General features: G+C 43.1%; 2 protein-coding genes and 1 long non-coding RNA gene across 9 annotated transcripts in view; 2 read left to right on the forward strand and 1 right to left on the reverse strand.

Annotated features, from left to right (window-relative positions):
• Window positions 1-631: 631 nt before the first annotated feature.
• LOC133377361 (cytosolic phospholipase A2 epsilon-like) lies at window positions 632-71,052 on the forward strand. 4 transcript variants are annotated; one of them, XM_061611317.1, is made up of 21 exons: window positions 632-736; window positions 3,492-3,564; window positions 4,793-4,929; window positions 6,304-6,327; window positions 6,460-6,591; window positions 18,441-18,481; window positions 19,169-19,211; window positions 20,451-20,508; window positions 21,080-21,243; window positions 27,177-27,260; window positions 29,348-29,385; window positions 34,258-34,393; window positions 38,345-38,481; window positions 42,120-42,342; window positions 47,204-47,318; window positions 49,710-49,847; window positions 50,152-50,259; window positions 55,278-55,472; window positions 59,318-59,484; window positions 61,188-61,374; window positions 68,836-71,052. In XM_061611317.1, exons 1-21 carry the CDS (start codon window positions 719-721, stop codon window positions 69,063-69,065), a joined length of 2,448 nt encoding a protein of 815 aa, XP_061467301.1. In that variant the 5' UTR covers window positions 632-718; the 3' UTR covers window positions 69,066-71,052. The 4 variants fall into 4 exon arrangements, with proteins under 4 accessions (XP_061467301.1, XP_061467302.1, XP_061467304.1 ...); XM_061611319.1 differs by lacking the exon at window positions 632-736 and adding an exon at window positions 1,398-1,446; XM_061611318.1 differs by lacking the exon at window positions 6,304-6,327.
• On the reverse strand, window positions 34,200-39,474 carry LOC133377362 (uncharacterized). Of its 2 annotated transcripts, none has more exons than XR_009760699.1 (2): window positions 39,207-39,474; window positions 34,200-34,412 (listed from the first exon to the last, which is right to left on the reverse strand). It is a non-coding gene; the product is annotated as an uncharacterized LOC133377362 (long non-coding RNA). The 2 variants fall into 2 exon arrangements; XR_009760698.1 differs by having other exon boundaries at window positions 39,099-39,474.
• Window positions 71,053-105,304: 34,252 nt separating the features above from the next.
• The window catches only part of LOC133377363 (cytosolic phospholipase A2 epsilon-like), a 56,681-nt gene continuing 17,806 nt past the window's right edge, over window positions 105,305-144,179 (forward strand). For 2 of the 3 annotated variants that reach the window (XM_061611321.1, XM_061611323.1), the window contains exons 1-11: window positions 105,305-105,418; window positions 105,761-105,793; window positions 112,727-112,799; window positions 123,132-123,268; window positions 125,216-125,347; window positions 129,313-129,353; window positions 139,632-139,674; window positions 140,281-140,344; window positions 142,074-142,240; window positions 142,688-142,780; window positions 143,556-143,593. In XM_061611321.1, coding sequence (XP_061467305.1) covers window positions 105,392-105,418; window positions 105,761-105,793; window positions 112,727-112,799; window positions 123,132-123,268; window positions 125,216-125,347; window positions 129,313-129,353; window positions 139,632-139,674; window positions 140,281-140,344; window positions 142,074-142,240; window positions 142,688-142,780; window positions 143,556-143,593 — 848 coding nt within the window. In that variant the 5' untranslated portion in view covers window positions 105,305-105,391. The remainder of the gene's footprint in view (window positions 105,419-105,760; window positions 105,794-112,726; window positions 112,800-123,131; window positions 123,269-125,215; window positions 125,348-129,312; window positions 129,354-139,631; window positions 139,675-140,280; window positions 140,345-142,073; window positions 142,241-142,687; window positions 142,781-143,555; window positions 143,594-144,179) is intronic. The other variant, XM_061611322.1, reaches the window with a different exon arrangement.

The raw sequence follows: 144,179 nt of genomic DNA on the forward strand, positions 1-144,179 counted from the left end.
AAATGTTTCATTTTAGAAATCACTGACAAAACCCATAAAGCTAGAAATAATAGCACCAACATTTTTCACGATTCCTCTGCATTGAAAATATTCTGAATTTAAACTAGGGGTGGGGCTTGCTGGAACCAGATCCACACATCTTTTCTGGAAATACTCTGGAATTACAAGTGCCTCAGATTAACCTGCTCTGCTCATCCAGCTTTCAATGAGTGAGTGCAGGAAAATTGTTAACACAGAGTATGTTACAAGTACATAAACCATCCACTATTTCGCCTCTCAATTTACAAAAATAAATGCAAAATGATTAAGTAAAAAAAAAGATATTTATTATAGAAAGAGACTCACTCTTGCTTGCTTCCTTGCCTGCTCTCTCTAGCCAGGTCATACTAAACTAAACAACAAAAAACTCCCCAAAGCAGAAAACACTCCCTGTTGCTTCTCTGGTTACTAATAAGGAGATCTGGCCTTCAGGGAAACAGCTCTGGGCATGGTCAGAACTAGGTTGAGGAAGCAGGCCTGATTCAGGCTTGGCTCCTCCTAGACTCCTCCCTAATCTGCTATCCTGGCTGTGTTGGATTAGCTTCATAACGACAGATGGAGCAGGAGCCTTCCCTTTAGGGCTAACAAGCTGGCTGTTCTGGGAGGGAACTCTTTGCCATAGCTACACTTTTGGATTAGGTTTGGCTGAGTGGTGACAGAGAAAAGGAGATCGACAGAAATGTTTTCACAAGCCTCTGTAAGTTCAAGAAATGACAAAATTGTATGTGTGACAGGAGAGAGCGTGCAGCTTTGAAATTTTTTGGGGGGGTATGTTGTTTAAAATTGCATGACATTCTCATTGGGAAAGCTGTGCTTCAGTTGCCCTAGTGGACCAGGCTCTACTGGAAACAGAATGGATCTCTTTGCACATTCATAGATTTGAAAGCTGTAAATTCTAATATCGTAGCAGATTGTCAGCCGTTTCCCAGCTGTTTGCTTTGAAGGAGGCTTTGTCTTTACAGTTTTCTATGTATCTTCTGCATATCACTGGATTTCATATTGCCGGTATGGTCTGGGTGCAGTAACCCAGTTAAAAATGGAAGATAAGTTTGTGATGGCATTTGTTTCTAGACTTTGTCTTTAGAAGCATCCAGTTGTTGAAGAAGGGCATGTGAGGAGGCAGAAGAAAGTAAGAATACAACTGAGAATGTGGCTGAAGCTGTCTTTGAGAATTATTACTCTTTTTCTTATGGACTGTGAGCACACTAGTTGCCTACAGGAAAGCATTTCCATTGGCCACACCTGGAAGAGGAGTGGGTTGATCTGCCAATCAATTGCAAAATCTCTTTGAAGCACACCCAAGCTGATCTCACAAGGTTTATAGTAAGAAGGAGTGGGGTTTGACTAGAGTTGTGTGCCCCGGTTTTCAGAAAAGAGGGATGAAGATGTATTCAAACCAGCAGAACAGTGAGTGTGTCTCTACCCATGGATGAAGGGGCAGATACAAAAAAGTGTTACTATATTTTCTCATTCCCTAACAGAAGTGCTCCTGATTAGGATGTCAGCTAGCCAGTATTCTCCAGGACACATCAATATCTAATCCAGTGATTCTCAAACGGTGCGCCGCAGCACACTGGTGCGCCACAAGAGGTGTGCTGCGAATATTATGAAAGTATATTTTTAAAAAGAGAAGAAACCCATTTGTATTTAACTTATTTTTATTCATAGTTTAAAATATATTAATATATTTTTAATTTTGTACAGAAAGTGCGCCAGAAAATTTTTATATGTTTTACAGTGCGCTGTGAACCAAAAACATTTGAGAACCACTGATCTAATCTGTAGCAGTCTATACCGATGCAGTACTTATGGATGCTTTCCTTATTGTTTTCATTCTATTGTTTAATTCTATTGTTTTTAATTCTATTATGTTTTTTGTATATTGTAATGCTGCCTTGATATACTTTTATGAAAAGTGCGGCTTATAAATATTTAAATAAATAAATACCAACCATCCACCGAGTTCTCTGGGCAGTTTACATGAACAATAAAATACAGATTATGATTCACAATTTAAAAAAACCCTAACAATAAATTTAAAAATTGCAGAGCACAAAACAACTAAAATCTGCATAAAATACAGCAGCTGAAACAGTTAAAACCAACATAAAAGCCAGGAAGGGAGGCAAAAACTACAGCACCTGATAGACTGTAATTAAAATTAAAAGGCCTGGGAGAATAGGAAGGTCTTTATCTGCCTAAAAGATCACAGCGAAAGTGCCAAGAGAGCTTCTCTGGGGAGGGCATTCCATAAGAGTGGTACCACCAATGAAAAACTATAAGCTGTTAGGAGCTCAAGAAAGACAGTTCACTCCCCTATGCTGCTGGTTTTTCAGTTTCTTTTGCAATTGAGATTCAATGCTCTATGGCTCCTGGAAAATACTGAATGCTATCTGCCTCGTACCTGGCATTGCTTGGGAATTCTAAGAAACCAAAAAATCAGTGTAGTTTTGAAAGGTTCAGTCTGCCATCTTGATTCAAAACAACATCTAATTGTATCTAAACGTAGATGAAAACCTGTTCCTTGATCTCAGGAACCAATATACAAAATTTGGTTATGATGCTTAGTGAACAAACAACTTCCAACATGTGTAGTAGATGTTCAGTTCTCATTGGGCAATATTTTTTGAGTGATGGTGGTGATGTTTGCATTTTAAAAATGTTTTGTACTTATTAATACTCTGACCATAACAGTATGCCCTTTTTTCTTAGGGATCCCATTTTGGCAAAAGTTTGGTCAGTGAGGGGACACTGATATTTTGTTTGATATTGGAGGGAGTGGAATTCTGTTCTGCTTACAACAAACAGACCTTATTTTGTTCAAACTCTTGACCCTGGTGTAGATCTTCATGCTTAATAGTAATCCTACATCCTCCAATGTCCAAGTAATGTTATTACCACATATAGAACATGGAGGCCTGAAGTCTTAGGCCGGGTATGCTTTGCTAAATACTCTTTCTAATTGGAATCCTGACTTTGGAGTAGAAGAAAAATCTGTAGGGATCTGATGGCCATGATGACAATATGATAAAGCCCGGAGGAGGGATTTTTAGTCATGCTTCACAAGACTGTGTAGAAAGAGGTTGAACACATGCTGTCAGGTGAGGAAGTTCATTCAACTTTTGTAACAGGAATGACAGATGCATGGCCCTTCGGATGATGTTGGATTACAACTACCACTGGTCATGCTGGATGGGACTAAATGGAATTCCACAACATCTGGAGGGTCATAGGGACCCCCTTCTCTGTAACCTTCCTTCTATTTACATTTTATTCATGTGGCTGTATTTTATTGCTGCACTTTTGTGATGTATGTTATTCTTTGTTTTGGATAGTTTTGTTTTGGATATTTACCTTTATGGTGAACTGCCTTGAGCTTTATCCAGAGAAAGAATGTAAATAAACTTTAAGAGTTGTCTGTATCTTTCTCCTTCCTACAAATTGCCTTTCAGGTGCAGGCACCTCCCTTCTCTTTGCTCTCTGTACATATTATAAGAATGAGAAATCTCCGGCAAGCAGATGTGTGTGAGTATCTGTAAATCCTGAGATTCTGTAAATCTAGTTTACCAAATGTTTGGATGTTCATATTAACATTAATGGATTTAATATTAATTTTAAATACTTGTTTTATGTTGTCCGTGTTTAATGGAAACTGCAGCAGTCATAACTACTGTAAGCCCTGTTGACTATCATTGGCTTTGCTGAAAAATTAAGACACTCTCCCTTGCCTGCCTTGGCTGTCTGTGAGAAAGAGGAACATAGTTCACCTTGGCCCTGTGCATGTGCAGGGCTCAAGAATGTGATCCTGGATCAAGTCGTTTTCAGATATTAGCTGCATGACGAAAGAATGCATGTAGGCTCATTTCATATGTTGAAATTGGGGCATGAAGGTCAAGGATGGAACCTGCTGCTGTGATACTGTCTGCTGCCCCCCTCCACTGCATCTGTGCTTGTTCTTTGTTTATGAAGTTTATGTCAAAAAAGGCTTTTGAGGCATTTTGTTTTTTACTGCACCACACCTAAACAGACTAAAATGTGGTCAATCTAACAGGTATATATAAAGTTATTCCCTAATAACCTAGCGCTCTAAAATTAATTAAACAAGTGTGCTATGAGAGAAAAGTTGTCCCAAGGGTGGTAGGATAGAGAGTGAAACCAGGCGCTTTATAAATTAGGTAATTTTTTCCAAAGGACAGTCCCATTAACAGAGTTAATATAAATTAGGTAATTTTTCCAAAGGACAGTCCCATTAACAGAGTTATGTGTACTGGTTAGGCCTTATTCAGTTTCCTCTCCCTAAAAGATATGTAGATAACTAATTCAGATGTTATTTTCCTATGTTGTCTGTACTCATAGTATCACTTCAAAAATACCATTTTTTATCTTTCTTTACTAGAAGAGCAGAATGTTATTCAACAGGGTTCAGGTAGAAAAAAGAGAGTAAGACTGACCTAGTTGATATCTTGCCTCTAATGTTAGAAGCACAACACCCTTCTTTTAATCCAGGGGGAGCTAGCCAGATGTGGCTGGACTTCAACTCCCATTATCCCTGACCATTGGCCATGATGGCTGGGGCTGATGATAGTTGGAGTCCAATAACATCTCGGGGTGGGGGCACAGATTCACCACCCCTGTTTTAATTGATCCAGAGTGCTATCGTTCTAGGCATAGCACCTGAAGTTATTATTGTACAAGGAGAAGCCTGTATCTGTGTTTTTCAGAACCAATGCCTTTTTTTTTTTAAAACACGTAGTAAGCCAAAGTGATTGTTATGTACGTTTGAAGTTACCAACGGCTTCTTTTAATGATGCCCGGACAAAAACCATCTCAAATAGCAGAAATCCAGTTTGGAATGAAACCTTCTACTTTAGAATCCAGAATATGGCAAAGGTGAGGTGATAATACATTGTCATTGTTTTTAACTGGCTGTTTTATTTATTTTAGTATGTTTATTTTAACCTACTTTGGTTTTATCATTTTAAATCTTTCTGTTGCTGTTTTAGTTTATTTTAATATAGTGAATTGTATCTGAGCATCACTTGGTGTAAAGGCAGGATACAAATTTAACAAATGAATAAAATAATAAATAAATCTTCCTGATGGCATCCTAAGAGCCTCTCCTGTGTCAATTTCTGGCCTTATTTTAAATCTGTGGATAGGGCAAAGTAGGAATTGAGTCCACTGTGCACCTAGAACCAAATTAACAATATGCCACTGGGAACATTTAAAAAAGCCTGCCAGTGATTGCAGTAAAGTTGTCCTGTTAGTGCAAGAACTTACACTTGTGCAACAGGACCTCCTCTCCTCACATGTCTCCCCCCACCCCAGTCTGTTTTGGAGTTTTCCCATCCCTCTGGAGCAGATTTGGGGGGCAGGTAAGGCTGGTGGGGAGAGGAGATGGAGAGGAAGTCTCATTGCACAGGTGGAAGTCCATACACAAGATGACTTTGTTGGACACAACCCTTGCAGGTGGGTCTTTTTCACCCAACTGGCACTCTACTGGCAGGGAAAGTGCTAAGTGGGTGAGAATGAGTTATTATTTTTTTTATTTGTTTGCCACCTGCTTCCCAGTTCTAAGAAGCTCTCAAAGTGGCTTATAAAAAGTTCTCAGGGTAAAGTCACACTCAAATCTCGCATAGGAGTGGAAAATACATGGTGATTGGCTTGATCTGGTGATCACACTATTTACATGAGCCTCTCTGCAGCGTGCCGGTCACAGCATGGGGAAACAGTTCCCACGCTCTTGGCTGCGTATATGAAGGAAGCCAGATTGTGATATGAAGCATATACAGACAAAGTCGCCACAGATTTAAATAAGTTTTGTAAGTGGGCCTTAGTCTCTCTTAGGTCAGATTTCTAGATTTTGGCTACAGTTATCACCTGGGACGGATCTAAAGTCTAATTATACATTGTGTCAATTCTGTTTTTCCTAATGTTACTTTGGGGATGGGAGAGGGTTCTAATTAAGTTAGAAGATGCTAAAGATATCCAAGGTAAAGATGCTTTGAAGATTTAGGTGCTGTTTTCTTCTGGGTGGAATAGGGTTATGGGAAGAGTCCTCCTACACATTGTCACAGTGAAATCTTTTGATGTAGTTAAGTGATGGTTGTGTAGTTTAATGTTTTGCCAGGGCTGTGAGTAATTTTAACCATTACATACTCCTCCTGTGCCTAAAAAAGAACCAATTGTTTTACTCCCTCTCTTTCTCCTGAACCAACTGATTGCTGTTTGCTGTCATCATGACCTATTTTACATTCATTATAGTCGAGGAAGAGGAAGAAGAGCAAGGTAAAGTTTAATGATGGAACAGGAAGAGACGATGACTCTGGTGCTCAGAAGTCAATATTCTCTTGAGAAAACACACTCACTCAGTGCATAGCTTCTCTCATCACATACTAATATTTTTTTCTATTCCCTTAGAATTTACTAGAACTGAAAGTGTGTGATGAAGACAGTCTCTTCAGGGATGATCAGCTTTGCACAGTTCTTTTTGATGTAGCTCAACTCCGCCTTGGAGAAACAGTTTGCAGGCATTTTGAATTGAACCAACAGGTGAGAGACAAAATTATAGGTACAGTTTGGGTGGACAGGATACAAACTAATAAGATATGTTTCCCTGAAACATCCTGTAATTTATATCTAATTTGTTCAATGCACAGTGTTTCTCTTTCATTCAGTGTCCCCATTTAATACCTACCATGCTGAGTATTTTTTCCCAAGGGATTTATCTTTTCATGATATATACTTGTCTACAGTAAATTGCTTCTCCTGATTTACACACCTATTTTACATTTATCATTTTGCTGAGATGTGTTGTGATGTAGAATTGTTAACTGTTTAATACAGTCCCTTTGCTAGAAGATGTGAAGCCAAGTTAGTTTTACAATGTATGGTCCAAGTAGAACCTGGAATTAAATCACATGAAAAGCTTCGATTCCATGTGAGAGTTGTCATCCCTTGACTGTCCAATCACATTTTTCAAAGCTTGGCCTCTTGAATTGCAACAACAGTCTTTTGATTTTTTTCCCCAGATCCTCCCCCCCACCCCCAGATGGCTATCACTTGAATCTGTACAGATTTTTTTAAAAAAAAATTGCACCTGTAGGCATGGATAGATAGCTAAGCTTTAGCTATTTAACAGGCTGGCACCTGGGTTTCTACTTTCTCTGTGATCTTTGTGAGTGTATGTATGTTAGCAATTCACCAGTTTAGGTTTGTGACTGAGGCTGCATAGTTCTGGCTTTCTCTGCAGGGAATGATGGTAGTTCAGTTCTCATGATCCCAAGTGGAAGGAGATGGTACAATATGAAGACGTGGGATGTGTCTCCTGTATCTTTGAAAGCAAGGAAGGAGGGGGAGGCCAGAAAATCTTCTTTCATTCTATGGGTTGCAGGAGGTCCCCACCTGCCTGGATATTAAAATGTGTGTATGCACATGTGTGCAAGCAGAATCAGAGGCCTGCATGGTGGGCTGGATTTCTTGCCCCAATTCTCCTTGCAGAAAATGAGCAGGGACATTCAACTTTATGATGCCTTTTTTAAAATCAAGGTTGTGGAAAAGTTTTTCTGCTTATACTGGACACACATGTTTACCATCCTTATGTGAACGTATATGATTATTTGAATGGAGAAGTGCCACCAGGAGGTATCTTTCTGGTGTCACAGTGAACACATTTTCTGGGATATGGTTAAATAGTGATGTTACCAAACTTAGAAGCCATTAATATGGCCCAAAATTATCAGCATGGAAAGAATTAAATGAATTCTTAGTTGTCTTAGAATTAAATGAATCATATTTCCATTCTTCATGTTTTCAAAGCAAAGTTAGCATATTTATTCTTCCAGATATGATCAAAATCAATTTCACTATGAGGGTTGTAGATGAAAATGTAGCTGATATTCTGTGTTTAACGTCTATAATGTCTCTATATCAATAATCTATAATTTATATCAGCAATGATTGGGTTAGCCTTTCAACACACCTGTTGTCAAATTTCAGTTTGGCAAAGGTCACAGTGTAGTTTCAAAAGCTGTTTTCCATGTGGTGAAAGTTTCAGTCAGCATGATACCACCATGCTAGCAATTTGGGCACCTGGGGTGGTATACTCTGAGGCGAACGTAGTTGAATACAACCCATAGCGTCACATGCACATGACAGTACAGCCCTGAAATCCCCCCTTGCCTCTCCCTGCAAACAAGGACTAAACACAGAGTTAGATTTCGGCAGACGTTCTAGATGTCCAATGAAATTCAAGTCCTATTTATACATACCCTGCCCTAAACCACCCTGGAATGGTTGGGGCTCCATATGATTCCCAGGGGTGTATGAATTGTTGCTGTGTTGCTTCTGGAATTTTCCCACTTTGACCTCAAGCCTCAACAATCCCCAGAGAGGTAAAAAGGGATGGGAGGATTCATGTTTTTATTTATTTATTTATTTATAGAATTTATTAGTCGCCCATCTGGCTGGCTGTCCAGCCACTCTGAGTGACGTACAACATAGGCATATAATACCTAGACATTGAAAATCTAAAAACAAGATAAAATCTAGCCCACCCCAAAAGCCTGCCTGAAGAGCCAGGTTCAGAGGTGAAGTGCCGTGCTCAACAATTGATAATGTTCATGGCAATGACATGAGCCTCTTGCCACTCTGGAGTGGTTTCCATGATCATAGGTGGATGTGAGTTGGACCCAGCACTGAGCAAGTAATGCTCCCCCTCCAAAAAATGTTCTCTGACTGTAGCAGGTATAGGGCAGAGAGAAAAAAATATTGATCTTGATTCTCCTTCCAGCTTTGAGGAGTCTGAATCAGAATCTACTTCAGTTAGACCCAGATCACCCATGCAAGTGTGCCCCAGATGATTTATAGCACTCCTTCAAGCAGGTAATTGCAGCATTAAGCATGTCTGCTAATTCTGCTTCGTAGGGCCTTCCTTAGAGTACATATGTGCATGTGTAGTGTGAGTGGAGGAGGGCAAAGAAAGGATTTCTTTCCCATGCACCCATCCTGTTTATGAACCATGTCTGTTTGTATGTAATGCATACTGTGCTAGCATGTTTGCATCTAAGGATCTGACAAATCTGTGTGAGACATGTGCAAGGTTGTGTGTGTTGACAATGGGTAAAGGGGATGAGCCCTTTCCATTGTTCTTTCCTACCACCACAAATCATCATGCATACCCATTAGTTAAATTTATGACCTGAAAAAGGACTGGAAAATATTTAAAATTCTTGGTACCAGCATACATTTTCTTGTTACCTAATATTTTAGGGTTTTTTGGATACCAGCTTTGAATTTTCAGGCACCTGGAAGGTCAATATCTGGGATATTTCCAGCCCTGAGGAGATAAGATACATTTATTTTGACCTCTAATGCACCTGTGTCAATCTCTCCCTCTGGATTTCCTTTCATTCCATTGCCCAAACTAAATACAGGGGTGTAGTGATCCAGGGTCTTGGGGGGTGTCTTAGATCCCTTACTTTTTTGGGAGCAGGATTCCAGCAGAGTCCCTATGTCTCCAGCGTCCTATGAGCCAATCAGCATGAAAGAAGAGTGTGTTAGGTACTGAGAAGAATCTTCTTACATGGTTCCTTGTCCTTTCCTGCTGATTGGAGCCAATCAGAATGAAAGGAGGTGAGCCAGCCCTTGAGAAGACCCTTCTCAGTAGCTAACACTCTTCTCTTGTATGATGATTGGCTCCTATGGGTATCTGCTGTTCTGGAGGAAGGTGCACATGGGAAGGACTGAAGAGTGTGGAGATGATGATGGAGAGCAAGCAAGTGAAAGGGGATGTGACTATGAGGTGGCTTGGCGTGACTACCATGAAGCGACCCTGCACTTCTGCATTTGTCAATACATTACTGACTAAATAGATTGGCAGATGACAAAAACATCTGTTTCTGCTGGAAAGTGGGCAGAGTCTAAGCTGCAAGTGTACATAATATACGCTGCTGCCTTGTCCAGACTTAAACATGTATTTAGAGGCTATGTTTCACTTCCAGGAAGTTCTTCCTGAAGTCAGTGAACTAATTTTTGTTCTCCTGTGTGATTCATACTGTAATTTTTGTCAAAATGGTTATTTGCTCAGTCTTTCAAAATGGTTTATCATAGGCAACATTTTCTGAAGTGTATTTTAGTAGTTTGGTGGCTTGTTTTAGAGATTGGCTTTAAAATTTAGTCTTGTTTTTACAACATTCCAGATACCAGTTATTCATAGAGATCTGCGGACAGAAATCAACTGGCCATGCCAGTCTGAAACATTTGTATGTGTAATGTCACACCTTTGTGAATCCTCTTGCAATTCTGCAGTAAAAACTGTATACTACAATTACATAAGTGAAATATAAATGAATTTATTTCTTATGCCTTTATCATACGTCTTCATTTGGGAGCCATTGTGTTAAATGGGGTTTAAGAGTGTGGTTTTTCCTATTAACTATGTAAGGGAGTCATCTAGAACATCTCTGTAGTGGCACACTCACTCAGTCTTACTTGATTGTAAAGAAGGAGATAGTCTGTAGGCATGATTGCCCCAAACCATTTCAGACCATTCAGTAGCTATTACAACTGAGCTGCAAGCTGTATTGGGATTAGGACTCTGGGAATTCAGCACAGGCCACATTCAAGAGAGCTGATAAAGGCTGAAGAATGAATCCTTCTAGTCCAGGGTAGGCAACCTTTTTTAGCCCAAGGGCCGCATTCCTTTCTGGGCAACCTTCCAGGGGCCACATACCAGTTATTGGTAGGGCCAGAGGCAAAAGTGGGTGGAGCAATGAATCTAAATATTTCCTCTGTACAGTAGGCTAGTTTCTTCACACACTCATACAGCCCTCTCTGTCCTCCATCCAGACAAGCAAGAGGCATAATCAAAGTTCAAGGACACCTTCCAGCTAGGCAAAAGCACTTGGGGTGTGAAGCAGAGCAAGTGAGGGGTATGGCTTGGGGAGTGTTCTGAGGGCCAGACAGAGAGGCCCCCAGGCCTAAGGTTCCCCATGCTGTTCTAGTCTGCTAGAGGCCTAGAGCACATGTTGAGGACCATGCCTGGGTCAACAGAAGATCCGTCTGGAGGACTGGGAACTGAGTGGGATGTATGGACAAGTGCCAAGAACAATTTAGGGAGCAGAAAAAATGGGTAGGTCCAAGGATAGAGGCAACAGGAAGCAGCAGTGCTATCTCATTTTCTAGGAAGGTCCCAGTGTTCACCCATTGATAGAGATGTATGAGCAGAAGCCATTACTATCTTCAGGATAAGGGTTAATCAGAAACCTCTTCAGAGAGACCTCTTTCTCTGCAAGCTGTGCCTCTAGGGCCGATTCAAAAGGGGAGAAGGGTTGTTTTTCATTTAATTGTTCACAAGCCATGAAAAGCCCCCCTCTTTTCAGCAAATCTTCATGGGGCCTTGCAAAGGGGGGCAAGAGTGTTCACTATTTGGGAACGGCTGCCTTCACCTTGAATAAGTGGAGGGAATGAGGATCCATTGTTAAGGCAACCAGGTCAACACCCTGGATGATATCCAGCTAAGTCATACTGAGAGTAGACCCACTGAAATCAATAGAGGTAAGTTACTAAAGTCCATTGATTTCAGTGAGTCTGCTCTCAGTATGGCTTAGTCAGATACCCCCCCCCATTTTTTGCTGTGCTGCACAACACAACTCCTGCAGATAATGGCAGCTTAGGCTCCTGGGCAGCATATGTTTCCCCCTCTATCGCGCTCAGAGGGACAGCAATGCAGTTTCCTTTCTTTCCCCTCAGTGATGTCACATAGCCAAATCTAATAGCCTAAATAGTGCTATGACATCATTCTCTTCACTACATGCTCTCTAACTGGTTGGGTTCATGAGTTGAAGGTGAGAGAAGCCCTAAAAACTAGCACTGGAGCACCAACAGATCAAAGTTGTGATCAGACATGAAAGAATGTGATCTGAAAAGAGACAGAGAAAGTTAGGGAGTTCCCTTTTGAAAGTGCTCTCTTCACCAAAAAATATTGGCGGATGAACTTTCAGCACATTGTGTTATCCCTAGCTTAGCCCTCTGTACCTGAGTTGTACTACTGAGTATGTGCATGAAAGATCAGAAAAACCTGGGTGGGCTGTATTTGCTGTATGGAACCTGGGAGGGTTGTCACCATTGTCTTAGTGTGTATATCATTTCCTGGGTAACCTAGAAACAAAATGGTAGACAGCACTATCAGAAGCAGAGGATTGTGGGTTGCAGCAGCATTTCTATTGACCCCAAAGAACTTGGGAAAAGAAAGTGCAGCTGATTAGGCAAAATACAAAGATGGATGTTGGGAGGATGAGCTGGGCTCCTGGGGGGTTGTCAGAAGAGGATTCAAATGGCTGGCAGAGGGAGGAGGGAGGAACTTACCCTCTGTGGAGCGAAACCGAAACAGAGGACATGCCAGAGATAGGGTCGCTTAGCAACGGGGAGCCTGAGAGCCTTGAAGTTTTAGAATCCCCCCCAGACATTCCCAGGCCCTCCCTTCTCCGCAGCTCAGAGCAAGAGGGAGGGCTGATCACAGCAGAAAGGCGGAGAGATGGTTTACCCTCAGCCATAGGGGTAAATCATAGGGATTCCCATAGGGGAATCGGACACTTCAGAAGAGGAGGAGGTGATGCCTCCCCCCTCACCACGCACACGCAGACGGTTGAAAAGACAGGAGAGAAGGGGGGGAAGGCGGGCAGTACCTGAGGGGGAGTTAAGGAGGAGCGAAAGGTTGCGCGCCCGTTTAGCCCCTTCTTAAAGAACAGGCGGGAAGCAGCCCCTTGCTCTGTCAACTTTCTCCCAATGTCGCAGGACCTGTATCCCTGTATTGCTTCATGAGAAAGCGCAGTCTTTGTTGGACATTACTCTAATAAAACACGAATTAACTACAACCTCTGGTCTGGTTCCTGAGTCGCATCCTGGGCCTGACAGCTTGACAGAGCCACCTAAATCACCCTCAACGCTCTCTTCACTTGACTGGGACAAGATGTCAAAGGGAGCAGCGGGGGGGACGAACCCCACTTCTGAGACGGAAGAAGTGAAACTCTTGAGGACTAAGGTAGCTGAATTGCAGACGGTTGTCCAAGCTCTGCTAGCAGCAGTCAAGGCGCTGAAGACAGATAATCAAACCTTGAAGGCCACGATAGACCAGATGCAAATAGTCCCTCCAGCTGCCGCAGTAAAGGTTCCCATTGGATTGCCCCCAAAATACGCGGGACAAAGTGATCAGTTGGCAACTTTCGTGGCTCAATGTGAGTTATATCTGGATGTCAGGCACATGGAGTTTCCAGACGATGGGGCTAAAGTAGCTTTTGTGATTAGCCTCCTGGAGGGAGAAGCTGCAAAATGTGTGACTCTGTATCTCGTGAGAAAGGATACTGTCTTAAGAAGGTACAGAGGATTTATACAGGAGATGACCGAGATGTTCCAAGACCCGCAAAGAGCTGAAACAGTAGCGCGGCAACTAGGCGCTCTGAAGCAAGCTAAAGGGACTGTTTCCGAGTACACTAACGCTTTTAAAATTCTGTCCCAGGAAACTGGTTACAATGACGCCGCCCTGATGTTTATGTACCGGAGTGGATTAAATGCTGAAATCCTGGATGAGTTGGCCAGGACCTCCCCCCCCGCTGACCTACCAGGGCTCATCCGGCTATGCCTACAGATAGATCACTGGATGGAAGGAAGGCGCCTGGAAAGGAAGCAGGAGGTCCCGAGATACTCAGCCTCGGCATCTCGCAGCAAGACCCTTCCCTCTGCAGGAATGGCAGGTAATGCAGCTGAGGGACTGGGAGGGGCTAGGCCAAGACTGTCGGAAGAAGAAAAGGAAAGACGCCGCCGAGAACGTTTATGCTTTTATTGTTCAAAGCCGGGCCACGTGGCCAGAGACTGTGGACTAAAAGGGGGGAAAGCTGAGCCGTCGGGAAACTAGAACACCCAGTCCACGTGCAGGCCGGTGGACTGGGGGCAGCGTTGTATAAAGGCCCCCCAATGATCCAACCTCCCTCAAAGGGGGTGTTGGTCTTGCCTATTCGGATTACAACTTCCAGAGGAGTGGTGTTTAATTCCACTGCCTTAATTGACAGTGGAGCCTCCACAAATTTTATTGATGTAAAGTTAGTCAAGTGTCATGGAATTTCCCGGTGGAAACTGAATGCTCCCCTAGCTGTGGAGACTATCGATGGGAGACCCCTGAAGTCAGGAGGGGTGACACAAGCCACGGAGGAAGTGAAACTTCAAATCCCCGGGCACGAAGAGTTCATTTCGCTATACGTGTCAGATCTCTCGAACTTTGAGGTGATTCTGGGAATGCCCTGGCTAGCAAAGCATGAACCCACAATAAGTTGGAAGGAGGCGGTGGTGTGGTTCACCTCACAGTATTGCCAGGAGAACTGTCAACCTGAAGGAATCAAGAACACCTTAGCGGGGGCAGTGCAAGAGATCGAGCAAGTGACCCTGCCGCCAAAGTATGAAGAATTCAAAGATGTGTTTGATGAAAAGGAGGCAGAGACTTTACCCCCCCACCGCCCTTACGACTGTGCGATTGATCTAGTGCCAGGAGCCAGCATTCCATCAGGGAGAATCTACTCTCTCACAGAGATTGAGAGGGAGGCCCTGAAGGAATTCCTGGATAAAAACCTGAGGCGAGGATTCATACGCCCCTCACAATCCCCTGCTGGAGCGCCACTATTGTTTGTGAAAAAGAAGGGGGGGGAACTCAGACCCTGTAACGACTATCGCGCATTGAACCAGATCACCATCCCCAACAGCTACCCGCTGCCCCTGATCTCAGAGTTGTTGGACCGACTGCGCTCTGCAAAAATCTTCACGAAGTTGGATTTGAGAGGAGCGTACAATCTGATCAGGATGAAGCAGGGAGATGAATGGAAAACAGGGTTCTTGACCGCTTACGGACAGTATGAATACCTGGTCATGCCGTTCGGACTTTGTGGAAGGCCAGGAATTTTTCAAAAATTCATGAACGACGTGTTTAGAGACTTGTTGGACACATATGTAATCTGTTACTTAGATGATATCCTGGTGTTCTCAAAGAACCAGGAAGACCACGACCAGCATGTGAAGACGGTGTTGCAGAGACTGAGAGAAAATCACCTGTATGCTAAATTAGAGAAATGTGGATTTGACCTCAAGTCTCTAGACTTCCTTGGATATCGAATCTCAGCGGAAGGCGTGGAGATGGACCCAGGGAAAGTAAGTTGTATATTGGACTGGGGCCAACCTGTCACCAAAAAGGATGTACAATGGTTTTTGGGGTTTGCCAATTATTACAGAAAGTTCATTCCAGGGTTTTCCAAATTGACAGCTCCTGTGACTGACTGTTTAAGGGGAAAGAAGAAGTTTCAATGGACAGAGAGTGCCACCCAGGCCTTTGAGGAGCTGAAGAGAAGGTTCGCTTCCGAGCCCATTCTGCACTTTGCTGACCCGACCCGCCCTTTCATCGTGGAAGCAGATGCTTCAGATTTTGCTATCGGGGGGGTCCTTCTGCAATTAGACCAAGAAGGAAAGGAGCTGCACCCCTGTGCGTACTTCTCTCGGAAGTTAAAGCCTGCAGAGAAGAATTACACAGTTTGGGAGAAGGAGCTGCTGGCCATCAAGGACTCTTTTGAAAACTGGAGACAATACCTAGAGGGGGCCCCTCATCAGATCGAAGTGCGCTCCGACCACAAGAACCTGGAAAGCCTCCAAACTGCCAGAAAGCTGAACCAGAGACAAATAAGATGGTCCCAGTTCTTCACCAGGTTTAACTTCAAGATCACTTACCAAGCCCAAGCCAAAAACCAGAGAGCTGATGCCTTATCCAGACAGCCACAGTACAAAGAAAGTGAATCTGAGGACCAGCCTCAGTACGTGATCCCGCCACAGAAATTAATGTTGGGATCATGCCAGTCTTCGTGGGAAGAGGAACTCAAAAAGGCACAACAAGAAGATGCAGACGTACTAAAATATGGGCAGGAGACGGGACAAAGTCAAGACTCAGAAGTAACCTTTCACTGGAGGAATGGACTATTATGGTTCAAAACAGCCAGATATGTGCCAGAGGGAGAATTAAGGCTCAGAATCCTACGCCAGTGACATGATTCCATCACAGCGGGACACTTTGGGATTTACAAGACCATTCAGAACGTGGCCAAGGACTTCTGGTGGCCTAAAATGCGTAGGGATATTGAAAGCTATGTAAAGTCCTGTTCTGTCTGTCTGCGGACAAAAACACAAACAGGAAAACCAGCAGGACTGTTACAACCGCTACCTGTCCCACATGAACCCTGGAAGGATCTCTCCATGGATTTTATAACTGATCTACCCAAATCCCAAGGAATGACAGCCGTTTTAGTCGTGGTAGATCTACTCACCAAAATGGCGCATTTCCTCCCTTGTGCAGGGGCCTTAGAGGCTAAGGAAACGGCCAAGTTATTCATCAAAGAAGTCTACCGACTGCATGGGTTGCCAAACAGTGTAGTCTCAGACCGAGGAACTCAGTTCACAGCCAAATTTTGGAGAGCAATGTGGAAACAGTTGCAGACGGAATTAAAACTCTCCTCCGCCCATCACCCCCAGACAGATGGGCAAACGGAACGCTTGAACGCCGTTTTGGAAAGATATTTACGAAGTTATGTGTCCTATCAACAGACTGACTGGGTATCATATTTGCATTTTGCAGAGTTCGCCTACAACAATTCTCTACACTCCAGCACTCAACAAACCCCATTCTTCACGAATTATGGATTCCATCCTAAAGTCTTTCCAAGCAGCTCAGAAGGAATGCTGGTACCGGCAGCTGAGGACTTCCTAAAAGAATTGCAAGCGGCGCAACAAACACTGAAACAGCAGTTAAACGAAGCCAAAACAGAGTACAAGCGAGTTGCTGACCTGCACAGGAAGGAGGGCCCCCCCCTTCAACCAGGAGACCAGGTATGGCTGTCCACCCGTTTCCTCCAGATGCCAGGCAAATGTAGAAAATTACAAGACAAAAGGGTGGGTCCTTTTGAAATAGAAACTCAAATTAATCCCGTGGCGTACCGGCTGAAGCTACCTGACACGTTTAAAATACATCCTGTGTTTCATTGATCCCTCTTGACGAAAGCTGCCCCTCCCAGTGAGCTGCGGCCGGAGGAGCCTCCTGGGTCCCCACTCCTGATAAATGAGCAGCTTGAGTTTGAAGTTGAGGAAATCTTGGATTCCAGGATCAGAAGCCACAAGCTGCAGTATTTGATTCACTGGAAGGGCTATGGAGTGGCTGACAGATCATGGGAAAATGCAGATGATGTGCATGCTCCAGAGTTAGTAAAACTTTTCCATCAACGTTTTCCTCACCGCCCCAAGCCAGACAGGGGGAGGGGGGCACAGCTTGAGATGGGGGATGGTGTCGGGAGGATGAGCTGGGCTCCTGGGGGGTTGTCAGAAGAGGATTCAAATGGCTGGCAGAGGGAGGAGGGAGGAACTTACCCTCTGTGGAGCGAAGCCGAAACAGAGGACATGCCAGAGATAGGGTCGCCTAGCAACGGGGAGCCTGAGAGCCTTGAAGTTTTAGAATCCCCCCCAGACATTCCCAGGCCCTCCCTTCTCCGCAGCTCAGAGCAAGAGGGAGGGCTGGTCACAGCAGAAAGGCGGAGAGACGGTTTATCCTCAGCGCCGCCTTTATCACCCATAGTGGAATCGGACACTTCAGAAGAGGAGGAGGTGATGCCTCCCCCCTCACCACGCACACGCAGACGGTTGAAAAGACAGGAGAGAAGGGGGGAAGGCGGGCAGTACCTGAGGGGGAGTTAAGGAGGAGCGAAAGGTTGCGCGCCCGTTTAGCCCCTTCTTAAAGAACAGGCGGGAAGTAGCCCCTTGCTCTGTCAACTTTCTCCCAATGTCGCAGGACCTGTATCCCTGTATTGCTTCATGAGAAAGCGCAGTCTTTGTTTGGACATTACCCTAATAAAACACGAATTAACTACAACTGGTCTGGTTCCTGAGTCGCATCCTGGGCCTGACAATGGGGAAGAGAGAAGAGACTAAAGGAGAGGTATGACTTACTGGCCAATTCTTAATTAGAGGACAAATACTGCAGATTTATAATCAGTCAATCTGTCCTCGTGTGCTTGCTGAGCTGCTTTTTTTTCTTGAGGGAGAGGAGTTCTGATTGTGGGGGAAGAAGGTGCTGGCTTGCTCACCTACCATCAGTACCCCAAGATTTTGAAATGTTGTGCTATGACCACTCTAGCCCAGAAAGGAGGAGACAACAGCCTTCATCTTTTTGGTCTCAACCCTTCCCAGGGCAGGGCTCCATATCAGGGACTCTGCAGAAGAAGGAGGGAGGGAAGTTTGACTCTATTTTAAAAATAAAAATAAAGTTTTAAAATAATTTTGCACACTTAATTTCCTTTCTCTGTGTTCCCATTTTCCTTCAATTTCAGAAAGACGAGGTTCTGGAAGTGCAGTTCACTTTGGAACAGAAGTGAGTAATGCTTGAGATGACGAAGTGTCTATGGTACATAAGGCTGCAATCCAATACATGTCTACTCAGAAGTAAGCTCCATTGCATTCAATGGGATTTACTTCCAGGTAAGTGTGAATTGGATTATAGCCTAAATGTTCATTTGAAAAATGTGAGTGATTAGTCTTAATTCAGTGCACAGTCAGGCACACTTAATGTATGCCAAATATATTTTCAGATAATGATTTGTTCCTCCAAAACAATCCTGCTTTTCTTTCAAAAAACATAACATTTCTTATAATGGAATTGTTATGTCCTGGATGTTGTAATAAAAACCAGATTTATTTTACAAACTAGATCACATTTCTTAACATAAAAATATGTTCTGGTTCATGGCATTCAGGAAAACTTAATTTGTTACTGCCTAAAGTATATTAAGGGACCATACCAAACTAACCTAAAATTGCATGTTACAACAAGGAAAGAAGTATCTTTGTTAGGTACTGCTAAATAAGTTTAATTAGGATGGAAACCCATCCTAATTTTCTTGCCAGAGAGGAGACCAAAGACAAATCCAAAATTCTGCACAGATAAAATTGAAAATACACATCTAAAGTTGTGTGCTCAGAAAATAGAACATGCATGGAATCTTGAGATGAGTAAAAGTACTCAGAAAAAATATTTGCTTTCTTTTCCTTTTTTATCCAGGCTAGATATTCCTGAAATTCTTGCTACAAATGGAGTACTGGTGGTATGTTCTTTCGATTTGTATTTGTACCTATGATGTCAATTGGCTTGGGAGGATTTTTATACTGAAAGGTGGCATATAAAATTAAAAAGTAAATAAGGCCTTGCCAATATAAGATGGCTGCTGATTTGGGGTGTCATGAAAAGGCAGAAAATTGTTATTTTACTTTTTAGTGGCAGGGACTGGGAGAGGCACTTGTGGGATGTTCTGCCTCAGGTGCCAAAATAACTTCCCTGTCCTTGCAAGCTTTGCACCTTCCTTTCAGGAGCAGGGTACACTATCTGCTGCTGTGTCTTGAGCAGCATAATACCTTGGACAGCCCTGCTGCCAAGTTATGACTCTCAAAGGCGCCCACAAAATGTTGTTCCTTGTAGTAGTGCAGCCTTCAAGTTGTTGCCCTCTTGATGTTTTTGGCTATAATTCTCATCATTCACAACCATTTGCCATGTTGTCTAGGGAACTGTGGAAACAGGGTTCTAAAATGTGCAAGTGTCCTCTTTTGGCCTTGTGGGGGAGCCCATGGGGTACGGCAGATTCGTTGTGACAGCACCATGGAGACACTTACTCATACAAAGATTGGAAGTGAACTGAGCCTCTTTGAGCCTCTACCTGAAGTCTGTTTGTCCTAGCCTCCACCCTCTTGTCGAGTACTTAGAGTCTCTTAAAGGGACCATCCTCTGGTTTGATAATGGACACTTCTTTTGCATTCAGTGGCTTCCCCCTTGGTGTGCTCTGTGTGTTGTATGGCGAAGTACGATGGGAGCTATTTGGTTCCTTGAGTCCAGGGGACGGTGGCTATGAGGTTCTGGTTCTATGGGCCCTAGTGCTGAGGAAGATATTTGGGGGGGGTCCTGCTTGCCATTATCAGATCCAGCGGTCCTCCAATCATCAACATCAGGCTCAGAGTCAGAACCCAATTTTGATGGTGACTCAGTGTCCTGGTCACTGTTGGTCACTGGGGTCACAACAGTGGGGAACCTCCATGGACAGAGCACCTTTCCACTTCAGACAACTCGCTTTCCATGAGTTGAAAGACAACTGAAACAGAGGTGCAGAGCTACCACTCTTGTCCCTGTGTACCCTAACTGTAACATCCTTGTAGGGCTAAGAGCTTTCAACAGTTTGTAATAAAAGACATTTTCAGGTATGGGTGTTACAAATTGGCAAATGTGACCCTGCTTTCATCTGAAATGCTGGAGGTCTGCAGTTGTCACCTTTCTCTCTCTCTTTTTTTTCTTGCAGTCTCGGGAACTTTCCTGCCTAGAAGTAGGGGTAGATGGAAGGAGGAAAAAAAGGAGAAGTAAGATTATTTTTTTATGCATCTTTCTATATAGGCACATATCCCTCAGAGGACTTCAGTGCAGCCCATGCAGAAATGCAACTCCCCTGCCACCACCAACCCCCCCTTTTGCTACCAAATTTTGCTGTATTCCCATGTTTGGAACTGTTACTTCCCTCCCCTCCCCCAGCATGCCAAATTACTGTTCGGAGGGCTGAGGGTGGGGGTGAGGAAGGCATTCATGGACATTGCCATGCAGCTTTTTCCCCACGAAAATCACATTTCCCTCAGTCCTCCAAACAACTGGGGAGTGCAATTATAATGGGCGGAAGGGGGGGAAGAGACATCTGGAGAGGAGAGGCCTAATCCAAACCTCCTCATGAGTGTGTGTGTGCCAGCCATAAAGCTCAGGGGTGGCAGTGGCTTTGAGCAAGCTGTTGTCTCTTGACACAACCTATCTGTGTTGTAAGGATGAAATAGGAAAGCCTCATGTATGCTGTCCTGTGTTGGTGGGTATACAAACATTATATATAAAGACGCCTCACTGTGCTTTCTGCTGAAGTTCTTTTTGTGCTCTGTACTCTGCACTCAGGACAACACTTCAAATTTACAGTGAAAGCATCCCTTGAAGATACTCAGAACATTTTACTGGGTGGTCATGCCAGAGATGCCCTCCCAAACCCCATGGTATTCCACTGTGTCAAGTATTGTAACCCCCTACTGGAAGTGAAATTGCCAAGGAAACGTTCCATCTGTGTGAGTAACCAACACCCATTTCCAGGGCCATATGTCCTCCACACAAGTAAAATCTACATGCTATGCTGATCAGAATAATTAGCACATGTCAAGCCAATTGCATGTTCCTTGCCTGTTTTGCAGTTTATTTTTGTTTCTATGATTTGGTTTTAAAGGGGGTTTATATTTTTCAACGAGTTGCAAGTTAGAAAGGATAGCTGAAAGGGACTGAGGTTAGGAGAGGTGTAATAGAAGCCGGGGGAATGGACAAAGAGGTGGGCACAATAGTAAAGGCTTCCTCCATTGAACACTAAAGCTGTACCTCTATCCTGCCATGTCCATCTCTACATCTGGCAAAAACTTCACCTCCAGGTTACATATTCTTAATTTGTTCTATCCAGCCATAAGGACTCCTAGTTGTTCGTTTAAAATGAATGAACAAACAAGATGCATAAGCTGGCCTTTTCAGAATAGCATATTCCACTGTACATAAGAGATTCAATGTGCAGATGACAAATATACAGATATGTGGAGTGCAACAACTTTACCCATGTTCAGAGGATCTACAGTTTTGTGCTCCCATACCAACTGTCAAACCCCCAATTCAGATACACATGCTCATGACTAGGGATGGGGAGAAAATTAAATTTAAATGATAACCTACTTATTTTCCATAGCAATACATGAACTGAAACACAGCAATCCTGCAAAATTCGTGCATCTCTGAATTTTGCAATGCAGTTATCTTGCCATGTAATGTGTAGAAAAATGTATCTACTAGGGTAAAATGTGCATAGAAATGCATACATTAGTGAAAATGAGATATAAAACTTCATTGCACTAGGGAAAATGGCTTTGCAAAAATGTGCATTTTAGACAAAAGTGCATACAAAAATGTACATATTATGAGAAATTCACACAAAATTTCATCATGAATTTTCATGATGACTTTTTTTAAAAAATTGCAAATTGATGAGGAAATTTGTAGAACTGAAGATTGAAAAGGTGAGAAAACCAACTTTGACAGATACATCCATATAACTAAGACCCATTAACACTAATAGAACACTATCCTTAAGTCTCACTGCTTTTAGCGGGACATAGTCATGATTATTTCATTTAAAATATTTTTAGGCAGCCCCTTCAGTAACACTTTAACTACATTGGGACCCTATTATCTCTAATTAGAACAAATTATGCAAACTGGGAAATTTTGTATAGAATTATTATACAGCCACAAGAGTGGCTGTATACAGCCAGCATGGATTTTTCTTATTCCACAGTGTTAAATTGAAAATACCCCCATGTCATTCTGATGCTTCCCATAAGCTCATTTCAAAACAAAACCTTTCAAAACCTATAGTCCTGAACTCAGAAATGCTGGCCTAACAACCTTCTAAATTTTCATGGTGATGCACAAAACAGAGAATCAAGAGTTCAAAGTGTAAAAAGAGAGAGAGAGTAATCAGACCCCTTTTGGACTTTTTTTCTGTCAGAGTTCTCATAATTTGTTGAAATTAATTAAAAATCAGCCATGGCCACAGAGTACTTGTAATCCTATTACTGATTTTGCCCCATACTCTGATCTTCATCTTCTGCAGTTTAAAAGTTAAAAAAGCCTAGCTGATTTTTAATTAATTTTGCGAAATATGGCATTGAAATCAGTGATAAGCTGGGTCATGCTCAGTAAGAACCAGCTGTCAGTGTTCTAAAAGCCAGTTTTACAGCTGCTTGGCTTGCCTAATTGGGACCACACCACACCAGACATTTATTTCACTTTAGACCCTAAAGAATCCTGGGAAGTGTAGTTTGTGAAGGGTGCTGAGAGGAGACTCCTATTCCCTTGACAGAGCTGCAATGGCCAGAGTGGGTTAACAGTCAACCGCTCTGATTGTAGCTCTGTGAGGGGAACAGGGCATCTCCTAGCAACTCTCAGCATCCTTTACTAACTACACTTCCCAGGATTCTTTGGGAGAAGGCATGACAGTCTAAAGTGACATAAAGATGTGGTGTGGATGTGGCCAGGAAACCTTGGTTTAAAATTGGGTGGGAGACTACATGCGCCTGCTGTAGAATAAACAGGTGGGGGAAACGCTGAGAAAGAATGATACTGCTCAGAATGTTTTCCTTTTGGAAAGGAAAGGGGCTCCCCTCTACCCAGTGCCCACCCACCCAATCTCCTCCTTCCTGCCTGCCCTTTCTGCCCTCCGCCTCCCCTCCCCAGGTCAGTTTCACCTATCCTAAGCATGATGGCACAGGAGTAAATCTCATTGAACTTAAAAAGCATGCAAATGATCAAAGCTGCCCTCCCCTCCTCCTCCCTCCTATCCCCTTCCTCTTAACCTTCCTTCCCCCTCCCCCAACCCCTTCCAATCCCCTCCTTACCCTCCCCTCCTCCTCCCCCATGGTCAGTTTTATCTATTTTAAGCATGATTGCACAGGAGTAAATCCCATTGAACTCAATAAGCATGCAAATGATCAGACCTGCCTTTCCCTTCTTTCCCCTCTCCTCTCCTTTCCTCCTCCTTTCTTCCTCCCACCGTCTCCTCATCCTCCCCCCATGGTCAGTTTCACCTATCCTTAGCATGATTGCAGGGGAGTAAATCCTACTGAACTCAATAAGCATGCAAATGATCAACCTATTATCAGCAAACTTGCACAGGAACCCATTTCTTACCTCCCAGACTAAAAAGCAGGGAAATTCACTAACAGGCAAAAAATCGTGCGATTTAAGAACATACTTATAGCCAACAGATATTTCTATCAAACTTTAAAAAGCAGGGAAATTGAGCAGCTATAGTAAATGCACCGGGGAGCGGGAGACCTGACATCCTCTCTGATATATTGTACTGCCCTACAAATTTGTCAAAATGCAAACACAATTTGGGTTGGTCATTCACAGTCCAATCCACTTCTTGTGTAGCTTGGAGATATTTGGTAACGTGCCTCTGAGCATATGGTGAGTGGTGGCAGTACCTGCAATCAGGCCAAATAACAGAAACAAGACATGTGCTGTGCTGATCTTGTTTTAGCAGGGAGGAAGCAACAATATTAAAACAGTTGATAGAGTTCAGATAGTCATTTTAAATATGTTTGATTTACTTTGCAATTTTAGTGGTTTCCTATAGTCAATCATTTTCTTTTGCTTCTGTTTGTGTGAATATATGAAGTACAACACTTTGCAACACTAAAAAAACTCCAAAAGCTATTTATTTATTATTTGATTTATATCCCACCTTTACTCCCAGCAGGAGCCTAGGGTGGCAAACAGAAACACTAAAAACACTTTAAAACATCATAAAAACAGACCTTAAAATACATTAAAACAAAACAACGTTAAAGCTTTAAAAACATATTATTAAAGAAAACATATTAAAAGCAATTCTAACACAGATGCAGACTGGGATAGGTCTCACCTTAAAAGGCTTGTTGAAAGAGGAAAGTCTTCAAAAGGCGCCGAAAAGATAGCAGAGAAGGCGCCTGCCTAATATTTAGGGGGAGGGAATTCCACACGGTAAGTGCCGCCACACTAAAGGTCTGTTTCCTATATTGTGCAGAATGGACCTCCTGATAAGATGGTATCTGCAGGAGGCCCTCACCTGCAGAGTGCAGTGATCAACTGGGTATATAAGGGGCAAGACGGTCTTTCAGGTATCCTGGTCCCAAACTGTACAGGGCTTTGTATACCAAAACTAGAACCTTGAACTTGGCCCGGTAGCAAATGGACAGCCAGTGCAATTCTTTCAGCAGCGGGGTGACATGTTGGCGATACCCTGCCCCAGTGAGCAGTCTCTATTTGCACCAGCTGCAGCTTCCGGACCAACCTCAAGGGCAGCCCCACATAGAGCACATTACAGTTGTCCAGCCTGGAAGTTACCAGTGTGTGGACAACAGTCGTCAGGCTATCCCAGTCCAGAAATGTCCACAGCTGTCTTATCAGTCCAAGCTGGTAAAAGGCACTCCTAGCCACAGAGGTCACCTGGGCTTCTATGCGACAAAGTTGGATCCAGGAGCACCCTCAGACTATAGACCTGCTCTTTCAGAGGGAGTACGACCCCATCCAAAGCAGGCAACTGACCAATTATCCGAACTCGGGAACCACCAACCCACAGCACCTCCGTCTTACTAGGATTCAGACTCAGTTTATTGGCCCTCATCCAGCCCATCAACGAGTCCAGGCAGCGGTCCAGGGCTTACACGACTTCTCCCAATTCAGATGTTATGGAGAAATAGAGCTGGGTTTTGTCAGCATACTGCTGACACGCACCAAATCTCCTGATGACTGCTCTCAAGGGCTTCATATAGATGTTAAACAGCATGGGGGACAAGATGGTACCCTGCGGCACCCCACAGCACAACTGCCAGAGGGCCAAAAGACAGTCACCCAATGCTATTCTCTGAGAGCAACCTTGGAGATAGGATCGGAACCACTGTCAAACAGTGCCTCCAATACCCAGCTCACCAAGTCGGCCCAGAAGGATACCATGGTCAATGGTATCAAAAGCCGCTGAGAGATCAAGTAAGAATAACAGGGTCGCACTCCCCCTGTCCTTCTCCTGATAAAGGTCATCCATCCGGGCAACCAAGGCCGATTCAGTCCCATAACCAGGCCTGAACCCAGACTGGGATGGGTCAAGCTAATCTGTTTCATCCAAGAGTACTTGCAATTGCTGTGCCACAACCCTCACAATCACCTTCCGTAAAAAGGGGGTATTTGCAACCAGTCGGTAGTTGTCACAAACCAACGGGTCCAGGGTGGGCTTTTTCAGGAGTGGTCGGATCACCGCCTCTTTCAAGGTGGCTGGAACCACTCCCTCCCACAATGATGCATTGACCACACTCTGGATCCACTCGGTCAAACCCCCTCGGCAAGCTTTAATAAGCCAAGAAGGGCAAGGGTTGAGAGGACAATTGTGGAATAATGGCACTGGCTATTCTGCAGAATAGTTTCCAATAGATGTGAGGAGTGTCTCAGTTTGCACAAGATAAAACAGTGGGAGGTGAAATATATTCTAGCAAATTTCTAGGTGTGCTCTATGTTTTTAATTGACCATGCCCACCCTTCCTTAAGTGGAGTGATTTAAACATAGCAGGCTGAAAACATGCATCCTGGGCAGGACAAGTTTGTTTTTTTCCCAACAGCTAGATTCATTGCGTAACTAGCAACATATTGTAATCGGTCTGATTTTACATCAAACTGCTGTTTCAGGTTCAACTGTTAATGTGCCCAAAATAGAAATAAAACATAACCTCCAGTTTGAAACACAAAAGGCTGTATTTACCATCATATGACATTGACCAATAAAAAGGCGTTGAAATAAAAATAAATTTGACACAGATTTCTAGGATGAATAATGAGGGAAATAAAATTTTCTAGTTTAGATTCTCTGTAGAAACATTAATAACACAGGAAAGAAGCAAAGTAAGAACACCACCAACAAACATACAAAAATGTAATTCTCTATCTTTGGAGATGCCAGGTGTTGCCACCACTCACCATATACTCAGAGGCACATGTTACCAATTCTTCCAAGCTACACAGGAAGTGGTTTTGTTGTTATATGGCTTCAAGTCGATTACGACTTATGGCGACCCTATTGGACTGTAAAAGATGAACCCAAATTGTTTTCACATTTTTATAAATTTGTGGGACAGTACAATATCTCAGAGAGGAGGTCAGGTCTCCTGCTCCCCTGGTGCATTCACCATAGCCGCCCGATTTCCCTGCTTTTTAAAGTTTGATAGAAATATCTGTTGGCCATAGGTACATTCTTAAACCCCAAGGTTTTTTGCCTATTAGTGAATATAATTTGTGTTCTTTACACAATATGTACTTCACTGGTTATTCTGCTCCCCAGTCATTGTAGCAGGAAACAGGAAACTTTTAGGTAAGCTATCTCCCTTTTGAGTTTAAAAATATTTTGTGTTGTGACCATTTGTTTTTTCTCCTTCAGTGCTCCTCTGATAAAGGGACAGTGAAGTCTCTAATTTTGCCTTTTCATCAACTTCCCATAGGAGCAAGAGTAGAAATAGTAAACGTGAGTCCTGGTTGCAAACAATATTTATTTTGTTTTCCACGCTGTTCCTCTGCTACCATGGCATGTGCACTCTAAATGGTGAATAGCAGGGTTAGCAAACATGGTGTCCTCTAGATGTTGTGGACTACAACTTACATCTTTCTTAACCGTTGGCTGTGCTGGCTGGGGAGGAAGGGTGTTGTAGTTTACAGCATCTGGAAGGCATCATGTTGGCTACCCTTAGTGTACGGTGATAAAATGATACTTAAAATGATACTTCAAGTGCAATCCTGCATATGTCTACTCAAAAGTAAGTCTGACTGAGTTCAATGAGCATTATTCCTAGGTAAGTGGATATAGGATAGCAGCAGCAATAGCTTAATCCAGACCAGTGTAAGACAGAGTTTATGATGGCGGTCAGCCTTGGTGTGGAGGATGTTGGATTTCCCCTGTTCTGAGAGGGTAAGATGCTTATTCTCACTGCTGGTATTAACCATGCTAGAACCATGTTGTGATCCATCAGCAAAGGACTCAATAGCTGAGTCTGTCAGCGCTGTGAGGACAGTTTGCATCTCACCTATGTACCACTTTTGATGTTAAAGTCCCTTCCTTTCTACGTGATGGGGAAATCCTTAAATACATGGAACTGCTGCCATCACATCTATTAAAGCTGGGCTGAAAATGTCCCCTGATCTCCTGCCCCACGTGGGAAGAGGCCAAGTCAGAAATTCAAGATACTGGCTTACCAGCTCTCAGGGGTCTACTCCACTAGCTTTCAAGCCGTTGTCTCTGCAAGCACCTAGTTCCAACTGAAGTCTTATATATGTTCTCTGGACTGTAGTTAAGCCCTTGCCTCCCCTCACCTTTTTCTACAGCCTTTGGCTCCTGTGGAGCTGGGGAGACAAGGGTACTGTGGGAGATTCCTCATCTGAATCAGAAAAGGATGGCAGAACTGTGTCCTCTGGTGCAGATGGTCTTGAAGATGGTCTGAGTAGTTCTTCCCCAAGGACGGAGCTGGTCTCTGGGTTGTGGGTCATTATAGTGTGGGGTCATTTCTGCAGACGTTTGGGGACAGGTGGGTGATATTTCTTAAATTTTCATGTGAGGGCTTACTGCATAGATACGGGTGTTCTTTCTTTTAACATTTTTTAAAAGCTTTGCTACCTCTTCAGGTTGTGGTGCACTTGGAATTAACAGTAGTAGTCCAACAACATACCTGAGAATGGCCCAATGGGAACATTGTTACATCATGATATAGTGTCATGGCAGAAGCAGCCATCTTTTTACCATTAACCAGGTCTCCTCAAGATCCCAACAAAAGTCGCCAACATATAATGGTGACTTCCCCAACTTGGTATCTTCCAAATGTTTTTTGTGTCAGCTCCCATCAGTTTCAGCCAGCATAGCAGTTAGGGATGATGGGAATTATAGTCCAGAACATCTGGAGATAATGGTTGGGGAGACTGAAGATTTACATGGGGAAAACGTGGTTTAATGATCTGTTTGACTGGATTGTAATTGATTGTTGACTGTTCCAGTGCAGAGGTCTGTACATGCACAGTTGATCTTTTGAATGCATGGGACCCCCCATTCTTTTACATGTTTCATGTACCCAAAGGAATGTGCGTGCAGGTTTGACCTTCCATTGAAATGAATGGAGAAGCCATTCTGCATGTAGAGAGTCATGTGTAAGCATCAAAATGCCTGTGCCCGAAAGTAGCTCCTAGATGGGGCAAAATGGAGTGCACAAAGATACAGCACACACAGAGGCAGGTATTGTGGATGTTACAAGTTTGATACATGCTGGGGATAGTGGATAAGCACTGGATCCTCATAAAGTTTCATGTGCAGACCCATTCTTAGTAATCTCAAGTTAACCCCATGACTGGTCTCTTGCATAACTGTAGTAAGTTACTTATTTATACATTTTATAAATTAATTTCCCTTGTGTAAACTGAATTGATTGTAAACCATCCCATTAGGATATTTCTACTCATTGTCAGGCTGAATTAATCAAGAAGGAGAGGAAACAGAATTCCTCTGAAGATAATGGATATGTTAGAAATGAATTAGAATGAGTCAATAATAACATCATTCCTGTTTTTTAGAACAAAGAATATGATGTCTTTGTGACAGCAGGAAACTGGTAAATCTTTTTCTTTGTGTTTATGTTGGTGATTTCGCAGTTCAATCTTTGCCTTGTCTGCTTTTTTTAATGATTTAAGAAAATTTGTTTGCAGCTTTCTCAAACTGCTTAAAATTTGTGCTGGCTTTTGGCCAGGTACGCAGGTAGTGCCAAAGCTCTGGGAGGGATTAGGGAATAGGTGGGTTCAACTTCAGATATTTTAAGGTGGAGCAGCAACAAATAGCAACTTTTCAAAATTTGGCACAATTTTTATTTTTTTAATTTGGATTTTGAATGCAATTTATTACAAAATTGGACTCAGATTTGAATATAGAATTTTAATTCCACATGCGAGGTTCTTTGAATTGCTTGGCAATTCTTTTTGTTTTAACTTTGTTAATCTCCAAATATCAAAAACTTGCATATCAACACTAAGAACATAAGAAGAGCCTGCTGGATCAGGCCAGTGGCCCATCTAGTCCAGCATCCTGTTCTCACAGTGGCCAACCAGGTGCCTGGGGGAAGCCCGCAAGCAGGACCCGAGTGCAAGAACACTCTCCCCTCCTGAGGCTTCCGGCAACTGGTTTTCAGAAGCATGCTGCCTCTGACTAGGGTGGCACAGCACAGCCATCACGGCTAGTAGCCATTAATAGCCCTGTCCTCCATGAATTTGTCTAATCTTCTTTTAAAGCCATCCAAGCTGGTGGCCATTACTGCATCTTGTGGGAGCAAATTCCATAGTTTAACTATGCGCTGAGTAAAGAAGTACTTCCTTTTGTCTGTCCTGAATCTTCCAGCATTCAGCTTCTTTGAATGTCCACGAGTTCTAGTATTATGAGAGAGGGAGAAGAACTTTTCTCTATCCACTTTCTCAATGCCATGCATAATTTTATACACTTCTATCATGTCTCCTCTGACCCGCCTTTTCTCTAAACTAAAAAGCCCCAAATGCTGCAACCTTTCCTCGTAAGGGAGTCGCTCCATCCCCTTGATCATTCTGGTTGCCCTCTTCTGAACCTTTTCCAACTCTATAATATCCTTTTTGAGATGAGGCGACAGTATTCCAAATGCGGCTGCACCATAGATTTATACAACGGCATTATGATATTGGCTGTTTTATTTTCAATACCTTTCCTAATTATCCCTAGCATGGAATTTGCCTTTTTCACAGCTGCTGCACACTGGGTCGATATTTTCATCGTGCTGTCCACTACAACCCCGAGGTCTCTCTCCTGGTCGGTCACCGCCAGTTCAGACCCCATGAGCGTATATGTGAAATTCAGATTTTTTGCTCCAATATGCATAATTTTACACTTGTTTATATTGAATTGCATTTGCCATTTTTCTGCCCATTCACTCAGTTTGGAGAGGTCTTTTTGGAGCTCTTCGCAATCCCTTTTTGTTTTAACAACCCTGAACAATTTAGTGTCGTCAGCAAACTTGGCCACTTCACTGCTCACTCCTAATTCTAGGTCATTAATGAACAAGTTGAAAAGTACAGCTCCCAATACCGATCCTTGAGGGACTCCACTTTCTACAGCCCTCCATTGGGAGAACTGTCCGTTTATTCCTACTCTCTGCTTTCTGCTTCTTAACCAATTCCTTATCCACATGAGGACCTCTTCCCTTATTCCATGACTGCTAAGCTTTCTCAGAAGTCTTTGGTGAGGTACCTTGTCAAACGCTTTTTGAAAGTCTAAGTACACTATGTCCACTGGATCACCTCTATCTATATGCTTGTTGACACTCTCAAAGAATTCTAATAGGTTACTGAGACAGGACTTTCCCTTGCAGAAGCCATGCTGGCTCTGCTTCAGCAAGGCTTGTTCTTCTATGTGCTTAGTTAATCTAGCTTTAATCATACTTTCTACCAGTTTTCCAGGGACAGAAGTTAAGCTAACTGGCCTGTAATTTCCGGGATCCCCTCTGGATCCCTTTTTGAATATTGGCATTACATTTGCCACTTTCCAGTCCTCAGGCACGGAGGAGGACCCGAGGGACAAGTTACATATTTTAGTTAGCAGATCAGCAATTTCACATTTGAGTTCTTTGAGAACTGTCGGGTGGATGCCATCTGGGCCCGGTGATTTGTCAGTTTTTATATTGTCCATTAAGCTTAGAACTTCCTCTCTCGTTACCACTATTTGTCTCAGTTCCTCAGAATCCCTTCCTGCAAATGTTAGTTCAGGTTCAGGGATCTGCCCTATATCTTCCACTGTGAAGACAGATGCAAAGAATTCATTTAGCTTCTCTGCAATCTCCTGATCGTTCTTTAGTACACCTTTGACTCCCTTATCATCCACGGGTCCAATCGCCTCCCTAGATGGTCTCCTGCTTTGAATGTATTTATAGAATTTTTTGTTGTTGGTTTTTATGTTCTTAGCAATGTGCTCCTCAAATTATTTTTTAGCATCCCTTATTGTCTTCTTGCATTTCTTTTGCCAGAGTTTGTGTTCTTTTTTATTTTCTTCATTCGGACAAGACTTCCATTTTCTGAAGGAAGACTTTTTGCCTCTAAGAACTTCCTAGACTTTGCTCGTTAACCATGCTGGCATCTTCTTGGCCCTGGCGGTACCTTTTCTGATCTGTGGTATGCACTCCAGTTGAGCTTCTAATATAGTGTTTTTAAACAACTTCCAAGCATTTTTGAGTGATGTGACCCTCTGGACTTTGTTTTTCAGTTTTCTTTTTACCAGTCTCCTCATTTTTGTGAAGTTTCCTCTTTTGAAGTCAAATGTGACTGTGTTGGATTTTCTTGGCCATTTACATGTATGTTTAATTTAATAGCACTGTGGTCACTGCTCCCAATCAGTTCAACAACACTTACATCTCGCACCAGGTCCCGGTCCCCACTGAGGATTAAGTCCAGGGTTGCTGTCCCTCTGGTCGGTTCCATGACCAGCTGGTCTAGGGAATAGTCACTTAGAATATCTAGAAACTTTGCTTCTTTGTCATGACTGGAACACATATGCGGTCAGTCTATGTCCGGGTAGTTGAAGTCACCCATTACTACCACATTTCCTAGTTTGGATGCTTCCTCAATTTCATATCTCATCTCAAGGTCTCCCTGAGCATTTTGATCAGGGGGACGATAGATCGTTCGCAGTATTAAGTCCCTCCTGGGGCATGGTATCACCACCCACAACGATTCTGTGGAGGAGTCTGCCTCTTTTGGGGTTTTGAGCTTGCTGGATTCAATGCCTTCTTTCACGTATAGAGTGACTCCGCCACCAATACGTCCTTCTCTGTCCTTCCGATATAGTTTATATCCAGGGATAACCGTATCCCACTGGTTTTCTCCATTCCACCAGGTCTCCGTTATGCTCACTATATCAATGCTCTTCTCTAAGACCAAGCACTCCAGTTCTCCCATCTTGGTTCGGAGGCTCCTAGCATTAGCGTACAGGCACTTGTAAGCAGTGTCTCTCTTCAAGTGTCTTTGGCACTTGTGGTTAGGCCTGTGGTAATTTTGCTCTTCTGAATTTATATCCTGTGCCCCTGCTCTCACAATGCCTACTTCTAGGCCTACCCCTTTTAAAATTTCATCATTTCTTTGGTTTTTAACCCAGGGGGGAGGTTTATTCCGAACCGGACCTTTCTCAGCTCCTGTCGGGTTTCCCCCCTCAGTCAGTTTAAAAGCTGCTTTGCTACCTTTTTAATTTTAAGTGCCAGCAGTCTGGTTCCATTCTGGTTCAAGTGGAGCCCGTCCCTTTTGTACAGGCCTGGCTTGTCCCAAAATGTTCCCCAGTGCCTAACAAATCCAAACCCTTCCACCCGACACCATCGTCTCATCCACGCATTGAGATTGCAAAGCTGGGCCTGTCTGGCTGGTCCTGCGCGTGGAACCGGGAGCATTTCAGAGAAAGCCACCTTGGAGGTCCTGGCTTTCAGCATCCTACCTAGCAACCTAAATTTTGCTTCCAGGACCTCACGGCTGCATTTCCCCATGTTGTTGGTGCCAACTTGCACCATGACCACTGACTCCTCCCCAGCACTGTCTACCAAACTATCTAAACGACGGGCGATATCCACAACCTTTGCACCAGGCAGGCAAAACACCTTGCGGTCTACACGCCCATCACACACCCCACTGTCTATGTTCCTAATGATCGAATCACCCACTACAAGGATCCCTCCACCCCCTGGAGATATATCCTCGGCACGAGAGGATAGCTGCTCATCCCCCAAGGAATGGGTCCCTTCTAAGGGATCGTTTCCCTCTTCCTCAGCTGGATGCTGTCCTTCCCCGAGACCATAGCAGGAGAGCTATCATCGTTGGAGTGGGACACAGCTATAACGTCCCTGAAGGCCTCCTCCACACACCTCTCTGCCTCTCTCAGCTTTTCCAGGTCCGCCACCTTGGCCTCAAGGAAATGAAGTAGTTCCCGGACAACCAGGAGCTCATTGCACCGAGAGCACACCCATGACTTTTGTCCAACAGGCAGATAGTTGTACATGCTGCAGGCGGTGCAAAACACTGGAAAGCCCCCACACCCCTGCTGGCTTCTTACCTGCATAGTTTTGTTTAAGGTTTATTACGTCAATGGGTTGGAGACTGTGGTTTAGTTGAGGTTACGGAACAGACGGGCAGAGTGGGGGGCCCTGGCCTCCTCGCCCTGCTGCCGAACTCGCTCTGCTGCTTAACTCGCCTTGACGCTTTGTCAGCTGGGTCCTTGACACTTTGTCATCTGAGGCTCCCTCTAGCTCGTGGAGCCAAATATTATTCCAAGTTATTTGTCAACTGCTGTTGAATACTGAATACCATTACATGCCAACTGTCAAATATAAACTGCATAAAACAAACACTGCAGTGCTGGAATGTACTCAAATCATAATGCATATAGTAGGTGTATTTATTTGCTCAGATTTATGATGTGAGTCTGTGTCATCTAGCCAGAAGGACCTAGATGTGCGCTTGGGATTTGATCTATGTCCAGAGGAGAAGGATTTCATTTGTAAGCGCAAGAAATACGTTGCTGCTGCTTTGAAAAATGTTCTTCAGCTTGAAGAAGATCTACAGGATGATGAGGTATGACCTCTAGAACAATCTAAGATGAGCAGAGAAAAAGGTGGTGAAGGAGTTTATATATGCATACCACATCTGTTGTATAATTCATGCATAGTATCATGCAAATTCATGTATAATATTGTAACATAAAATCAGTGAAGCCTTATACATCTTTAAAAGTAATCCCTAGTCAGAGGGCTACACGTGGAGAGTCAGGCCTGAAAGCTAGTCCCCCCCCCTCTCTCCGTCTCCCTCTCCCCCTCTCTGTATATATATATATGTGTGTGTGTGTGTAGTTATCCTGTGGAGAGGTTTATGAAGAGAGATACAGAGCAATAAGCCTTGATTGTGTGAGCAGGAGTTGATAAATTAAGCATCTATTGTTTTCCTAAACTGGATTACTGTCTTCTGTGGAAAATACATGCCTGGCTGAGCTGCTGAAGTAAGCCACTATGTTACTTAACAGTATAAACTGTTCAGCTGGTTTTTTCGATCTGATTTCTCAACACCATGAATAATGTTATACACCACTATCATGTCCATTACTTACCTCTTTTCTACACTAAAAAGCCACAGTTGTTGCAGCCTTTCCTCATAGGAGGTTGCTCCATCCCCTGGATCATTCTGATTGTTCTTTTCTGAACCCTTTCCAGCTAAACAATATGCTCTTTTTGAAGTGTGGTGATTAGAACTGTACATAGTATTCCAAGTATGGTTGCACTATAGATCTGTATTCACTAATAGGCAACCCCCTGCTAGATAAGAATGTACCTATAGCCAGCAGATATTTCTATCAAACTTTAAAAAGCAGGGAAATTGGGCAGCTATAGTGAATGCACCAGGGGAGCAGGAGACCTAACCTCTCTGAGATATTGCATTGCCCTACAAATGTATAAAAATGCAAACACAATTTGGGTTGATCTTTCACAGTCCAATCCACTTCCTGTGTAGTTTGGAGATATTTGGTAACATGTGTCTCTGAGCCAAATATGGTTACCAAATATGGTGAGTGTTGGCAACACCTGCAATCAGCCCAAATAACAGAAACAAGACGTGCTGTGCTGATCTTGTTTGAGCAGGGAGGAAGCAACAATATTATGATAGTTGACGTAATTCAGATATTCACTTTAAATATGTTTGATTTACTTTGCAATTTTAGTGAAATTTTCTTTGGCAAATTATTTTTGTTTGCTTCTGTTTCTGTGAATGTGTGAAGTACAGCAAGACTTTGCATAATTTACACTAAGAAAAAATCCAAAAGCAATTGAGGAATAATGGCACTGACTATTCTGCAGAATAGTCTCCAGTGGACATGAGAAGTGTCTCAATTTGCACAAGATAAAATAGTGGGAGATGAAATATATTCTAGCAAAATTCTAGGTGTGCTCTATGTTTATAATAGACCATGCCCACCCTTCCTTAAGTGGAGTAGTTTAAGCATAGCAGACTGAAAACATGCATCTTGGGCAGGCCAAGTTTGTTTTTTCCAACAGCTAGATTCATTGCTTAACTAGCAACATATTGTAATCAGTCTAATTTTACATCAAAGCTGCAGTTTCAGATTCAACTGTTAATGCACCCAAAATAGAAATAGAATATAACCTCCAGTTTGAAACTCAAAAGGCTGTCTTCACCATCATATGACATTGACCAATCAAAATGCTTTGTTGATAATAAAAATACATTTGACATAGATTTCTAGGATGAATAATGGGTGAAATATAATTTTCTAGGTTAGATTCTCGGTAGAAACAGTAGTAACACAGGAAAGAAGCAAAGTAAGAATAACACCAACAAACATACAAAAAATGTAACTCTCCATCTTTGGAGATGGCAGGTGTTGCCACCACTCACCATTTACTCAGAGGCACATGTTACCAAATTATTTCCAGCCACACAGGATGTGGATTAGACTGTGCAAGACCAACCCAAATTGTGTTTGCATTTTTACAAATTTGTAGGGCAATAAAATAACTCAGACAGGAGGTCAGGTCTTCTGCTCCACTGCTGCATTCACTATAGCTGCCCAATTTCCAATTGATAGAAATATCTGTTGGCTACAGATACATTCTTAAACTGCAAGGGTTTTTTGGCTGTTAGTGAATTTCTCTGCTTTTTAATTTGGGAGGTAAGAAATGGCATCCTGTGCAAGTTAATAGGTTGATCATTTGCATGCATATTGAGTTTCATGGGATTTACTTTTGTTCAATCATGCTTAGGATAGGTGATACTGAGCATAGGGGAGGAGGAGAAGGGAAGGGCGAAGGAGGGGAGAGAGCAGGTTTGATCATTTGCATGCTTATTGAGTTCAATGCAATTTACTCCTGTGCAATCATGTTTAGGATAGGTGAAACTGACGTAGGGGAGGGGCTGTGAGAGGGGAGGAGGGGGAAGGGAAGGGAGAGAGAGGGGGAGGAATAGAAGAGGGGGGAGGGCTGGAGTGGGGAGAGCCTGAGAAGGAGGGGCAAGGGAGAAGGGAGGAGGAAGAGAGGAGACGGGAGGGAGGGGAGACAGACGGAGAGTGGGACGACAGGTTTGATCATTTGCATGCTTATTGAGATCAGTGGGATTTACTGCTGTGCAATCATCCTTATAATAAGTGAAACTGACCTGAGGGAGGGAGAAGTAGGAGAGGGAGGGGGAGGGGGAAGGAGGGAGGAGGGGAGAAAGGGAAAGTGTAAGGAGGAAGGGGGAGGGAAGAGCGGTGGGGAGAGGGGAGGAGATTGGGTGGGTGGGTACTGGGCAGAGAGAAAGCCCTTTTCCTTTCCAAAAGGAAAACTTTGTTAACAGTATTATTTTGGGGGGGGGTTTACCCCCATCTTATTATTCTACAGCAGACACATGTAGTCCCCCACTCAATTTTAAACCAAAGCTGTCCCTGGCCAGATCCACACCAGACCTTTATTCCACTTTAAACAGTCATGGCTTTCCCCAAAGAATCCTGAGAAGTATAGTTTGTGAAGTGTGCTGAGAGTTGCTAGGAGACGCCCTATTCCTCTCACAAAGCTACAATCACCACAGTTCTCAGGAAAGAGAGGCTGACCATTAAACCACTCTGGCCACTGGAGCTCTGTCAGGGGAATAGGAATTTCCTAGCAACTCTCAGCCCCTTCACAAGCTACACTTCCCACGATTCTTTGGGGGAAGCCATGACTGTTTAAATTGGAATAAAGGACTGGTGTGGGTGTGGCCCCGATTAGCCAAGCCAAACAGCTGTTAGCCTGGCTTTTAAAACACTGACAGTTGATTCTTACTGAACATACCTGTGCTATCATAGACTCCAATGTTAATTTTCTTAAACTTATTAAAAACCAGCCATGCATTTTTAAAACTTTAAACTGCAGATGATGATGATCAGAGTATGGGGCAAGGTCAGTAACAGGATTACAGGTACTCTGTGAACATGGCTGATTTTTAATTAATGTCAATGAATTACGAGACCACTGACAGAAAAAAGTCCGACAGGGCTCTGTTCCCCCCCCCTCTTGTTTTACACTTTGAACTGTAGATTCTCTCTGGATGTTTTGTGTATCACCATGAAAACTTAGGGGATTGTTAAGCAAGTGTTTCTGAGTACAGGATTATAAATTTTGTAAAATAGCTTATGGGAAACAGCAGAATGGCATGGTGGGGGATATTTTCAATTTAACATTGCAGAATGTAAAAAATCCATGCTGGCTACAGTACATGGCCACTCTTGTAGCTGTATAATAATGGCATATATTGGTAGTTTTATTTGTAATGCGTTATCTAATAATCCCGAGCATGAAAATTGACTTTTTCACAGCTGCTACACACTGCATCATTTTCACTGAGCTAGCCATGTGGCCTCAACATACAAAAGGAAAAGGAAAAATGCTTGCAAAAATGTGTATTAAAATGCTGATGAATTTTAATGGGACTTTTAAAACACATACACACATTATTCCATTGTCTCCAAATTTGTCAATAGTTTATCTCAAATTTGTATAGGTTCCCATTGTGGCTGTGATGACAGAAGCAGGTGGTGCAAGATCAATGACAGCTATGTATGGCAGCATATTAGCTCTCCAGAAACTGAATCTTGTAGACTGTGTTTCATACATCACTGGCTTATCTGGCACAACATGGTAAGGAGAACATGGAACAAAACTTAGAGATGCCTTCAGACCAAAATGGGTTTTTCTCCCACAACCATCTGCTATGGGATAATCATGTGACATGATGGCCGTTTCACACTATCTGTTGATTTGTCATTGTTTAGCAGTCAACATCCATGGAAAAGCTTGCAGCACATGAAAGAGGAACAAAGCTTACTGCGAGTGGTCTGGCTAGCCTGCTGCCAGCCCTGCTTTGTCTAGCATAACCTTTACTTTAAAAAGCCCAAACAATAAAAAAAGCTTCAAGCTGAATTTGTGCCATTTTATCCAAGCACTTTTTATATAAAAAATCAGAAAATAAGCCTAGCTACTTCATAGCCCTGACTTAGTGTAACCCAGTCTCACAACCACATCTGCCCCTTTTTTGGCATACTGCATCAGTTGTATTATCTGAGTGAAAATGCATTTAACATCATTAGAAAAACAGTAATAAACATGGAATCTTCAGTTCTAGGAAAATGAAGTATATGTATATGGCAAACAGTGTTGAAAACTGAAGTGAAATACAATGCAATCAGTTTTCTGGTCTTGATAAGACCACAGACAACCTGTTTGAAAAGTTTCCTGCCTAAGAGAGAACAACTTACATTTTTAGGAATCTTGAGCAACTTTCAAATTGATTGAGAGCCAGAGCTGGGATTCTTGGTTTTAAGTATAGGGAACATGACCTTCAGTGCAGTTTGCATCAGGCTTACCAGTTCTTTTGAGCCAAACAGAGCATTCTAATGAAATCTGGCTTCTTTCATATGGAAACGTCTTTTGCAAAGTGGTGAGGAGGGTTTTGCTGCTTCTTTGCTTCCCTGGATTTTTGATTGGGTGCAGATATGTGGTGAAACTCTCCTGGCTGCTTGCAGGATGTTACAGACAACTGGCTCATCAAGTAATTACTTTAACTAAAGGTAGACAGTTCAGTCTAATTTGGGAACATTTTCATGTGTGTTAATTTTAAGCAAAGGTGGGGAATCTTTTTGGCTCCAGAGGGCCAGATCCTTATCAGGCTCTACCTCGCTGGCCCAATTTAACAGGTAGGTGCGGGTGCCCACCTGTCAATCACATGTCATTATGACATCACACGAATGACCACCTGTGAAAATCCCTTGTGCTTCCTTTTTAAATCTCTGAGATTGGGGAGTTAAAGAGAAAGGGGGGAGATTTGCAAAAGGCTTTCCCAAGTCTCTTTGCACTTTCCTTTTAGATAGTTGAGATCAAGGATTTAAAGGGAGAGGGGAAACTTGCAGAAGACTTGAAGACTTGGGAAAGCCTTTTTGGGGCAAACAGGAGTGCAGGAGCTATCTCAAAGCCTTCACAAAAGCCTCTTTGAAGTAGTTTTCATGTGTGAGCTGCTTCAAAGGGCACTTTTGCACAGGACTTTAATCCCCATTCAGCTGAGGGGTGTGGATTAAATCCTGCTGCTTTAGCTGCATGATCACACAGCCAGTGCAGGATTAAAACCTGTCATCCCACCCATCAACTGAGTTCAATAGAGACATCAACTGATGAGTGGGTGTGGTTAGGGGAAATGGCCTCACAGGCCAAATTGGATCTCCTGGTGGACCCTGATTAGCCCAGATGCCAGATGTCTGCATCCTTGGTTTTAAGGTTCATTCTGTCCTGTTCCTCTATTAATTTGCATCCGTTCCCCCCACAAGAATTCTGTATAAAATTTTAACCCAGAAAAACTGTACTTACAGTTACAAGGTGGTCCTAGTCCTGCCTTTTGATGTTGGTTTTCTTCATTTTTAAATAGGTAATAGCATCGCTTTTGCTGTGTGGATGGAAAATGGCACCACAAATGCTCCTGGCAGCAAATGACCCTGGACCTATGGGGGCATCCTTTTTGTTTGTTTCTGTGCAATGTCCCTAGGAGAGATGGGATGTCATCACGTCCCATTGGTCCAGGGGCATTTCCAGTCTTATTTTCAATGTATGGCAGGCAGTTGCTGTGCTTTCTAACTGGTGGAAGCTGTTATTATCTGTTTTAAAAGTTGTGCGGGTTTTAAAAAGCAGCGCTCAAATAATAATAATAAAAATAATAATAATTTAATTTGTGGGTCGCCTATCTGGCCAATGGCCACTCTAGGCGATGTACAATTTAACAACAATACATTACATCATAATAAAATACATCATAAAATACAATATAACAATAAAACAATAAAACAGTTCCAGTACAGAGTAGTAGGCTATTCGTCGTAAAAATTTAACCCTCCCCGTAAGTCCCAAAGGCCTGTCTGAAGAGCCAGGTCTTCAAAGCTTGGAGGAATACATTCAGGGAAGGGGCATGTCGAAGGTCATATGGGAGGGAGTTCCAGAGAGTGGGGGCTGCCACTGAAAATGCCCTCTCTCTCTCTCAGCCAACCTAGCTGTTTTAGTTGGCGGGATTGAGAGAAGGTCCTGTGTGGCTGATCTTGTTGGGCGGCATGGTTGGTGGCGCTGGAGGCGCTCCATCAGATAAACTGGGCCGAGACCGTATAGGGATTTAAAGGTTAATACCAACACCTTGAATTGGGCCCGGAAAATAACTGGAAGCCAGTGTAGGTCGAACAACACTGGGGTGATGTGTTCCCAGCGGCGACAGTTTGTAAGCAGTCGAGCCGCAGCATTCTGTATAAGTTGTAATTTCCGGACCGTTTTCAAGGGTAACCCCACGTAGAGCGCATTACAGTAATCCAACCGAGAGGTGACCAGGGCATGTACCACCAGTGGGAGCTGATGAGCAGGAAGGTAGGGCTGCAGTCTACAAATGAGGTGCAATTGATACCAAGCTGCCCGGCTCACTGCCGAAATCTGAGCCTCCATGGACAGCTTGGAATCAAGAACAACCCCAAGGCTGCGGACCTGGTCCTTCAGGGGCAATTTCACCCCATCGAACACCAGGTCAACATCTCCCAACCCTCCCTTGTCTCCCACGAGTAGCACCTCAGTCTTATCAGGATTCAACTTCAGCCTGTTCCTTCCCATCCATCCACTCACGGATTCCAGGCACTTGGACATGGTCTCCACAGCAGACTCTGGTGAAGATTTAAACGAGAGATAGAGCTGAGTGTCATCCGCATATTGGTGACACTGCAGCCCAAATCTCCTGATGATTGTTCCCAGCGGCTTCATATAGATATTAAATAGCATGGGAGAGAGGATAGAGCCCTGTGGCACACCACAATTGAGAGGCCAAGGGTCTGAAACCTCCTCCCCCAATGCTACCTGTTGATGCCTGTCGGAAAGAAAGGAATGGAACCACCATAGTACAGTGCCTCCTATTCCCGATTCCTCCAGGCGAAGCAGAAGGATACTGTGGTCGACAGTATCAAAAGCCGCTGAGAGATCGAGGAGGACAAGAAAGGTGAATTCTCCCCTATCTAATGCCCTCCTCATATCAATTTGTTACAGTGTAGGTTTCTAAGGAAGACAACATTCTAATCCGCACTATAGTCCATGAGGTGCAGATCAGATGAGTTTATGTAAGAATGCAGATGCAACAAATTCCTTCAGTATCCCTAACATGAACAAGGCAATAAGATATCTCTTGGTAAGTGGCCATCTGTATTGGCCCAAGTTAGTGGCCAATTTCAATTTTAGCTTTCCCCCCTTTTAAAACTTCTTTTCCTTAGGACAATGGTAAATTTATATGAAGATGCAGATTGGTCACACAAGGATTTGGAAGGTCAAATCAATGATGCTCGGAAACATGTCATGAAAAACAAACTCTCCTGTTTTTCTGGGAAGCACTTAAAATACTATGAAAAGGAAATCTGGCAGAGGCACCTAGAAGGACACAAGCTATCTTTTACTGATCTCTGGGGGCTCATTATTGAATCCATGTTTCATGATGAGGTACTGTATTCACACTTTTTTTTAAAAAAAATGATAATGTGGTCTCATTTATGGAAAACTGGAACAAAGTAAGATAGGAAAAAGGTTGTTTGGTACTGTTTCTTTAATTTACATTTATACCACATCTGTCATAAAGAGCTGGGGTGGAAACAAAAAAGCTCCCATCAAAATCTGCTAATATAATGGGCAGTATCTCCTGTGCGCCCCATAAATCTGCTCTGGAGGATTGGGGAAACTCCCAGAAGAGGGAGATGTGCAGGGAGAGGATTGGGTGGGGAAATTCCATTGTACAGCTAAAACTCTTTGCTCTAGTTGGATGCCGCTCATTGTTTGTTCATTCATCTGTATCCCTAAGGACCTTAGAGTGGCATTTGAATTTCATACCAAGCCTGTATGATAGGGTAGGCTGAGAAAGAGTGACATACGCATGGCCACCCAGAGTGCTTTATAGCTGAGTACAGATTTGATACTAAATCATTCAAACCCAATACTCTAACCACTGCATCATGCTAACTCAGCAGATTTTACTACCCATCCATCTAATGTAACTCTGCTTCTTCAAAACCAAACAAAGTAAAAAGTTGTTATGAACCTTTCAAAAGATGCTTATGCTTAGCTGAGGCATTGTGTTGTGTATCTGTTCCAGACAAAAATGAAAGAACAGACCACAAATACAGAGAAGTAGTAGAGTATCTACTTGGCATGCAGAAGGTACCAGTTCAATCTCCAGTAACTCCAGGTAGGGCTAGGAAAGATTCTCTGCCCTGAAATCCTGGAGAGCCGCCCACCAGTTGAGGTAGATGGACCAGTGGCCTGAATTGATGTAAAACAGCTTCCTAGGTTCATAGTAGGGGAACCTTTGAATCTTTATTGCCTTGTTTCAGTGTGACTCTTCCATGGAGACATATAATTCTACACTAACCGCTCTTTCGTTTATCTGAATTTCTGATTATCTGAGCACTTTCTGATTATCTGAGCATATCTCTCAGACTATTCCATTTCCTGTCACAATAAAAGAGATTACATTAAATCTTCCCAACATATGCATCTTTTACTACAAGTATTAAATTACAAGATCAAAATGTTGGAAAGAATGATACCATACATTTTGTCGCAAGATACAAAAATGTGTACCTTTCATAAAAATCTAATAGAAATGAACATTCCAACAGCAGCACAATATGAGACATTTATGAGTATATACCCCCTCTAGGATGCACACCTTAAGGTGGTGTGGGGGGTTGAGAGTGTTAAAGAAGCTGAGAGCAATGCTGTCAGGAGTCTAGATCAAGAAGCTAGACTCCTAGCAGGTGCACCCAAGGCAGAATGGTCAAAGCTGAAACACCAGACTAGGATGCATTCAGACTCAGAGAAAGGCAATGGTAAACCACCTCTGAACACCTCTTACCATGAAAACCCTATGAATAGACTATCCAAAATGCAACACAAGATAGTGCTAGAAAACGAGACACCCAGGTCAGAAGGCACTCACCGAGCTCCTGGGGAAGAACAACAGATGAGTAGCACTGTGACTAATGACGCAGCTGGGTCAAAGCCAAAAGGAAGCCCAGAGGCTGATGCACACAGATGCGAATGGAGAGTCTGGAGTTGTACGAAGTACACAATAGGAACATGGAATGTGAGAAGCATGAACCAGGGAAAGTTAGAAATTGTCAAGCAAGAAATGGAATGTATCAGCATTACAATACTTGGCATGAGTGAATTAAAATGGACAGGAATGGACATTTTCAATCGGGCAACTAAAAATATTTTATGCAGGAAATGAGAAATTAAGAAGAAACGGGGTTGCTTTAATAGTGACGAGATGTAGCAAAAGCAATTAGGAGCTATAACGCAAGGTCTGAGCAAGTGATATTAATGAGATTAAATGGGAAACCTATTAACATAACCATCATCCAAGTCTATGCTGCAATGGCAAACACAGAGGAAGAGGAATTGGAAAGATTTTACAAAGAAGTACAGGAAGAAATTGATCACACACCAAAACAAGATGTGCTGATAATCATGGCGGACTAGAATGCAAAGGTAGGGAACAGAGAAGAACTAGAAATTGTGGGGAAATGGGGCTCAGGAGACAGAAATGAAGCAGGAGACTTATTGAATTCTGTGAAGCTAATAATTTGTTTCCTGCAAACACATTTTTTGAGCAACCAAAAAGACAACTGTACACATGGACATCACCAGATGGTCAATATAGGAATCAAATGGATTATATAAATCGGTAGCAAATGATGGAGAAGTTCCATACTTTCTGCGAAAATAAGACGAGGAGCAGACTGTGGTACAGATCATGAACTGGTAATATCAAAAATCTGAGTAAAGCTAAAGAAGAAGAACAAAGCAAGGATAATACTAAAATACCATTTAAATAACATCCCAGAAGAATATAAAGATCAAATAAGGAACAGATTTGAGGCTTTAAACTTAGTTTAAAGAGAACCAGAAGAACTACGGATTGAAGCCAAGAGACATTATCAGGGAAGAAATCAAAAAGACAATACCTCTAGTTAAAAAGAAAGACCTCAATGAATGAGGAAACTCTTAAAATGGTTAAAGAGAGAAGGAAAGCAAAAGCAAAAGGAGTTAGAAACAAGGTTAGAATCCTAAATGCAACAATACAACCAGTGCGTAGGAACAAAGAGAACTATTACAATAGTTATTGTATAGAAATAGAAGTGGACAACAAAGAGGGTAGAACAAGAGCCCTATTCCAAAATATTAGAAAATTAAACAGAAATGTAAACCAAGAGTAGAGATGTTGAATAATCAACAGGAGAGCACACTGACTGACCGAGATGAAATAAAAGGAAGATGGAAGAAATACACTGAAGAACTCTATAAAAGAAATGCAAGGATGACAGATTCATTCATGGAGGAACCATATGATGAAGAACCAGAAATTTTAGAATGTGAGGTGAAAGCTGTTCTTAAAGTACTTGGAAGAAACAAATCACCAGGAACAGATGGCATACCAAAAGAGTTGCTACAAGCTACTGAGACTGAATCTGTCCACATTTTGACTAAAATTTGTCAAGAAATATGGAAAACTAAACACTGGCTCACAGACTGGAAGCGTTCAATATATATCCCACTTCCAAAGAAAGGGGATCCCAGAGAATGCAGTAATTACCGAACTATTGCCTTAATATCCCATGCAAGTAAAGTAATGCTCAAGATTCTACAACAAAGGTTCTTACTATATATGGAGCGAGAAATGCCAGACGTCCAAGCTGGATTTAGAAAGGGAAGAGGCACCAGAGATCATATCGCAAACATACGTTGGATAATGGAACGGAGCAAGGAATTTCAGAAGAAAATCACCCTGTGCTTTATAGACTACAGCAAAGCCTTTGACTGTGTAGATCATGAAAAACTATGGAATGCTTTAAAAGAAATGGGGGTACCACAGCATCTGATTGTCCTGATGCGCAACCTATACTCTGGACAAGAGGCTCCTGTAAGGACAGAATATGGAGAAACAGATTGGTTCCCCATCGGAAAGGGTGTGAGACAGGGTTGTATTTTATCACCCTATTTGTTTAATCTGTACGCAGAACGTATCATATGGAAAGCGGGATTGGACCAAGATGAAGGAGGTGTGAAAATTGGAGGGAGAAACATCAATAATTTAAGATATGCAGACAATACCCTACTATTAGCAGAAATCAGTAATGATTTGAAAAGAATGCTGATGAAAGTTAAAGAGGAAAGCACAAAAGCAGGACTACAGCTGAATGTCAAGAAGACTAAAGTAATGACAACAGAAGATTTATGTAACCTTAAAGTTGACAATGAACTTGTCAAGGATTATCAATACCTTGGCACAGTCATTAACTAAAATGGAGATAATAGTAAAGAAATCAGAAGAAGGCTAGAGGCTGGAGAGGGCAGCTGTGAGAGAACTAGAACAGATCCTCAAATGCAAAGATGTATCACTGAACACTAAAGGTAGGATCATTCAGACCATGGTATTCCCGATCTCTATGTATGGATGTGAAAGTTGGATAGTGAAAAAGGCGGATAAGAGAAAAATCAACTCATTTGAAATGTGGTACTGGAGGAGAGCTTTGCGTATACTATGGACCGTGAAAAAGACAAATAATTGGGTGTTAGAACAAATTAAAGCAGAACTATCACTAGAAGCTAAAATGATGAAACTGAGGTTATCATACTTTGGAGACATAATGAGAAGACCTGATTCACTTTAAAATACAATAATGCTGGGAAAAACAGAAGGGAATAGAAAAAGAGGACGACTAAACAAGAGATGGATTGATTCCATAAAGGAAGCCTCAGACCTGAACTTACAAGATCTGAACAGGGTGGTTTATAACAGATGCTGTTGGAGGTTGCTGATTAATTGGGTTGCCATAAGTTGTAATCGAAGGCATATAACAACAAATGTGCATAAAGAATGAGTTTATTTTGAAACTTGTGATTTGATTGCACCTCGACTATCTAGTAATTGAGTGGAAATGATAATAGGTTGGCTCCAGACTTCACCTTTTGCAGACAGAAAGTATCCTTTCATCAATGATCCACTGGAGGGATCCAGATGGAGTATGTGTGTGTGTGGGAGATTATTTTTGTTACTTCCTCTTTTCTCTGCAGCCCCCAGTGCTCTTTCTGCACTGTTCCAGGGGACCCCCCAACACTCTGAAACAGTGCAGGAAGTGGCAGTGGGAGAAAAGAATTGGCAAAAATTGTTTCTCATCCTCCACCAGTAGGAACAAAGGTTGTATCCAACCCAAGATCAGGAACCCAGATATATTATGAAAAGTTCTTTGTGAAATTTTTTTGTGTCTCTTGCTCTTCTGTTAATGGTTGTTTCCCCAAACAGCCTGATCCCCATAAGCTCTCAGATCAACGACAGGCTGTGAATCTGGGTCAGAATCCCTTTCCCATCTACCTTGCTCTGAATGTGAAAGAAAGATACAGCACCCTAGATTTTAAAGGTAAGGCAAGGACATATATTATGTGAGCTTATTTTGAAGGCTGGGTGCCAGATGGGTCTGGAGGAAGCTGTTGGGTGACATTGTTCGACATGCTTACTCGCCTGTAAGTTGAGGAAGCACAGATTGCGGGTTTTATGTCCATGTATCTAAAATGTGTGTGAGAGAACATCTCTATACCTTTATCAAGATTAGAAGTTTTGTTTCAAAATCCTATGAGAATTCTTGGATTTTGTGCAACAGATGAGTAAGGTGTAGGTAGAAATATTTAAACTATTTTTTTTAATTGCATGCACTACCTTATTGCATGATTCTTTTGGTGTAGGAATGGGGGAGAAATTTGGTTCAGTTTGTATTGTAAAGTCAACTACCTAATTTACACTTTCCTTAAATAAAACATGAACTGAAATACACCTATCCCTTCAAATTCATACTACTTTGAATTTTGTGATCAAGTTCTCCAACAAAACATGTTAAAATTTTGTATCTTAGGGAAAGCTCCATATAAAAATGATCATATTCGTGAAAATAAGAAAAATGCATTTATACTAGGAACAATGTTTGCCAAATTTAGTAAATTATGGAAAATTACATACAAAACTCTATTAGGAGAAATGTGCGCTAAAGTACTGATGAATTTTCAGGAGGACTTTAAAAATACATTGCAAACTGCTGCAGTAGTGTAGCAAACCGAGTTTAAGATTGGGATAGTGAGAAATATAGAGAAACCAAAATTTACAGATTCTTCCACCCCTATTTGTATATGTTTTATTGAATAATAAATAATGAAAGGGGTGAGGGGAACAAGACCTGGAGCTGTGTGAACAGAGCCACTTTAGAGTTTCATGCAGAAGCTGCAGGCAAAGCAGGTTTGGAAATTTGCAACTCCCACTCCTTACCAACTCCCACTCTTAACCCTGATGCAGTGGAGGCTAATGACTCCGATGTCAGTGGGGCAATGAATCCACTCCAGGTTTTAGTCTGACCTTTCAAGGAGCTGCCCAAGGTGCTGAAATGTCAGTGTAGATTCTCTGCCCCACTGACGTCGGAGCCATTAGCCTCCACTGGCCTAACGTATTCAGCTGAGAGGCAGGGAGATTCAAGTAGCTGAAGCTACTGATCATTAGGCAGAGGAAAACTGATTATGTTTAGCTCAGACCATATTCTCAATGGGAGAAGCCTGCATGCATGCCAGGTGCATCCTGGGCATGGGGCCCAGGATGGGAGAACTCTCCAGTGTGTTCCTGCCCCAGGGTCTCAGATGGGTTATTCAAAGTTTCAAACCGATCAGTGGTTTGCAAAGGTTGGAGGAGCTCATTGTTTACCCATCTGCTACAGTTGAGTATGGAAGCTATTTCATCACAAGTTTAACCTGATTGCTATCCACTAGACCACAGCACCCCAGTTCACACAGGAGCCCTAAACTAGGGCTAATTTATTAATTGCCCAAAACTAATTATTGTCACAAAAGAATAAAATAAACAATACATTTACTTTTATGCAAAATATTAAAACAAGATAAAACAAGAGAATCTTGACATGATTGTTGAGCCTGTATTCAGTGCACTCTATAGCTGCTGTTGGTTCTGACAGATGCTACAGCAACCTATGGAGATCCCCCTTCCTGTCCTGTTTCAGCATTGCTCCCTGCTTGCCCATTTACTTGCTCACCAACAACGCTTACCTCCTTGCAGCAGCAAAAAATGACACAGAAGTTCTAGTAACTTCCTTATTTCTCTCTGCTCCAGTAAGATGCCAGGTGCTGCAAGAGATTGAGCAACCAGGTATGTGGGTGGGGCCCATGGCAAATGGACAGGTTCTCCACAATTGGTTGTAACACTTGTCAGAGTGGTTAGTCATGTTTAGATACTGGTTCACAGGGTCCTGCATGAGCCAACTCTCTGATTTCTTAATGTTCTCCATCATTTCGGTTCTAGGGAGTTCCTGCCACTAGCCATAAGGCTAATAATAGTCTTCAGTACCACCTTTAATAAGGCAATGCTAATTCTCCTCCATCCTGGGCCTGTGTCACACTTGGATTAATCGTCACATGGAAACTGCTTCCATATACTGGCAGCCCTAAGTGCCATATAAATTGCCCTCATTGCACAGAAAGTTTCCACTTTACTATCAGCCACAGATGGAGAAGGCCCACATAGTGAGGGCAGAATGTGTTATGGCCATCATGTGGAGCAGTTTTCACATGCATGCTGTTAAAGAGAACTTATTTAATGTGCAAAGCCACAGAAGTGGTTAATTATGGATATTGTCAACAGGTGGAACGTACGTTGATTGTCAGCTTTCCTCCACTGTCATTCTTAAATTATTTGGTTTTTTTAGATGACTTTCCTGCCTTTAGTCTTAATTACAATTATTTTTATATGTTGTTTGCAGAGTGGGTGGAATTCACACCCTATGAAGTAGGCTTACTGAAATATGGAGCTTTTGTTAATGCAGAAAACTTTGGGAGTGAGTTCTTCATGGGTCGCTTGATGAAGAAGATCCCGGAATCTCGGCTCTGTTTCATGCAAGGTGGCTTATCTAAGTAACCATACAAACAAAATCTATATTGTTTTAGTTATGTGCATTTTGACAGCTAACCACCCATATCATTTTACTGTACTCCTGTCTTCAATGCCTTTCTGATGGGAGTGAGAACAGTAGTAAAGTTCTTATTAACATGATTTTTATTTCAAAACCATAAATTAAAGAAACAAATGCAACACTTTATTTACTGTATGGTTGCACCTTTCATCAAAGCTGGTTGAAAATTCTTCTAAACTCTGATATCAAATGATTTGGTTTTGTTTTGTTTTGCATGTTCTGTGCTTCTCAGGCTTGTGGAGTAATATATTTTCCCAAAATGTGCTGGATGCCTTATATTTAGCAGAGTGTTCAGAGGACTTCTGGCACAGGTGGACAAGAGACAAAGTGGCTGATATTGGTCAGTAGAACACTGCTTCTCCTTTGGTTAATGTTCCTTGGAAGGGCTTTCCTTTGCAGAGAATTTTAGAGGTGGTTTGTTTTTAAGTTAATTAGTTGGAAATGGAAAGCTTGGGAAAACTGTGACTCTGCCTCATTTTCCCCTCTCCATCCCAATTCCTAGTTTGCAGTCTCTTCCTAATTGGCAATTCCATTCCTCATTGGCAGTACAGCCTATTTCAGCCTATTCGACATACTAACACAGGAAGCTGCCTTATACTGAGTCAGACCATTGGTCCATCTCGCTCAGTGTTGTCCACACCAACTGGCAGGAGCCTCTCCCAGCCCTACCTGGAAATGCTGGGGATTAAACAGAAGACCTTCTGCATGCAAGACAGATGCTCTACCACTGAGCTATGGCCCTTCCCCTATTCTATCATATATAAATTGTAAGAGTGCCAAAGCTATAAGTGAGTGTTTAGTTGTAATATCAATTGCTCCTTCTATTTGAATATATTTGGATATAAGATGACCTCTTCTCCCCCACCCCCCAATGGGGCTCAAGGACTATACATTGCAGGAAACTTTGGAAATGAATAGCAACATGTACATTACACAATAGTTGCATATTATGAGCCCTCAGCTAGCCAGGCTGGGAGCAGGCTGTTTGCTTCCTTTCAGTCTAAGACTAAAATTGTGGAATGGAGAATTTGTCTTGGAGGATGCAAGTTTTATGACAAGTGTTCTTTTAGCCAAATAACTTCTCAAGGATCCTTTCAGTGATGAGGGACTCTGAGCTCCTGTCAAACTATTAATGGGCAACCAGTAGCATTCTAGTCTAAAGCTGTCTAATTCCAGGAGCATCCTTATTGGAATTCTCCTCTCCTTTAACTGCATGAACTTTGATATAGTATAAGGGCCAATCATTGGAGAAACACTAAGGATTTACAAAATTTTGGACAAATTGAAAATTTCAGATTTTAGATTTGACCTTTTGAAAGTCAGATTTTTCACTTGGCATAGATTTACTATGTTCACAGACCAATGCAAGTTGATGAACACAGGATAATTAGTTAACATAAGAATAATGCTATTTTATCCTTTTTTCTAATTTGTATTGAGGAAAGGGGGAAAATCAGCCACCTTTTAAGTGACATAGGAAGAGTCACCACCCAAACAGTAAGATATTAGAATTTCAGTGAGTCTTGTGGGTAGAGTTCTTAACAAAGGAAGAATCAGCCTCTTTCCAGACTCTATACATGAAAGAGGGCATTGAATCTAGCAAGCTAGAAACCCCAAAAGAGGCAGACTCCTTCACAGAATCAATTGTGATACCGTGCTTCAAGAGTAACTTAGTACTGGGGACATTCTCTTGTCCTCCTGATAAAAATGTTCAAGGAGATCTTATGATGAGAAATGAAACTGAGGAAGCATCCAAACTAGGAAATGTTGTAGTAATGGGTGACTTCAACTACCCTGACACAGAATGGCTACACACATGTTCCAGTCATGACAAAGAGGTAACATTTCTAGATACCCTAAATGACTATGCCCTAGAAGAGTTGGTCATGGGATTGACCAGAGGGACAGCATCCCTGGACTTAAATCTTAAGTAGCACTCAGGACCTAGTGCGAGATGTAAGTGTTGCTGAACTGATTGGAAACAGTGACCATAGCGCTATTAAATTAAACATACATGTAAATGGCCAATTGCCAAGAAAATCCAACACACTCACATTTGACTTCGAAAGTGGAAATTTTCCATAAATTAGGGGATTGGTAAAAAGAAAGTTGAAAGACAAACCCCAGAAGATAAAATCACTCGAAAATGCTCGGTAGTTATTTAAAAATACAATAATAGAAGCTCAACTGGAGTGTATACCACAGATCAGGAAAGGCACCACCAGGGCCAAGAGGATGCTGGTGTGGTTAATTAGCAGAATCAAAGAAGTTTTTACAGGCAAGAAGGCTTCCTTCAAAAATTGGAAGTCTTGCCCAAATGAGGAAAATAAAAAGGACCATAAACTCTGGCAAAAGAAATACAAGAAATGCTAAAAAAGAATTTGAAGACCACATTGCTAAGAACTTAAAAATCAGCAACAAGAAAAATTCTTTAAGAACATTCAAAGCAGGAGACTGTCTAGGGAGGTGATTGGACCCTTGGATGATAAGGGAGTCAAAGGTGTACTAAAGAATGATAAGGAGATTGCAGAGAAGCTAAATGACTGTTCTGCATCTGTCTTCTCAGTAAGAGGATATATGGCAGATCCCTCAACCTGAACTAACATTTGCAGGAAGGGAGTCTGAGGAACTCAGGGAAATAGTGGTGGCAAGAGATGAAGTTCTAGGCTTAATAAACAAAATAAAAATTGACAAATCACCAGGTCCAGTTAACATCCACCCGAGAGTTCTCAAAGATCTCAAATGTGAATGCTGCTCTTCTAACAAAAAATGTAATTGGAAAGTGGCCAATGTAACGCCAATTCTTAAAAAGGGATCCAGGGGTGGGGAGGAAATTACAGTCCGGTTAGCTTAATGTCTGTCCCAAGAAAACTGGTAGAAAGTATTATTAAAGATAAATTAACCAAGCATATAGAAAAAGCAGAGCCAGCATGGCTTCTCCAAGGGAAAGTCCTGTCTCACTAACCTATTCACATTCTTTGAGAGTGTCAACAAGCATGTACTGGAGGTAATCCACTGGGCATAGTGTACTTAGACTTCCAAAAGGCTTTTGACAATGTACCTCACCAAAGACTCCTAAGTAAGCTTAGCAGCAATGGAATAAGAGGAGAAGTCCTAGGGTGAATCAGGAATTGGTTAAGTAGCTGGAAGCAGAAAGCAGGAATAAATGGACAGTTCTCCCAGTGGAGGTCTGTAGAAAGTGGAGTCCCCCCCCGGATCAGAAGTGGGACCTGTGCTTTTTAACTTGTTCATTAATGACCAAGAGTCAGGGGAGAGGTGGCCAAGTTTGCTGAAGATACTAAATTGTTCAGGGTTGTTAAAACAAAAAGGGATTGTGAAGTGCTCCAAAAGGACCTCCCCAAACTGAGTGAATGGGCAGTGAAGTGGCAAATGAAATTCAGTGCTAAGGATCATTAGGAAAGGTATTGAAAATAAAATTGCTGATACCATAATGCCTTTGTATAAATCTATAGAGCAGCCGCATTTGGAATACTGTGTACATTTCTGGTCACTTCACTTCATAAAGGATATTGTAGAGTTGGAAAAGGTTCAGAAAAGAGCAATCAAAGGGATGGAGCGACTCCCCTATGCAGAAAAATTGCAGCATTTGGCTTTTTAGTTTAGAGCAAAGGTGAGTAAGAGGCGAAATGATAGAAATGTATAAAATTATGCAAGGCATGGAGAAAGTGGATAGAGAATTTTTTTTCTCCATAACACTGAACTCATGGTCATTCAATGAAGCTGAATATTAGAAGATTCAGGACAGACGCAAGAGAGTTCTTATTCATGCAGCACATGGTTAAACTATGGAATTCACTTCCACAGAGGCAGGGATGGCCACCAACTTGGATGGCTTTAAAAGAAGTTTAGACAGATTCATCGAGGATAAGGCTGTCAATGGCTACTAGCCATGACGGCTGTGCCCTGCCACCATAGTCCGATGGAGTATGCTTCTGAAAACCAGTTGCTGGAAGCCACAGGAGGGGAGAGTGCTCTTCACTCAGGTCCTGCTTGCAGGTTTCCCGTGGGTATCTGATTGGCCACTGTGAGAACAGGATGCTGGACTAGATGAGCCACTAGCCTCATCCAGCAAGCTGTTTTTACGTTCTTGTGTTCTTGTGTTCTTAGACTCCTTAAATAAATTGCAGTATTAATGAACATAACCCACTGATTCTTTCTGTCCAATTCCACAGGGATAAAGATGTCCATTAGGTGCTTAAATTGCTAGTGAGCAGAGCAGAGTGCAGAACAATAAAGTGGGGGGAGCATAAATGCTCTCCTATATTTTAAAATAATGATTGCAAGTATGAAACTCTGGCAATTTCATAATTTGGAATATTATTTAAGTATAATGGAGAGCAAGACTTATCAGCTGCAGTTTCGCAGATGCTGGAAATCTAGATCTATTAACTTTTGGAAAACAAAGCTGAGCCTTCTTTAGATTATAACTGTCCAAAGCTTCAGGGGAGAATCTTCTTTTTCATTACCTGCATCCATCAGATGACCTAGGAATTAGAGAACAGTAAGTTAATGTAACTAAAAGAAACAGAGGATAAGTGCAAACACAAACATCATTTCAGGACATTTATCCAAGTGTTACGTTCAACTGATTTTATACCCATTTCCAGATATAAAGCTGCATTCCCTACACAAGATGGTAAGCCCCAAATCTTCCAGAGGGAAGTAAATTTAGCCCTTTTCAGTTGTGAGTTGAAGCTAATGATCCATATAGGCACATGCCAAAGGCAAACTGAGCCAAAGACTTGGCTATAAAAGCTAGAATAGCTGAAGGAATAAAATGGATGTGTGGAAAAACCCTGCAATTAGCAGAATCAGTCTGTTTTCATTGTTCGAACCAAGAAGCTGAATTTTCTGTTTGGATACTCAAGTATTTTATATAAACAACGTATTCTGTTTTCTTACCATTTAAGGCCTATTCATACAGTTTATAGTTTTTTGGAAACAGTTGGATCTTGGGTTTATTATAATTTAACCTATTCTTAGGGCAATAAGGGCCAAAAACTGGTAGTAATTTTGGGGGGCCTATTTTGGGTAATGAAAACAGTCCAGCATCATGAGCATAAATCAGTAAAGGGATTCCTGCAGAGGACAGTTTAGAGGAGTGGGACTCAATGACATAATAACCAGATGTCCAATCACTAAGAAAGAGTAAAAAGAAAGAGTACAAATGCTAAAATACAGCCCTGTCTGATTAAAACACACACATGAAACACATGCCTTTCAAAACTTTTAAGTATTGTTGTTGTTAGTAGTAGTAGCAGCAGCAATTTCATTTATTGCTACTACAAACGAGCACATTGAACAATGGATCTAAACAAATCTCTGTGTTCCACACAGATGGTATTCCATACAGACGGCCTAAGAGGCCATATGTGCAGCCCACACGCCTCTTCATCCCCAGCGGGACCCTTACAGATGTGCTTAGAGATGTTGTAATGTGGCGTCCAGTTACTGCACAATATCACAATTTCATGAGGGGCCTCCAACTGAATAATAAATACTTGGAGAATGACAGGTTTTCTACCTGGAAAGGTAATGTACTCATTTAACCAAATCTCTTCACTTTTCTCTTCTTCTCTTTTATATCGGATTGGACAATGGACTTGGTCAACCAAAACTGTTCATCACTAGGAAAAACAACAAAGGGGGGGCATGATCCTCTTCCCCAATTATATGTAAGACTGGGTACATTGCACATAATGTATCCAACATTTAAAAGGTCTAGACTCACATAACCTTTTTTACCAACTTAGGAGATTCCTTGGTCAACATCCACCTGCAGTTGTTAGCCCCCCAGCTCCTCAACTTCTTTCTCCATCCCCCTTCAAATTAATCAGCCTCTTCAGTAGTGGAGGCAGGGGAGAAGTGCCCACAAGTTGATGCTAGGCATGTGTATTGGTGTACACAGGTTTCTTCAGTTAGCTGCTTAAGGGTTTCGTCATTTTGGACAATTCGCAGAGTGCATGCCTTACACAATTTTAGAAGTGCTTCTCCCTCTACCACTGCTAGAGGCTAACAAGTTAAGTAGGGCCTCATGAGGTTGGTGATGTTAGGGCCTAGGAGTGTTATGTTACTCGGGGGCGGGGGAGAGTTGCCCACAGTTTGCTACTCTTGAATTTTGTTTTGCATTTATTGCAGGATATTCAGTCCCCTGAGCATTGAATGCTGACGATACTGATTGTGGTATCTTGAGAATCTCATGTTCCACTCAAACCTAATTAATCCTCATGGTTACATGGAGAGTATCTGGTGAAAGCTCAGATGCCACAAAAGTGAGGTGGGACTGAGTATGCTAATACCTAGGTTATTAGAAGCCTGTGTGGCCAGTCATTCTCTTATGGCCCCATAGGCCTTGCTCACTTCCTTGACTGTCTTCCTTTCTTGTTCATTTTATACCCAGCATACATTATACCGATAAAAGATTGCATGAATAATTTATCTTTCTGAGGTCCAGGTTTTCCAGAAGCCATTTAACAGTTTCCAAAGACAAACAAAGGGGGGAAAGTAAGGGAGGTTAAGGCATGGATTTGGTTTGAGGGAGTGGCATCACAATTGTGTTGCTCCAGTCATGGTGACAAGAGGTTCTTTTTTGGCTACTTAAAAGATGCGCTGAGGAAGGGATATGTTTTAAGTTATCCTCTCCACTTATTCTCCAGCAGGATGCATCCAGGTTTCTTTGAATTAAAGTTGCTAGGATGTAGTATGAACTAAGGAGGCAAACTAAGTCAAAGAACTTGGGGTGATAGAGGTAGCTCCTTTTTCTTGATAGGTTTATCATTGCTTTGTAGGATCTACTGAAATTTAAAAAGTTGATGAAATGAGATTTTAAAAATTGATGAAAAATGGAAGTATAAAAGGTACTTGTCATGAGACACCCATGTGGGAGACAGAGTATATAAACTATAAATAAGTAAATTGGTCGCCCTGATGGATGACCTTTATTGGGAGAAGGGCAGGGAGAGTACAACTCTATTATTCTTACGATCTCTCAGCAGCTTTTGATACCATTCTGGGCCAACTTCCGATCCTATCTCCAAGACAGTTTTCAGAGAATAGCATTGGGTGATTGTCTTTCAGCCCCCTGGCAGTTGTGCTGTGGGGTGCCGCAGCATACCGACTTGTCCCCCATGCTGTTTAACATCTATATGAAGCCCTTGGAATGCATTCTATCAGCTTCGGTTGGTGGCCCAACTACGTTCCTATCTGGACAGGGAAAACCTTGCTTCGGTTGTCCATGCACTGGTAACCTCTAAGTTGGACTACTGCAATGCACTCTACGTGGGGCTGCCTTTGAAGACGGTTCGGAAGCTGCAGCTTGTGCAAAATGCAGCGGCCAGACTGTTAACAGGGACTTGGAGATTCGAGCATATAACACCCTTCTGGTCCGCTTGCACTGGCTGCCTATATGCTTCCGAGCTCAATTCAAGGTGCTGGTTTTGACTTATAAAGCCTTACATAGCTTGGGACCACAATACCTGATGGAACGCCTCTCCCGATATGAACCTACCCGTACACTGCGTTCAACATCAAAGGCCCTCCTTTGGGGGCCTACCCAGAGAGAAGTCCGGAAGGTGACAACCAGAAAACAGGCTTTCTCTGTGGTGGCCCCCGAATTATGGAATTCTCTCCCTGATGAGGTACGCCTGGCGCCAACATTGTTATCTTTTCGGCACCAGGTAAAAACCTTCCTGTTCTCCCAGGCATTTTAATATATATAATTTTAAATATTTTAGCAATTTAATATTTACATCTTAACATCTTAATATTCAATCGATTTAATGCATTTTACATTTAATATTTTAGTACTGAGTTTTGTACTTGTTTATATGTTTAATTATGTTTAGGTATTTTTGGTATAATTTTTAAGTTTAATATATGTTTTTAAATTGTATATTGGATGTTATATGTTGTGAACTGCCCAGAGAGCTTTGGCTATGGGGTGGTATAGAAATATAATAAATAAATAAATAAATAAATTGGAAGTGGTCATTAGGAGATTTGGGGCGAGGTATAAGCAGTATGCTGACAATACCCAATTCTGTTTCTCCATAACATCTGAATCGGGAGAGGCTATGCAAGCCCTAGACCGCTGCCTGGACTCGGTGGTGGGCTGGATGAGGGCCAATAAACTGAGTCTGAATTCCAGCAAGACGGAGGCACTGTGGGTTGGTGGTTCCCGAGAATTGGTCAGTTGCCTGCTTTGGATGGGGTCGTACTCCCTTTGAAAGAGCAGGTTCATAGTGTGGGGGTGCTCCTGGATCCGTCTTTATCGCTAGAGGCCCAGGTGACCTCAGTGGCCAGGAGTACCTTTTACCAGCTTTGGCTGGTAAGACAGCTGCGGCCGTTTCTGGACTGGGATAGACTGACCACTGTTGTCCATGCACTGGTAACCTCCAGGCTGGATTACTGTAATGCGCTCTATGTGGGGCTGCCCTTGAGGTTGGTCCAGAAGTTGCAGCTGGTGCAAAATGCTGTGGCGAGACTGCTCACTGGGGCAGGGTATCGCCAACATGTCACCCCGCTGCCAAAAGAATTGCACTGGTTGCTACCGGGCCAAGGTCAAGGTTCTAGTTTTGGTTTATAAAGCCCTATACAGCTTGGGACCAGGATACCTGAAAGACCGTCTTATCCCTTATATACTCAGTTGATCACTGTGCTCTGCAGGTGAAGGCCTCCTGCATATACTATCTTATCAGGAAGTCCGTTCTGCACAACATAGGAAATGGACCTTAACTGTGGCAGCACCTACCCTGTGGAAATCCCTCCCCTTAAATATTAGGCAGGTGCCATCTGTTATTTTTTTCGGTGCCTATTGAAGACTTTCCTCTTTCAACAAGCCTTTTAGTTGAGACCTATCCCAGTCTGCATCTGTGTTGGAACTGCTTTTTAATATATTCTTAAACCTTCTTTTTAAAAATGTTTTTAATCTTAGAAGATGCTTTGAAAGCTGTTTTTTAAAGAAACTTTTTGAAGATGTTTTGTTTTAATGTGTTTTAAAGTTTTTATTTATTTATTTATTTATTATTATTATTTTATTTATTGCATTTGTATACCGCCCCGTAGCCGAAGCTCTCTGGGCAGTTTACAACAATTAAAAACATTAAAAACAAATATACAAATTTAAAAACACATTTTCAAAAGCAATTTAAAAACACATGCTATGATGTTTTCATGTTTTTAGTGCTTTTGTTTGCTGCCCTGGGCTCCTGCTGAGAGAAGGGGTGGGATATATAAATCAAATAATAAATAAATTAATTAAGGCTGCACTGCAGCAGCATTAAAATGTTAATAACACAATTAATTGAGTCTTCCTGGTTTTTAATAACATCTGTTTCCTTTACATTGTTGTGTATGCTATTAAACAATTTGCCTTTCAGACACTGTGTTAGATTCTTCACCCAATCAATTGAGTAATACAGCAGAATACTTGGAACTTGTAGATGCAGCTTTTTTCATCAATACCAGCTGCCCACCACTTCTGAGGCCAGAGAGGAAAGTTGACGTTATTTTGCATTTAAATTATAGTGGAGGATCACAGACATTGGTGAGAAGATTCTTTTATTGTCTTTAATAACTTGACCATAATCACTGGCCTTTTCATTAATGTGTCACTTCCAAATAAGAGCTTGTAGAATAACCTGAGCTGTTTAATATTGTCATTTGGTGTAGCTACATTTTAAGCATTGAAATCAATGCTTTTTTCAAGGTTTTTTTTTTAAGTATAATTGAGTTCAAAGGAACATTGCCTAGAAGGTCCCCATTTCTCCCTCCCTCCAAAGATCTAGCCTCAACCCATCAATCTTCTCACACAGGATGTGATGTGGAGCAAGATGGACTTTCTTCCCAGCCCCCACAATCTTTGTTGAAAGAGAGAGAGAAAGGGAAACAGGCACTGAGAGAGGACAATGGATCCATTAGACAGACTGGAACTTAGGCAATTATTGCTGCTGCCTCCTCCTCTTCCTTTTTCTCCATCTTATAGATGCATAGTACCAATGACAGCTGGTGGCTACATGTCAGTGGGACAGTGGAATCTGCTCCGGGTTTTATTATTTATTTGTTTGTATCCCACCCTTTCTCCCAGTAGGAGCCCAGGGCAGCAAACAAAACCACTAAAAACACTCTAAAACATGATAAAAACAGACTTTAAAATATATTACAACAAAATATCCTTAAAACATATTAAAATATTTTTTAAAAAATATTTTTTAATTTTTTAAAAAAATATATATATTAAAAAGCAATTCCAACACAGACGCAGATTGAGATAAGGTTTCTTCTGAAAAGGCTTGTTGAAAGAGGAAGTTCTTCAGTAGGTGCCAAAAAGATAACAGATGATGCCTGTCTAATATTTAAAAATGTAAATGTACTGCCTTCAAGTCGATTCCGACCTAAGGCGACCCTATGAATAGGGTTTTCACGAGGCTGAGAGGCAGTGACTGGCCCAAGGTCACCCAGTGAGCTTCATGGCTATGTGGGGATTCGAACCCTGGTCTCCCAGTTTGTAGTCCTCCAAAGGGTAGGTGCCACTACACTAAAAGTCAGCTTCCTGTGTTGTGCAGAACAGACCTCCTAATAAGGTAGCTGCAGGAGGCCCTCACCTGCAGAACGTAGTGATTGACTGGGTATATAAGGGGTAAGACGGTCTTTCAGGTACCCTGGTCCCAAGCTGGGTAGGGCTTTGTACACCACAACCTTGAATTTAGCCCGGTAGCTAGTAGGTAGCCAGTGCAGTTCTTTCAACAGGGTAACATGTTGGCGATACCCTGCCCCAGTGAGCAGTCTTGCCGCCGCATTTTGCACCAGCTGTAGCTTCCGGACCAATCTCAAAGGCAGCTCCACATAGAGCACATTACAGTAATCCAGCCTGGATGTTATCAGTGCATGGACAACAGTGGTCAGGCTATCCAGATCCAGAAATGGCTGCAGCTGTCTTATCGGTCAAAGTTGGTAAAAGGGTTTTAGTCTGAATGGTGAAGCACCTTGGACAGCTCCTTGAAAGTCTAAAGACTAAAACCTGGAGTTGATTCCACTGCTCCACTGTCATAAAACCAACAGCCGCCACTGCGTAGCACTAGGAAATCTAAGATACCTTATCTACTTATATACCAGAACAAGATATCCCATATTCAAAATATCCCTGTCAGGTGCCTGTTCATCCTTCTAGCGGAACTACTAGTGTATGTGAAATCAAAGCTGTAGCCTTATCTCTTTGGATTCTGATTTTGTTTGTGTTTAACGGTCTAGCCACTGAATTTAGCCACAAAGTACTATGCGGAACAGGGCATTCCATTCCCCAAGGTTGTGCTGACAGAAGAAGATGAGAAGCATCTCAAGGAGTGCTACCTCTTTGACAAAGCAGAGAGTCCAAAGGCTCCTATCTTGGTGTATTTCCCCCTGGTATGTGACACCTTCCAAAAATACAAAGCACCTGGTGAGTAAAGAAGAGCAGTATTCTTCCTAAAGACAGCATGACTTTCCTATCTGTTGTTTTTCATTCCTGGCTCCAAGTCTGTCTGTCTGTCTGTCTGTCTGTCCCGCCCTTCCTCCCAGCAGGATCCCAGTGTGGCAAGATTTTTTAATTCATGGCTGGGATTGAAGGAGAAGACACATGCAGAAGAGAACAAGAAACAGTGTGTGGGGTACTGATCCACATCTACATGGTAGTTCTTTGGGTCATGGTCCCTGAGTTCTATGTAACATGCCCCGTCCTTTGATCTTTGTAAAATTTGTTCACAATCTTTTATCCCAGCCATAACTTTATGAAATCTTACTTCTAGCTAATAGCCTTCAACATCCTACCATTTCACTTGGCACTTCTTGCAGTACTATGTTAAAAACCAAGATGAATGGAGGTGGAGAACTTCTCCTTCTCCCCTTATTATAAATATATACAAGTACAGAATAAACAAAATTACTATACCAAACCCACAAACCGATCAACCACCAACCACAAATCAGCTTGTCCATTTCAGCTACCCTCAAGACTTTCCTTATCTCATCCATTCTGACACCATGACAGATGCCTTCAGAGTGAGAGTCTACAACTGGCAGAGGCTGGTCCTCCCTGGGTGTGAGATGGGGGGGGGAGAGTGGATGTGCCCTGTGTGAAAGATATTGGGTGGCGTAGTCTTAATAATACTGTTCCCAATTCTCTCAGAGGCATACTGGGATAACTGTTCGGATAGGTTTTATTGGTGGCCTGTTGCAGTTGTTCATATCATGTGTTTAGGAGGAGTCTTGGGAAGGAGGGAAATGGGTGATGTCAGTTTCAGTTATCATGGGTAGAGGGAGGTCGACCCTGCTGCTGAGCAGCTTCTCTGATTGACCTGGCAGAGGCTGTCTCGGCTGTGGTATTGGAGGAGCCCAGAATGATAGTCCTAGGTGATTCAATGTCCAGGCTGTCACTAGTGTTCCAGCTCAGGACTTCATGGCCTCCATGATGACCATGGGACTGTCTGAAGTTGTCACTGGTCCAACACATAGGGCAGGGCACACTCTTGATTTCATTTTTACCCCAGATGGAGGAAAGGATGGTCTGGAGATAGGGGTGTGGATGTCCCCCCAGTGTCATGATCAGACCATTTCCTGGTGAAGTTTAGACTTATAGTTCCAATCTTCCCCTGCAGGGGTGGTGGACAGATTAAGGTGGTCTACCCCCAGAGACTAATGGAATCCACCAGATTCCTGAATTTATTTATTTATATTTATTTAATTTCATTTATAAACCGCCCATAGCCAATGGCTCCCTGGGTGGTGTACAACATACAATAATACAATAAATCAACAAAAATCACTAGATATAAAATACAGATACATAATAACACTAAACAGTATTGAGATAACTAAAACATTAAAACATTAAAATATATAAAATGCATTAAAATGCCTGGGAGAATAGGAAGGTTTTAGCCTGGCGCCGAAAGGATAACAACGTAGGCGCCAGGCGTACCTCCTCGGGGAGACTGTTCCACAATTCAGGGGCTACCACTGAAAAGGCCCTGGATCTTGTCATTACCCTCTGAGCTTCTCGATGAGTCGGTACTCGGAGGAGGGCCTTAGATGTCGAACGAAGTGCACGGGTAGGTTCATAGCGGGAGAGGCGTTCCATCAGGTATTGCGGGCCCACACCGTGTAAGGCTTTATAGGTCAATACCAGCACCTTGAATCTGGCCCGGAAACAAATCGGCAACCAGTGCAAGCGGGCCAGAACAGGTGTAATATGTGAGGACCGATTGGTCCTCGTCAACAGTCTGGCTGCTGCGTTTTGCACTAGCTGCAGCTTCCAAACTGTCTTCAAGGGCAGCCCCACATAGAGTGCATTACAGTAATCCAGTCTAGAGGTCACTAGAGCATGAACAACTGAGGTGAGGTCGTCACCGCACAGATGGAGGCGTAGTTGGGCTACCAATCGAAGATGGTAGAACGCATTCCGAGCCACCGAGGCTACCTGAGCCTCAAGTGACAAGGAAGGATCGAAAAGAACCCCCAAACTATGAACCTGTTCCTTCAGGGGGAGTGTAACCCCATCCAGAACCGGATGAACATCCTCCATCTGTGCGGAAAAGGCACTCACTAACAGCGTCTCAGTCTTGTCTGGATTGAGTTTCAGTTTATTAGCTCCCATCCAGTCCATTATCGCGGCCAGGCAACGGTTCAGCACATCAACAGCCTCACCTGAAGAAGATGAAAAGGAGTAATAGAGCTGCGTGTCATCAGCATACTGATGGCAACGCACTCCAAAACTCTGGATGACCACACCCAGAGGCTTCATGTAGATGTTGAAAAGCATGGGGGACAGAACCGATCCCTGAGGGACTCCACAATGGAGAGTCCAGGGTATTGAGCAATGCTCCCCAAGCACTACCTTCTGGAGACAATCCGCCAAGTAGGAGCGGAGCCACTGCCAAGCAGTACCCCCGACTCCCAACTCCGCGAGTCTCTCCAGAAGGATACCATGGTCGATGGTATCAAAAGCAGCTGAGAGATCAAGGAGAATCAACAGAGTTACACTCCCCCTGTCCCTCTCCCGACAAAGGTCATCGTACAGGGCAACCAAGGCTGTTTCTGTGCCAAAACCGGGCCTAAAACCGGATTGAAACGGATCTAGATAATCGGTTTCATCCAAGAGCGCCTGGAGCTGGCTTGCAACCACCCATTCCAAGACCTTGCCCAGAAATGGGACATTCGCTACCGGTCGATAGTTGTTCAAATTATCTGGATCCAAGGACGACCTCTTCAAAAGAGGTCTCACTACAGCCTCCTTGAGACAGCGAGGGACAACTCCCTCTCTCAAGGAGGCATTGATCACTTCCTTGGCCCAGCCGGCTGTTCCAGCCCGGCTAGTTTTACTAGCCAAGAGGGGCAAGGTTCCAGTACCGACGTGGTTGCACGCACCAGTCCAAGCATCTTGTCAACTTCCTCAAGCTGCACCAACTGAAACTCATCCAATAATTGAGGACAAGACCGTGATCCAGGTACCTCAATGGATTCAGCTGTCCTAACATTAGAGTCGAGATCCCTACGGATGCATGCGATTTTATTTTGGAAGTGCCCCGCAAACTCGTTGCAGCAGGCTTCAGATGACTCTGTGGTGTCCTGAGGGCCAGAGTGTAAAAGCCCTCGTACTATCTTAAAAAGCTCCGCTGGGCGGCATAAAGATGATCTAATAGTGGCAGCAAAATAACACTTTTTTGCTGCCTTTACCGCTTCTATATACAACTTAGTGGAGGCACTTACCAAAGCATAATTGCATCCGTCAGGAGTTCGCCTCCATCTGCACTCAAGCCTCCTCCTCTCTTGTTTCATCACTCTCAGCTTCGGGGTATACCACGGAGCTGTATGAGCTCTACATCGAAGGGGGCGCGCAGGAGCGATCGTGTCAACACCCCGGGTCATTTCCGTATTCCACAGTTCAACCAGGGCCTCGACAGGAGCACTAGTCTTATCAGCCGGAAAGTCTCCCAGAGCCTTCTGAAAACCCAGAGGATCCATTAGTCTCCGGAAGCGGACCAACTTAATGGGTCCCCCACCTTTGCAGAGGGAAAGGGACGCCATAAGCCTAAATCTCAGCAGGCAGTGATCTGTCCATGACAATGGGGTAGATGAAAAACACCCCACCTGCAGATCACCATCTCCATGTCCAGTGGCGAAGATCAAATCAAGAGTATGTCCCGACACATGCGTTGGGCCAGTAGAAAATTGAGACAGCCCCATTGTTGTCATGGTGGCAATGAAGTCCTGAGCTGCCCCAGATAAGACAGCCTCGGCATGGATGTTGAAATCCCCCAGTACCAAAAGTCTAGGGGATCCCAACAACACCTCCGAGACTATCTCAGTCAGCTCAGCTAGGGAAGCTGTTGGGCAGCAAGGTGGGCGGTACACCAACAGAATTCCCAATCTGTCTCGCTGGCCCAACACAAGGTGGAGACACTCCAGGCCAGTCACAGCCTGGACAGGGTGCCTGGTGAGAAGAAAAGAGCTCTTATAGACCACGGCGACCCCCCCTCCCTGGCCCTCGGATCTACCACAGTGCTGGACCATGTACCCGGGTGGGCAAAGCTGGGAGAGGGCAACTCCTCCCTGTTCCCCCACCCAGGTCTCGGTTATGCATGCCAGGTCGGCGCCCTCATCCACAATTATATCATGGACTAGGGAGGTTTTATTATATACCAACCTGGCATTTAAAAGCAGCACTTCGAGATCCGAGAGCTGGCTGATAGGACAACCCGAAATCCTGTGGATATGAGGAGAACCGGAACAGGGCACAGACATGACTTGTCTGGGACGAGTTCCCCTCACCTGGCATGTTCTCCTCTGAATGCCCTGGGGGAGTTTCCAGTAGGTAGAGCAGGTGACCTGGTTGAAGCCCTTGTTATGCTGTGGAAAGAGACATGTCAGGCTGTTAATCCAGTTGCCCCTGAGTACCCTTCAGTTGCCCCTGAGTACCCTGAATACTGATTATGGAGCCCGCTTTGCGCCTTGGTATACCAGTGAACTAAGGGCAATGAAACAGGCTGGATGACTGCTAGAGTTCAAGTGGCGAAAGAAGTGCTGTGCGGCTGTTAATGCACAAGTAAGCCATTATAACCAGGCCTGCTGTGTGGTGGTGAGGGTGGTGAAGAAAGCCCACTTCTCTGCCTCCATTGCTTCCTCAAGTAGCTGTCCAGTGGAGCTTTTTTGTGTTGTCAGGGGTCTGTTAACATTAGCTCCAGGAAATGGAGTTTTAGACCCTTCAGAATTGTTTTCAAGGCACTTTGAAGATAAAATTGCCCACCTCCATAGCAATCTTGATGCCCCATCTACATCTACTGTAGTCCACAGTGAGGTGTCCAGTGCAACATCTGCTGCAACATCTTGGGATCAGTTTCAGTTGATGCAGCCTGATGACATGGACAAGGTGCTTACAATGATGTGGCCGGTAACATGTCCTTTCAACCCTTGCCATTCTTGGCTTATTAAAGCTTGCTGAGGGAGTATGACCGAGTGGGTCCAGAATGTGGTTGATGTACCTTTGCAAGAGGGATTGGTCCCAGCAGCCCTGAAAGAGGCAGTGATCCGACCGCTCCTGAAAAAGCCCCCCCTGGACCCATTGTTTTGTGACAACTTCCACCCGGTGGCAAATACTCCTTTTTGGGAAGATGATGAAGGGGGTTGTGGTGGAAATTGCAAGTACTCATGGATGAAACAGATTATCTTGACCCATTTCAGTCTAGGTTAAGGCCTGGTTATGGGACTGAATTGGCCATGGTTGCTCTGATGGATGACATTTATCGGGATGTTATTCTTACTTGATCTCTTAGTGGCTTTTGATATCGAGTATGGTATCTTTCAGAGCTGAATTGGTGAGATGAGTATTGGCAGCAATGTTTTACAGTGGTTCTAATCCTATCTCCAGGGTCGTTTTCAGAGAATAGCATTGGGTGATTGTCTTTCAGCCCCAGCCAGCCTGCCAAAGAATCAGGGATGGTGGGAGCTGTAGTCAAAGACCATTTGGAGGGCCAAAGGTTCCCCATGCTTGGTGTATGCTGTGTAATTCAATTAAAAAAAAATACTATTGTTTCTCTACAACTTTCCCATGAAGGTCTGTTTCTCATCTTTTCTGAAACAAGTGTTGTCCCTTGAAGTTCCCTCTAAAATGAGAGTATACATATTTGAGAATAACCCATTATTGCTAGATCTACCATTGATAAACTTATCCTAGTGTGCCAGTTCTTGTAAATTTTTGTAGCAAGAAGTGTTATACTTGAAGATACAGGGTTGGTAGTGGAATTTTGCTAACTGGATGCTCCCACAGGTGGAAGGCGAGAAGATTTTTGGTGATCCCCTCCCCTGCAGCCCCCTATGCTCCCTGGAAGTTACTCCAAAGGATTGGGGGGCCCCCTGGAACAGTGTGGGAAGTGGCATGGAAGGCTACAGGGGGAATGTTGGGGTCATCTAAAATTCATAGAATCATAGAATAGTAGAGTTGGAAGGGGCCTATAAGGCCATCAAGTCCAACCCCCCTGCTCAATGCAGGAATCCAAATCAAAGCATCCCCGACAGATGGCTGTCCAGCTGCCTCTTGAATGCCTCCAGTGTCGGAGAGCCCACTATATCTCTAGGTAACTGGTTCCATTGTCATATGGCTCTAACAGTTAGGAAGCTTTCCTGCTTGCTTTCACTGCACAGAAGGGTCCAGGTAGCGGAGAGGAAGCCTCCGATGAAGCAGAGCACTGGTCACAAATGTAAGGTACCCTTCTGTTTGCAGAAGGAGATATCTGGATCCAACCCTTTGTGTATACAGCACTTCTAGATATAACAAGCCTAGGAAAAATGGCTTATTTTCAAAGATGTGTATTCTCATTATGGAGAGATTATACATGAGAAGATTTCTCCTGATTTCTACTCAGTTGACAGATGGAGAACTTCATGCTGCTTTCCTATCATCATCATCCTGTATTTCTCACCAGAAGTGTTCCCTCTAAGTGGCTGAGCAATTTAACATATGCAGATACCCCAAAGGCAATGATGAATCCCCCTTTCCTTCAAAAGAATGTGCAACCCAGCTGCTATGGCTAGGCATGGTTGAATTATATTTAAATTAAAAATAACTCACTAGATGCACACGTCTCTCTGAACTTAATTTCAGCATATCTTAATGACATTAGAAGTTATAGATCAAGGCTTAGGAACTTGTGGCACTCCAAATATTGTTAGAATCCAACTCCCATCAGCCACAAGCCGGCGTGCCCAATTGTCAGGGATGGTAAGAACTGAAGTGCAACAACATCTGGAGCACTGCAGGTTCCCTAGTTTAGCTAGGAATGGTATTTTCTGGGGGGGAAAAACCTGATGTTGAGCTCATCCACACGGCTTTTTCCCCCTACTTCCCATCCTTCTCTTTCTTCTCAATGAGAAGTGAGGCTTTTTTAAAATAGTTTGTTAAAATTACAAACAATTCTTGCATATTATATGCATTATTTTACATATAATATTATAACACATATTATATGCATATACACACTCTCGAGTTTCCTAAAGTAACCAGCAAATATAACTGTATAAAAATACTTGTGTAAATTGTAAAAGGCCAAATTGTAAAAATTATGCCACTGAAATATAGTACTACATGGGGCTTGACCCTTTTATATGTATTATATGTATAATATATGTATTTTTCACATTTAATGTTGCATTAATTAGCTGCACTTTTTAAAATAAAAAATCAACAAAACACAAGTGGTTCAGACATAAGCAGGCACTCAGTGCAAGAGGTGGTTCAATGCAGGCACGGGCAGTTGGGTTGGAACGGCCAAATTCCATGTATAAATCTGTTTAAAATGTGTTCCATTCCTAGTTTAGGCCACTGCTATAATAAAATCTGCAAAAATCTGTCCTTCTCTTGTTTCCACAGGTGTAGAACGCAGTCCTAGCGAGATGGAGGATGGCCAAACTGATATCAGCAGCAGTATATTTTCACCATATGCTACTGGCATGCTACAATATTCAGAGGATAATTTCAATAAACTGGTGAATTTGACCAACTACAACATCCTCAATAATGAACATTTGATTCTTCAGGCTCTGCGTCAAGCAATTGAACGAAAGAAGCAGCAGAAGAAACTGTCTTTATTTCTCTCTTAAAACCTCTCTCATATTTTATTACTCCAGAATTTACCAGGATCGATTGGCCAGTATTGCAGACATGGGAAGTTATTTGTGATTAATATGCCCAAAGTGTACAAAGGTTATGTGTAATTTTCATTTATTTGTATACAATGCAGTGGGAAGCAAATGGATTGGGAGATAGTGACGAAGTGACTCACTGAAGACTTGCTCATCAAAGTGGGATTGGAACATGGTCTTCCTAGGCTCAAGTTCAGTACTATAGAGGCCTAAAATATGGGCCTGAATTACATCGACTCAGTAACTGAAGCTGCTTTGACAAAACACAACTATAATAGGCCTCTTAGGCTTAGCTCATAAGTGCATGCTCATCAATCAATAATGGCAATATGAAGCAGCCACTACAGATCAAATACATCAGAACAGAACTTTCCTGTCATGTCACATCAATCCAGATATAATACTTTTCAATGGAGAAATGTATGTGTTCAGCAGTGGCTCATTGAGACTGAGATGTTATCAGCTGACACATTCACAGTGTGAATTTGTTCTCTGTTTCTTCTAGAGATACAAACTTGATTTTCAGTACTATAAACTGTCATGAAGCAATGGAATGTTAATGTGTGAATCAGCCTCCCCTATGTGGAGCTTCAGACTATAAAGACTTTTTTTTAAAAAAACGAGTTTTCTTATGTTTACAATGTTACCATTTGAATCACTCGTACAAACTTGTATGATAACATTGAACAAAGAATGGCCAGTGGAATAGGTGCTGGCTTGCCAGTCCAGGGCCAGGGGCCATTTAGACAACATTCAGTTTTCTAATAAATGTCCTTTATTCTGTTAATTAAGCACTGTCCATTTTCATTTGCTCTCATACATATTTTGGATGAGCTTTCTCCTATTGGCTGTGATAGTAAAAAACAAAAAAAGACTTATTTGAGGTCAATAGGCCAATAATTTTGGAAGTATCTTGGCCCCCATGAGTTTTGAGGGAGGGGTATGCGCGGGATGCCACCTGCAAATCCACCCAGAGGTTGTGCTTGTTGCTGTACTGATTTCTCATTCAGCTGCATTAGTGAGGTCAGCTCACGGCACAGCAACTGCTTATAGTATGAGTAAGGACGTGTTTCCATGCCTCTTCCACCAGGTACTCCTCCTGGACTTCCCATGCAGTGCTGCTACTGTACTGGGGGAAGCAGGGGTCTGGTATGTCTTGACTGTTCTCACTCTGCTGGGGGTGTGTGTCTAACTCTCCTTGCAAATGGCCTCTTTGGAGAGTATTATCACATGCCTTTTCACTCTTATATCTCATTTAATGACTGTTGCGGGAGAGAGACAGTGTTTGGACCATCAAGGGGAAAACTTTTTCACCTACTATGCGCCATCCCCCTTCCTGGATCCCTTATAAGGAGGAGCTGCCACTGGAGGGTTTCTCTCTGGATATCTTTGACTTTTTTTTGTGGGAGAGGATGTGGCCTTTGCCTTTAGGCAGGAGGAATCAAGTATTTGGCTCTTAGTTGTTTTTCTAAGATATAGTCAGGATTTTGTCTTACATTTTGTAAGACATTTTTGTACCTACAGGGCTAAGTTCATGGTTCTGGTTTTGGTGTACAAAGCCCTATACAACTTGGGATCAGGATAACTGAAAGATCGTCTTACCCCTTTTATAGCCAGTCGATCACTACGTTCTGCAGCTGAGGGCCTCCTGCAGATACCATTTTATCAGGAGGTTCATTGCGCACAACATAGGAAGCAGACCTTTAGTGTAGTGGCACCTACCCTTTGGAATTGCCTCCCCTCAAATATTAGACAGGTGCCATCTCTATTATCTTTTCGGCACCAACTGAAGACCTTCCTCTTTCAACAAGCCTTTTAAGTAGAGACCTTATCCCAATCTGCGTCTGTGTTGGAATTCCTTTTAAATATATTTTAAAGCTTTTTTTAAAAAGTTTTTTTTGTTTTAACATATTTTTAAAGGTGTTTTGTTTTAATATATTTTAAAGTCTGTATTTATGATGTTTTAGAGTGTTTTAGTGTTTTTGTTTGCCACCCTGGGCTCCTACTGGGAGGAAGGGTGGGATATAAATTTAATAAATAAATAAACAGATGTATTGTATTGCTGGAATATTGTCTTAACTGTCGTGAGATGCTTTGTTGGGTCTTTTTGGCCAGCAGGTGGCACAGAAATAAATTCAAACTAACTAATTAAGCAACGGGTTGCATTGGTGAATGAGCCATCACAAAGCTAACACCACAAATAAAGCACTTGCATCACCTCATCCAATATAAACATACCCACAATTAGGGTTGCCAGGTCAGAAGCATCCCAAACCCTGAGATTTCAGAGGTGGGCCCTAGCGTTGTCATTAAGCATGATACATTAAGCATCAACCACAGTTGCTTGGAGCATACAATTCAAACAAAAACATTTCTCTGATTGGAAATTAAGATAGAAATCTTAGCTAAAAGATGGAGCCTGGGCAGGGGACATTTAATCTAGCCTACTTGTTTGTGGTGAAAAGGGTTTAAGTACCCTCAGTCCAGTCCAGTCACCAGAAGGCCATTGTAGGAAGAAGGGACTAGTGTTGTGGAGATAAGAACATAAGAAGAGCCTGCTGGATCAGGCCAGTGGCCCATCTAGTCCAGCATCCTGTTCTCTCAGTGGCCAACCAGGTGCCATGGGGAAGCCCACAAGCAGGACCCGAGTGCAAGAACACTTTCCCCTCCTGAGGCTTCCGGCAACTGGTTTTCAGAAGCATGCTGCCTCTGACTAGAGTGGCAGAGCACAGCCATCATGGTTAGTAGCCATTGATAGCCCTGTCCTCCATGAATTTGTCTAATCTTTTAAAGCCATCCAAGCTGGTGGCCATTACTGCACTCAGTAATGGGAGCACTCAGGAGTTAAGATGGGTGCCCATGAAGGCTGCAATTCTAAACACACTAATTTACTTATTTATTATTTATTTGATTTATATATTGCCCTTCCTCCCAGTAGGAGCCCAGGCAGCAAAGGGACTAAGCCCTATAAAACAATAGGACTTACATCTGAGTAGATATAGTTTGGATTGTGCTATTGGTAAAGCTTGACTACGGATCTTCTGCAATCCAAGCAGGGTTGTCAACCCCCTGCCTGGAATGCCCTGCCCCAACCTTTTAACATGGCTGCTCCAAACTTCTTTATAGATTTGACCCTTCACTTCAGAAAGAGGTCTGAGAAATGAGTATGAGTAAGATTCTCTACACTTTTCTGTTTACCCTGTGGGCTGCTATAAACTAATTTTGACCGCCAACCCAATTCCAGTAATAATTGACAGAGAAAAAACACACATGGTTTGGTCTACCTTCACAGGCAGCATTTTGGGAACAGCAACAATTGCAGCCAAGCTGCCCAGCATGTGAATTCTCTCTTACCACTATTGGGCAAGAAACAAACCATCATGCAAACAAGGTGCATCATCAGTGGGTTTAAGGGGGTTGAGCTGACTGCATGTTGTTGCTTCTATGGATGTAAGGGAGTGAGGTTAAAGGTAAATGAAATGCAAATAGAGAAAAAGAAAAGACAGTGATACCTAAACGCAATACCATACCAACCACAATAAGATTCCTATGAGTAAGGCAGAAAACTCAGCATCCCACAAACAGTCAGGGTTCCTAACCAAAAACCAAAGCTAAGAAAATCCTGGAAGCCAGTTAGCCAAGGTCACAGAAATCCCCATACAGCACAACCTGGCCTGGGGGCTGCAGTTAGTGCAGAATGCTGCAGCACAATTGCTGACATGACCGAGAGCACATAATATTTCTGCTCTGAAATCTGCACTGGTTGCTGATTTGCTACCAGGCCAATTCCAAGGTGTGTTTTCCATGTTACAGGTGCCACATGGTACTTGTTCTGCTCTTGTAAGAAATCAGTCCTTTAGTGTGGCAGCACCTATGCTTTGGAATTCCCTGCCTATTGGCATTGGTACTCCTTCATTGTACTTTTTTCAGCACCTGCTAAAAACATTTTTCTTTGGGCAAGCCTACCCAGGCATGTAGAAGCTATTGTGGTTTTTATCTGTTTTTAACTCATTGTTGGTTTTATTATTTTGAATGTTTTAAATACCTGTCTTTTAACTGTTTTTGCCAATAATTTTGTTTTAATTCCTTCTGTAAACTGCTTTGAGATTTTTTTACAATAAAGTGGTATATAAATGTTGTAAATAAAATATATAAATAAATTTTGGAGTTGGCCCTTGGGTCTCTTTCCAATGTTAGGAACAAAGGAATCTGCCTTATACCGCCTCAGGCCATTTGGCACCATCTATCTTGGTACTGATGACATGGACTAGCATTGGCTCTCCAGGATTCCAGGCAATAGTCTTTTCCAGAAGTTGAATTTTGGACCTTTGCATGCAAAGCATACGCCCTACCAAGAGGTCTTCTGTATCTTTAAAAGTTGTGGAGGGGGAAGGGAGAATTCTACTTGTGTTTTTTCCCATAACAGAGCTGCAAGAACACCTGCACTTGGCTGACTTTCTCTTCTCCTAACGATACAGGATCAGTCTCAGCAGTACCGCCCTTAGGCACCAGGAAGCGGGGCAGTTGCCCCAGGCCCCGTGCTTTGGGGGGCCCCCGCGCTTGGCAATCTGTGGCCAAGATTTGGCATGTGATGGACATGACCCTGGCACCACCACCACGAGCGGCAGACACTCTCCGCGCAGACCATGTCCCATGGTAAGGAGACGGCGAGGCGGCACACGCACAGATCTAACTTTCGCATTTGATAACAAGCACACGCGCTCTGCTCGCCGATCCTTTCATGTAGACCCAACTCAGAAGGCGGGGGGGAGGCAAAAGAGGTCATCCCGCTGGCATGCCTGCCTGCCTGCCTCTGTTCTGTGTGCTCCTCTCCTTGGCGTTTCTCTCACCAACCAGTGGCATACCAAGGGGGGCAGTCCACCCCAGGTGCAGGCAGTAAGGGGGTGCATTGTCTGTAGAGGCTCCAACCCACCCTGACCTAGCTGCCTGAGACACGCCGATCCTTCTGCGGTCGTGTGCGCTCAGAAGCGCTGTCAAACACTGCCGGGCCATACTCCAGACGGAGTGGGCCGTGCACAAGCTATTTCGAGGGCAGGAATGGATGGGTGGAAGGTCTACGGCTGGGGGGTGGATTAGATGAGGAATAGAGCTACCGCAGGCCACTCATCCAGCACTCCTTTCCAGCACTTCGAATTAACCCCTGAGCGACTCATTTGTTTTTGTCTCCGCTCCTCCTCCCTCTCCCTCTTTCCATATGCAGCAGGGTCGCTGCTTCTTCTACCCTTCAGGTTTTCAATCTCTTGTATCTGTTCCTGACTGTTGTTCCACCCAGCCAGGCACCCGCAAAAAACATTAAAACCAGAGCATTCTCCCAAGGAGTGCTTACCTGATTTAGAGGAAACCCCCCCTCCCCCATATATCCCTGCGTGCCTAAGGCTAGGAGTATGGAAAGAAAGATTCATCTCCCCCATTTTCTCCCTTTTTTCAAATGTAACTTTCAAAGCTGGGGGGGGGGATACTGTTTTTATTAACCTTTTTATCTCTGTGAGCCTGAAATCCCATCGACAGGAGTCCCACTGAACTCAGTTGGAGTTTCTTCCGAGTAAGTCTGCATGTGCTGGAGCTGCACGCATATTCAGCAAACACTAAATTCCACTGCACTCAAATAGATTTAGGCTGCAGTCCTTTACCCACTTACCTGGGACTCAGTGGGATTTTCTTCTGAGCTGACAGAACAGAGTTGGATATTATTTTTGAGTCCCAGGTAAGTGGGTAAAGTTTTTATTGTGTTTTTGATGGTTTTTATTATAGGGTTTTTTTCGTTGCAAGCTGCTTTGATTTTTTTTTTAAATGAGATAGCGGTACACAAGTATGTTTACAAATTAATAAATTGGAACGTGGGAAGCTGCCTCATACTGAGTCAGACCACTAGTCCATCTAGCTTAGTGCTGTCTACGCTGACTGGAAGCAGCTCTCCAGGGTTTCAGGCAGGAGAAATTCAACTGGGGCTTAAACCTGGGACCTTCTGCAGGTAAGGCAGGTGCTCTGTTACTGAGCTACAGCCTTTCCCCATGGTTAGTCGCTCTGCAAACAGATGATCAGCACAACAACACTGCAATCCTATACACATGTGAGTAAACATGTGTAGGATTATGCCTGCTGAAGTGCTAGTCCAAGGCTGAAAATCTAAGTACAATTACTTTTTGATTCCAGACAGGGACTTAGCATCACAAATGGGTGCAGCCCCCTAACAAGATGTATGGGTGGTAACTCTGCTAAACTTAATCCAATAGTAAGTACATTTGTGTTCAATGGGACTTACTCCCTGGTAAGGCTGGACACAAAATTATAGCTTAACTGTGCAATACTGTGCACATTTCACATAGTCAGAGACAAAGTGCCAACTGATCTCTATGGGAGGAGGGATGACTGGCTAGTGAGAGTTTGTCTTTAAGGTGGGGTGTGTGTGTGTGAACTTGGTATCCTCCAGATGTTGTGGAACTCCAGCTCCCATCAGCCCCCCCAACCAATGCTCCAGAGGGCCAAAGGTTAGCAATCTTTATTTTCAAGTGTCACAAAAGTCTTTGTTTCAAGGGAATTGGGCAGCAGTGCAGTGGCAAATTCAGAAGTGCAGGGTCCCTTCATGACAGTCACGCCACTCCCTCTTCTAAGATTATACAATCTTCTAAGATCATATAATAAAATGAGCAGTCAGTCTCTTACTTTGTTTGGAGTTCTATTGAGCGATGAATGCAGGATGAGGGTATGTCTCTGAGGTTCAGCGAGATCACTATATATTGTATATTTTCTTCTATCACTTCCGGTCATACAAAAAAATCTCAGAGTGAATATAGTACTCAAAAAAGCTGTGAGGTTAACACCCATATAGCTTTCACCTCGTATCCCTAAGATGTAACCTTGCACATCATTAAGACTGCCCTTCTCCAAGATGTTCAAGGTGGTGAACATAGTTTTTTCCTCCACATTTTATCCTCACAATAACCCTGTGATGTAGGTCAGGCTGAGAATGACTGGTCCAAGGTCACCCAGTGTCAATGCATCCGCCAGTGAGAATTTCTGGACTAAGCATGAGGGTGGGTATGCCCTCTCCCTCATTGGCTGGTGGGGAATGGTGGCTTCTTTACCATGGGAGAAACCTTACTTGTGACAGAGAGAATACAAGTCAACTGGAACGATGGTTTATGTCAAGGGTTGACAGGAGATAAAGTGGTTTACGGTGGGGAACAAGTTGCGAAGAAACAAGGACAACATAGGCTGATCTCAAATTAAGGTGGTAAACCAGGGGTGGCTAACTTGTGGCCCTCCAGATATGGCTGGACTACAACTCTCATCACCCTTGACTATTGGCCATGCTAGCTTGGATTGATGGGAGTTGGAGTCAAACAACATCTGGAGAACACAGATCCCCCTAGCTTGTGGTAAATCTTTATATGGGGAGCAGTACTACATCTGACTTCAGATGGGTGCTTACAGGTTCTGAGCCTAATTGTCTCCCTCCCTGATATGCACAGGGATTTTAAAATTAATTATTATTATTATTTGTATGGAGGATCACTCAATCATGTGAGCCCACCCCATATGTGGTTATTATTATTGCTGATTATTATTGAAAATAATTTTGTTGTATAGAGGGGGGTGTTAAAAAATGATCCGCTCTGGGTGTCAACTACGCTAGGTACGCCACTGTCGCCAACCCACCTTGCGCTTTTGCCAAGCACGCACCGCCTCCTCCTGTGACTGCCTTGAGTCTCTGTGGGCACTATGAAAAAGCTTCCGTGCTTGTTTGCTCTCTTTGATTCCCTCGGCCTACAGCGGGAATTTCCCAGCTCTTTCAGAATGAAACTAGAAGCACCTTATTCCCATCAGCTCTGGGAACAGATCCCCGGAATCTCCTGGAGGGAGTGGAGGACCCAGAGTGTCGACAACTAAAACATAAATACCACTGCATCTCCTTTTTTCTTAGTTCATTTTTTGTTTACGTTGTGATAATTTCATTTTAATTTCGTAGATCTATCTATAATTTATTATTATTATTTTAGATATTTATAATGAATGCAAGTCGAGATCGAGATAAAAACAGAAAATACGAAAGTGGTGCTCATGGGGGGCCCCCAACTATGCTTTTGCCCCGGGCCCCACACATGCTAAGGGCGGGTTTGAGTCTCAGGCCATGGACTTGGCAACCCTATTTCCTTTATATATCAACTTTCCTGCAAAGAGCTCAATGTGGCATACGTGGTCCTGCACCTCCCCAATATAGCCTCAGAATAACCCTATGAGGTAGTTTGAGGTTGAGAAGGTGACTAGCCTAAAAGTCACCCAGTGAGTTTCATGGCTGAATGAGAATTTGAACCCAGGTGTCCCAAGCCCTAGCCCAACAGTCTTATCAGTGCACCGCACTGGCTTTTGCAGAACCTGCACACTACAGTACATCTATAAATCACAATATAAATTGCCCCACTATTCTTTTCTTTCTTGCTCTTTTAAAACCTAGTGAAATCAATAGTAATGTAAATTCTATTGTGTGCTTTACATGTCCTCCTAAAGGTCAAGAGAGAGAAATATAGCGAGTACCCTTCCAATAATCTGATGGCATAGGTCAGCAGTGACACATGGGTCAGTACACGCTCATTAGGGGGCAGAATGGCCGTGGCACAGAGATGGCAAGGTTGGGGGTACTTTGGTGGAATGCAGCACAAGCCTGCAGGTGTGTGCCCACCTGCTGCAGAATGGTGGTACCACCAGCCCTGAACTTGCAGGCACCTTGCCCCATCCCCATTCAGTGAGTGGCAATGCTGCCATTACTGAGAGAGCACTGCTGTTGCAGAGTCTGGGATCTACCCTGTCTTTTACTAGAACCCCAAAAGCCACCAACTATAGCCAGCTGCAAAAGGCATATGTCTAGTATGAAAGAACATGGTGTCTCTGAAAAGTTGCTGAGGACAGGGTTATCAGAATTGAGATGAGCTCACAGTCTTTCCACATACAGATCTATTCCTTGTTTCCACAAGCACTCTTAATTTTAATTGTCAAGTTTCCACACAGGTGTGTCCTTTTTTTTTTTTTGCTATTGTTAAACAAATGGAAGTCAGAAGCTCTTGCCAATTGACTACAAATCTCCCAGTGATCTACCAATAGATTAGAATCTACCTTCTGGCCACCCCTGCTAAATCATTTGTATGGACAGAAGCCTACCCTACAGGGTTGTTGTAGCATGGTTCAAAGGAGTACTTGTAAGAATGAAACTACAATGGCAGAGGTAAGACTTCAAAACATTGCCAAAGAAGGCATCCTCAAAAAAGCAGTGTCATCTTTCTACTGTGTACCCAGAAACAGAGAAGAAAACAATTGTGGATTTGCTCATCTCTGTGCAGCTCTCATCTTCTGCATCAAGCGTCGCGCATAAAAATTAGACGCACCTGATGGTCAAACACATAATAGCTGCCACCATTAGAAACTGCTACTAAAAGCAGCTGCATCACATGGTTTTATGGTAACACAAACCTGCTTTGCAGGTTGTAATACTGTAGATCAGGATGGTTAGACGTCAGCATTTTGGTATTTATTATTATTATTACACCAATCCAAGATCCACCAACCAGAGCAAGGCACAGAATATATATACTCAGAATTAAATAATTCTTAGGCCAGGGATTTGTTTTTAAGAATAACAGGGAATGAAAAATGTAATATTTTAATAATTGTGATAGTTACAGAAGTTGGTATTTTCTTTTTAAAACTTGGTGTTTTAATTTTAAAGCTTAAAAATCTGCAAGAAAAATGAAGAGTAAAACTACATTCCCCTTTCTGCCAAAACTCTTTCTATTGAATGTAAGCCTTGACAGGAAACAGTTTTAGGAAGTATAACAGACCCAGCATGCCTTGCCTTGTTGCCAGTAAAAAGGAATTGCTTCAATGGCGCATTTAATAAGTGTCATTGGAGCCATTTTCTTTTCCTGGCAGCAAATGTGTATATAATGGTGAGTGTACACTCGTTGAATTTTACATGTGAAATTGTATGAGTGTACAGCTCAACTACTTGTGTACCCAGGTACACAGACTGTACACTCGTTGAATGTAACGTGTGAACAGGGCCTGAGTAATCAAGTAATGAGAAACTGTGATGTACGTTTTCATTAGGGGTCAAACTTAAAATGGCCCTCCTCGTTTTGCTGCCCTATTCAGGGTGGCAAAACCCAGAGGGCCATTTCAGCTATTTTTTGGGAGAGGGACAGGCAATTTTGGGGGTAGAGATGGGGCACACCACTTACCTTGCCTTTACATTTCTTTGGAGGCATGTAATCTGTTCCCCATTAAAAACATCATCTCTCTGTCTCTCTTGTGCCAGGTGGTGATAGCAGTGGTACTATGTCAAGCCTCCACCCCAGACTAATTTTTTTCTTACACAGGAGGAATTCTTATAGCTAGGATGGACTGAGCAACCTAATCACATTCCCTTTCAGTTTCTTTTTCATTATTATTATTATTTGAGTTCTGTAAGGGAGTTGAGGAAAGAAACCACAGGACAAAGCTGACAAAGGCCTCCTTTCAGTTTCACTGATGCTCAGGTATAGCCTTAACTGATAATTTAATGCTGCCAAGGCAATATTCCACTCATTCTGTTTTGTGCAGATTTTTTAAGAACACATAAACCCCCTACATTTAAATTAAACACATTTTATATGAACTTCTAGAGGAACGCAATGGTAAACCACCTCTGAAAACTGCTTACCATGAAAACCCTATTCATAGGGTTGCCATAAGTCGGGATCAGCTTGAAGGCAGTCCATTTCATTTTTCCATTTTCTAATGCAGAATATGGATTTTTCAATGCATTTCCCCATAAAATACATCTTTTTGTGTGTACTTTTTTGCACACCAAAACGGCATTGCAAAATGCAGAGAGATGCATAATCCAACTGGGAGTTGCATTCCAATCTGCAAGCAAACAATCCTTCTATAGAATATTATGAACATAATATCCCTGTCTGGATAAGTGAGGAAAGGGGAGGAGTGGAATATTGACAGCACCACCTTTATTGCTGGATTACAAAATTAAGAAGATGCAAGATTAGTTACCCAAGATCACACGTGTTCAGCATCATCCCCTTCCATGGCAGGCAAAGTGAATCAAACTGCAAATTGGTCTTAAATACCATAGAAAACAAATATAAATTGTTTTGTTAAATTATCTCAATTAGGTGCAAGCTGTTTTGCTTGAATGGTGCTTACTCAAGACATTTTTTGCATCTGTAATAAAGAGTTAAAAAGACACCCTCCCTGCTCAGACTGGAACACATTCCCTTTTAATAACCTACAGAGAGAGAGAGAGAGATGGGAAGAAATAAGAATTGCCTCTAATATGTGCTGACTAGCCTCCTAGCCTCTGATGTGTGCTTTCAATTTTGGTTCTCTCAGTTTCTCATTTTAAAATTGCTCCTCCATACTTCTGCAGCAATTTATGATTTTTTTAAAAAAAGTTCTCATGAAAATTATTCTGCATTTTAGCGTGAATCTCCTATTAAGTACATTTTTGTATGCAGTTTGGACTAATGTATACATGTTTTGCAAGCAATTTCCCCTAATATAATGTGTTTTGTATGCCATTTTCACTCATATATTCATTTGTATGCACCCTTTCCCCTAATATATGTATTTTTGTAAACATTGCTTGGCTGGAGAACTGCATCACAAAATTTGGAAAAGTGCAAATGTAAAAGTAGAGCAGTATTTTGGTTCTCATTGTTTCGGAACGTGCAAATTTGATAAGTTCAGCTTTAAATGTGAACTGAATCAATTTTCTCACCCATCCCTAGTGCTGACTAAAGGGCTGAACAAGATATCAAGTTTGTTTCATAGTATGATGTTGCAGTTGTTTTTTGTTTTTTGTTTTTTGTTTAACAAATAGTCAATATGGGGAACCAGATTTAGACCATAGTACGGAAAAGGGGGCTTTAACCTTTCCCTCCACTGCTGTGATTCTGATTGACATCTCTCTCTCTCTCTCTCTCTCACACACACACACACACACACACAGAGAGAGAGAGAGAGAGAGAGAGAGAGAGAGAGCACATACCTGCTATTTGCAATGAGAGACAAACTCCCATTGGTGCCAATAATGTTTTCTTCCATTGTAAATGGCAGAGGTGTGTTGTGTGTGTGTGTCTGATGGTGGAAGAGGGGAAATTGTTTTTAAATTTTTTAAATTGTGTTTTTAAATTGTGTTTTGTGTTTTAAAATTTGTATATTTGTTTTTAATTGCTGTAAACTGCCCAGAGAGCTTCGGCTATGGGGCGGTATATAAATGTAATAAATAAATAAATAAATCTGAATCAGCATTGCAGTGGGGAGCAAAAAGTTAAAGCCTCCCGTGCAGTAGTCTCTATATGACTCAGCTTCCCCCTTGCCGCCTCCATGATGGTTATTTAGTTAAAATGACATTGACACAGGGCATAACTATGTGGCAAATGTCATGTCTAGTTATTAAGTCTGGTGGCCCTGTGTATTATGTATTATGGGGCATATGGCTACAAGGGAATACCTTCATCAAATGCCCTGTCTCATTTGTACTGTCTGAAAAATCTGTCCCTAGGTACAATAACCACATAAGCTGTAATGCTATACATAATTGCCAGGGAGTAAGTGCAGTGGGAATAAACATATTGGATTGTGCTGCATGAAAGGCAGACATAGGTTATATCTATACTAATGCATATTGGGTTTTTCATCAGTTTAACTGTCCTGGTTTCATAAGAACATAAGAACATAAGAAGAGCCTGCTGGATCAGGCCAGTGGCCCATCTAGTCCAGCATCTTGTTCTCACAGTGGCCAACCAGGTGCCTGGGGGAAGCCCGCAAACAGGACCCGAGTGCAAGAACACTCTCCCCTCCTGAGGCTTCCGGCAACTGGTTTTCAGAAGCATGCTGCCTCTGACTAGGGTGGCAGAGCACAGCCATCATGGCTAGTAGCCATTGATAGCCCTGTCCTCCATGAATTTGTCTAATCTTCTTTTAAAGCCATCCAAGCTGGTGGCCATTACTGCATCTTGTGGGAGCAAATGCCATAGTTTAACTATGCGCTGAGTAAAGAAGTACTTCCTTTTGTCTGTCCTGAATCTTCCAACATTCAGCTTCTTTGAATGTCCACGAGTTCTAGTATTATGAGAGAGGGAGAAGAACTTTTCTCTATCCACTTTCTCAATGCCATGCATAATTTTATACACTTCTATCATGTCTCCTCTGACCCACCTTTTCTCTAAACTAAAAAGTCCCAAATGCTGCAACCTTTCCTCGTAAGGGAGTCGCTCCATCCCCTTGATCATTCTGGTTGCCCTCTTCTGAACCTTTTCCAACTCTATAATATCCTTTTTGAGATGAGGCGACCAGAACTGTACACAGTATTCCAAATGTGGCCGCACCATAGATTTATACAACGGCATGATGATATCGGCTGTTTTATTTTCAATACCTTTCCTAATTATTGCTAGCATGGAATTTGCCTTTTTCACAGCTGCCGCACACTGGGTCGACATTTTCATCGTGCTGTCCACTACAACCCCGAGGTCTCTCTCCTGGTCGGTCACCGCCAGTTCAGACCCCATGAGGGTATATGTGAAATTCAGATTTTTTGCTCCAATATGCATAATTTTACACTTGTTTATATTGAATTGCATTTGCCATTTTTCCGCCCATTCACTCAGTTTGGAGAGGTCTTTTTGGAGCTCTTCGCAATCCCTTTTTGTTTTAACAACCCTGAACAATTTAGTGTCGTCAGCAAACTTGACCACTTCACTGCTCACTCCTAATTCTAGGTCATTAATGAACAAGTTGAAAAGTACAGGTCCCAATACCGATCCTTGAGGGACTCCACTTTCTACAGCCCTCCATTGGGAGAACTGTCCGTTTATTCCTACTCTCTGCTTTCTGCTTCTTAACCAATTCCTTATCCACAAGAGGACCTCTCCTCTTATTCCATGACTGCTAAGCTTCCTCAGAAGCCTTTGGTGAGGTACCTTGTCAAACGCTTTTTGAAAGTCTAAGTACACTATGTCCACTGGATCACCTCTATCTATATGCTTGTTGACACTCTCAAAGAATTCTAATAGGTTACTGAGACAGGACTTTCCCTTGCAGAAGCCATGCTGGCTCTGCTTCAGCAAGGCTTGTTCTTCTATGTGCTTAGTTAATCTAGCTTTAATCATACTTTCTACCAGTTTTCCAGGGACAGAAGTTAAGCTAACTGGCCTGTAATTTCCGGGATCCCCTCTGGATCCCTTTTTGAAGATTGGCGTTACATTTGCCACTTTCCAGGCCTCAGGCACAGAGGAGGACCCGAGGGACAAGTTACATATTTTAGTTAGCAGATCAGCAATTTCACATTTGAGTTCTTTGAGAACCCTCGGGTGGATGCCATCCGGGCCCGGTGATTTGTCAGTTTTTATATTGTCCATTAAGCTTAGAACTTCCTCTCTCATTACCACTATTTGTCTCAGTTCCTCAGAATCCCTTCCTGCAAATGTTAGTTCAGGTTCAGGGATCTGCCCTATATCTTCCACTGTGAAGACAGATGCAAAGAATTCATTTAGCTTCTCTGCAATCTCCTGATCGTTCTTTAGTACTCCTTTGACTCCCTTATCATCCAAGGGTCCAATTGTCTCACTAGATGGTCTCCTGCTTTGAATGTATTTATAGAATTTTTTGTTGTTGGTTTTTATGTTCTTAGCAATGTGCTCCTCAAATTCTTTTTTAGCATCCCTTATTGTCTTCTTGCATTTCTTTTGCCAGAGTTTGTGTTCTTTTTTATTTTCTTCATTCGGACAAGACTTCCATTTTCTGAAGGAAGACTTTTTGCCTCTAAGAGCTTCCTTGACTTTGCTCGTTAACCATGCTGGCATCTTCTTGGCCCTGGTGGTACCTTTTCTGATCTGCGGTATGCATTCCAGTTGAGCTTCTAATATAGTGTTTTTAAACAACTTCCAAGCATTTTTGAGTGATGTGACCTTCTGGACTTTGTTTTTCAGCTTTCTTTTTACCAATCCCCTCATTTTTGTGTTCCTCTTTTGAAGTCAAATGTGACCGTGTTGGATTTTCTTGGCAATTGGCCAGTTACATGTATGTTTAATTTAATAGCACTGTGGTCACTGCTCCCAATCGGTTCAACAACACTTACATCTCGCACCAGGTCCCGGTCCCCACTGAGGATTAAGTCCAGGGTTGCCGTCCCTCTGGTCGGTTCCATGACCAACTGGTCTAGGGAATAGCCATTTAGAATATCTAGAAACTTTGCTTCTTTGTCATGACTGGAACACATATGCAGCCAGTCTATGTCCGGGTAATTGAATTCACCCATTACTACCACATTTCCTAGTTTGGATGCTTCCTCAATTTCATATCTCATCTCAAGGTCTCCCTGAGCATTTTGATCAGGGGGACGATAGATCGTTCCCAGTATTAAGTCCCTCCTGGGGCACGGTATCACCACCCACAACGATTCTGTGGAGGAGTCTGCCTCTTTTGGGGTTTCGAGCTTGCTGGATTCAATGCCTTCTTTCACGTATAGAGCGACTCCGCCACCAATACGTCCTTCCCTGTCCTTCCGATATAGTTTATATCCAGGGATAACCGTATCCCACTGGTTTTCTCCATTCCAGCAGGTCTCCGTTATGCTCACTATATCAATGCTCTCCTCTAAGACCAAGCACTCCAGTTCTCCCATCTTGGTTCGGAGGCTCCTAGCATTAGCGTACAGGCACTTGTAAGCAGTGTCTCTCTTCAAGTGTCTTTGGCACTTGAGGTTAGGCCTGTGGTAATTTTGCTCTTCTGAATTTATATCCTGTGCCCCTGCTCTCACAATGCCTACTTCTAGGCCTACCCCTTTTAAAATTTCATCATTTCTTTGGTTTTTATCCCAGGGGGAAGGTTTATTCCGAACCACACCTTTCTCAGCTCCTGTCGGGTTTCCCCCCTCAGTCAGTTTAAAAGCTGCTCTGCTACCTTTTTAATTTTAAGTGCCAGCAGTCTGGTTCCATTCTGGTTCAAGTGGAGCCCGTCCCTTTTGTACAGGCCCGGCTTGTCCCAAAATGTTCCCCAGTGCCTAACAAATCCGAACCCTTCCACCCGACACCATCGTCTCATCCACGCATTGAGACTGCGAAGCTGGGCCTGTCTGGCTGGTCCTGCGCGTGGAACTGGTAGCATTTCAGAGAAAGCCACCTTGGAGGTCCTGGCTTTCAGCATCCTACCTAGCAACCTAAATTTTGCTTCCAGGACCTCACGGCTGCATTTCCCCATGTCGTTGGTGCCAACGTGCACCACGACCACTGACTCCTTCCCAGCACTGTCTACCAAACTATCTAAACGATGGGCGATATCCGCAACCTTCGCACCAGGCAGGCAAAACACCTTGCAGTCTACACGCCCATCACAAACCCCACTGTCTATGTTCCTAATGATCGAATCACCCACTACAAGGATCCCTCCACCCCCTGGAGATATATCCTCGGCACGAGAGGATAGCTGCTCATCCCCCAAGGAATGGGTCCCTTCTAAGGGATCGTTTCCCTCTTCCTCAGCTGGATGCTCTCCTTCCCCGAGACCATCGTTCTCCATGATAGCAGGAGAGCTATCATCGTTGGAGTGGGACACAGCTATAACGTCCCTAAAGGCCTCCTCCACACACCTCTCTGCCTCTCTCAGCTTTTCCAGGTCCGCCACCTTGGCCTCAAGGAAATGAAGTCGTTCCCGGAGAGCCAGGAGCTCATTGCACCGAGAGCACACCCACGACTTCTGTCCAACAGGCAGATAGTCGTACATGCTGCAGGCGATGCAAAACACTGGAAAGCCCCCACACCCCTGCTGGCTTCTTACCTGCATAGTTTTGTTTAAGGTTTATTTATGGGTTGGAGACTGCGGTTTAGTTGAGGTCAGGGAACAGATGGGCAGAGTGGGGGGCCCTGGCCTCCTCGCCCTGCTGCCGAACTCGCTCTGCTGCTTAACTCGCCTTGACGCTTTGTCAGCTGGGGCTCCCTCTAGCTCGTGGAGCAGGCTCCCTCGCTAGGGTGCTCTGACTTTATATGTGTGGCTGGTTCCTCCCAGCTACTGCTGCCAGCCAATGATGTGTTACTTGAGGCTGATGGCTATCAGCTGGGGCTTAACTCTTTAGTATGCTCTCAGGCTTCCTTCCTTCCTGAGCGAGGGGCGGGGCTGTTTAAGCTTTTGGCTGCTTTTAATCTAATCAAGGGGCTGCGCCTTCCAGGCAAGTCTTTTGTGTTTGTTGTTTTCCCACCTAGAACAGCCTGACCTTTCTTTAACCTAGGGAAACAGAGCTTGTGGTTGTGTTTCAGGAAGGCTGAAGCTGCCCTTTTTAGCAAGGACTGAGCTGACTCTCTCCCTGTATGTGTCGGTGGAGTTTCCTTTTCCCCCTTCTCTCCGACTGGAATTTAGCCTTGTTTACAGTGTCCCCTGAAGCTTTCCTGCTAGGGTGGTGTTGAAAACTAGCTTTCTATAGGCTTCCTTCTCCTAGGATCTGTCTCCTAAGATTTCCTCCAAATAATCCTGAGAGCTGTGGTTGGTGGGGGTACCTATTCATGCATTACTGGCATTTAGGCCATATCTGTGTTGACGGTGGGGTGGGGCTGTGCTTTTAGACCTGCCTCCACCATCGTCTTCTTTTCCTTCTACACATTGTGTGCAGTTGTCTGCAAAGAAATGTAAACTCGTGAGCACTGCTCAGGTGTAGGGCCTGAGTATGATTGGGACATAAGAAGAGCAGTCTGGTTCCTCCCTGGTTCAAGTGGAGCCTGTCCCTTTTGTATGGGCCCGGCTTGTCCCTAAATGTTTTCCAGTCCCTAACAAATCAAAACACCTCTTCCTGACACCATTGCCTCATTCACACATTGAGGCTACAAAGCTGCACCTGTCTAGCTGGCCCTCTGTATAGAACCAGAAGCATTTCAAAGAAAGCTATCTTGGAGGTCCTGGCTTTTAGCACCCTGCGTAGCAATCTAAATTTTGCTTCCAGGACCTCACAACTACATTTCTCCATGTCATTGGTGCCAACATGCACCATGGCCACTGACTCCTCTCCAGCACTATCTACCAAGCTAACTAAAAAATGGTGATATCTGCAACCTTTGTACCAGGCAGGCAAATCAGCCTGCAGTCTACATGCCCATCACACACCCCACTATCTATGTTCCTAATGATTGAATCACCCACTACCAGGATCTCTCCACCCTCCAGAAAAGTATCATTGGCACAGGAGGTGATCTCCTTGTCCCCCAAGGAATGGGTCCCTGTTAAGGGATAATTTCTTCTTCCTCAGAACAACACTCTCCTTTCCCAAGGCCCTCATTCTCCATGATAGCGGGGAAGCTATCATCCTGGACCAGGGCTGGTGCCAAAGGGCAGCCAGATCGGGCCCTCGCTGAGGGTCCTGACACCCACAGGAGCCCCTGAAGGGTCCCTCATTAGGGTGGGCAACTAGTGCTCCTCTTCCACGATCCACAGCAGGCTCATTGCCACAGATTGCAGGGAGGGAGCTGCCTGCCCACTCGCTCATCTGCCCACTCGTGCTTCCTCACTCCTGCTTGCTCCCACAAGAGGCAGTGACGACCACCAACTTGGATTGCTTTAAAAGAGGATTAGACAATTCATGGAGGATAAGGCTACTAGCCATGACGACTGTGCTCTGCCTCCATAGGCGAAAGCAGTATTCTTCCAAATACCAGTTGGTTGAAACCACAGGAGGGTAGAGTGCTCTTGTGTTCAGGTCCTGCTTATGGGTTTCCTATGGGCAACTGGTTAGTCAGTGTGAGAACAGGATGCTGGACTAGTTGGGCTGTCTTATGTTTTTACTGCGAGGACCCATTCTTCACAGTGAGACATGGGCCCAGTGTTGAAAAGAACTCCACAGGAGCCCCCTGACTCCTTTTTTTGAGTGGGGCAAGCCAGGGGCGTCACTAGGGTGGTGCGGCAGGTGTGGGCCACACCAGGTGACACCACGAGACTGGGGTGACACCCAGAGCCACCCCCCTGGCACCACCGGGAAGCAGGGCAGGCAGGCGGAGAGCTGCCCTGCTTGCACTAACACGTGGAAGGCGTGACACGGCGGCTCACTCACCTCGCTGTTGGCACAGCGCATGCTGTCGGCGGAAACTCTGCCACCCCATGGGGGGACTTGCCTGAGGCAAAGCCAGGTTCTCCGGCAAAAGACAAGCAAGCGTGCGCTTCCACCAAGGGACCGACGCCAGGGTCCGCCTTCCCTGAGGCCCCTCCGGCATACGCGGGTGGCTCTTTGGGGTCCCCCAGGGGGCTTTTCCTCTATGCAGATCTGGGGCGGGAGGAGGCAAGCGTCCCTTCGGCTCCCGCTTCCCCCAGCCAACTCGGTGCGCGGAGGGTGTCCAGCGGTCCTGTGAGGCGTCCTTCCCTGGCTCTCCCTGTCAGGTTCCTACCTGCTCGTGGTTACTGCCTGTCTCTAGGCACCACCAGGGACTCCACCAGTCCGGACTGTCCTTTTTTATGGTTTCTCTCCCCGCTCTAGCACAGATGTCAACAGATCCCCCTGCTAGGCAGCACCACCAGTCACGTCCTATAACCAGTAGTCCCAGAGACTCGGCCTGAGTCTCCCTCAATTAGGTTACCTCTGTGACTGCGTGCTTAAGCTGTCCCAATCCCTTTGATTTACTCAGACTGCTTGTGGTGTTATTCTTCCCTTCCCCGCTGCCACCATTTGTTATCCTTCAGCCTTGGTATTTACCTTACCCTCCCTTCTGGTCTGTGAAACCCCAGCCAAGGATCAGGCCTTTGGTAAACCAAAAGTATTTATTAAATATAACAAAGATAACAAGATTTCTTTAAAAGGCACTTAAGCATATGGTTACATCTATTCCTGAGGTACTGGTCTTAGTATTAATCCGAACTCCACCCTCTCCTCACATCCACCAACTCTCCACACAATCTCCTCTCAAAACCCACCAAAACAACCCACTCAAGTCCACCAACGTCCACCCAGATTTACCTGTCATTCTTCCTTTTATACTGTCAGCCATTTTAAACATTCAGCCAATCATCCAGCATTCTACTGCCCATTCACTCCCCCTTCCTCTTTCATTCTACTTACCATGTGTCTCCTATACAAACAGCACTTACCCTATTTACACTAATACAGGAACATCACAGGTCCCTCCTTCTCCCCCAACCCTTCTGAGCTCTGGTGGAGAAAAAAGGAGTGCTGCTGCGATCTCATTGCCCAACGGGCCCCGGCAGCACCTCTAGCCGCCCTGGGGCCGGGGCTGCTTGGGAAGAGCCCCCCTCGAAGGCCTAGCACCCTTCCCCCAGTGAGACAAACCCTCCAAAATGCTCCCGAGGCTGCACGCTGGCAGAGACCCGCTTGCCATACACTCTGGGCGCACGCACCCCATGGGGCTGCCAGGACTTTTGGGGCAGAGCTGGCCACGAAAGGGTGTTCAGCGCTGGCTTTGAGCAAAGGGGCTTGTGAGTTTCATGAGGCAAAGTGTGGGGAGAGGAACAGAACCCCGCCGGCTTTTCTGGACCACTGGCCAAGCAGGAGGTCGCATCCTGGGATACGGTGGTGACACCGCTGACCCCTTCGACGTGCCGCCCCAGCTCCCAAGGCCGACCCCGGGAACAGACGGGGCGGCAACGCCACCCAAGTGCCACCACAGACAGGACAGGTTGCTGGTCTCTGTCAAAAAAGCAATCAGCAGCCAAGGAGGGAGAAGCCAAGCCTGTAACAGAAGGCAAGGATGTTTCCGCTCAATAGCTTTGTTGGGAATAATTGAAACCAGGGCCTGAAACAAACAAACAAAAACCTCAGATACTCTAATAGGCAAACCTAGAAAGCTTAAGCTCCCTGGGTTTCGTTTTCCCTTGCGTGGGAACCCAGCCTCAGAGGTGCCTGCGAGGCTGCAGCATTGTTTTGAGAAGATAGCTACATTCTGTTCTACTCTCCTTGCCCTTTACCTCATTTCACGCCCACATATCTTTTGGTTGCAAAATCAGCAAAACAATTCCATAAGTTCTCATTAAAATTGTAGCACTTAGAGTGACCCTTTATATGTATGTACTTCCATGTTTATGATTTCTAAGCGTCCATCCAAGCCCCTTCTTCATTGTCTTATTTTAATACGCTGTTCATGGTTCTGATTTTCAAAGAAACAACATCCTGACTTTGAAATACAACAAATGATATGTAACTTCGATTTGTTATTTTTCTCCTATGTTGTGTTCTATCCTGTTTGCTAATATTTTGCTTGGGAAACCTATAAAACATTGAAACAGAAAATAAACGGGGCTCTCTTCCTTGCCAGACTCTCGTGTCTGTGTGAGCTTGAGACCAACTTTTTGATCAAGAAGTGTGCGTGTGTCTTTACTGGCTGAACATCCAAGCAGGTAATTGGAAGCCTCACTGCTCGCACTCCTTCTCGGGGTATTGAGGTGAGCAAGCCCACCTTTGGTGGGAACTAAAAGTCACCCTAACAGCTTCGACATGCTTCATGTGCGTGGGTGGGATTGGCAAAGGCCCCCAGAAACCCATCTGGTATTTCTTTCAAGTCTTTTGAAGCTGCTTTTCAGGTAGAAAAACCTCCCCCCCTCCCCAAGTGGCAGGGGCGTCACTAGGGCGGTGCGGCGGGTGCGGGCCGCACCAGGTGACACCAACCCTAGTGACGCCACTGGGGCAAGCAGGAGCACAGCAAGCAGGAGCAACAGTGGCTGGGGAGATGTAGCCATGGTGGCATGCATCTTTATGTGTGGCCAAAGAAAACTCACAAACTGACATCTTTCCCAATCTGCTACCCGAGCCATGTGGCTCCTCATTGCTCACGGTAGAGTCAGCCCTGCCCCTGCCAGCCAAGAACTTGTGCCTCCTTGTTGATGACAACCTAGCACTGACATCTTCCATCTTTATTTTTATCTTGATATACTTGTAACGCTTGTGAATTTTTTTGAAAATCCAGTTTTATTTCCTTTTAATACCAGAAGCTTGTGTGTGCAGGTTAATTTCATGCTCTGCCCTCTCTCCCTTTACTATACTAGGCTAACCCTTATTCCCAAAGAGTTTGAAATCTTCCCTAAAGCAGGGGATTCTTAAGTGTCTGAGAATGCCCACAAGTATTTTGGGGTGCCTTTAAAGCTTTATATTACATCATTGGCTGTAATGGAAGGCTGTTTTCAACTCTAACTGATGTGGGGGAAGGATTTGTGGTGCTGGTAGGATAACAGTGTATAGGGAGGGCTAATACCCCCCCGTCATGGCATTTGCCTCCCAAATATTTTCAAGCCCAACTGCTATGGGATTTAGGAGGGGATGCTGTGGGCTGGATAGGGAGGCCCCAAGGACTTGTGGTACCCCACATCTGCCTTCTAATGTATAAAAAGGATTCTGATGCTAGAGTTATCACGTGGTGGCAGTCGTTTTGTATCCTAAACAGAGGCTGGGAGGACTGCCGAACCCTACAGGAGATTGCAGGATCTCCATACCCTCTTCAAACATAACTTCAGTTACACACCTATAGCTCCCAGGGCTCTGTAGGAAAAGGAATGATTACTGACCCATTTAAAGAATGTGACATAGTAGCTAGCTAGGGCTTCAGTCTCAAACAATTATGCGCGTACTTGTATTTTGGTCTAGAAAAGGATGGAGTTATTCACACTGCTGCCACTAGATGGCACAGTTTTTTCTTATATTTATTGCCCACCCTTCACCAGCAGGTCCCAAGGTGGGTTACGGGAGTCTAAAATTCAGTATTAAAAGCAATTAAAACAAATTACATTAACAAGAATAGGGAGGGTCCTGAAAACATACATTCAAAGGCCAGGATAAAGAGGTGTGGTGGAACTACCAAGAAGCCCTCCTCTGCTGATCTTAACACCCGAGAGGGTCTGTAGGAAAGGAGGCGGTCTCAGATACATGAGGCCTGAGTAATTTAGGGGTTTATGCACTAGTGTAAGCACCTTAAATTGGTCCTGGAAATGAACTGGCATCCAATGCAACTGTTTTAGAACAGAAGTTATATGAGTTCTAAAAGCAGCCCCCAGCTAGTAATCTAGCTGTATATTTTGGACCAGTTGACGTTTCTGAGCTGTCTTCAAGGGCAGCCCCATGCATTGCAGTAATCAAATCTGGAAGTTACCAGAGCATGAAGGACTGTGGTCAGGTTGTCTCTGTCCAAAAGGGGTCACAGCTGGCAATCCAGTTGGAGCTAAGAAGAAAAAGCACTCCTAGCCACTTGGGCCTTAAGTGGCAATGCTGGATCTGACTGGACCCCAAGCTTGAATCTTTCAGGGGAGTGCAACCCCATCCAGAACATGCCATTTTCCCATCTCCTGGACTCGAGAACCTGGACCACATAACATATCGGTCTTTTCAGGATACAATTTCAGCTTATTGGCCCACATCCAGCCCATTACTGCCTCCAAACACCTGTCTAGTACCTCAACTGCCTCTCCCAATTTTGATGGAAGAGAGAGAGCTGGGTGTCATCCACATATTAATGACACGTCACTCCAAAACTCCTGATGACAGCTCCCAGCAGCTTCATATAGATAATAAATAGTATATGGGGCAGTTGTGAGAAGGCAAGCAGCTTTCCCTTATACCCTAAGCCATTGCACATTTTAATAGTTCCTGGACCCAGGAATCACAGGTGTTCAGTAAAGAACATCCATGGAATGAATGAGCCCTATGTTGTGATTGAGCAATCTATTTTTTATGCTGCTATTTCATTTCATTTGCTTTACCGATCAGAACCATTTTCTCATGTTTTTATTTCACAAAAAGACAACATGTAGTTTATTATATAGACATTCATGTTACTTCCTTGGGGTAGCTAGTTGCTTGCAAGTCTTTCTAGCTACGTCATGGTGATACTCTTATTTAATGGTTGGACTGATCTATGCAGAGGAGCTAAAATTATGGTCATGAAGGTTGTGAATCAATAATGAAACATTTCCAAGTCTCCATTCCAGCAAGAATGGGAACTTGGAAGTGTTCTATTATAGCCAGGGGACTTTCTTCCAAGCAAGAGCATTTAGTATTGGTTGGTGCCTTCAGACGATAAATCTGTAGTTGATTGAATGGTTGGAGCAGCAAGCAGAAATTAGACAAGTTTATTCATGAGGCTGAGGTTGCCCCAGGTAATTTATTTACATCTGTTTCTTTTCTTGGATAAGAAACATGTTAAGCTGCTTCTACCTGTTATGAAGTGTTGCAGAAGCTAAAGTCTAAAATTATGATTGGTAATGCACAGTCTATCTAAAGGAGCGCCTCCAGCATCATCAGCTATGCTGCCCAACAAGATCAGCCTCAAAAGACCTTCTCTCCATCCCATCAGTCAAAACAGCCAAACTGGTGAGGACTAGAGAGAGGGCTTTTTCAATTGTGCCCCCCACCCTGTGGAACTCCCTCCCAAATGATCTCCGCCATGCCCTTTCTACGATGAGTTTCCGCCGGGCCTTGAAGACCTGGCTCTTCAGGCAGGCTTTTGGGGTGGGCTAGATTTTATCTTCATTGTTTTTTTATTTTCAATGTCTAGGTATTATATGCCTATGTTGTACGTCGCCCAGAGTGGCTGGACAGCCAGCCAGATGGGCGACTAATAAATTCTATAAATAAATAAATAAATAGATACCAGGAATCATTCTCCTGGATTTCAGAATAACATAGCAAGTTGAACTGTGGGAAAAGGTGTGGTGGAATATCCAAATTAGTAATGTTATATTTATCTCAGGAATAGCCAATGTGGTGCCCTCCAGATGTTACTGGACTGCAGCTCCCATCAGCCCCACTGAACATGGCCAATGGTCAGTGATGATGGGAGTTGCGGTCCAGTAACATCTGGAGGGCATCACATTGGCTGCCTCTGCTATATTCACTGCTAGTCCTACTCAGAGTACCTATTGACATTCATAAACATGGCTAACTTAGGTTCATTTATTTATTTAATAGGTCTACTCTGAGTAGGACTTAGATGAATTCACTAATAGGCAAAAAACCTTGCAGTTTAAGAATGTACCTATAGGCAACCGATATTTCTATCAAACTTTAAAAAGCAGGGAAATTGGGCAGCTATAGTGAATGCACCAGGGGAGCGGTAGACCTGAACTCCTCTCTGAGATATTGGACTGCCCTGCAAATTTGTCAAAATGCAAACACAATTTGGGTTGGTCTTTCACAATCCAATCCACTTGCTGTGTAGCTTGGAAGAATTTGGTAACATGTGCCTCTGAGCATATGGTGAGTGGTGGCAACACCTGCAATCAGCCCAAATAACAAAAACAAAGGTTGATAGAAATATCTGTTGGCTATAGGTATGTTCTTAAACTACCACATTCTTTGCCTATTAGTGAATTTCTCTGCTTTTTAATCTGGGAGGTATGAAATGGGATCCTGTGCAAGTTTGCTGAGAATGCATTGATCATTTGCATGCTTATTGAGCTCAGTGGGATTTATTTCCCTGCAATCATGCTTAGGATAGGTGAAACTGACCACAGGGGATGGGGAGGGAGGAGTGGGAGGGGAGCAGGCAGGAGGGAGAGGAGGAGGGCAGGTTTGATCATTTGCATCTTTATGGAGTTCATTGAGATTTGCAATCATGCTTAGGATAGGAGAAACTGACCATGGGGAGAGAGTCCTGGAGTGGGCAGGGGAGGAGGAAAAAGGAAGAGGGGATGGGAGGAAGAAGGAAGGAGGAAGGGAGAGGAAAAGGGAAGGAGGGGAAAGGCAAGTCTGATCATTTGCATGCTTATTGCATGCTTAGCCTGCTCCACGAGCTAGAGGGAGCCCCAGCTGACAAAGCGTCAAGGCCCCAGCTGACAAAGCGTCAAGGCGAGTTAAGCAGCAGAGTGAAAAGAGGGTAAGTAGCTCCCATTTATTCCATTATTTAATTGAAGTAAAACAGCTCAGAGCAGTAAGTAATAAGGGCAGTCCAAGGTCACCCTGAGCTAGGAGCCAAATCCTGAAAGAACCTATATCTTAGGAGACAGATCCTAGGAGAAGGAAGCCCATAGAAAGCTAGTTTTCAACACCACCCTAGCAGGAAAGCTTCAGGGGACACTGTAAACAAGGCTAAATTCCAGTCGGAGAGAAGGGGAAAAGGAAACTCCACCAACACATACAGGGAGAGAGTCAGCTCAGTCCTTGCTAAAAAGGGCAGCTTCAGCCTTCCTGAAACACAACCACAAGCTCTGTTTCCCTAGGTTAAAGAAAGGTCAGGCTGTTCTAGGTGGGAAAACAACAAACACAAAAGACTTGCCTGGAAGGCGCAGCCCCTTGATTAGATTAAAAGCAGCCAAAAGCTTAAACAGCCCAGCCCCTCGCTCAGGAAGGAAGGAAGCCTGAGAGCATACTAAAGAGTTAAGCCCCAGCTGATAGCCATCAGCCTCAAGTAACACATCATTGGCTGGCAGCAGTAGCTGGGAGGAACCAGCCACACATATAAAGTCAGAGCACCCTAGCGAGGGAGCCTGCTCCACGAGCTAGAGGGAGCCCCAGCTGACAAAGCGTCAAGGCGAGTTAAGCAGCAGAGCGAGTTCGGCAGCAGGGCGAGGAGGCCAGGGCCCCCCACTCTGCCCATCTGTTCCCTGACCTCAACTAAACCGCAGTCTCCAACCCATTGACGTAATAAACCTTAAACAAAACTATGCAGGTAAGAAGCCAGCAGGGGTGTGGGGGCTTTCCAGTGTTCTGCACCGCCTGCAGCATGTACGACTATCTGCCTGTTGGACAGAAGTCGTGGGTGTGCTCTCGGTGCAATGAGCTCCTGGCTCTCCGGGAACAACTTCATTTCCTTGAGGCCAAGGTGGCGGACCTGGAAAAGCTGAGAGAGGCAGAGAGGTGTGTGGAGGAGGCCTTCAGGGACGTTATAGCTGTGTCCCACTCCAACGATGATAGCTCTCCTGCTATCATGGAGAACAATGGTCTCGGGGAAGGAGAGCATCCAGCTGAGGAAGAGGGAAACGATCGCTTAGAAGGGACCCATTCCTTGGGGGATGAGCAGCTATCCTCTCGTGCCGAGGATATATCTCCAGGGGGTGGAGGGATCCTTGTAGTGGGTGATTCGATCATTAGGAACATAGACAGTGGGGTGTGTGATGGGCGTGTAGACCGCAAGGTGTTTTGCCTGCCTGGTGCGAAGGTTGCGGATATCGCCCGTCGTTTAGATAGTTTGGTAGACAGTGGTGGGAAGGAGTCAGTGGTCGTGGTGCACGTTGGCACCAACGACATGGGGAAATGCAGCCGTGAGGTCCTGGAAGCAAAATTTAGGTTGCTAGGTAGGATGCTGAAAGCCAGGACCTCCAAGGTGGCTTTCTCTGAAATGCTACCAGTTCCACGCGCAGGACCAGCCAGACAGGCCCAGCTTCGCAGTCTCAATGCGTGGATGAGACGATGGTGTCGGGTGGAAGGGTTCGGATTTGTTAGGCACTGGGGAACATTTTGGGACAAGCCGGGCCTGTACAAAAGGGACGGGCTCCACTTGAACCAGAATGGAACCAGACTGCTGGCACTTAAAATTAAAAAGGTAGCAGAGCAGCTTTTAAACTGACTGAGGGGGGAAACCCGACAGGAGCTGAGAAAGGTCCGGTTCGGAATAAACCTCCCCCCTGGGATAAAAACCAAAGAAATGATGAAATTTTAAAAGGGGTAGGCCTAGAAGTAGGCATTGTGAGAGCAGGGGCACAAGATATAAATTCAGAAGAGCAAAATTACCACAGGCCTAACCACAAGTGCCAAAGACACTTGAAGAGAGACACTGCTTACAAGTGCCTGTATGCTAATGCTAGGAGCCTCCGAACCAAGATGGGAGAACTGGAGTGCTTGGTCTTAGAGAAGAGCATTGATATAGTGAGCATAACGGAGACCTGCTGGAATGGAGAAAACCAGTGGGATACGGTTATCCCTGGATATAAACTATATTGGAAGGACAGGGAAGGACGTATTGGTGGCGGAGTTGCTCTATACGTGAAAGAAGGCATTGAATCCAGCAAGCTCGAAACCCCAAAAGAGGCAGACTCCTCCACAGAATCGTTGTGGGTGGTGATACCGTGCCCCAGGAGGGACTTAATACTGGGAACGATCTATCGTCCCCCTGATCAAAATGCTCAGGGAGACCTTGAGATGAGATATGAAATTGAGGAAGCATCCAAACTAGGAAATGTGGTAGTAATGGGTGACTTCAACTACCCGGACATAGACTGGCTGCATATGTGTTCCAGTCATGACAAAGAAGCAAAGTTTCTAGATATTCTAAATGACTATTCCCTAGACCAGTTGGTCATGGAACCGACCAGAGGGACGGCAACCCTGGACTTAATCCTCAGTGGGGACCGGGACCTGGTGCGAGATGTAAGTGTTGTTGAACCGATTGGGAGCAGTGACCACAGTGCTATTAAATTAAACATACATGTAACTGGCCAATTGCCAAGAAAATCCAACACGGTCACATTAGACTTCAAAAGAGGAAACTTCACAAAAATGAGGGGATTGGTAAAACGAAAGCTGAAAAACAAAGTCCAGAGGGTCACATCACTCGAAAATGCTTGGAAGTTGTTTAAAAACACTATATTAGAAGCTCAACTGGAATGCATACCGCAGATCAGAAAAGGTACCGCCAGGGCCAAGAAGATGCCAGCATGGTTAACGAGCAAAGTCAAGGAAGCTCTTAGAGGCAAAAAGTCTTCCTTCAGAAAATGGAAGTCTTGTCCGAATGAAGAAAATAAAAAAGAACACAAACTCTGGCAAAAGAAATGCAAGAAGACAATAAGGGATGCTAAAAAAGAATTTGAGGAGCACATTGCTAAGAACATAAAAACCAACAACAAAAAATTCTATAAATACATTCAAAGCAGGAGACCATCTAGGGAGACAATTGGACCCTTGGATGATAAGGGAGTCAAAGGTGTACTAAAGAACGATAAGGAGATTGCAGAGAAGCTAAATGAATTCTTTGCATCTGTCTTCACAGTGGAAGATATAGGGCAGATCCCTGAACCTGAACTAACATTTGCAGGAAGGAATTCTGAGGAACTAAGACAAATAGTGGTAACGAGAGAGGAAGTTCTAAGCTTAATGGACAATATAAAAACTGACAAATCACCGGGCCCGGATGGCATCCACCCGACAGTTCTCAAAGAACTCAAATGTGAAATTGCTGATCTGCTAACTAAAATATGTAACTTGTCCCTCGGGTCCTCCTCCGTGCCTGAGGACTGGAAAGTGGCAAATGTAATGCCAATCTTCAAAAAGGGATCCAGAGGGGATCCCGGAAATTACAGGCCAGTTAGCTTAACTTCTGTCCCTGGAAAACTGGTAGAAAGTATGATTAAAGCTAGATTAACTAAGCACATAGAAGAACAAGCCTTGCTGAAGCAGAGCCAGCATGGCTTCTGCAAGGGAAAGTCCTGTCTCAGTAACCTATTAGAATTCTTTGAGAGTGTCAACAAGCATATAGATAGAGGTGATCCAGTGGACATAGTGTACTTAGACTTTCAAAAAGCGTTTGACAAGGTACCTCACCAAAGGCTTCTGAGGAAGCTTAGCAGTCATGGAATAAGAGGAGAGGTCCTCTTGTGGATAAGGAATTGGTTAAGAAGCAGAAAGCAGAGAGTAGGAATAAACGGACAGTTCTCCCAATGGAGGGCTGTAGAAAGTGGAGTCCCTCAAGGATCGGTATTGGGACCTGTACTTTTCAACTTGTTCATTAATGACCTAGAATTAGGAGTGAGCAGTGAAGTGGCCAAGTTTGCTGACGACTCTAAATTGTTCAGGGTTGTTAAAACAAAAAGGGATTGCGAAGAGGTCCAAAAAGACCTCTCCAAACTGAGTGAATGGGCGGAAAAATGGCAAATGCAATTCAATATAAACAAGTGTAAAATTATGCATATTGGAGCAAAAAATCTGAATTTCACATATACCCTCATGGGGTCTGAACTGGCGGTGACCGACCAGGAGAGAGACCTCGGGGTTGTAGTGGACAGCACGATGAAAATGTCGACCCAGTGTGCGGCAACTGTGAAAAAGGCAAATTCCATGCTAGCAATAATTAGGAAAGGTATTGAAAATAAAACAGCCGATATCATCATGCCGTTGTATAAATCTATAGTGCGGCCGCATTTGGAATACTGTGTACAGTTCTGGTCGCCTCATCTCAAAAAGGATATTATAGAGTTGGAAAAGGTTCAGAAGAGGGCAACCAGAATGATCAAGGGGATGGAGCGACTCCCTTACGAGGAAAGGTTGCAGCATTTGGGGCTTTTTAGTTTAGAGAAAAGGCGGGTCAGAGGAGACATGATAGAAGTGTATAAAATTATGCATGGCATTGAGAAAGTGGATAGAGAAAAGTTCTTCTCCCTCTCTCATAATACTAGAACTCGTGGACATTCAAAGAAGCTGAATGTTGGAAGATTCAGGACAGACAAAAGGAAGTACTTCTTTACTCAGCGCATAGTTAAACTATGGAATTTGCTCCCACAAGATGCAGTAATGGCCACCAGCTTGGATGGCTTTAAAAGAAGATTAGACAAATTCATGGAGGACAGGGCTATCGATGGCTACTAGCCATGATGGCTGTGCTCTGCCACCCTAGTCAGAGGCAGCATGCTTCTGAAAACCAGTTGCCGGAAGCCTCAGGAGGGGAGAGTGTTCTTGCACTCGGGTCCTGCTTGCGGGCTTCCCCCAGGCACCTGGTTGGCCACTGTGAGAACAGGATGCTGGACTAGATGGGCCACTGGCCTGATCCAGCAGGCTCTTCTTATGTTCTTATGTTCTTATTGAGTTCAGTGGGATTTACTCCTGTGCAGTCATGGCTAGGATAGGTAAAACTGACCGAGGGGGAGGGGGAGTAGAGGAAAGGAGTAAGGGGAGAGCAGAAGGAGGGGGAGGGGGAAGGAAGAGATTGGAAGGGAAGGGGGGAGGGGTGAAGGAAGGGGGAGGGAAGGGGCAAAATGGGGGTGATATGGAGGAGGAGGGGAGGGCAGGTTTGATCATTTGCATGCTTTTTGCGTTCAGTGGAATTTACTTCTGTGCAATCATGCTTGAAAAATGGAAATAGATTAGGACTTAGGGTGACCCTGTGATTACAATTTTCATGGTAAGCAGTATTCAGAGGTGGTTTGCCATTGCCTTCCTCTGAGGCTGAGGGGCAGTGACTGGCCCAAGATCACCCAGTGAGCTTCATGGCTATGTGGGGATTTGAACCCTGGTCTCCCAGGTCATAGTCCAACACTCTTAGGACAGGTGAAACTGACCTGGGGGAGGGGCAGAGAGGGGAAGAGCAGGGCAGGAATGGGAGGGGGAGGGAGGAATGGGGAGGGGGAGGGAGGAATGGGGAGGGAAGGGGGAGGAGATTGGATGAGTGGGCACTGGGCAGAGGGGAAGTCCCTTTCCTTTCCAAAAGGAAAACATTGTGAACAATATCATTCTTTTTCAGCATTTCCCCCACCTTTTTATTCTACAGCAGGCACATGTAGCCTCCCACCCAAATTTAAACCAAAGCTGTCCCTAGCCACATCCACACCAGATCTTTATTTCACTTGAGACAGTCATGGCTTCTCCCAAATATTTCTGGGAAGTGTAGTTAATGCTGAGAGTTGCTAGGAGATACCCCGTTCCCCTCACAGAGCTTCAGTCAGAGCAACTGACTGTTAAACCAGTCTGGCCACTGGAGCTCTGTCAGGGAAATAAGAGTCTCCTGACAGTACTCTTCACAAACTACACTTCCCAGGATTCTTTGGGGGAAGCCATGACTGTCTCAAGTGAAATAAATGACTGGCATGGGTGTGGCCCCCTGATTAGGCAACCCAAGCAGCTGTGAGTCTGGCTTTTAGAATACTGACAGTCGGTTCTTACTGAGCATGCCTGATGTTATAATTGACTTCAATGCTAAATTTCTTAAATTAATTAAAAATCAGCCAGGCATTTTTTAAACTTTTAAACTGCAGAAGATGAAGTTCAGAGTATGAGGCAAGGTCAGTAATAGGATTATAGGTACTCTGGGAACATGGCTGATTTTTAATTAATTTCAACATATTATGAGAACTCTGACAGAAAAAAGTCCAAAAGGGGTCTGATTTCTCTCTCTCTTTTTTACACTTTGAACTCTCGATTTTCTCTGATTGTTTTGTGTATCGTCATGAAAATGCAGAGGGTTGTTAAGCAAGCATTTCTGAGTTCAGGACTATAAATTTGGCAAGGTTTTATTTTGAAATGAGTTTATGGGAAGGATCACAATGCCATGGGGGTATTTTCAATTTAACGTTGCGGAGTGCGAAAAATCCATGCTGACTATAGTATATAGCTACACTTGTGGCTGTATAATACAATCCACAGATATAAATGATGTCAGTGAAATTTTCTGGGTGGGTTTGAGAACTCCACTTTTAAATGCTTATAGGAATCAGCCCCTGGATTTGAAGCAAGGTTTTAGGTATGGCACATTTTAGGGTGCAAACTCAATACTTTCCATACATTACACCTTAAATTGGAAAAATTAAAACAGGAAAAGATGGCATCAGCCATCTTGATGACATCATAAAAAGCTTAAGCAACCAGCCAGAATGGGCTATCACATGAAAATACAATCCAAAGACATACACCTTTGAAAAAATCATAACAACATTTTGCCACCTTACACAGGGGTGGAGTCATCCAGGGTCTCAGGGGTCTAAGACTCCTTACTTTCTTGGGAGCAGGGTTGCAGCCATGTCCCTATATATGACCCAATTTGAATGAAAGGGGGCCATGTTGGCCACTGAGAAGAACATTCTAACATGCTTCCTTGTCCTTTCCTGCTGATTGAAGCCAATCAGAGTGATAGAAGGTGAGTCAGTCTCTGAGAAGATTCTTCTCAGTAGCTAACACACTCTCCTTTTATGCTGATTGGCTCTTAGGGACATCTGCTATTGTGGGAGAAAGTGACTGCAGGAAGGACTGAGGAGCGTGGTGATGATGATGGAGAACAAGCAAGCGAGTGAGGGGTTCAGCTGTGAGGGGGCGTGGCATGAATATGATGAAAGGACCTTGCACTTCTGAATTTGCCATTACATTAATGACCTTACATGTTAGCATTTATTTATTATTAGAGTTACATGATACTGATATGCCAGTTTACAGCTTGTGGCCCATAGACTTTCTTGTCTACAAACTGAGAATTGAGACATATTTATTTGGTACTAAATATTTGTGTTGGGATTGTACTGTAAATGACTGCAACATAGTATTTCAGCAATAAAACATAAAGAAGAGAAACAGAGAGAAGCACTTCAGGTGAAAACGTCACCCACTTTTTAGATGTTCTGAAAGTCTATTCAAACTGGTTTGGTAATGCTTTCATCATTTTCACTTCAACAATAGTAACTTCTATCATGCTGTGCTCCCAGGGCATTAAGCCTCAACCGCCCAACTCCCTATCTTTTCCTACCTAACAGAAACAGTGAGAGTAGCTTCATCTAAGCTTTCTGGACTACTGTCCTGTGACAGAAGAACTTCGCAGAAAAATGTCTTGCTTGCATTCCACTCCCATGCAATGAATCTCTTAATTCAGCTTTACAAAACCTCTTTTTTATGTTTTCATAGAATCATAGAATAGTAGAATTGGAAGGGGCCTATAAGGCCATCAAGTGCAACCCCCTGCTCAATGCAGGAATCCAAATCAAAGCATTCCCGACAGATGCCTATCCAGTTGCCTCACAGGATTTTGTTTCCAGTCATCCTTGTTGCCCTCCTCTGAACCTGTTCCAGTTTGTCTGCATCCTTCTTGAAGTGTGGAAACCAGATGTAGTCTGATGCAGTACTCAAGATGAGGCCTAACCAGTGCTGAATAGAGCGGAACTAATACTTCACGCTATTTGGAAACTATACTTCTGTTAATGCAGCTTAAAATAGCATTTGCCTTTTTTGCAGCCACATTGCACTCTTGGCTCATATTCAGCTTGTGATCAACGACAATTCCAAGATCCTTCTCACATGTTGTATTGTGGAGCCAAGTATCTCCCATCTTATAACTGTATTTGGTTTCTTTTTCCTAGGTGTAGAACTTTGCATTTATCCCTGTTGAATTTCATTCTGTTGTCTTCAGCCCAATGCCCCAGCCTATCAAGGTCCCTTTGAATTTTGTTTCTGTCTTCCATGGTATTAGCTGTGTCCTCCAATTTTGTATCATCTGCAAATTTGATAAGCATGCTTTGTACCTCCTCATCCAAGTTGGTAATAAAAATGTTGAAGAGCACTGGGCCCAGAACCGAGCCCTGTGGTACCCCACTTGTTACTTCTGCCCAGTTTGAGAAGGAACCATTGATAAGCATTCTTTGATTACAATTCTGGAGCCAACTGTAGATCGACCTGATAGTTGTTCCATCTAGCCCACATTTAGCTAGCTTGCTAATCAGAATATCATTTTGAAGTACTTAAATTCATTCTTAATTATCTAAACTGCTTTAGTGATGTTGACCACTTGTTTTGTCATCCTAGAGATGCTGGCTCTCTCTCTCCCTGCCATTAGTCATGAAGTTACATAGCAGTGCATTCTGTCATAGTGACCTTTCCAAAGGTTTCCAGCATCTGTTTGAAAGTATGCACGAGACGCTCTCTATCAGGTGACTTTCTGCATCCAGGTTACTGCAAGCAATTTGCAGTATGCTTATAAATCAGTAGCATCTAATTCACTCTGGTGGACAGAGATTAGTCTAGAAATCTTCTGAGATGTTTCCTGCTTGTTGAATTTTTCCAAAGACCAGTTTATTGGAAGAAAAACTTCAAAAGGGGGGATGCTTACATATTTATGACATCTGTATGCCACCATAAAGTTCTCTGGGCAGTTTACAATTAAAAAACATTTTAAAAAAAGGGCTGAAATACAAAATAAGACATAAAACCAGTTTTCAAAAAGAAGAAAAAGCTATATAAATATGACAAGTCTGAACTCACCCCCCCAAAGTTAAAAAAGATTTAAAAAACAGAGGGGCAGGCTACCTCAGTTATTTAAAAATCAAGGACAAAAAAAAAGTCTTTGTCTAGTGCCAAAAAGACCACAAAGATTAAAATAAAATATGAACTCAGTAATTAATATTCCCACTAAAATTTGCCCTGTTAACATGAGAAGAGCTTTGAGGTTTTCAGTGCAATTCCCTAAACATTTCTGCAGAGAGATGGTACCTATGCATGCATTCTGCATCAGCTGCAGCTTCTAGACCATCTTCAAGGGCATCCCATGTAGAGCTCATTGCAATAGTCTAAATAAGTGGCTATCAGGGCATGTACAATTGTACTCAGCTATCCAGATCCAGGAAGGGCTATAGCTTGCAAACCTACTAAAGCTTCTCCTGTAGAGCAGGCTATCCACACAAATCCCACATCCGCCAACCGCCCATCCACAGGTCTCCATCTTGTTGCCCATGAGCCTCACATTTTGGCCATTACGACCTTTGGCAAGCTTTGGATTCCTGTAGGTGGGAAATAGATGATTATAATGCATAACTCTGTGCCTTCTATATATGTCCTCATCACATTTTCATCCATGACCCCTAATTTGGCAGTAGCTAGAACTCTACCATTGTCCTTTACAGTCAGTCTTTTATAAATGCCACATGAAACTAAATGGCTAAGTCAGTCAAACACGTTCATTTTTCAATTAAAGATGAGTATACAATGACCATCCACTGCTACTCAATCAGCAATCTTTCTGCTTTACCTTATCTTAAATAATTTTCCAAACACTTGTTTGCACTATTAATTACTCCCCATTTCCCAGATGCTGAGAAGTCCAGGGAAAAGCATACAGGGTTTTAGTTTGACGGAGAGAAAAATAGGCACTCCCATAACTGACCACAGCCAAGCCACTAACCTTGCATTGGGTTCCTACAAAGAGGTCCTCCACCCCAAGGCACTCCATCTTCAGATAGCTCACAGCTCTAACCTTTCCCTTTGCTTTTCTGATCCTCTCTTCATTCAAATGACATAACTGCCTTAGGCTGCGAGAGGTCAGTGCAGAGACAGCATAGTTAAATGCATGCTCTCAGTTGATCAAGTTGTATGGTTACAGTGACATATAGTCACTTAAGTCACCATCACAACACATATATTTTCAATTAACTCACATGATTGGCTTCAACAGACTGAGGAAAAGAGGGAGGGAGCTATTTGTGTTTCATGGAATTCAGGGAGGGACAGGGGTGTGACACATTTTTTAAAACACCTGTTCATCTACTTCAGCCAGGAGGCACTGTCAGTTGTGAGCTGTATCACTCCTACACCACTTCAAGCCACTGGATTATATGCAGCAGATACCACGATGGGGGCAAATTCAAGTTCACCTGAGGTAAGGACAACTCGCAAACTAAGCAATGCAGTGTGAATTTGTGAAAAGCCAGCTTCAAAGCTCATTGTGGCTACGTTCAAATGTTGATAGATTGTGTTGGAGCAATTTGACAAATCCATAGAATGAGTTGCGTTTTGTCTCTGACATTTTAGAGACACTATGTGTTGCTTTTTATCCCTGTTGTACATAAAGCCAGAGAGTGAGACACAAATCCTACAGACAAATAAACAAACAGCCCTAGCAGGAGAATTGTGAAGTATTCATGCATTTGGGTGTCTGTAGATGTGGAACTTGTAACAATATTAATTGATTATTTTAAATCTATATTTCTTCTTTGTTTAGGGCTTAGCCAAAGTTCGAGAACAGACAAGACCGGTATGTATGGAAGAGGGAAATGTCTTTAGATTCTACTCAGTGCTGAACAAAAAGTGTGGTATACAGAGTGTCAGAGGAGTGGTTGTTAGGACATATATAAGATCAAAGCCTGCCATAATAGTGTTCATATTACCACCTCAGGATTTTAATTGCAAAGAATATACTTTATGAAATCCTTATTGTTATCTTGGACCATCAGTTCTCATTATTTCTATCATTATGTGCCCATGCCCAAAGGGTTCTTTCTTTGTTTTTAGGAACTGCTCCAATTTTAAAGCCTTCCTTCTTTTTCTCTTTCTAAACTTGTTTCAAAGATCCTTTACACTAGGGATGGGGAACCTGTGGCCCTCCGGATGTTGTTGGACCCATACTCCCTTTAGCCCTAGGCTGCATGGTCAATGGTCAGGAATGATGGGAGGCTGTGGTCCAGCAACGTTTGGAGGGCCACAGGTTTCTCTCCCCTGTTTTTCATAAAGGATGCTTCCACATGAACATTGCTGTGAGTCTATCCACAATACTGCAAACTCCTATGATGCTGGAATAGGGCTCTAAAATTAAGCACTTTAGCTCTATTAATACCAACAGGTTCAGTATGCACTTACCTTCTCTGCTAACAGTGGGAGTTAGAAGTGCTTCATATGGGCTGGGGTATTTTTCTTAGTATAAATAGCAGCTGAGTGTTGTGAGAAATAAATTTGTTTATTTTTATTTATTTAATTAAAATACAAGTACAAATAAATCCAACTAAGATGGTATAAAACAATGTCAAACTATCAAAAGAACAGTAAAATCTCCAAACAATTCATAGATTCCTAGCCGAACAAAAACATCTTTGCCAGCCTCAGTGACCAGGGAAGAACACATACAGCCTTTTTGTGGGTGTGTATTCTACAACTCTGGAGCCACGATAGAAAAGGCCCTCTTCCGGTAGATGACAGTCTTGTCTACCCTAGAGGATGGTACCAGGAGCAGAACCTCATTGGTTGATTTTAAAACCCATGTGGGGTCATACAGTAGAAGGCACTTCCTAGAATACTTAGGGATCCAACCACGTAGGGCTTCAAAGGTCAAATTCAGGTCCTTGTATTGGGCTTGGAAATGAACTGGTAACCAGGCATGGAAATGAACTGATAACTTTGTGCTCTTTGTAGATGGCAAAACTCAGAATGTTTATTGAGCCCCTAACAGGCTGCTGTACATGGCTGTGTGATGTATCACAAGGTGTACACGGCTACCATATACATATGTATTTTGGGGCTTATTTGCTCTGTGTCTAACAAATTTGCACAGGAAGAGAAGCATGTTACTTAACATGGTATCAAGGCACTGTTAAGTGCAAGGTGGAGATAGCTAGGTTCAAAAGCCTACTCTTGGATAAACACAAGATTAAGTTGCAAAAAAGGTATAGTTTAAGACCATTTCTTGGGGTTACAGTTAGTGATGGGTGCTGCCCCATGCTCACATTGGAATGGTTGCAAAATAAACCATGCTTCTTCTAAAAAACCTGAGAACTACATGAAATCTGAGCTAGTTCAAATCAAAACCAGCGAAAAGTTTGAAGATTCACCTCTCTTTTTTTGGTGAACATTAGGTGAACATTGGCTTGCAAAGAGGATTAGACGAATTCATGCAGGATAAGGCTATCAGTGGCTACTAGCCATGATGGCTGTGCTCTGCCCCCATAGTCAGAGGCAGTACACTTCTGAAAACCAGTTGCCGGAAGCTGAAGGAGGGAGAGTGCTCTTGCACTCAGGCCCTGCTTGTGGGTTCCAGTGGGCATCTGGCTGGCAACTGTGAGAACAGGATGCTGGACTAGATGGGCCACTGGCCTGATCCAGCAGGGTTTTGTTATGTTCTTATGAGCCCCTGAGACTTCATAATTCTGAGCTTCAGGAACATCCCTATTTACTGTTTTATTAACCAGAGATATGTAGGCACTTCTGACAAATAATCATGGCATCTGAAGCATCAAGAAAGGAGTGCCTTCCCTCTCTCCCATAAATGGCACCCCTGTGAAGTATGCTCCTTTGTTATTCTTTCTTCCCTGAGCCAGATTTTTAAGCTGCTTCAAACACCTATCATTCTGACAACCTCTGTGGTTATTTTATCTAGGCTGCTTCTTAATTAGTGATCTATACAGTGCCAATTCTCTTGATTTATGGGAGAAAAGAAAGGTGAAAGAAACAGCAAAAATGAAGGGAGACCAGAAGATCAATCAGTACAGGGTTATCTGCTCTGTAAAGGGCAAAGGCATAGTCTTTGCATGGGCCTATGATACTCTAGGTGTTGAGCATGATACAAATCTAACCTAATTGGGGGTTGCTGCCTGCCTAGGTTTTTGTAAGGGTGACTCGTGTTTTGGCTTCCCTAAAGCTTTGGGAATAGAACCCCCAGACACTTTTGATGTGATGACAGGATACTTTATACTGGACAGTATATATGCCAGATTGGGGTTGATGGAAGTTGTAGTTCAAAATATGTGGAGGGCACCTAGTTGGCAAAAATTGCTCTACACATTAAATTAAAAGTCAAGGCTCTATAGGGAGTGCAAATGACATAATTGCCTATTCCTCAGTAAAGTTACAAATGCTTCTGATAGAAAGTGTTTTGTACCTGCTGTATGTGGTTGACGGGGTGACATTGTATACAGTGAGGTCAGAGAAAAATAAAATGCAGAAAGTGTAGGTGGTGATAATTAAGTTATCAACCATGGCCGTTTACAACATTAACAATTATACTCCCATCAAGATGTTCAGTGCTATCACCTGTGGCTGTAATTTGGACAAAGACGGTCATTGTTGTACTTACCATCATCCACCATCATCATGTTCATAGAATCATAGAATAGGAGAGTTGGAAGGGGCCTATAAGGCCATCAAGTCCAACCACCTGCTCAATGCAGGAATCCAAATCAAAGCACTCCCGTCAGATGACTGTCCAGCTGCCTCTTGAATGCCTCCAGTGTTGGAGAGCCCACTACCTCTCTAGTAATTGGTTCCATTGTCGTATGGCTCTAACAGTCAGGAAGCTTTTCCTGATGTCCAGTCGAAATCTGGCTTCTTGCAACTTGAGCCCATTATTCCATGTCCTGCACTCTGGGATGATCGAGAAGAGATCCCAGCCCTCCTCTGTGTGGCAACCTTCCATATACTTAAAGAGTGCTATCATATCTACCCTCAGTCTTCTCTTCTCCAGGCTAAACATGCCCAGTTCATATTGCAAGTATTAACTGGCTTATCAGTGCCAATTTTTGTGAATGGCCACTGTGAGGGAGCAATCCAAACTGAAGATCTGCCAAGCTGAGTGGAGTTTGGGATACATGGATCTTCTGCTGAGCTGGTTCATCCCAGCTCAGCTGGAGATATGCTGGGGTAAGTCCTCCAGCCTGGCTTACTTACTCAGCTGGGGTAAGTCCCGAAAAAGGGACATAGTGGGGACAGGGCTGGTGGACACTTACCCCTGTTCCAAACTCCGTTCATCTTGGTCATGTGACCTAGAAACCCAGTGGAGGTTACAGTGGAAGAAAGGTTGGGTAAGTCAAACTCTTATTGTAAAGGCTTGTTGGGCCAGCTCAGCTGGCAGTACCCTGCTCCTGAACAGAATCTGGAATAGGGGTAAATTACATTGGCATAATTTATCCTGGTGTAAATTACACTGGCTTCCTATAGTTTGAATTGCTCTGCCAGTAATGTAACTTATCACCATCTGAACTTGCTGCCTTTTATTTTCCTCTGACCTCACTTTTCACAATCCCCCCTCCCCAGGCATGGGTGGAATTCAGTGTTAGTCCTATGCAGAGTAGGCCCACTGAAGTTAACAGACGTCTCTAACATAGTTTAATGAACATTGTTTAATTTTAGTGGGTTTACTCTCAGTAGTACTTAATTGAATACAACCCGATACCTGCAACTCAGGATGACACTTCCTCCATCTGATGAAGTGGACTCTGGTCCATGAAAACTTAGATCAAAATAAATTTGTTAGCTGGACTTTATAGTGCTTTATGTTAGCTGGATCACACCCAGTGTTTGTGTGCCCCCATGTAAACACTCCTGTGTGGGTACAGATGGCATAAAAGGACTCATCATTTTCCTCTTTATTTTATTTATTTTTATGTGCATATCCTGCTTTCCAAACACAAACTCCAAAAGTAAAATTTATATGTCCCCGAACCCCCAAATAAATGATCCACAGGGATGAACTCGGTATCAAGTTTGGAAATACAGAATTTCTTTCTCATCCCTGGCTGGGGCTGGAAGGAGTTGAAATCCAACAACATCTGGAGTCTTGCAGGAGCCGTTGGAAATGCCTCAGTTCACAGCAAGCAAAAGTAGAGTTCGGCTGAGGGATGTATTGCTTTCTTGTCTACCTCCCATTTCCCCAGTGCTCTCACAGGAACACAGGAAGGTCCCTTATACTCAGTCAGACCCATTGGTCCATCTAGCTCAATATTATCTACACTGACTGGCAGCAGCTCTCCATGGTTTCAGACAGGGTTCTCTCCCTACCCTACTCTACCTGGAGATGCCAGGGATTGAACCTGAGGCCTGCACACAAAGCAGATGCTCTGCCACTGAACTATGGCTCTTCTCCCTTTCCTGTTCTGCTTCCTTCTACTCCTTGTGAGAGCAACACCCTCAGCTTTATTCTTGATTGGCTGGACCAGCACTGGAAGCCAGTCATCCTTCCCACACATTTCATATTAGAGATATTCACCCATAAACAGTGCAGTAAAACGTGGGAGCTATGGCTGATTCATAGGTGATTTCCACATTGATACCTTTTCCCCTCAAATTAGTCATGGTGTGGCAATTCGGTTTTGTAATATCAGCATGGTATCAGAGGATATGAAACATCATCATATTATGTCATCCCAGTTTCCTAATATTTCTAGCATGCATGTGCTGTGGAGCTAATGTACATTGCCACACTGATTATTGTGTGGCAAGTTCATCAATTTAAAATTTAACCCATAGCAGCAGAGACTGGGCAACTGGGGCGGGCTTGTGATTAATTCAGTAAAGACTTCTGAGCATACCTAAGTCACAATGACGTCAGTCAGGTTCAAGAACTCCTCTGTGGCTTAACTATGCTTACATTTCTTTGGTTTGTTTCATTATGTTTTAGCACTTGCCCGGGGAAGCTTACCACTTGTCATAACAGCTGGCCTCACTTGCATACACTGATGGGATTATTGTTTTACTCTAATATGTCTGTGTCCATGACCATACTTAGCATGTAGGCTGGAGCCAGAGTCCGCTGTGGCAGTAGCAGAGCCAGGATGATTTCCAGAGCTGGAAGCCCAATGAACTCAAAGGAGAGATGCTAATCCAGCAAAAGCTCAGAGGAGACTGCAAGACTTATACAGCTACTTACTCCTCTACCTGGTCTTCTGCTGGGTCATTGCTTGCAGCTGTGTCTTCTCCCTCTCTTGAGTAGACCCCCGTTTTGAGTAGATGCTGGTGAGAGAGCAGTCTGGCAACCAAATGGAAGCTCTTCAGGGCTTCCCATTCGGTCCACTGCCACCTTCACTCCTGAGCCCTAGGGGATGAAGGGGGAGAATCAGGGATCAAGGCAAGGCTTGGGATGGGCTTGAAAAGGCCTAGGGGAAATATCCTTGAGGTGATTGTTCAGGTTGCCATGGGACTACTGCAGGTTCCTCCAGGTCTTTGGTTGGAGTCAGGTTCTTCACCAGGCCCCAAGCATCGTCCCCCAAAGAGGTGTCTCTGGGGCTGGGGTTCCCAAACTGTGGTCTGTGGACCACTAGTGGTCCATGAGCTTCATTCAGGTGGTCTATGGCATGTCTGCAAAAATACAAGCAAACATCACCTAGCACAGTGCATTACAATTGCTACAACAAGCAGCAAAATCATTAAGACCCTTAGCCATTTTCAAGTGGTCTGTGAGGAAAAAGGTTTGGGGACTACTGTTGTAGGGTCTGTGCTGGACTGGGTCCTGATGTAATTGTGGGCTTGCAGCTACCAATGCAATAATTGTTTTAATGGCATAGTGACCAAGAACTAAACATCACTGGACTGATCTGGTGGGGGCATTCCACGTGCCCATCACACTTTGCATTAATGTGAGCACTGCACATGGGAAAGAGGAGACCCCCCCCCTGCATGCAATAACCAGGGTTGAATGGTGGCATCCTTTGCTGGATTAGGGCTATGCATATATTGCCAAGGAGATGGTGACACTCTTGACAACAATGAAAAACTTTCTGTAGGTTTGACTGAAGCACATCCTACCTTCCAACTTTTACATGACTGTTTTCAGAACAGAGACTTCTGACAATTCTATTTCCCATGTTCAGTTGCATGCATGACCCTTATTGCTGCATATGAAGACCTGTAACTGAAGACACAGTAGCATGTGCTAGCTCTAAGAGTAAGGTATCTAGTGACGTTCAAGCCCCCTCCCTCAAGCTTGGCCCCCAAACCATTTGGACTTTTCACCAAACTCTTAAAAACCCTCACGGGATTTTTGAGAATTTGATTAAAATGCTTGAAAAGCCAAAATGGGTAAAGTGTGATTTTTGCTACCTTCCCAGTTGGGGGGATGGGAAGCCTCACCTTGGGGAAGTGATGGGGAGGACTCACTACCAAAGAGAAGTCTCATAAGGCTCCTCCATTGGAAATTACACACGGAGCATCATTTCCTGCTAGGGATGATGAAGCTTGCATCTATAAATGTCTCATCATTTTTCAAACTCCTCATCACTTTTCTAAATTATGCAATATTTAATCGGGAAGATTTTGTTTTGTTTTATTTAGAACCACATCGAGTAAGCCAGAAATTGCCAAATTGCACAAACCAAACCTTTCTTCCCTTATGTTATACCATTCCTTTTCCATCCGATTTGTATATGTATGTCCCTATGAACACACTCAAACATTGATGTTTATTCATTTGCTTTTTTTGTATTGGCAGAGAGAAGCAACACCTTTCAGACTTCTCACAGTAAGGATAATGAGAGCCAGAAATCTCCAGAAAGCAGATATTTGTGAGTATCTCTGTTATCATATATTCCATTCTTCTAGAGCAGGGGTGGACAGACTTCAGACTTGTGGGACCTACTTTGTGTTTTACTAGAATCTTGATGCTCACCAACCAGAGCCAGGTACAAAATAGTGGCTCAGCTGGGCAGAATTAGGGAGCAGGATGCCTCTGAGTACGTGCTCAACCCAGGAATCAAGCTCACAAGTCCTTTCACAGAAAAAATCATTTCTGGTTCCCTCCCCCCAAGCAACACGATTTAGGAGAATGTTGCTACTGCTGCTGCTGCTGCTGTATTAATTACCTTCTACAATTATTTCAAGGTGATGTGCAATAAAAACAGCTTAAAAACACAGAAAACAGCAGCAGATAAATCTAAAAACAATACCAAGTAGACGCTCATGGCAGAGAACTATTCATGCAGCTGGGAAGGCTTATCAGAAAAAAAATCTCCAATTGTTTCTGGAAAGTGCAGATAGTGGACCGCTGCCATATCTCAACAGAAATAGGACACCCACATTGAAAGCCCTGAACTGAGTTACTATGGAGTAGGCTTCTGAGATCTTTGGAACTTGCAGGAGAAATTCTCCTGCAGAACGCAGTGATCTACTGCTTTTCTTGGTATTGGTAGACAATTGGGAGTTAGAAATCTTTGCTGATCCAATGAAGATTAGGGAAGGAATCCTTCCCATGTCCTTCCACCAGCACACCACGGAGAAGTGGGAGGCAGGAGACATCCCCCTCCCCGGGTGGAACAATAGAGTGAAGGCTGCGGCAACAGCCTCTCTCAGCAGGGCCAGACCGTAGAGGGGAAAGAGGAGGTGCCACCCCATGGGGCAAGCTACAGGCTGCAGGCAGGGATGGGCAAAACATCCGCTTAATTCTTGAGCAGATTAATTCTTCTCTTCCTCCTCTGCAATCTGGCCCTGCTGGGGAGCTTGTTGCCATGGTCTCTGCTCTATTGTTCTGCCTGGGCCCCCTTCCTCTCCTGCTTCCTCCTTCTCTGTGATATGGGGGTGGATGGGCACAGGGCAGATGGGTAGCAGATCAGTGATGGATCAGCCACAGCAGGAAGATTTCATTCCTAGTGTAAATAACACAGAGATCTGCTACTAGTTCCTGATATGCCTTTCTAGAGAGCATATTAGCACACACAGAGGCCAATGGGTCAAATTTGACTTGCAAACTCCAATTGCTGTCCACCTTTCCCCCCATAAGTGCTACTTTTGGCATCATCATTTCTCTTATGTATTTAATTTATTGATAAGAGGATTTGTACCCTGCCTTTCTATCATACAGGGCTCAAGGTGACTCACAAAAAATAACACTTCCAGCATAAGATTTCATGCATTCGCCGGGACTTAGACTCCTATTTAATAGCAGTTAATCCTACTGAGGTGTCCGGAGCACAGTCTTGTCATGTTTTGTTGGATGAGTTTCAGTTGGTTCAGTTCGAGGACGTGGACAAGGTGCTTGGACAGGTTCGTGCGACCACTTCGGTACTGGATCCTTGCCCCTCTTGGCTAATTAAAACTAGCAAGGAAGGAACAGTTGGCTGGGCCAAGGAAGTGATTAATGCCTCTTTATGAGAGGGAGTGGTCCCTGGCTGTCTGAAAGAGGCGGCAGTGAGACCACTCCTGAAAAAACCTTCCTTGGACCCAGAGGATGTCAGCAGCTACAGACCAGTAGCCAATGTTCCGTTCCTGGGCAAGATCCTGGAACGTGTGGTTGCTGACCAGCTCCAGGCGCTATTGGATGAAACCGATTATCTAGATCCATTTCAATCGGGGTTCAGGCCTGGTTTTGGCACTGAGACTGCCTTGGTCGCCCTGTTTGATGACCTATGTCGGGAGAGAGACAGAGGGAGTGTAACTCTGTTGATTCTCCTTGACCTCTCAGCGGCTTTTGATACCATCGACCATGGTATCCTTCTGGAGAGGCTTGTGGAATTGGGAGTTGGAGGCACTGCTTGGCAGTGGTTCCGCTCCTACTTAGCGGGTCGTCTCCAGAAGATAGTGCTTGGGGAACATTGCTGGACACCGTGGGTTCTCCAATGTGGGGTCCCGCAGGGTTCGGTTCTGTCTCCCATGCTTTTTAACATTTATATGAAGCCGCTGGGGGCGGTCATCAGGAGTTTTGGAGTGCGTTGCCATCAGTATGCTGATGACACGCAGCTCTACTTCTCCTTTACATCTTCTTCAGGTGAGGCAGTCGACGTGCTGAACCGTTGCCTGGCAGCGACAATGGACTGGATGAGAACTAACAAACTGAGACTCAATCCTGACAAGACTGAGATGCTGTTGGTGGATGGTTTCTCTGATCGGATGGTGGATATATACCCTGTCCTGGATGGGGTTACACTCCCCCTAAAGGAACAGGTGCGTAGTCTGGGAGTCATCTTAGACTCTTCCCTCACACTTGAGGCTCATGTAGCCTCGGTGGCCCGGAATGCGTTCTACCAACTTCGGTTGGTAGCCCAGCTACGTCCCTATCTGAGTAAGGAGGACCTCTCATCAGTGGTACATGCTATGGTAACCTCGCGTCTGGACTACTGCAATGCGCTTTACGTAGGGCTACCTTTGAAGACGATTCGGAAGCTACAGCTAGTGCAAAATGCGGCGGCCAGACTGCTAACAAGAACTAAGCGCTCTGAGCATATAACACCTGTGCTAGCCTGTTTGCACTGGCTTCCAATATGCTTCCGGGCCAGATTCAAAGTGTTGGTACTTACCTATAAAGCCTTATACGACGCGGGACCACGATATCTGTCGGAACGCCTCTCCCGATATGAACCGGCCCGTACACTACGGTCTACTACGAAGGCCCTCCTCCGGGTTCCGACTCATAGGGAAGCCCGGAGAGTGGTGACAAGATCTAGGGCCTTCTCAGTGGTGGCCCCCTAACTATGGAATGGTCTCCCCAAGGAGGTGCGCCTGGCGCCGACACTATCATCTTTTCGGCGCCAGGTTAAAACCTTTCTCTTCTCTGAGGCATTTTAATTCCTGTTAATTCTAAATTATTATATTTTGATTTTAGACTGTACAGTTTTGTGTACAGTTTTGTGTTATTTTTATTGTATTTTTAATGTTCACCGCCCAGAGAGCTGTTGCTAGTCGGGCGGTATATAAGCTTAATTAAATAAATAAATAAATAAATAAATAAACCAAATAAAAAAGCTATCAACAACAATATAACACAAGACACCAATTAAAACTTAGCAGTAAAAGAAAAGTTTTTGATTAGAGCTATTGCTCACAAAAGCAATCAAGAGAAGGAAACTTGAGAAAGCCATCTGTTATATTTTATGGGTTTCCTTGCCCCTGAACCACATAATTGGAGGCTGCTGATAAGAAACATAGTTCAGTATGACAAGTATGGCTGTACTGAATGTTCCACCTTGAATGGCTGCTGTTTAATGTAACAACCCAATTTTTATATAAAACATAATGCCAAATAAAATATAATTATAAGCACATATTTATCACTGTAAAGATTAGGAATTTTGTCCAAGGCTAAGCTTAAAAGGTCCTTTACTCTATGTTAAACCAACCGAATGGCAGAGGAAGAAAAATATGACTTTCCCTGACAAAGGTTTTTACTCTTCTGTGTTTGAAGAAACCCAGTTGGTAGAAGAGTCAGCAGGGGCCTGCTGACAAGTCAGGAGGAATGAACATTCTTCTCCCAGACCTCTGATTACACAAATGTAGGTGTTAATGAAGTAATGAGATGCCACTGATGACAAAACCATGAATTTGGCTGCAGTCCTGAATAGTAAATCAGTCTGTCATAATGTTCTTGGCTGCAAAGGATTTTTTTAAAGTCATGAATAAAAAGAATAAATTATGCCCGTGCAAATTCCTGAGGAAAGATTGTTTTGGTAAACTGAGCATTCAATCTTTGTGAATTGTTTGCAAAGGGTTCCCTTATCTCTAGAGTGAGGCTATAAACAAGAGAAGGTTGCACTTGTGTAGAGGACAGCAAAATCCTAGGGAGGAGCAACATCTTTTCTTCTTGCTGTGATTTCTCAGGATCCTGCTGCCATATGTATGATGAAAGAGGAGCATGGGCTAAGTTAAAGTGGACCTCCCTGGTCTTCTGTAAGATACAGTAGGGAAAAACAATGTGTACTGACACATGTGAAATATATATATCCCATTTGAGAGGGATAGAATCACATATGATAATGACTCTGCATGAAGCTAACAAAGGCAGAGAGATCTTCTAGGGGACTGCTTCTATGGTTTGTATGGCTGTAGCTCAGTGGTAGAGCAATTGCTTTGCATGCCGAAGTCCAGGTTCAATCCCAAGCATCCCCAGGTAGGGCTGGGAGGGACTCCTGTCTGAAGCCCTGGAGAGCTGCTGCGAGTCAATGTAGACAATACTGAGCTTGATGGAGTATTGGTCTGCTATAAGGCAGCTTCCTATGCACCTGTGTACATTATTCATGTAATGGTATACTGGCTAGGGTTTGCAGTGGTGTATTTCTTCCCCCTTACATTAGAGATGCCTGTATGTTGGAGTTGTGGATCAGGATGCCGAAGGCTTATAATATCCATCTTCCTACGTAGTCGTCTTTGATTAAAAGTTAGAGATCATTTTATTTATTTATTTATTTATTTATTTCCATTTCTATACCGCCCTTAGATCATGCATTACTACCTTGAAATATTTCTCAAATATTGAGCATACTTCCGAACTTCTTGTTATGGATGTGAATGGTTTTGTTCTAACGTTCAGTCATGCCCCTTCCAATCCCCTTGATTTCCTGTTTTGGTTTTATGCACTTCGTTATCCCATGGTTGGAATCTGACATTTCTAAACTGAAGGAGAGGGATTCTGTGTACAACTTGTATCCAAGGAGGACTTGTTCACAAAGGAACATGGAACACTTGGGCATCAAGAGTGGAGAAAGCAGGTGCGAATGCATTCAGAAGCCCAAGATTTTGACTGTATGGGGACTGTATCTAAATATAATCCCTTCTCACTTGGAGCTAGAACACAGGGAGATACAAAAATAGCAGACAGCAGAAAAACAAGAACAACATCTGTATATATAAATGATACTAATACTAGCTATTCGTTCCCATGTTGCACTACAGGTCATATAACTCATAATTTTTCTGTACTAGGGGTGTGTATGTGATTTGGACAAATCCTGAATCAAGAACCGAAGCAAGTTGCTTCAGACAGATTCAGGGCTTATCTTAGCTCAAACAGGACCTCTCTGAACTGCCTTCAACTGAAGCAGGGACCTCCAAAGCAATTCAGGGCAATTTGGAAATTTGGACATTTAAAAAATCTCTGTGTGTCTGCAAAAATTGAAATATTTCTCGTTAAGCTTGCCATATAAAGAAAATTACTGGCTGAGAAGAAAGGGGAGGGAGAGCTCTCTTGAGATGACAGCTGTAGCTTCTAATCAGAGGGAATGATTTTACTGGTATCTCCAATCACAGTGTTTTGGAGAAGGGGTGATGAAATAATATATCATTTTGTTCTTGTGTGTTCTGTGCTCTTTACTAGTTCTGCTGGTGGTGTTTGCTTGGAAAATGCAGGGCATTCTAGTTTCTGCCTCTGTGCCAAATAGCCACGTTTCTATTCCTGTGAAATCAGCTTTGCACTTAGTGTCTGTGATTTTTAGTTCTACTTAAATAGAATAAACATGAAGCTGGATTTTTCATTCATCAAAACACCCTACCCCTGCATCCAACCTTCTGAAACGTTTACTTTCCTAGGGGTACTTCTATGATGCATGCCATTTTCATAATAAAATCACCTTCCACAAAACTACAGGAAGGAAAACAAATCCTTTTTAGCCCCCCAACAATCAGCTTTATTTAGCACAAAACCCCCTGAACTGATAAGTCTTTAATTTGGCAGATTTTTTACCTAGGGACACTTCTCTCATGTATGGTATTTTCATATAAATTGGCCTTAAAACATTGGAGATTAAGTGAATACTTTTTAACCACCTAAAAACTATAACCTCTGCAGCATTCTTCTGAAGTTTGGAAGGAATCATCCTCTCAGAAGAAGCTAACATGCCTGCAAATTTTATCCTATTCTGCCAATTGTTTTTTTTCAAATCACAATTTTTTTAAAAAAATCTTTTTTTAAAGATGGCCAGCACAAAAACTTCTGGACCTTTGTCTGTAGTTTCAGTTTGTCAGATGTTATCCACTTAAGAGGGGCTACTATGCCTGCACCTACTATGCCTGCAAATTTCATCACATTTTGTCAAAAGGGGGAAAAGGCTATAATTTTTATTTTTTTCCTACGTCATAATGAATAGGGAGGCATGAAGCTTCATTTTTCTGAAACAGGATTTTTATTTGGCCCCAAACTGAACTGAGCAGCTCCAAAGTGTTTCAAAGCAAATTGAGCTGTTTTCTGAAGTACTGAATTGGGATCTGAACTGAATCTTGTGGTTTGTTCACATCCCTATTCCGTACCACAGTAACCACTTCACAGAGGAAATCCGCACTGTCCACCAACTTCCATGAACCTTCAAGGGGGGTCCTTAAAAAAAACTCTATTCTAAAAAAATTGTTAAATTTATGAGAAATTTCTTAAATTTGTGAGAAAAGGGTACCATGGAATAGGCACCCTTAGTTTTAATGAACCCTCCCTGGATCTTCAAAAGATGGTTCCTCATGGAAAGATTTATCTTATTGGATTTATTATATATGGAAAATAAATTATCTTCTGTTATGTTCCTCATTCAAAAGTGGCGGCCATTATCTCTGCTACTTCCTTTCATTTTAGGGATAGACAGATATGTTGTGAAACAGACGGAATACTTCATGGCTATTAGGAACATGAGACATGCCCCAGTTATTCCATCACAATTTGTTTCCTCCTAATAGGTTCATGTAATTGCATACTATTAACCATAAGAATGAGACAATTGCTTCTCCCTGGCATTACAAGAATATGAAACATCTTACACCTTGTCCTTTCATAAATGGCTGTATGGGGACTCCTATTGTGAGTGTTATTTGTCAGCAACACAAGGTCCAAATAAATCATTTGAAGTTTTAATCCTGCTACCCACAGGAAAAAGGAGAATGTGATCTGATTTGAACAATTCCAAGTTGGATCATTCACTAACTCCAAGTTGGAACAAAATGTTTTCATCCTTTAGTCCCTCATTCCTGCTCCCCACCTCCCCCACCCCCAAATTAAGTCATGTCTCTTTTTCTCCCCTTTTGGAGTTCAAAAGACAATGGTTAATATGTCCACACCTCATGATAAACCAGGATTTCTGTCTTATTGTGTTTTTTACTGTGCACGAGCAGCATGCTGGCACATGCTACCTCTTCATTCTCATTTTGCTCCTCCCTGGCATGAGTGGGAGAAATAGATTAGAAAGCCACAATTGAGCTTGGCTTCCTGTCAGGCCAGATGTGAACCCGGGATTGTGGCTTGTTGCTCCCTAACAAGTCAGTTTGTTGTTGACTTATGGCAACTTTCCTTAAGCAGGTGTCCTTCAGATGTTTTGGGTTACAATTCCCATCAGCCCTAGCTAGCACAGATGTGTGATGCAGAGACTGATGGGAGCACACAGTAGTGGCCAGTGTGGTGGAGCTACCCTCTCAATCCCAGCATCATTGCAGCCTACTTGGATGGGGACGGGGCAAGGTGTGGTGTTGGCAAGATCAGAGCTGCATGGAGGCATTGGTGGAGCCACCTGGCACTCCTGCCAGTATGTTCATGCAGCCCCAACCTTGCCACCATCTTGCCCCTGTCTAGGTAAGCTGCAGCAATGGTGGTGAAGGGAGGGTGGCTCTCCTCTCCCTCCCATTGGGTAGTATTGGGAACATGGCATTGCTGTCTGGAGATGATGGGAGTTGTTGTCCAATACATCTGGAGGGCACCAGGTGGGGGAAGGCTGGCTTATGGATCAAGGCTTGTTTGGGAGCAATGAACTACAATCCTTGGTTTGGAGATAACAGGAAGCCAAGTTTAATTGCAGTTTCCTGGTTTCTTTCTCTCACTCACAGTAGGAGAAGAGCAAACTGGGAGCAATCAGGATGCTGTTCATGCACAATAAAAATCTGAAGCAGATGACTGGTATTCAACAATCTTGTTTTGTCAGGACAAGGACTTTTGGCTGTGCAATAGAACTTCCCCTCCCTCTCCTCTTCCTGCTAATCCTGCAACCCTATGCCCCTTAAATCTGTTCTGGGCTCCCCCCTCCCAGGCTCCCCCCAACCCTTCAGAATACATTTGGGGAGGACATGGGGTGTGCTTTGGGAGACGGGGATGGGGAGTTCTATTGCGACGGGGGAAATCCTTGCATTGGGATAAATTTCACTGCAAGGTGAGTTTTCCTTCAATTTCTAATGCAGTGTGCAATTGTCCCATGTAGTAAGACTGCAAATTACCATATCCTAAAGCTATTGCCTTCCTAAGACATCACAAGAATGGCTATGTTAGTGAGACATCGGATTATGTTTAATAACAATGATAATAATATGCCCCCCTTTCTCCCAAGGAAAGAGTGTTATTATTTAGTACCCCTGCTGCCCTTCAGTACAAATTTGCAGGGTGATTTATATAAAATGAAAATACAAAATACAATTACAATACAGGTAAAACAAATTAGAAGAACCATCCACACAAATGAAAGAGTAGGAGGGCTCACTGTCCCAGTGTTATCAGATTATCAGTTTGAAATCCTCTTCTCAGAGCTTCCTAACTCTGTTACTAGCCTTGGATCTTACCCTTTGCCTGAAGCAGCAAAATATCTTCAGCTGACCTTGCATTAATCAGTAAGATGGGTGAGGAGGGAGGTGAGTGGGGAAAAACATTTCAGAGTGGAGGGGGAATGGAGTTCGCCATTGTTAAACACAGTGGTGGATAGCGGCTCTATGTCAGTGGGGCAGTAAAATCTGCTCCGGGTTTTAGTCCAAATTTTCAAGGAGCTGTCCAAGGTGCTGAAACACCTTGAACCAGACACCACTGGTAAAACAGAAAATCCAATAAACTTTACATTAAAAATAACACTGTAGCTTTAGGTGCTCAAGGGCCACTGGGTAGCCCTGTCTAGGGAGGCTTGACTGTCTTGAACTATCTCATCTGGGCTTCAGGGGAGACCCTAGAAAAGAGGCTATTCTCTGCTGCAAGGTACTATTCCTTTCCCTCCCCCTCCCCTTTGGCTGCTAATCTAGACAAAAAGTCTGAAGTCTGCTTATTCAGACAAGCCAGCCTTCAAGGAGCAGTGCTCAAAATCAAATTCTGCTGGGGGAGCTATTTGGAAGCTGGGTGGAATGGGTGTGCCTATTGTCTAAAACAGAGATTCCCAAACTGTGGTCTGTGAACCACCAGTAGTCCACAATCTCATTCAGGTGGTCTGTGGCATGTCCGCATTAAATATCCATATTGATTTTTAATTGTATTTTTATTGCTTCTTTTATTTATTGTGTTATATTACAATTTAAATTATATGGAACGTGAATTGTAATACAATAAAATGCAATATAAGAAGTAAGAGCAATTAAATACAATTAAATATCATGCAGCATCTAGCACAGCACATTATAATTTCTACAACAGGCAGAAAAATCATTAGGTGGTCTGCCAAGACCATCAGGCATTTCCAGCTGGTCCATGGGGAAAAAAAGTTTGGCACCCACTGCTGTAGAGTACTTGTTGTGGCTGGATTAACTTTATCCTCACAGTTCCCTGTACTCCAGGCCTTTCCATTGTCTGCTGTGATATGGAGATTGTGGCTGTTGCAGCTAGGCCAGCGCTCTGTAGATCACATTGTAGTTTACTCTCTTCTCTGATATCATGTAGAGCACAGGTGGAGAACCTCAGGCCAGGGGGCTGAATGCAGCCCTCCAGGCCTCTTTATCTGGCCCTCAGCACTTCCCCAGCCCATATCCCTCACTGGCTCTGCTTTGCACCCCAAGTGTTTTTGTCTGTCTGGAATGTGTCCTTGAACTCTGATAATGCTTGTCTGGGTGGTGGATAGAGAGGGGTGTGCAAAAGCATGTGAACACTGTACACAGTTAAAATGTGTATTTGTTGCTCTGCCCACTTTTGACTTTGGTCCCACCCACTTTGAAAGTTGTCCAGAAGGGAATATGGCCCTCAGGCTGAAAAGGGTTCCCTACTCCTGATGCAGAGAGTGTAGAGAACCGAGACTCCAGGATGGGGAGAAGCGATTCCCCCCCCCTTCTGTTCCAACAATCGTGTCTCCCTGTAGCTCCTGGCTCTTATGCATATGGAGCTAGCTGTGGATATAGCACTGTTTTTCTCTCTGCTTATGATTAAATAATGTTCCAATCTCTGTGTTGGAAGATTTCTAGTTATAATTTAAAATCTTATTCTACAGTTACTGAATCTGATTGCTATGTGTGCCTATGGCTGCCAACTGCTTCAAGTGAAAAAGTCCGGACCAAAACTGTTCCCAACACTAAAGATCCAGTGTGGAATCAAGCCTTTTGCTACAGGATTGACAGCCGTGTAAAGGTGAGACCTTGTATATGTTTTCCATGTTGTCAGGAGTGTGATGTCTACACACAAGAGGGAGGGATTAGCAGGCTTTGGGGAACTCCAAGGTTTGCAGAAATACAAAAATCTCTTTACAAGTCTAAGTGAGGGGACCTCAACACAAAACAATGTAATAAAGACTGAAAATGCTCAGCAGGCATGGAATGCTGACTATTGAAGGGGGGGTAAGGATAATTGGGGCAAAAGGGGTAATGGAATGGAGTATCCTGAAAGAAGGCATGGCTTGCAGGCTGGAAGCCTGAATAGAAGCAGTTCACACTTCCCCATTTTGCAAAGAAACCAACTGGATACTACCCTAAATGACCAATGTTTAGTGTCCAAAAGCATTTTCTTTACAATTACTGAGTAAAATATGGTCTTTTCCCCATAGAAGATGAATCCAAAAAGTGTGAAACACTGCTGATTAAAATTAAGAGGTCCAACTGTTTTTTTCAAGCTTAAATTTCTGGCAAGTACATTATAAGTGAAACGCAAATTCCTTAAAACAATTTATATTATTTGTTCTTCAGAGATTTGATTCATTTTGTTTCTTTTCTCCTTTTTTGCTGGTTGTCCAATGATCTTTAAGTTCCTTGATTTGTGTAAAAGTAGTGTGCCTGATCTAGGAGAAAGGCCATTCGGAGGCAGCAGCTTTCAATGTATGGGTCCTATTGCTGGATTAAAATCTGCAGGTACAATAGGGTGTTATGGGTGTGGATCTCTTTGGTAGATCTATATATCTAATGGGTCTGCACATGACATGATGAGTGCTGGGCCAAGAAGCATGCAGAAAACATCCAACACATAGGGTGGTAATCATTTAAGTCATACTCAGAGTAGATTCATTGAAATCAATGGGTGAGCAATCAAATAGCAGCAGCAACAAGTTAGTTAAGTCCACTGATTTCAGTCAAGTCACTGATTGGGACTGGATATGCATTTAGAGTCACTGGAGAGTCGCTGTTAGTGGTCCCCCATGACTCAAATGCACAGCTCATATCTACCAGAAGTTGTGTGTTTAATATTGTGAACCCAATTCTGTGGGAACTCCCTCCTGGCTGAGATCAGACAGGCCTCCTCCCTGTTGAACCTTTGGTGCTTGGTGAAGATTTTTTTAAAGTAAGTATTTATGATTTATGGTTAATCTTAACTGGTTTCATCTCAGTTGTATTTCTTTTGTAACCTCATTGCATGCTGCTTAGAAGCGTAATTTATATGTTGAGCGGCATATAAATTATTGTTATAAATTAACCTAGCTGGCTGACTGAGACATATTGATAAATATGTCTAAAATGCTCAGCTGAAAACCTGAAGTTCTTACTTATCTATAAATTACAGATTTTTGAAATATTAAGCAGTTTATAAATGCTTTTAAATAAAAGTAACATAAGTTGGACTGTCTTTCAATAGCAATGCTCGCAAAGTAAAATGCAAACAAATGCATTTGTTATAAATATAAAAGCATAACTTCAAATTACATAAAAGCAATAGAAAAATAGCAATCTCCCACTAATTTCCAAATATCTAATAATATCTTTACATGCCCCTGAAAAGAGACCAGCAAAGAACATAAGTGACATTCCCTAGGTGAATGAGTTGTGTGTCTGTGGAACAGCCAACAAACAGGCCCTGCTCCATTCAGATGACAAATTTACTTCCCAAATGGATGACATCTGGAATTGAGTTTTTAAAACCAAGCATATGGGAGAAGACTAATGAGTTTTAGGACTGAGGTGTCAGATGGATGGGCTTGATTTTAAAGTTCAAACTAGTATTTACTTCAGTGCTGCCTTATTTATTTCCTTTGTGTACCTAAGCAAATGGAACTTGCATATGCTAGTCTGCATCTTCCATTCTTCATTTCTCTGAAATGCAAAATATAGACTGTTAAAAATATTTATTATCGCAATATCTTTCCATCACTAGAATATTCTGAATCTAAAAATCTGTGATGAAGATACATTTACCAAAGATGATCACCTTTACACAGTTCTCTTTGATCTCGCTAAACTGCAAACTGGACAAACTAGTCGTGTGAGCTTCAAACTGAATCCAGAAGTGAGTGATTAAATGGGAAATATATGGTGAAACAAATGCAAATCTAGGTTTGTGATATGCTTGCTCAGTTTGGTTGTAATGCTAAGCCAAATCATGGCTTAGTGCAAATGTATGGACGTGCAGGCTCCCAGAGAAGAGATTGTACTCACTTTGCTCATCCGCCGTTCCTGCTGCTTGTTGCAGTGTGTTATCTGAAACAGGGCTCATGGTTTGTCTCCTCCAGACAAACCTTGGACTGTAAATCAAGAACAAATTTTGGTTACAGCTGTGGTTTGTCTAGAATGATCCTGGGTTTGAATGACATGATATGCCAAACCATGGCTTAGCTCATAGCAGTACAGCAGCAGCAGGACCAGAGGAGGAGCCAAGCAAATTCATTCTCTCTGGGACCTTGCATGGTTGTACAATGAGCCAGTTCACACGTGCTAACCTAAACCATGGCTTAGCACTACATATGAACCAGCTCAACGTCTCACTGGATTTTACCCTGTATTAGATACCCCACTTTATTTCAGTTACGGTCTGAATTTATTTTTAAACAATTCCCTGGGCACTTTTGCTGGTATAAGAATAAACACATGGTGTAAACATCTCAGCCATTTTGGCATTTATTTTGGCATTTCTCTGTGTGTGTTTTTTTTTTTCAATTAATCTTTATTCAAGTTTCCAAAACCAAAACAATACAAAAAGACAAAACACAAATCAACAACTAATACAATAAAAAAAAGAAAAAAAGAAAGGAAAAAAACATAAAAAATATTGACTTCCGATTTGTCTTAGTTCAGCTATAAATCTATAATATATAACAAGCCTGACTCTAAATATATTATAAAATCACCCTCCTCCAGCGGTTATCTTAATTGGTTTCAAATCTCATTAACATCATATCATTTTTTTCTTCCACAAAAAGTCAAAGAGAAGTTTCCAATCCTTGAGATATATGTCCATCAATTTTTTTTTCTAGATAAACATGTCAATTAATCCTACTCATCAAGTCTACTAAGTCCAGTAATTTCAAATCGCTCTTCTTCCATTATCCGTATTGATTCCATCTTCCATCTTTACGCACCCCATAATCTTGCTGTCATAGTCATATAATAAAAGTCTGATAGGAATTTCCTTTATCACAGATATTTTCTTGCCATCCATTCCGAACGTATCACTGAAGTATTGTTGCAAAGCCACATCTCTGTTCCTCTTTTTTACATGATACACTAGCACATCTCTTGAGGATTTTTCCATTGACACAAAACAAGGATTAATTCTGTTAACTTTCTCCATTTCAAGTTCCATCAAATCCTTCCAGTCCAGGAATTTTTTTGAACCGATAATATCTTTATCTTCAACCTCTTTAATTCCTTCAGGGACAGCGCTGAGTTCCAAACCATAATATTTGTCTCCAGGATCCATCACAGCCAGGAAATCCAAATCCCCTTCCATGTCCATATTTAATCCAATCTCCATAGCTTGAACCTTGCCTTTAATTTCTCTTTCATCCTTTTTTGGTTTTCCAGATCCATCTTTATTCTCCTTTCTCATAGAATCCTGAATTTCTTTCAGCTCCTGTCTCATTTCTTCAAATTCAATTCTCAACGCTTGACTATTATTTCTCAGTTCTTGTTTTATTGACTTAATCCCATTCATTATTTTCTGAAACATGTCTAAAGATAAAGTCCCTTCTTGTACATCCATAGTCTTCTTAATTGTCATTCTTAAAGCCAAAGGAACAAAACCCCTTCAATTTTCAATGTCCCAAGCAAAGAGCAGTTTATTTCTTTATCCAGTTACGAAGGAGTTAATCTTTCAAACCAACTGGCGTCACACTCTAAACAGCTCTTATCTCTTAAATGCCCAGAAGTGCAAAAACAGCTTTAGTTCACAGCGTACAAATAACTAGTAGCAGAAAGAGTGAGCAGATTCGTAAAAAAAAAAAGTAGATCAGAAAAAATAGTCCCAGACTTATGTTACACAAAAGTCTTATAAATCAAAAATCTCTTCCAATCAGAAATCCCTCATTCGTTGTAATCTTTATAATGCTATTTTCCATGTCAGCTTTTTGCAATAACAAAAAGATAGGCTATTTTTATTTTCTTCCCCCTTAATTCCGTGAGTAAAAGAGAAGGAGTTTTGACTCACTCAGGTTATCTTAATTGCTGTTCCTTTGACAAATCTCTTTAGCTGTATAGATAAGAAAGTGATAATCGTAGACAGGAGAATGCTTGCCTGTTAGTCCGTATTTTTTTTAAGAAAAAAAACCGGATCACTTGTTCAGCTGAGCTAGCTAAAAATCCTCACTCCGTTCGAGCTGCTGGAAGACCTTCTTTCACAGACAATTCTGACGAATTCCAGTCTCCAACAATCACAACAGAGCTGTGTGGGAGATCTCACGTTTCTTCCTTATCCGGAAGAAATTATCCCCAGTCAAAAAAAAACTTTTCTGACTGGATTTATAGCTGAAAAAGTTTCATCCAAGACGAGAGCCGTCTCAGAGGCTGCACAGGCGGAGGGATCCTCCTGGGAAGTTGGCATTTCTCTATGTGTTTTAAGGAGTAAATTTATCTGCTGATTTTGCTCATGTTGAATGTTGACAGCCAAATTGTTGCTTATACAACTTTTCAAAATTAAACTTTCTCTATAAAGTTTTAATTATAAAGGGGTGAAGTAGAAACTAGAGATTTTGCCTTTTAGCCTTGGAAATTATGTATCTTGTCAATGGAGAAAAATGAAATCTCAATATGTCTAGGGTTGTCTAGTCACCTTATTTTCATTATTAAATATGGAGCTATAAACAAGTCACCAATGCTTAAACCCTTTAGAGTTAGCTTGCCAAACAAAACAACAGTTTCATATTGTTACAAGCAAGAGACGTACTTGATACTTCTCTTTACTGCTTTTAGAATCCTCTTTTACCAAGCATATATCTTTGGAACGGAAGGAATATTGAATTGTGTTCAGATTAGAAATATGAAGGCCTGGGGGGGGAAACAGAAAATGGGGAAAAACACCAGTTTCTCTCCAAACTTTTCTGGCTTTTTTCTGAGTCTTCATATCTCTACTTCAGATTAGGGATGTGCTAGAATTCCACCCAATTTGCCTTTGGTACTGAATTTTCCATGAATACGCTTATTCTCTGTCACTGTGGATTATATTTTTATGTAGCAATTTTCTGTGGCTTTTTTCGGAAACAGTTTTTTTAAAGCCTCTAAAATATTGATATTTTATTGATATTTTTATTGATATTTCCTTCAATTTATTGCTATTTCCTTTAATTTATCAATATTTCATTTCAAAATATCAATATTTCCTTTAAAACTATAGATAAGAATATCAATATTTTTGTGAGGAAAAAAAACAGATCAACTAAAAACACTAGCAGACAAAGAACAAACTCGAATCAATACTGACCTGTTAGGTGGAATGCTCTCAAACTGGCACTGGCCAATGTATCCCACCACTAGTTCAGATATATTGTTGTGAACTTACAAATGCAACTTTCATTAGCTGAGCTCGGATGTAATGGGAAACCATGATTTCCTACTATGTGATGAGACTACCTGCACCTCAGGCTTGTGTGCTACCCCTTTCTATCTTCTTTTGTGCATCAGGGGAGAAGTCTGGATGTTGGGGGGAACTCCGGGTTGTTTAAAAATGAAAGTGGAAGCTTCTGATCGCTTCCTCATGGACATAAGAGGAGAGGGTAGTAGAGAAATTAGTAGGACTCCTTTCATGAAGTATCCAAGGCCATTGCATCCAAATGGTGTTGGCACTGATGCTAAAATAGAAAACAGTAACTAAACACTGAAAATGGTTCTGACCACTTTCTTAGCATCCATTTATAATAATGATGCAGAAAAATTATTTGACTCCACATTGCACATCTTGATACCCTGTGAGCTGGTAGACAGGTAAAATGCCAAAAGAGATTTTGTATAAGGAGTAGTAATTCTTTTCCTTACTTTTTCTAGACACATGAAGAGCTGGACGTAGAGTTCACATTACAGTGCATGTGAGTACATATCTTAATATTTCAGAGACCCTATAATTTAGTTAAAATAAAAGGTGTTTACAGAATCACATCCACGTGCATACAGAGGCCACAATTATTTGGCTGGTGTGTGTGTGGAACACACCTGCTTGGGTAGACTGTGGTTGTGATGGCTGGCTGGCAGGCCTGCTGTAAGCACAGTTCTTTATGAGTGGCTGGGAAATCTTGGAGATTATATTTGCAGATGAGTCTGTTTGAGACAGAAAACAGCTGTGGTGGGATTGTCAAGCAAAAACAAGAGACAGGATGATTAGGAGAGCCTGGCTGGGAGTCCAGAGCCTGTGAGTTCAAATCCCCGGTTGTGTCTCCTGGGTGTAAAGGGCCAGCTAAAGATCACCCCCACAGTGAGTGGCTCAGGAGTTACGTGCCCTGCCACCTGTGCAGCCGTGGGCAAGCTGCATAGTCCCAAGGAGCCCAGTTGGCCCCCAGCTGGCAGTTGCAGACAAGGAAGGGGCTGGATTGTGCAGCTGTGGCAAGCTGAGCAGGCCCTAACCAGCTGGAGAGGAGTAGCCTCAGAGGGAGGCAATGATAAACCCCCTCTGAATACTGCTTACCGTGAAAACCCTATTCATAGGGTCGCCATAAATCTGGATCGACTTGAAGGCAGTCCATTTCCATTTTTTTGATCATCAACATTTCAGCTGATTGTGAGTACATCATGGGACAAAAACCCTGTGACGAGAGCTAGAAAAAAAGTCTAGCTAATTCAAAATATGGCAGATTTCAAAAATTCAAATTCCAAATTTTGAAACTCGTCTAATAAAGTTTAGCATAATAATGTGGTGGACCTTTGGTATGCATTCACCCAGAGTTCCTTATTTTTCTTCTTTATTCCAAATTGCAAATAAAGAACCCGTGTCATTCACATGAAAGGCTGAAAGGGTGTGAAGCTGTACATTAGCTCTGTGCTAGCCTCAATCTTTGCCCCTGTGTGTGTGCTTAACTCTGTTTGGATTGGTATGTTCACTATCAGGCATCATTCTTGGGTCTGATAGACTTGCTATATAGTGGTTGTCTTATTTATTTATAGCACTTTTTTAAAAAAAAGACTCCTAGAGCAGCGAACAGATCTCAGTGTGATAAGATGAGCAACTAGTGCAGCCAATGCACTGATTCTGGGAGCGTTCGAAATTGGTTTTTAGACTATAAATCTGGTGTTTTGCAAACAAATTCAAGTTAAGATTATATTCATGAAAGCTTTTCCCACAAATGTCTTTCAGCTATATAAGAGACCAAAACCTGAACCCATTTATATTCTCCTTACGTTTCACTCTTCATGCCTTGAAAATGCATACAAGGAAGTGGCCTGAAAATATTTAGAGATGTGTGCTGTTGTTTATTAAAAAAAAAAAATTAATTGCAAGGAATGTAGTCTTGGGAGCTTTGTGAGATGTTGTGTGTGTGTATGTCTATGTCTCAGAGCTGTTCCAAATCTTTTGTTCAAATAATACTTCCATGTGGGAAAACTGTACAAGCTGCATGTTGCTCATTATGTGTACCTCACCTGGATCTGTTTTACTGTATGCATATTTTGAGATGACCACACTTGCACACCATGCAGTGAATGAAGTGGTCAGTTGAGCAGTGACTGCCAATAGACTCAGCAATGGTGTTACCTTTATGGACAACTTTGGTTTAAGAGCTCATTGTAGAACCTTCAGCTTGTATGCTATACAATGGCTTCTGGACATTTCTGTGTGTGGATTTGAAAAGGGGGGCTTAACATAAGGGGGACTTAACATTCCTTGGTTCTCTTTGTCTCTATATAAAAATCACTACATACCTGTCACTGGAAATTACCGTAATTTTTGGTGGTATACATAATATCACAACAACAAAAGCCTATTGATTAAACAGTTAAAATTCATTTTGATTTAACAACGGTGAATTATCGAAACAGTTGTTTTATACTGTGTATGTACGTTGCAATTGTCAGCAGTATTACAGCCGTATGCCTTGCTTGTCAGTACAAGACCTCTGAGTCTTTGCTGTCAGTATTATATGGTCTGCAAACCAGATGAACAATAGATGAACTTCCCTCAGCTCAATTTATATTTTCCAACGTATCAGAAAATAGCTCTCTTTTCCCCCAAGCCCAGTTCCACTATCTGGAAGCCCCATTGCAGTTCTGATAATGTCATTGGGGGCATGAATGGTCCCAAATGCTACTTCCAGCCCACACAAGCCTCTACCAAGTTCCTCCCCGCATCTATGAACCCTGAATTCGTCCTCTGTCCCTTCACCCAAACCCGACCTTGTGGCAATGGGAGCAACAGCCATTTCTCTCTGTTGCCTGGGACACTGAAAGAGCAGCAGTAGGGGTTCAGTAGGGATGTAAGGAACCCTGGAAACGACATGTCCCAAGATACCTGGAATGCTATTGTTAGCATGTTCAGCAGCATCCCAGGCTCAAGGAGCCCTGGGATATGTGGCTTCCAGGACACCTGGCATCTCTACTGAGCACTACTTGTTGATCTGTACAAGTCCAAAAGCTTTCTGAGCCAGAGAAGAACATAGTACTCAGTTCATAGTACTCAGTTCATAAGCTGAATGCTACAAGCTGGGGAAGTAAGTATACTGTATATATGAATGTCGGCGCCATCATTAAACCAGATGCATTGGTTCTGACCACGTGGAGCAGTTGCACCCTGGGGTGGGTCACGGAATGCTTTTGCCATCCTCCACTCAGTCTCCATACGTAGGCCAGGTCTGCCTAAGGGAGGCAACCGATGCTCCAGCAGGCAGTGATTGAGGAGGTAAGTTCTGTTTTGATTTAGGTAGTTCATTAGTGTTTTTTGTATTCCTGCATTATCCTGTCATGTTTCATGAATATCAGCATATTCTCTTGTTTGTTCATAGGGCCCAAAGACAGCCTGCATCTGTTGCTGCTGCTACTACTACGACTTCTGCTTCTGCTCCTGGTGGTGGCTTTTTTGCAATGACTTCTCGGTGGATCAGATGGCTTCGGAGTATTGATATCCCTCGGCCTCCTGGTTTCTAATAGAGCACAGGACCTGAGGTTAATAAGCTTCTTGTGGAACTTGGAAAATCAAAGGATACTTCACATTTCTAAAAGCAATTTTTAAGGCACGTCTATACCAGAAGGTATACTTTCCCCACTTTGGGATATTTGACTGAAAACAACAGTAATTAAGAAGATGGAAGATGGACTTCTTATATTGACTATTGTGGTGCTGTGGCCTCCTCTGGCTTCTGCTGTGGAGATGGATGAGGAAGCCATGAAGGCCTTGCTCATGGACCTGGGCTCATAGGAAGGGGTTCAGATTCCCAAAGGTAGATCCTTTTAGATGTGCTGCCTATGGAGTGGGGGTGGTTAGTTTGACTTTTCTTTTCTTGCTTTCTTTCCAACAGATTTGAATTTGAACATAATTATATTCCTACACTAGTAAGAAGTCTGTGTGAAAATAATAAAGAAAAGAAAGCTACAGAAAAATGTAAATAAATGTATAAAATACTAGGGGCTGCTGCCCTTGATCAACTTTGCTTGCCAGCCCTGCCTACACCCCACCCTATATCACCTTCAAGGCCTCCCTCCACTCCCTCTGCAAGCACCCCCTAGCCATCTCTACATCCCCTTTGCCATGCTTCCCCCTACCAGTTCCCCACTGCATCTTCCAGGTGCTCCTAGCCATTCCCCCAACCCTCACCACTACCCTAACCCCCATGGGTTGCCAGAGCCCCCCCCCCATGCACACACTGGTCACCAAACTCTCCCCCTCCAAGGGTTTCCAAACCTCCCCCTCCACCTCCCAGGGTCTCCAACCTCCCCCCACCCCCATAGGTCTCCAAACCTCCCTCACCCCCTCCAAGAGTCTAAACTGCCCTTTCCCCCTCCAAGGTCTTCAAACCTCCCCCCTCCCCCTCCAAGTGTCTCCAAACCGACCCCACCCCCTGCAAGGGTCTGCAAACCTACCCCTCCCCCTCCAAGGGTCTGCAAACCTACCCCTTCCTCTCCACAGGGCTCCATACCTCCTCTTTCCTCTCCATGGGTCTCCAAACCTCCACCCCCTCTCCCCATGGGTCTCCAAACCTCCACCCTCCCACTCCCCACTTACCTTACGGCCTTGCTGCTGCTACTCTGCTGGTGGTGGTCGTTAGGCCCCAGCTAGGCCCCACCCACTAAGCCCCCCTACTGTCCTCTGTGTCACTGTCTCTGCCTTGTCTTCACCACAGCTGCCATTGTAGTCAAGGTTTACCTCTTCTTGCCTTCCTGACCTGTAAGTGTCATACTACCTGGGAATGCTTCAGCGCAGGCACGCTCCAGCCTAGAAACATTCACCGGTAGTGCAACACTTATAAAAATATAACATAATAAGATACATTAAAACATGACTATGAAGAAAAATCTAAATTGTATTGTAGTGTTTTTGTTTTTATTAAATAATAAATGGTCTATGTTTTTAAAATACTTGTTTTAGCACTGATATTGTTTTTATCATTTATTTTATTCAAATTTTTATCCCATCTTTCCTTCAGAAGTTCAGAGTGGCTTGCAAGTTTCTCCTCGATCCCTACCCCATTCAATTGCATCCTCACAACTCTGTGAAGTAGGTTAGGCTGAGAGAGAGTAGCTGGCACAAGAGGGCTTGAGCCAGCATCTCCCCAGTCTTTGTTCAGCACTCTGTCCACTACAACACACGCGCTCTTCCCATACAATATTTACATTCTCACTGTGATACGCAAGTGATTTTTTCTTTCTTTCACCCATCCAAGTGTTTTCAGGAGAGAAAACACCCCCTCAGACCAAACTTCACATCAACTTTCCCATGCATTTCATTTGGGTAGAAATGTTCTATATTTGTACCATTACAGATATTGGTAGAGTTGAATCTTCACTCTTGCATGAAGAGATTAATGAGCAAGGCTTGGCAGTTGGTGAGCAATGAAGTAAAGAAGTGTTCACATAGGGCACACTATAAATTTTCCTGGAGCATTTTGGGGAAATTTTGACATTTGTCAGAACAGTGCTTGTAGCGAGACAGACATTTTTTGTATAATTGCTGCTGATAATTGTGCTAGAAGATTTCCACACACTATTTCATGGTGTGCCACCCCATTGTTCCTTTTTAGCATTTAGCTTCCAGTTATTTGTCCCAAGCCTGTTCTGATGTTGAGGACATGAGGTTCACACTCTTCCTTTTCATTACCAGTCTGATTCCCTCTTTCCTTTTAAGCTCAATTTGTGCCATTGAACCCATTTATCCCCCATCATTAGCCTCTTAATTCTTTAGCAGAAGCTAAAGCTTGCTACCTTATAACATTTAAACTTGGTTACACTATGATCCTCTGTCAAAGTTCCTTTCTTTTTTGCACTCTGCATCAAATATATTGGGGAATATTAAGGGTGTAAGATTCTTATTGCTTTAGAAATATAAAATAAAATCCAGGTCTTTAATTTTTGTGCAAAGAACGCATGTATGTAAAGCCTTCCAATGATAATGATTTCTTTTTTCTTTCTTTCTTTCTTTCTTTCTTTCACTCACACATACATTTCTTGTACTCTACCCCTTCTCACAAGAGGGTCCAGTTCGAATCCCCACATAGCCATGAAGCTCACTGGGTGACCTTGGGCCAGTCACTGCCTCTCAGCCTCATGAAAACCCTATTCATAGGGTCGCCATAAGTCGGAATTGACTTGAAGGCAGTACATTTACATTTAACAATGGTCATAGATAAAATGGGCAGTGATAAAACTATACCAATGCAGTGAGCCACTCTTATGTCTCAAAGTCCTGCAGCAATAAATAAGCTGACATTTTTCCTGAATGATGTGGAAGAAAGCCTGATCTCAACAACGAGGGAGTTCCAAAACCAGGGTACAGTCACTAAGAAGGCCTTGCTTCATGTTGCAGCCCCTCTGGGCTATAAACACTAAGGACACTACAAGCAGGGCCTCCTCTACAGATCTCAATACTGAGGCTGATCAATATCATGGAAGGTGCTCCCAGTCAATTCTGAGCACTATAACATTCAAACCTCTTTCTCAAAACAAGCAAACAACAAAACCAAACAAACCTGGCATCCTTCATAAGTGAGTGGGTGAGTGTATAATTTGCACTCCTTTATCATTCACAGGAAATACTGGTCCCAGAAATTACTTCTGAGTTTTTGTGATCTATGGAATATAAAGAGCTGTTGTTGGAGTTCGGTAAATATAGCAGTGGAATGCAGAAATGAATAGTCTGGTAAGAAAGCAGGTTGAAAGAATGAAGAAACTTAAGGTTTATTACTCCTGAAAAGTCAAGCCATTTTGAGTACAGACATACATGTGGCCATTATGGAATCATCATGAGGTTAACACACACTAACACTGACTAAGAAGAGGAAGGAAGTAAAGCCTGAGCAACAACAACAACAAGTTATTACTGAAGAAGGAATCAGCGAGCGAAAAATACATTGCCTTTCAGTCTATCACCCCCTACTGGTTCACATTACTTGTTACAAGTGTTGGTGCTTTGTTCCCAACAGCTGTTTCATACTGAGAAAGACTGGTGGCTTGTCTAGCTAAATATTGTCCATGTTGATGGCAACAAGGATTTTTGATGGCAAAAGGAGTGCCAGAGCACAGTGTGCACCACAGTATTCTTTCTTTGAAGTACCTCGGTGGCAGCTCCTGCTTCCCTTGGTTGAAGACAGTTGATTCAGGGCTGAATATGAAACTTCAGAGGCTTTCTGAAAAACACATGTTATGGGCTACTAAGAAGAAGGAGAAAAAATCCAAAATGTAGACTTGCCAGCACCACTATGTCAGCACTTGGCTTGAAACACTTAACAGCAGGCTCAAAAGCAATAGATTCTTCATTTGCCACAAATAAGGATGCACAACAAAGAGCCACAGCTCAGTGACAGAGCAATGCTTTGCATGCAAAAGCTCCGAAGTTCAATCCCAGGTCAGTCCAGGTAGTGCTGGGTAAGACTCCTGCTCAAAATCCTGGAGAGCTCCTGCCAATTAGTGTTGACAATACTGAGCTAGATGTACCAAAGGTCTAACTTGGTATAAGGCAGCTCCCTATGTTTCTGTTGTAGTTCATCCCCAGCAGGGCTGGCCCTGCCATTAGGGATGTTGGAGAATTCTGAGGGAAATGGAAGTGGAAATTGTTGCAGTTTACATACTCATCTGGGGTCAGCAACGAAAATCAATCAAGTGAATGCGATCGGTATTAATTCACATCATGTGTGTTTATTAAGTTTGCAAACTATATGTAATTAATAACTTTCTTTACATTGTCTTGACATTTCCTTTGCACTGAAGTGAATGTAAGTTATGCAAATAGTTATATAACTTAGGTAAATTATGTTAAATGGTAGACAGAGAGACAAATAACATAGTATTTGGTTGAAATCAAACTGCAGCAGAATAGAAACAGTACAGATACAGGTTGGAATGGAAACTGCTGCCTTCATACATCCCTACGCTGCCGTTAGACAGAGTGAGGCAGTTGCCTCAGACAGCAGCTGCTGGGGGGCATTCCTCCTGAGGCCCTAAGCCATTCCCATTTGCTGGAAAGCAGACCTGTGTGTGCCACAGGCCTGCCGTATATCCCCTAAACTAGTCTGCTGACCTGGTTCCTAACCAAAGAAGCACACTGAGGACTAGAAGACTTGATTTTTCTGCATGAAGCTTTATTCAGTAAGTCAGCACAGGAACACAGTATCACATTCTAGGCATGAATCAGAATACTGGAACATCTTATCTCAGGAATAAGACATGGAGGTGATAGCAAGGAGTTGCCACAACAGTGCTAAACAGGCATTACCAAACTTTTATATCAGAGAAGGGCAGGGACTTAATTCTGTAGGTTAATTCTGGGTTTTTCTTGCTTTTACTATAATGTAAAGGCTCCTAGGAGCTGAAAAAATCTTCTGAAGCCATCTCCTATCTAATCTTCTTGGCCTTGGCAAATGCATAAACTCTGGCTCAGACTGACTGCTTTTACTTTGCTCCCTCAGCTGTTCATTGAGCTTTAACTGTTCCACAGCTAAATCTGGCCTAGGTGTAGGTGCCTGGGCAAATTCACCACCAGATGGTTCAACAGAAAAAAGCAGTAGTTCTGGGCTTTTCTCAGTAATTCTATTAGTCAGCTCAGATGCTTCTGAAGTCCTTTCCCCTGTGCCTCCTTCATTCTTTTCCGCACTACTGGCAATTCCATCCCCAAGATCTGTACTCCATTTTTCATCATCCCACCCTTGCCAAAGGTTCCCCTTGGGACCAATGACATCTGCTGTCCTCAAGTGCACTGGAGGATGCTGCCCTGTTGCCAGTGATGAAGTGATTCAACTACTAGTCCAGTCAGTTTCTGTACATGGAAATGGTATGTGCGCTTGCAACATCTTGGCTTTTGCCTCAGGCAGCAAACTGCTTTGGGCTGGCCTTGATCCCTAGCATCTAAGATGTGCTTGTAGCATTGCTCAGGACTTACACAGATGGGGTAGTTTTAGGAGGAAGGAAAATGACATTTCTTCCTTCCCCACACTCCTGAAACTTCGCCCTGCTGTGCTATAGAGGCTCCCAGTAGAAACCAGTTCATGGGAGTCATATATTTTCCATTGCAAGGTGCAATTTAAATAATCAAATGAATAAATAAAATAAACCTGTAGCCATATAAATGGATAAGCAAGTGTTCATCTGAGTTTTGTATTAGAAGTTATGATGATAGAAACCACAGAGCACTGAAGGAGCCAGCTGGGATTACCACGGCCAGAGCCTGTGTGACAGAAAAAGGTGGAATGACTGAAAATAAGATAATCAAAGCAAGTGAACACTTACATCAAAAGAGTTTGTAAGTGAAGTTGGTGTTGGGACAGGAAGGAAGGATGACACCTCTTAGGGCCCAGGAGTTGTGAGCTGAGTGGCACAGAAAGGAATTCTTTCAGGTAGTGGTTGCAAAATTCCACTACCCTCCAAATGTGTGCCCCATTGGAAGGTAGTGAATAGGGGGCCATTTTGGTGATTGGGGTGTGATTTCTTAACAAATCATTGTTGGGTGACAGGTGGGTCTTTTTAAAAGGGTTTGTTTAAAATGCCTCTGTTAAGGTAGTGTTGGTAGCACTTTAAAGCACCTCTCAGGTAGCAGTCACCATGTACATTTCCCCAAAATGCCTCAGTCATTGCATTGTTCTGCAGCCTTTCCCAACCTTTGGGTCCCCAGGCACTATTGGACTACAACTCCCATCAGTCCCAGCCAGCATGGCCAATGGTCAGGAATGATGGGAATTGTAGTCTAGCAACATCTGGAGACCCAAGGGTTGGGAAATGTTCTAGGGCATTTGGGGGAAGTGGCAACTGCCATCCCCCCCTTAGAATGCCTTGGAAAATTTCTCATCCATAAGGCAAGACAGAAGGGAACATGCAGCTCTGTTCACATGATGCACTGTTGGACGCAGATTACATTGAATGACTTACTTCCGATGCTCACTGCAGTGCCAAAGTGAATCTGGTTCTGGGTCTATTGCTGCAGTTATGAAGTTCCTATTCTGTTAAGGCACCTGCAGGTAGAACCTTGCTGTTGTGTGGGGCCCCCTCTTACTTCATTGGGAACAAATGTTGTGAAGGACCTTCTTTCTGATGTAATTTATAATAGAAAGCATTCCATTAATGGTCTGAACACTAACGGTTCTATGGCGAAGTACCTGAGGCTAGAGGAAAAACTACAGGAAGACCACCAGCCCTTTCCATCATTCTGTAGCTTAACATCCAGAGCTCTGGAACAGGGATGGGCAACCTGTGAGCCTCCAAATGTTGTGGGATTCTCTTATCAGCCCTACACAGCATAGCCCATGGCCAGGGTTGATGGGAGCTGTAGACCAGCAACATCTGGAAGACTACAGGTTCCCCATCCCTGCTCTAGAAGTTAAATATGTTTTCAAATACTGTTCACTTTTGTCAACAATGGGATTTTTCTTTTCATCTTGGTTTCCCATCTGTCAAAGGGAACTGTTGGCTACAACAGACAATAAAGTATTAAAATGTAATACTAAATATTATTATTATTAAAATAATGAAAGAAGGAGCCCAGGGCAGCAAACAAAAGCACTAAAACATTTTTAAAACAAAACATCATTAAAAACATCTTTAAAACATCTTTAGAAAGAAATCTTTTTTTAAAAAAAAAACCCTCAAAACAGTTCTAATACAGATATAAGATATTTTGCACCTTAAAGGTCCCATAGAAAATATTAACAGACCATAATATTTTCATATCTCATTTTGTTTTTTAGCCCAGACCATCCTGAAAACATCATTACAAATGGAGTATTGGTGGTAATTGATATTCATTTTCAGAGTTCTTTCTTATGAAATGATTGTCGTATGCAAACCTGAAGTCATCTTGTCCTGCAGTGCTTTTTGTGCTCTTCCTTCCCACCACTGCACCTCTTTCCCTCCCCCTCCAAGCCAAGAAGAAGAAGGGAGGTAGTTCACGGGCTTAATTTGAAGTGAGGAGGCTGGGGAGGCAGTAGATAAGCCAACAAATGGCTTGGCTGGCTGGAGGTGAATTGGAGACCCCAATCAGTTGGTTGCTCTTACAGTTACCCCCAGATTGATTGCCTGGGTAGGTTGTCTCCATTTCAACCATGACTGTCTCCACTTGGCACAGAAAGCACAGAGAAGCAAAAGAGGCAGAGAGATGAGGGATGGAGAGTCAACTGAAAAGTTTGTACAGAGATGTGCGTCTTAGGAGGAAAGAGTGGAGTAGCAGGAAAGTTGGGGAAATATCAAGATTCTGAGCATGAAGAGACCAAGGAGGTTAAGGAAGGGTGCTGGACATTGTATAGCAATGTGGAATAACCAGTCAGTTCTCAGGCTGCAGATTTGCAAGGATTGGCTTCAATGGATCATTTGCTATATATGTCCCCATTGTTTTTATAGGCACGAGAACTTTCATGTCTGGAGGTTATGGTGGATATTAAGAAGTTGAAGCAACTATACACAAGTGAGGTCATTGCATCTTGAACTGGTTATGTATACATTGCTTTAAACCAATAACTCAGGAACACTGGATGATATATAATAATTGTATCCATTACATTTTCTTCACCTTTTACTTGTTTCTTGTTTTAAGGGATACAAGCAGAATTGGATATGCATATATGCCTTTCACCTATGACACTGTGTTCATTTATTTTGTAGCTGGTGTCCGTACCTTTGCAACTGAAGCCACTCTGAAGGATATGTTTGTGTGCTACAGTTCAATAAACCCAAGTTCTTTGAATGTAACATTCCAAACTTGATTCACAATGCCTTTATGTCTCAGTACTTGAGATTCATCCAATTTAGTGGTGTGTCTGCATGGCAATTTTGAAGAGTAATGAATATCTTCCTAATGAATAGCCAGCATCTACATTCTGCACACATCCTCTGCTTCATGTACTGGTTCCTTGCTTATCTCCACTCATTCACACTGTAGGTGCTGGGGGTGAATGCAGGGCTTATACAAGGACATGCAGTCAGGAAAGTAGGACTGGTATTTGGAGCTCACACAAGTTACCATTTTTTCTACATCCTTCTGTAGTTTTCCCTACTTCTGACTGAGCACCCAAGCTCCAGACTGAGTAGAGAAAACTGCTATCTAGATGTGTCCTGGGGAGAGCATCTACACGTTACCTTTACTATGGGATGCTTCTGAAATTCCCTCCCTCTGCATTTCCTGCTGAATGTTGGCACTCTGAATCACCTTTGCTGGGTTGTAATGTAACTCTGATATGTTAGTTACTCAGGGCCAGCACCAAAGGGCGGCCAGGTCAGCCCCTGGCTGAGGGGCCCTGTGGCCCAGAGGAGCACCTGAAGGGCCCCTCCTTAGGGTGTGGGGGTAGCACCTCCCTTCTGCAATCCTTGGCAGGGTCGACTCTTGACCCTGCCACAGATCGCAGAGACAGAGCTCCCAGCCCCCCCCACAGACCACTCTACCTATCTCTCCTTCCTTTCTGTGAATGCCCTGTGCGCTGTGTGCGCAGCTACCATCAATTAAGATGGCAGCAGAGGCTTCTCTAAGGAGCTTCTTCATCTTGATTGATGGCAGGCATCTGTGCACATGCCGAGTAGCACACATGCATGCCATCAATGAAGATGGTGATGGGGTATCAGCCCCTTAGAGAAGCCTCCACCGCCATCTTGGTTGATGGTAGCAACCTGCACACCCAGTGCACAGGGCATTCACAGAAAGAGAGAAGAGGTAGGTGGTGTGGTCCCACACAGTCTGTGGGGGGGCAGGGGGCCCGGGGCAGGCTGGTGCCCAAGGGCCCAGTCATGCCTGGTGCCAGCCCTGTAGTTACTTATCATTTTTTTTGGCTTGGATTGCCAGGAGAAGACAGTGAGGTTGCTTCTCAGGCCTCCAGATTTCCCATGCACTGCCATGATTCCTGCATTTATTGCTATTGTCACCAGCCCAGGAAAACTGGAAGAGGACAATGAGAATGGTCCAGGGAATTATTCTCAAATTTGGATTCTTACTCAAGAGAGATTTGGAGTATTCAACACAGGAGATGCCATATTGTGTAGCCCACTTCCCCATCTCACCCATTGTGTTCTACTCTGGGGTTCTAAATTCCCAGGATTCTGTGTAACTGGATCATAGACAAGATTATCTATTGGACAATTAAAAAAAAAGCAAGTGAGGAACTATTGCTAATTATTCTCTTTGTGTTTCATTTTATTCTCTTTAGAAGGTGATCTGACATTTACAATACAGGGTTCCTATGAAGAAACACAGAAGATTCCACTGGCTCCAGACTCCAGCCTTAGTAACATACATGTCATTCAGTTTCACTGTATCAAGAACCATCAATCAAATCTGGAAATCACATTACCTAAGAAGGTGCAATTGTCAATTGTATGTTTCCATTGACAATACTGCATAAATAATTGTTTGACTGAAAAAAACTAAGGGGAGGGAACGGAATTCTTCACCAAATTATCCTATCGCAAACTTCCAAAAATGTAATTTTAACATTTGATTTCTTTTTTTAAAAAATTGATACAGTTGGATTTAAGAGGTTTCAAAAACAAAAATAAGGACTAGATGTTCCAATAATATATTTGCCAGGTTAATTTTTGTTTAACAAAATAATGTCTCAAAGACATTTTATTGTGAAATCTGAAAATCTTCAAAATCTACAAATTTCATTTAGTATTCTGAAGTGTTGCTAAATTTTAATTTCTTAGAAAAGTTCATATCAGCTTTGTAATAAATATTGTGAAGTTACACTCTCTTGGCATAATGTAGAAATTTTGTGCTAACTCTCCATCTTCTTTTACATTTATTTTTATGTTTATTTAGCTGGGTTTATTTAAAGACGACTCAGAAAGTAATACCTCTGTGGTTTTACCTTTGAATGAGCTTCCCATAGAAGAGACAATAACTTTAGGAGAGGTGAGCTCTTTATTTCTAAGCGAATACTGAATTAAAATGATCTTCAAGGAACATGGGGAGGCCACCTTGCATAACTCAAGTATTGCATAAAAAAGATCCCAGATTCAGTTCCAAGCCTCTCCAAGTAGGGCTGGGAAGGACCCCTGTGTCAAACCTTGAAAAGCTGTTGCCAGTCACTGCAGACAATAATGGGAAGAATGGGGAAAGGGCATAGCTCAGTGGTAGAGCACCTAAGGTCCCAGGTTCAATCCCCAGCATCTCCAGGTAAGGCTAGACATGCTCTCTGCCTGAAAACCTTGGCATGCCGCTGCCAGCCAGTGTAGACAATACTGAGCTAGATGGACCAGTGATCTGTCTCAGTATAAGGTAGGTTCCTATGTTCCTATGACTGCAATCTTATACACAGATACCATGGAATAAGCCCTATGAAAATATTTGAGCTTACTTCTGAGTGAACATGCATATATTTCACTGTAAGTTAGATGGATCAGTGGTCTGATTCAGCAAAAGGGAACTTATGATGATGATGATTTTTAAAAAAGCAGTTCAGGAGCATCATTATGTGCTTTCCTAGCAGAAAGATGAACAAATTTGTGGCAAATAATGCCCAGAAAGTCTGCAACTCAGTTTCATCTGTCTCAGCATGAACTGATGGATTTGCAGTACCGGTTAAGCTGATCCATAACAGGACTGAGTTGTTTGTCCTGCTGCAAGCTGGAAGGAAGAGAATCATTTATGATATGCCTGAGATTTTACTTATTCTTTTGATTTTCAGGACAGAACATTTGATCTGCATGTAAAGACAAAAGACTGGTAAAATATTTTTCTGTGCCAATTTCTTCTAAACTCTCTCAGTTTCTTCTCAAGAAAACATGATTTTGAATCTCAGGTGTTTCTAAGCATACAGAGATCATACAAAACATCTTCCATATTTTGCTGCCCTCTCTGAATCTAAAGTTACATTCTCTGGTTCTGAATTCCAGCACAGTTGAAATTAATAGGACAAGCAGGGGGTCATGACTGTGGCTAAGGAGGAACAATAGATTTCAGGAATGTTTTGATAACATCAGAAAGCTTTCTCATTTTTTGAAATGTTTTGTCACTGCCTGTGAAATGATGAGAGATTAATTTATGTCGGCTTCTCTTGCTGTCTTTTTCAACTGGCTTTTCCAAATCTGATTGGCCACACAGTATTGTTACATTATTCAGGAAGCATTGCCCTCATTTGTTCTTAGTGGTCTCATAACATAGCCTGCTACATAGTGTTGTGTCACATCGTCCTGTTCAGTATGTAAAACCTAATTGGCTGGGATTGCCCAAATGACAAATCCAGGGATAAGAAATGTAGTAATTGGTAGGAGAGAGAAGAAAAAGCAGCAGCAAAAATAGACCCCCAAAC

Source organism: Rhineura floridana, chromosome 2, assembly GCF_030035675.1.
Source record: "Rhineura floridana isolate rRhiFlo1 chromosome 2, rRhiFlo1.hap2, whole genome shotgun sequence".
NCBI classification, from domain to species: Eukaryota; Metazoa; Chordata; class Lepidosauria; order Squamata; family Rhineuridae; genus Rhineura; species Rhineura floridana.

Bases quoted from the DNA above. Each gene is read 5' to 3' on its own strand.
- LOC133377361 (XM_061611317.1), top strand. The intron at 21,244-27,176 runs GTGAGTAACCAA...TTTCTCCTTCAG, and splicing joins CAAGGAAACGTTCCATCTGT to TGCTCCTCTGATAAAGGGAC. The intron at 27,261-29,347 runs GTGAGTCCTGGT...CCTGTTTTTTAG, and splicing joins CAAGAGTAGAAATAGTAAAC to AACAAAGAATATGATGTCTT.